The sequence below is a fragment of the Hordeum vulgare genome, chromosome 5H, assembly GCF_904849725.1.
Source record: "Hordeum vulgare subsp. vulgare chromosome 5H, MorexV3_pseudomolecules_assembly, whole genome shotgun sequence".
NCBI lineage: Eukaryota > Viridiplantae > Streptophyta > Magnoliopsida > Poales > Poaceae > Hordeum > Hordeum vulgare.
The window spans coordinates 489779746-489923924 of NC_058522.1; the positions used below are offsets into that span (position 1 = coordinate 489779746).

General features: G+C 44.9%; 7 protein-coding genes and 1 long non-coding RNA gene across 13 annotated transcripts in view; 7 read left to right on the plus strand and 1 right to left on the minus strand.

Moving 5' to 3' along the window:
• LOC123399816 (pyruvate dehydrogenase E1 component subunit beta-2, mitochondrial) overlaps positions 1 to 1137 on the plus strand; it is a 7095-nt gene extending 5958 nt beyond the window's left edge. Inside the window, exon 14 of the mRNA XM_045094191.1 lies at positions 780 to 1137. Coding sequence (XP_044950126.1) covers positions 780 to 848 — 69 coding nt within the window. The 3' untranslated portion in view covers positions 849 to 1137. The remainder of the gene's footprint in view (positions 1 to 779) is intronic.
• A 1163-nt stretch (positions 1138 to 2300) lies between these two features.
• On the plus strand, positions 2301 to 8989 carry LOC123399817 (uncharacterized protein At2g33490-like). 2 transcript variants are annotated; one of them, XM_045094192.1, is made up of 10 exons: positions 2301 to 2651; positions 3737 to 3809; positions 4263 to 4337; positions 4711 to 4772; positions 4861 to 4929; positions 6139 to 6167; positions 6245 to 6452; positions 6542 to 6778; positions 7182 to 8193; positions 8772 to 8989. In XM_045094192.1, exons 1-9 carry the CDS (start codon positions 2529 to 2531, stop codon positions 8190 to 8192), a joined length of 1887 nt encoding a protein of 628 aa, XP_044950127.1. In that variant the 5' UTR covers positions 2301 to 2528; the 3' UTR covers position 8193; positions 8772 to 8989. The 2 variants fall into 2 exon arrangements, with proteins under 2 accessions (XP_044950127.1, XP_044950128.1); XM_045094193.1 differs by lacking the exons at positions 2301 to 2651; positions 3737 to 3809 and having other exon boundaries at positions 4268 to 4337; positions 4700 to 4772.
• A 10845-nt stretch (positions 8990 to 19834) lies between these two features.
• Positions 19835 to 20301, plus strand: LOC123396982. The gene is made up of 2 exons (XM_045091714.1): positions 19835 to 20192; positions 20289 to 20301. The coding sequence occupies exons 1-2, from the start codon at positions 19843 to 19845 to the stop codon at positions 20299 to 20301; spliced, it is 363 nt and encodes a 120-aa protein (XP_044947649.1). The 5' UTR covers positions 19835 to 19842.
• Positions 20302 to 24371: 4070 nt separating this feature from the next.
• LOC123399819 (mitochondrial import inner membrane translocase subunit TIM8-like) lies at positions 24372 to 26074 on the plus strand. The gene is made up of 2 exons (XM_045094194.1): positions 24372 to 24561; positions 25652 to 26074. The coding sequence occupies exons 1-2, from the start codon at positions 24406 to 24408 to the stop codon at positions 25835 to 25837; spliced, it is 342 nt and encodes a 113-aa protein (XP_044950129.1). The 5' UTR covers positions 24372 to 24405; the 3' UTR covers positions 25838 to 26074.
• A 3454-nt stretch (positions 26075 to 29528) lies between these two features.
• On the plus strand, positions 29529 to 35181 carry LOC123399820. 3 transcript variants are annotated; one of them, XM_045094195.1, is made up of 7 exons: positions 29529 to 29660; positions 30253 to 31818; positions 31919 to 32170; positions 32788 to 32868; positions 33717 to 33858; positions 33930 to 34357; positions 35003 to 35181. In XM_045094195.1, the coding sequence occupies exons 2-7, from the start codon at positions 30580 to 30582 to the stop codon at positions 35057 to 35059; spliced, it is 2199 nt and encodes a 732-aa protein (XP_044950130.1). In that variant the 5' UTR covers positions 29529 to 29660; positions 30253 to 30579; the 3' UTR covers positions 35060 to 35181. The 3 variants fall into 3 exon arrangements, with proteins under 3 accessions (XP_044950130.1, XP_044950131.1, XP_044950132.1); XM_045094196.1 differs by having other exon boundaries at positions 30343 to 31818; XM_045094197.1 differs by having other exon boundaries at positions 29530 to 29660; positions 30253 to 31269.
• A 225-nt stretch (positions 35182 to 35406) lies between these two features.
• LOC123399821 (acyltransferase-like protein At3g26840, chloroplastic) lies at positions 35407 to 69573 on the minus strand. 3 transcript variants are annotated; one of them, XM_045094199.1, is made up of 14 exons: positions 69133 to 69573; positions 63547 to 63598; positions 63408 to 63463; positions 63086 to 63244; positions 62885 to 62989; positions 62703 to 62788; positions 62492 to 62613; positions 62279 to 62387; positions 36972 to 37102; positions 36524 to 36893; positions 36323 to 36436; positions 36151 to 36236; positions 35938 to 36047; positions 35407 to 35774 (listed from the first exon to the last, which is right to left on the minus strand). In XM_045094199.1, exons 1-14 carry the CDS (start codon positions 69467 to 69469, stop codon positions 35584 to 35586), a joined length of 2028 nt encoding a protein of 675 aa, XP_044950134.1. In that variant the 5' UTR covers positions 69470 to 69573; the 3' UTR covers positions 35407 to 35583. The 3 variants fall into 3 exon arrangements, with proteins under 3 accessions (XP_044950134.1, XP_044950135.1, XP_044950133.1); XM_045094200.1 differs by lacking the exons at positions 62279 to 62387; positions 62492 to 62613; positions 62703 to 62788; ... (3 more) ...; positions 63547 to 63598; positions 69133 to 69573 and adding exons at positions 37298 to 37406; positions 37652 to 37773; positions 37863 to 37948; ... (3 more) ...; positions 38707 to 38758; positions 39793 to 40173; XM_045094198.1 differs by lacking the exons at positions 35407 to 35774; positions 35938 to 36047; positions 36151 to 36236; ... (1 more) ...; positions 36524 to 36893; positions 36972 to 37102 and adding exons at positions 60229 to 60622; positions 60819 to 60928; positions 61159 to 61247; ... (1 more) ...; positions 61541 to 61910; positions 61985 to 62115.
• On the plus strand, positions 67227 to 68674 carry LOC123399822 (protein ALP1-like). The gene has a single exon (XM_045094201.1). It carries the CDS (start codon positions 67227 to 67229, stop codon positions 68466 to 68468), a length of 1242 nt encoding a protein of 413 aa, XP_044950136.1. The 3' UTR covers positions 68469 to 68674.
• Positions 69574 to 130886: 61313 nt separating the features above from the next.
• On the plus strand, positions 130887 to 131535 carry LOC123399823. The gene is made up of 2 exons (XR_006610438.1): positions 130887 to 131191; positions 131262 to 131535. It is a non-coding gene; the product is annotated as an uncharacterized LOC123399823 (long non-coding RNA).
• The last annotated feature ends 12644 nt before the right edge of the window (positions 131536 to 144179 follow it).

A 144179-nucleotide genomic window follows, 5' to 3' on the forward strand; every position in this document is an offset into this window, starting at 1 on the left:
TCAAGATTCAACTTATTCTGTCATCTTTATTTTGGTTCCCTGTCAGTTGTCGGAATGACCTGCAAATTATGCAGATATCATGGTGTATCTGAATTTGTAGTGTGTCTACACTCAGGTTGCTCAATTTGCATATATCCTTTTCACTGCAACTACCAGGTGTGCTTGGTTATTTGACCATAATTTTGATAGCATGTGCCACACATAATGGGAGACAACAGTACAACATTGTCAGCACCAGCATTTTTCCACATCCTAAATCACTTGTGTGGAATTTTGTCTGCCACCCTGTTATGCCTGGAGGGTGTCCCTTCATAATTCTAAGTTGGTGATTCTCCGCCCTGTTGTCTAGCTGTGGACACCAGGTGGTGGCCTTTCTGGTCAAGGTGGTCACAGCATCAGTATTTATTTGCTTTGTTTGTAATGCTTGATGTTTAGTGTCTGAAACTGGGTTTTGCATGACTCGGGGGGCATTTAGTGGTCCAAAGTTGCCTTGCATCTCTGGACTCGCATTATTGACTAGGTGTATTTGATCTGGGGCTCCATTGTAAAGGGAAGCCTGAAATATTCTGTCTGCCACCAAATTCTTTCTGGCTTTGTGTACTAACATAGGACCGTAAAATAGCAAAATGGAAAATGTTGTGATGTTATTGGTGTGAGCAATCAGAAGGAAGCAATAAAACATGCTTTCCTGCGAACATTTCACGACCCGTCTAACAATTTTTTATCAGCTGATCATCGTATTAATGTGACCAAACTTACTCTTGTTGTTGACCTTGCAGATTGAGGATATCGTCCGAGCGGCCAGGCGAGCGTGCTACAGAGCGTTGCCCATGGCGGCAACTGCGTGATCGAAATTTCACTTTACTTTTCTCATGCTTTTTCCCGTCGCCCGCCCGGCCAGAAACGTGTGTGTTCCATAATGGTATCCACAATTGCCCAAACTCGAAGCGAGTTAAATTTTTGTAGGTGTGCCTTGGCATGTTTATTCTTTTAGCTGCTGCAGTTGGATCTCACCGCATTCGCTGGTGCCTCCCTCCACTGTCTTGTGAATTATTACGCACGCAGCTTTCGTTGATTGATTAGCACGGCCTAATAACGGTGGTTACATAAATGGAAAAACTGAGGTGTTCTCGTGCATGTGCCATGTTCCTTCTTTCTCTGGTCAAAGCCTCTCGCCTCGTTTATCTTAAAAAAATATATTTTTGCACCAGTCGTGGCTCGTGGATTTGAACATCTTCACTCTGGAACCTGGATGCACTGCAGTATGCGGTGTAGGCAGACTGGGTGTGTACGCAGGGAAACAGGTCGTTCCATTGGCTTGTGTCGTCGCCATGATCGAGAGACTGTCCTTTCACTACGATCCACCTTGACCAGAATTATGAGGTTCCCTCAACTACATAGCCGGTGCAACAGCCACGACAAGCTTTGTTGCTAACTCCACCGCTAACCAACAGATCCAGTCAAACGAACCGCGCGTCATAATTGAGCACCGATCCGGCGCCCGTGAGCATCACTTTAATTAATAGCGCTAAACCGGTCTATTCTTCTTGATAAAATATCTTTGAACAGCAATCCTTGAAAGATACGTATGCTAAAAGGGTCCATTGCGTCCACGGAATCTCTCTCTCTGCTTGGACCAAAAGGCCGGTCACCCGAGCGGCGTGACGCTCACTCACACGAGACGAGACGGACAGAGGCAGCTCACGCAGATCCCGCCTGCATAGCATATCATAGCAATAGCAGTGTCTCTCAGCCTGCATGCCTGCCTGCCTTGCTTTCGGAAAACGCCATGTTTGACCGGAGCGAGGACCGAACCATAGTACGAGAAGGAAACTGCAGCAAGCAAGCAAGCAACAGCTAAACAAAGCAAGCAGTACCAGTCCAGCCGGTCCAAGTAGACAGGCAGAGGAAAGCGGCAGCACCCCACCCAGACTAATACCCACTACCCAGGGAAGGGAAGGGAAGGGAAGGGAAGGGAGAGGGAGGCTATTAAAACCCAGCCAGGGCTAAAAAAAAGATAAAGACACGGACGGAAAAGCGTAGCTGCTGATTGATGGCTCCCTTTGACCAAACAAAGACCGGACCCGAGCACAGCACGAAATCGAAAGCTTCAAAGCAACCCACAAAGGAAGATAGATAGAGCAGGGAAAAAAAAAACACCCTAGCAGTGCTGCCATTATAAGGGCCCCTCGAGGAAACAGTTCAGTTCGCGGAGAAGAATACGGAGGACTAGTAGGAGTACTACTAGTATAGCAGCGGTAAAAAAAGTAAGTATTATACTTAATATAATAAAGGAACCGCTCGCGCCTCGGGCTCGGGCTCGGCTGGGCGGAAAAACAATTCCCCATTCCTCTCCTCTCCTCTCCACTCTCCGCCTCCCCTCCCCCTCAGTGGCAGACGCTAGTGCTGTGGGTGCGTGGGCCGCTGCAGCTAGGCTAGGGTTCCGCTCGCCGAATCCGTCGCCGTGCTGCTGCCTGCCGGGATCTGCTGCTGCTTCGGGGCTCCGCGGTTGATCCGGCGGGCGCGAGATGAAGTCGTCGCTGCGGAAGCTGCGGGGCTTCGCGCTGCAGCGCCACGAGCAGCGGGTGGACCGCCACCGCGACCACTCCACCGCCGCCAAGGCCGCGGACGAGCTCCTCGCCGCCGCCCAGGTGCGTGCGTCTCTCGCTCCTCCCTTTCCCTTTCGCCGCCCCGCCGCGTGGGAGCGCGGGCGGACGGTGCGGGCGAAGATCTCGCGAGCGCGGGAGCGGCCGCGCGTCCGGTTTTGCTTCGCGGGGCGCGTCCGCGAGCTCCCCAACCTGTTTACCGCGTTTGGATGTCCGGGGCGGTTGCTTCGCGGTGCGCCTGTCCGAGCAGGCGTGGGTGGGGCGCCATGGCCCGCCTCCCCCCAGTGCCATGTAAATTGCCTCGGGATTTCTGTTTCGTGGTCGGGTACGATGGGATTCCGGCGTTCGGATCTGTGCTCCATTGCAGTGGGAACGGCCATGGGACTATGGGAGATTGTGGAGGCATTGGTTGAACGGTAGTGAGCGACGAGCCCGGTGTTGTTTTCTAGTCTAGTCCTATTATGGAATGCGTGAATTGGTTGGTTTTCGGAATCTGTTGTGAGTTCTAGACCATCGTGTGCTCTCGTTTTGCCTTGTCGTCAACAACGTTTAATTGCAACATATGGTGATTTTCCTTTGGTCCGCTGCCGGTGTGGTAATTTGGGCTTGTTCCAACTGAATTTTAGTGGTTCGTTAGGAGGGGTGATGTGCGGTTGGGTTTTGGCACCAACTGTTTGGTTGATAAGCAAACCTTCGCTTACTTTGTTCAAGTATATGTGAATTGAGCGATTATATGTGCAGTATTACTATGGAGTGAGAAAAAAAAACCTAACATCTGAGAACTTAGCTGCTCTAGTCTTGGTAGCCAACATGCACTCATGATTAAACTAGGGTGTCATTTTTGTATTTTACCGTTTGGTCGGTAAAAATCTCGTTGGATATGACAAGACTCCCCATTCCCAATTGTCATTTTGTTCAAAATCAAACTGCCTAGTGACGGCTGTTCTGAATAATGGAAACAGTGGCATTGTATGTGAAACAATGTGGTCAAATTTACCAGCATAAAACCTAGTTTACATTCCAAACAAGTTGCTTCTGCTAAAACTCTGAACTTGCCGTTGTGTTAAGAAGAGCTTCTTTAGCAACATATTTCCAACTTTGTTTCACACTGCTACTTTACTTTTTAACAGGATATGGCAGATATGAGGAACTGCTATGATAACCTGCTTGCCGTTGCAGCAGCAATAGCAAACAGTTCATATGGTATTGTTCTTGTCTACTTTTTCCCTTGATGCAATCACTCATAATACATTTAAGTGTCATGTTTATCTCACTTTACAGATTCTATTGTACTTGGGACAAATATTTTGCTGATCATTTCCTGTTGAGTAATTAGGTTGGTATATGAATAGTAGCTGCCCTTCTTCAAATGTATGGAGAATCTTGTGTTGAAGTTTATCTATTTTTTTAGTTAACTAGGTGTGCATTTATGAAAAGAGATTTCAGGATTATTTATTCACCAGCAGAGAGCACACTTTTTAGAATTCCTGGGTTGTCCACCATACTAAAATTGTGCAACCTCGGTTCATTTGGGTTTGCCAAGTGATAACATTTATACGGTTTTATGTGTTAAGGTTATAGCAACTATAGTTATAGGTATATGTGACTCTGTACTGGATCCCAATAATCAGTTGATGACTTGATGTATGTATGCAGAATTCTCTGAAGCACTACAAGAAATGGGTACTTGTTTACTTAAGAGAGTGACACCAACTAAAGATGGAATTAATGGTAATCATGCTGTGTATGCTTTTTCTATGTGCACCTTTTGTTTTAGTTCTTGCAGGTAATACCAATGCATGCTTAGGATCAGTTATGATGTAGTAGTATTTAGGATACTAAACTAGTCTTACTCTGCACGCCCAGCTTTAAAAAATCTCTTTTAGCTGCATCAATTAAGTTCTTCAAGGAAAATGAGAAAGTGAAGTAATGCAGATTGTTTACACTAACCATCTTCTCTTGCTAGTCAGTAGTACATCTTCTCACCCTCTCTCTTTTGCAAGAAAGTACTCACTGTCACCTTAATATTATTGAACATGCAATATAACTTTTGGTTGTTTCACACTTTGCCGCTTGATGCTTACATTTAACAGTATGCCCCCAGATAAGGTTTTGCTGTTGCTCGGGAAATCGCAGTTTGAACTTCGGAAACTTGTAGATAGTTATGTAAGTTTCCTAGTTACTCATATTTATTGAAGCTGCAGAATTACTATGATCTTCTAGTGCTGATTTGTTTTCGTCATCTTTTCCTCAGCGTGTTCATGTTCTTACTACCATTACCACTCCATCACAGTCCCTACTTAATGAGCTTCAAACTGTAGAGGTATGGTGTTGTTTATGTGCATCTCTCTTTAACACCCATGTCCTTGCTTTATGGTCCTTGAGCTCAGTAGATTTTCTTTGGCCCATAGGGCACAGCAACAACAAAGCCTTTCAGTCACAAACATTCTTCTCTAATGCATTTTAATTTTGAAATAAAACCTTAAAAGGGTACTAGAACATTCTGGACACATGTCTATAAAATCTTAAAGGGTACTAGAACACTCTGGACACATGTCTATAAAATCTTAAGGCCTTGTTTGGTACTAGTGTATTTTAGGGAATTTGTGGGGATTATCCCGGTCAAACCCCTCAATCCCCACACATCCCATAACTCCATTTGGTTCTAGTGTATTTGACATGTTTCATCCCCACATTTCCCCTCAAATCCCCAAATTATAGTGCATTTTTTTCAATACCCAATACACTACCCCTACCTAGTGTATTGGGGATAAATGGGGATTTGAAGGGATTGGGTGAAGGTTGGGGTTTCACCCAATCCCTTGGGGGATTATCCCCACCAATCTCCTCAAAAACACTAGTACCAAACAAGGCCTAAAGGGTACTAGAACACTCTGGAAACTTATGTCAATAAATTTTTAAGGGGCACTAGAGCACTCCGGACACTAAGTCTCGATACCCCAATATAGAAAGTTGTTAGCGTGCTCCTGCTGATTGCTACAAAAAAAGGAAGAAAAAAAGGTTGGTAGCATAAGCCACAAAGGGTGACTGCATATCATATGATGCGTTCATCAGAATGTCTTATTAAGCATACAAACATGGTGCTACACATGCATCATACAATAAACATGGTGCTACACATGCATTGTCAAATTTGTTGACAACTTCAGTTTCTCTTAATGTTCTTATATGCATCCTTACGTAAAATACTAGTATGTTTGTATTGTGGCTAGAGTGTACCCTACCAAAATTTTGTTCATGACCCAAAAAATGGTCTTTGTTTGGATGTTTGCCAACTTTTTGGCACGCTAATGCACTGTGGCCAACCCTAGTTCATTGTTCGTGCCAATGTTGGCCAACTCATGGGCAGCCAAAACCACAACCAAAATTTTGCCTAGCCAATGTTTTGGTGGGGCAACCTTGGGCATAAACCAAACATACCATTAATGTAGCAATCATTTATTTAAAGAACTTCAATATTCTCTGTTCCAGGAGGAAAAACACTTAACTAACAAAGATTGTTTCATTGCAGGAAATGAAGCGCCAGTGTGATGAAAAAAGGTATGGTGCTTATACAAATTGTGGCTTACACTCTTACCCTGCTGATATGTTTTTTAATTACTCTATGCTCCTTCCAGAGAATTGTTCGAAGTCTTGCTAAATGCACAGAAGGAAAAGGGGAGATCTAAGAATTCCAAAGGTGATCCTGTTGCGTCAGAGCAGTTGAAACAAGCTCAGGAAGATTATCAAGAGGAAGCGACTCTTTTTCTTTTTCGGTTGAAGTCATTGAAGCAAGGACAGTTTCGAAGTCTTTTCACGCAAGCTGCTCGGCACCATGCCGCTCAGGTGCACACTTTATCACTTGGAGATGTTCCTCTTTTATTTTGTTTATTACACTCTTCAGAAACTCATTGTACATATTTTTTGTGGACCAGTTAAATTTATTCAAAAAAGGTGTCAAGTCTCTCGAGGCTGTAGAGCCACATGTTAGGCTTGCTGCTGAGCAACAACACATCGATCATCAGTTCAGTGCACTTGAAGATGAGGATTACTCTGTTGAAGATGAAAATGATGACGATTACAATGACAGTCATGATGGAGAACTTTCTTTTGATTATGGAGAAAGTAAGGAAACTGCAGAAGCTGGTCATGCTTCCCATAGTCCTACAGAGGTACTACTATAGCTTTGTATATAAGCATAGTTAAATGTCAAACTGGAGAATATGCTGTTATGTTGCTTGATGTGGAATTTTTACAACTGTTTCACTGCACTTGTGAAAAACTGTGCTGCTTCTAGAATTTACTTTGGTAGTTATCTGCACTCTCTCAAAAAGGATTAGCTTTTTGTTATAAACTGAAAATTGGAATGCACATAGTTATGCAGTATGTTACTCCATGTGTCGAAAAGATCTAAATAGATAAATGCCATCTGTAAACTGAATTTGGTTTCTGTACACCTTAAAATTTTCATTTAATTTTGTCTAACTTCTCCTGTCCAACATATTGCGGTTTGTTTCATCAACTGTTCCTCTCCTGTCTTCACTATCTTGAGAGTCGACTTTCTTATTTTCGCAGGAATTTTTTGATAGAAACAAAGGAGATTATTCCTCTTTTCCTGGTGAAAGACAAAGACCTGTAAGCCAGTCAGCTCCACTTTTTCCTGAGAAGAAGCTTGAAACAGCAGAAAGAGTAAAAGAGTTGCGGCGTTCTGCAACGAGGAAGTTACATACTTACGTTTTGCCTACTCCAAATGATGTTCAAGCCACCTCTCAGACAATCGCAGGAAATCCTACAAGTGGTTCTCCTATTGAGAGCAAAAGTGTATTCCATTCATCTCCGCTCAACCCAAGTACACATATGGGAGCTTTAAGAGACAATAAGCTACCAAGTCCCGCCAGATTATCTAATGCACAGTCTGTGCTGAAAGAAAGCAATACCAATACAGCAGAAATAAGGACAATGCTCCCAGCTGTTGATCCGGCTTTACCAGGCTATAACAATTTGAAGGCTTCTTCTGACAACAAAAAAGTGAAGAGGGGGTCCTTTTCTGGTCCGATTCCTCTCCGATCAAGGTCAACAGAGAATATTGATGCCGCCGCCGCAAGGCACAGCTCTGCACATCAGCCAACAATTCATGTGAGAGTGTCACCCAGTTCCTCCCCGCCACCCATATCCTCACCCAGAATTAAGGAGCTTCACGAGCTGCCGCGGCCGCCCACTGGTGCATCAAGAAATACAGCATTTTCTAGTTTAGTCGCTCACTCCGCGCCGTTGGTACCAAATTCTGCCCCGTTGGCATCCAGAGGCCACTCAGGGCAGGACCATTTTAATTTTAGGGCCAGGCAAACACCACCAAGTGCTCCACAAACTGCATCGCCTCTACCAACACCGCCTGGTCCTATATCCCGCAGTTTTTCTATACCCTCTAGGGGCATTAGAACAGGTATTTCAGATGGCAAAGAAACAGAAGATCATCAAGATAAAGGGGCCGCTAGAATGAGCCTCTCTTCTCTTCCTTCAGCGCAAACATTCTTGGAGGATCGTCAACCTTTGCCAGCAGCTGCCGAGTCAGTTAGCAGAACATAGGGTGAGTATTCATTCTGTGTAGCGCTGCAGTCTGTTTTTGAACTGTGTTACCTTGCAGGATTAAATTGTTCTTCTTGTTCATTACTCTTAACTAGAAACAGAGAAACACACCCAATATTGAATTAGCCCTTGAATGACCACTCTAAATAAATATAGTAATGAAGACTGCCCCACGTGAAAGGGGACCAGAGATGTCATGGTGCAGTTTAGGTTATGGAAGTTTATATGCCCCTTCTCCAATGGTTTTGTTGCTTTGTATGCACATAAACTACTTGTGAAGGGGGAACTAGATGTTGGATCATGATCATGATCACTTTTAACTAGATATGGAACTACGAAAGCAGCTGTGGCACTAGAACTTGCAAACTTTATGTACATGCACATTCATGAATCATGATCCAACATCTAGATGTAAACTCACTAGAACTCTCCGCATGGTTTCTTAACTACTTCCGAGTCAAAAATGTTGAAAGCTCTATTCAACAAACTAATCTAAGCGTCCCCCTTTTACATAGTAGCTGCTTTATGAAGACACAGTGATAGCAATGGCCGATTACTCACCATTCTTTTCCTGTGCAGGATATTTGGTGTTAAGGTGGGATTTTATATGATATATAATATGTCATGCTAATTGAGAGGCTTGGCTACTTTTTCGTGGAAAAACAATGTACATACTAGTATGAGAACTAAACCCATATTGCAAAGTAGCTGGTGGGGTTGGTGTCCCCCTATGGTTGAGTGTAGTTGTGCAAATAACGAGTTTGTTGAATAAAATTCTCCATTTTTCGCTCCGATAATTTTATGCAAGATTTGTCTGCTGTGCCACAGCCTGTTCTCAGGCATCATTTTGATCATCATGAATGGCAAGGGATTCCGGAATTTTGTCTCGATGAAGTGATTTTCAAGGAAAAATATGAATACATTCTGGCCAACTTGTTTGTGTTGTAGGATTGCTGTAAAGAAACTTGTTTTTCGTAGGGTAGGTAGATGTCCAATGGAATCCTTACATCTGATCTAGCCTCATTAAACAAATTTGAGGAGAGTTCCAGTGAGTTTATACTCCCTTCGTTTCTAAATATAAGACCTCGTAGAGATTTCATTATAGACTATATACGGCGCAAAATGGAAGCAACATTATAGACTATATACGGCGCAAAATGGAAGCAAAACGAATGTATATATACATCTGTATGTAGTTTATAGTAGAATCTCTAAAATGTCATATATTTAGAAACAGAGGGAGTGTATCTTTATTAATCTGGAACATAAAGACCACAACCATGTTCATCTGTTTACAACAGAGGGAGTGTATCTTTATTAATCTGGAACATAAAGACCACAACCATGTTCATCTGTTTACGTCCGAAAAGTTGTACGTCTCGTCTTGCACCCCGTTACATTCCAATCTATAGCGTGTTTAGGTACAATGGTGAAAAGAAATGGGAGTTTAGTAGGGGACTAGTGAAAACGTTTGTTTTAAGTTGGCTGATTACAGCACGGCAGTGCCTGGAGCTATGATGCAATCTTGGTGCGGTAATGAAGCTTCGTCGGCGGCTCCTGGTGTTGCGATGCAGCGCTCGCCAGCGGCCCGAGGCCGTGATGCAACCTCGATGGTGCAATGAAGCTTTGCCGACAGCTTCCGATGTGCGATGCGGCGCTTGTCGACGACCCGGGAGCTGCGATGCAGTGCTCCGCGTTGCAATGGAGCTTCGTTGGTCCCCCAGTTCCGCGCTTGCCGGTGGCGGCCGTGATGCTTGCCGCGATGACGCATTGCCTTGCTACGGTGTTGCAGTAAGCTGCACGGCCGGTGGTGTGGGCATGATGTGCAAGGCGCGACAATGTCATCGACGACCGTCACCCTCCTAGGGCCTCGTGGACCTTAGGATTCTTCGGTCGAGCCCCGATGAGGTGTTAGTCTTGGTCCATGTTCATGTTGTATCTTTTGTTCTGCTTTATAAGAGAGCATCTTCATCATATTATATCGTACGGTCATGTACTTTGTTATGTTGTTTTATATATAAAGCAGGTCAAAAGCATGTTTCTAGAGGTGATCCTCATATGAACCATATGATTGGTAATAAATAGCTTTCATTTAGTGAGAGACAATTAAAGAGTTAAAGAGCATGCATCTAGACAAATCATGTTATAAAAGGTCGAGTATAGTAGAGAAAACATGATACGTAAGAGTAATAGCTTTTAAAAAGTGGAAGGAAGAAATATGGATAAGGAAGTTGGTTGCCATGCTTCTGATCTGACCTTTGGTTAGGAAATTAAATTAAATTTTAGAAACTAGATCGTGGGCTTGAGAGACATCAGGTATACAGGGATAAGTTGCAAGTTTATTTGCTCGTCGATGAAGCCTTTTCCTTTAGCTGTCGTCGAAGATGCATCAAGTACACCTCTCTCCATTTGCTTTGTCATGCTCCTTGCATGGTGTTGCTCCCCCACACCCAAACCCAAAGGGTAACCTTGATAGCGTTCCACGTTCAATGAACAAACTTATTGACCCATGGTGCTAAAAGGGATAAAAAAAGGAGATAGATTGCGCTTCGGGCCAAATAATTGTTGGAGTAGTTGCAATTAGCGGGACCAAACTTACTAGTATCAGCATGCATTTCAACAGCATCCTTTTTACAGGAAGTATTTAAAATAAGATTGATTCGATAATCTACCTGCTAAGATTGTAGATTGACAATCAACTGTGTTTCCTGCCATGTGTGCTAGAGTCAACATGATACTAGTGTGACCCTAAAATGACCTTGGTGTATGTACATGTCTGAATGGATTTCAAACTGTTCATATAGAAACATGTATGAATGAATGTATGCGGTGTTTAATCGGTACACGAAATTAAGATTCGAATCCAGTTTTTCCCCTTCAAATCCTTGAATCTAATGTGCTATGTTTATTGGTAGGGTGACATGGGTTGTTTCCACTAATAAAATGGCACACATATTCAGTGAGGAGTGGTGGTGGGCCCATATGCCATTCATTCAAAGGCAGTCGGTGTCACATCACGGAATGCTACTTCAGTACTATGCATAGATCGTTTTGCTTGTTGAGAAAGCGCACACAACTCACTGAAATCACATGTGTGTCAGGACGAGGGGGGCTCCACCAAGCCTAGCACAAGAAATTTTCAAATTATAAGATCAGTGGTTTACGATTATTTTTTCTGACAAAGAGTGGTCTTTATTGACTCAGAATGAAATATCAAGTGGATACAAACAAAATAAGCACACACATCACCTTTGCATAATTAGGATGCACGCATTCAACCCCAATGCATGCGCGCGCACACACAAAAATAAACACGTTGACAAAGAGCAAAGTCATACGAGACTAAATATTTGCCTAAGCGAAGAAAAAGTGATAGAAACACTATAACACAAACTACTACAACGGCCATATTCGCATCAACCATCTCATGATATCACAAAGAAACAAACGATCTCGTACCTATACCCGACATGCTTATAGGCGCAAGTGTCTGCCAAAGCCCACATGAACAAAACCTTGTCAATTATCATACCCACTGGATACCCATGTGGCATGTCTAATCAGTACCCAACAAGCATTTCAATACACATACTGAAGTATATGTAATCCAATAGTATTTTTTGACAAAAAAGTTAAATATTATTCAGTTTCACGACATGGTCAAATAAAAAGGATTTCAATAGCATTAAAATAGTTTGAAGTTTTGAACAAAGGACTTCATACACAGGTGCACATCTCACAAATGAACTATAGGACTTCAATAGTTTAGGAACACGAACAATACTATGCCCCCACATCTCATTTTGTAAGGTAGTGTTCCTCCGTTGTCCATGGGCTAAAATATCTTTGCAAACTCTGCCCATGCATGTCGAGTACCCATGTCCATAGATAAAATTGCCATCCTTAATCATATAAAAAATTATCCTTGAAAGAATGATGAAGCGTTGATGGGTTGTTGACCTAACAGTGGTCCACAACATCGTGAAACCGAAGTAGCATCCTTTTCTTTTGTATGGATTCTCAGTGATTTATTTCACAATATCATTTGCCATACGAAGCTATCCCACTCGACTTTTGTGAGGCATAATTAGAGCTCTGGTTGGAGGGAATGATGTCTAGAGGAGGATGAGGAGGCGTAGTGGAGAAAGAAGAGGAAGAGGATTCAAGGTACACGCCATGTGAGGACAAATGCAACCTCCACTATGCCACTTAGGTCAAAGATCATATTCATCATGTCACACCAGCTCAAAACCAGGATTTACCAAGGATGGGTGTTGTCACATACGAATTATACCATGTTATTGGCAGTTGAGGTGAAGTTCACACCAACATGAATTACTCGAGGGATAAAACTAACACTGCAAGAAATGAGCTTAGGCCTACTGGATGCACGTGTCCAAGCAATCTTAAAAATGAGGATGCAAATCTAAAATATAACAAGATGGCACCCATGCGCTTGCTATGCTAATTGGTTGCAATCTATTTCCTTGAGTGAAATTCTATAGAGTAATTTAATTGTGATGCAAATACTATAATACACTAGTAGCCTAAGCCGGTGTATGGCCCATGTCATGGTAGGTGTTGTTCCTTGATAATAAATACCATAATAAATACGAAGCATGAGAACTTTTTCACTCCTACATCAGTAAAGTGATCCTCAATATGAACCACAAGCTTTGTAATGAATAACTTTCTTTTCATGATACAATAAATCTCACAAAAGTGCATCCACCAAACCATGTCATAAAAGGTCGTGAAGCACACAAAAAACAAAACTATACAATAGATTGTGTAAAGTGGAAGAGTGGAAGCAAGAAATATGGATTAGGATGTCAATTGATATGCTTAGGACCTAACCTTTTGATGGGGGAAATGATGTTAGACACTTAGATCGTGGGGATTGCGTGCCATTAGGCATACATGGACAGTTTTCTAGATTTTTTTGATGCGGTTTGAGATCTTTTCCTTCAATAGATGTGTGGGCGCATCTAGAACCTCACTCCATGTGCTTAGCTTTGCTCCTCGTCTCTTGGTTCCTACTACTTTCTTGCACTTTCGTGTGTGTTGCAAGTTCTTCATGTTTATGTCAGACGCTGACATTCCTAGGAGCTTACTAACTAAACATGAGGTCATAAAGTGCTTTTACAATAGTTGCAATTGACTTACTAGCATAATGATTGAGTGACAAAAAATTACACTAGTAAGACAAAATAATGTTGCAGTTTGCACTATGGTTAACTAAATCATCATAGTCCATTGGCATTGGACCATTTTTGTTAGGCGCCACACTGGTCCTGTCATGGTTACTCTCGATCCACATCTGATTGACGAGTGCTTTCTATCACACACCTTTCGCTTGTTTTTTCTTATGGTATCTTTCATTTGTTCGGTTATACTACCAATGTACTTGATTAATTTAAGTGGAAAATAAAGTATTATAACCCTTGAAGCACGCAGTCGGGCACCGTAGCAACCTGAGAAGTTTATTACTAAAATTAACATGCACATGACCTGCTCATTATTCACTAATAAACACCACAGTTACCAAACAACAAGGTTGATCATACTTTATGTTACCTCTTTATTAGATACTTAGCAGATTTGTTTCGACCAAATCTGCTAGTGGCATTATATCACATATGTTAGCTTTCCTGGATCAAGAAGGCAGGTGATCGAGCCCACATGTACCTGAAACTTAGTGTTTAATTGTACTTTAGTTGCAACTTTGGCTCCTCTTCCTAGTCTATAGTCGGCTACTAGACCCCTTTGCATAAGTCATTAAAGGGTGTCAAGTGTCACTGGCTTTAAGGCAGATGGTCATTGAGATGGAAGATTTCATGACTAAATATGGTAGGCACTATGTCACTCGGGGCCTCGTCGTTGACCCATCTTGAGGTCCATAAACATGCCTTGTTAATATTCCAGTCAAAACTATAGTCTAAATATAGAACAAACTATAACACTTTTCATCACATGAAATCTTGATGTCGGACGACGATTGTATCTTTTTTTCACTCATACTACTCCTACTGCGGTTGTATTGCCCGTCCAATCTTTCTAATGATTTTCGCAAGTAGAAACTAGGCCGAGGCGTTCACATCATCCATTGGACTTATATTTAAGATGCCCCAACCATTCATATGTACTAGTAGCAAATGTGTAGTGGTTATGGTGTTGGGGATTTTTTTGTGTCAAAATAGAATTATGGTCAAGGGTTCTCATAATCTACTATTTCAATAGTTAAGAAGTTGTTACCAAGTTATTCTAAGGGTAGTCAAAGGCGCTAACTTATTTTTGATAAAGTGAAGCATAAGTACTAGTTGGTCATTGCTTGTAATGCTCATCTTCTTTTAAGATCTACTCTCTATGAATTATGATTCTCTGAGATTATATCATGGCCAATCCATCGATTAAACATATATGGTGCTTCTAAAAATGTTGAAGCGATGTTAACCAACTAGGAATAAAACGATTTGCATTCTTTGATGTTCTACTCCAACAACTACAAAAATTCCATTGTTGTTCCTTTCTCTTACATTTCCATGTTTGCTTTTATATTTAGACCTGATAGAAGGCATTTCTTATGTAAATAATTTTGTAAAGGAATGTATTTAACATATATTTTTAGTAATTACTATCATCAATTCAAAAATGAATGCTTCTATTCTGAATTGGCATATGCTGCTGATTGTCTATTGATCCACAATATTATATCACCACTTGACGATTCCACAATCAATTATTATGATTTTTTTAGCAAATTGAATGCTTCATGAGAACTTTTGAGTGTTGAAAACTCTTCATATTATTTTTTATCCATACTAGCTTGCACAATATATTTTCAGAAAAGGGTAGCATGGGCTCGATTTATATGACATTTAGTTCTGTACATTTGCATCTCAACCATTATTGTTTCTTCTGAATGGGATGCCTTAGAGGGTTGTTCCAAAGCAAGTTTAGAGACGATGTAAAGTTCTACATCATCATGTGAACATTCAAAAATTAATGTACTCTGGTACTATGTGATAATGGGTGAGTTGAATGCTTCAAAACTACATGTTTATCTAGCCAGTAAAGAATTACATAGTGCTAGAGTTAGTTTTGAGTAAAGTTTTTAGTTTTGCATGCAAATAACATGATACATGAGGAGCCCTAAAGTAGTATATGTGTGATGTGTGATAAATTTAGATAGTTGGCCCTAACACTACAAGAAATATGCTCATACACGACGTTTTTTAAAATGTCGTTGATGAATCGTCGTAAATCTATGACGATTTCATCTGAGATCGTCGTAAACCGTTTGAGGGGATCAAATCTACATATAAATTACGACGATGTGAGTCAAAAACGTCGTAACCGCATAAGATAAGATCGTCATAACTTTTACGACGATTGTAAAAATGTCGTAACATGTTCTAACTATGTTGACATGTCATTCGTGGGTCCATTCTATCCCACCTCATCCTAGTTTGTGAAGCAACCTACTATTCTGTCATTCCAAAAATTCTCGAAAAATTCTCATAAATACTTTGGATCATATATTTCTCAAATATGTGAAAACCCTTCCTTCCATAGTTCAAAAATAATTCAGCAATATTCATTTTCCTATTCTGTTCAGAATAGCACTTCGTGAAGGAAGTGATATTTCTATTTCTTTAATTACCCTCATATTTTTTGGGCACTCTTTCCTATCCAAATCATTGCCTCATGAAAACTTTTGTAACGATTTTCCTAGTAAATCTTTCTCAGCAAATTTCCAAAGTTTGTGTTCAACTAATAGCTTTGTGAAGGAAGTACTAGATAGGAATATCCTGATGAGTTGAACTTTTTTCACATCATCTATGTGCCCAAAACATAGCTCTCCATAAAATTTTAGCCACATCTAACAATCCATGTGAGCTCATGATCCAATCTTTGTTTCTGGTAATATTTTCATTTTGTGAAGCAACTATATTTTATATTGCTTTATAGTTGATGAAAATTTACCACGGGATGACACTGACCATATAACCTCACTCCATCAAATTTTAGCTCATTTAATTCAGCCAGTTTCTCTCAAAAAATTTCCCAATATTCTGTTCAGTAGAGAGCATTGTGAAGGAAGTACAATTTTTGTTTATCCAAATTTTATGAATTTTTTACAGTACCTTAATGTGCCCAAATTATCATCCTCCTCTAAATTTCATATCAATCCAATCAACTATGTGAGCCCGGTTTCAATTACCATTTTTTGTCCAGATTGGCACATTGTGAAGGAAGTTTCACTTTGGCATGTCCAAATGGTACAATTTTTATACAGTGCCTTCATATGCCCAAATTAACATCATACATAAAATTTCAGCTCAATCCATTCATTTATTTGATCCCAGATTCAACATTCATATTTCTGCACGGTGTGTTACTTTGTAAAGCAAGTGCCACCTAGGTTCATCCATTTGAGCTAAAAAGTTGCCAATAGAGTCTCCTTAGTAGATGATCACCCTCAGCCAAAATTTAGGTCCATTGTCTATGTGAATTACCCGCACCGATAATCAAACACTTGGGTGCTAATTCATGTTTGAGCTTAGTTCAGTCTCCTCGTGAGATTCTTCTATTGTATTCTTCTTGCTAACACCTACCGAGGGATTGTCCAACCCACCAGACATGCATATTCCACCTAGAACGCGTGGCAACGCAACGGTCAGGCGGTGACCATGCGGCTCGCATGCAAGTTCACGCGCTCTGGAGTTGGGCCCTTGACCACCATCCAAACCTCAACGTAAATGCACCACACCATGTATTTATGATTAAATAGATACTTGTGTACCTAGAAATTATTTTTAAGAAAAATAAAGAGCAAACTATAATGTAGCTGCAGTTCAAATTTGACCCGCTTTCAACTGATTCAATGAAAATTTGTCTTTTTTCACGAGAGGTCGATAAAAGTTTTTAACACCCAACCATTTTGTCAATTGTACATTAAATATGGACTAATATTTTATAAAAATGATTTGGTCCAATTTTGAAACAAATATATGGTAGGTCCTTCACAAAAAAACTCATTTTGGTCACTAGAAAAATGGAAAATGATTTTTTCATACAAGGAAAATGAAAACTTTCTTAATAAACATTGTTTGCCATTCCAATATGCACCCTTGTGAAAAATATTATATCATTTGAACAAACTATGTCATGAATGTGGCCATAAGATTGATCATTTGGCTTGAAAGCCATATATCTTAACACATGATAGCCCATTTCTAAGAACACTTATTTAAAATAATTGTCGTATTACAAGTTTATTATTTTTCCTGGTAACTTTGTCACATATAATGACACAATGCAATGGTTTTCCATTTTTTTGAATTTGTTTTGAATTTTCCATGGCCATTTCAAAACGCGGTCAAAACAACGGGTATGACTGTTCCTACCTAGTGGTTGAATCTTGGAAATATTTTGATGTTTCTATGATAAAATAGATACTTGTGTACCTACAAATTATTTTTAAGAAAAATAAAGGGCAAACTATAATGTAGCTGCAGTTCAAATTTGACCCGCTTTCAGCTGATTCAATGAAAATTTGTCTTTTTCACGAGAGGTCGATAAAAGTTTTTAACACCCAACCATTTTGTCAATTGTACATTAAATATCCCAAACAATGCTCTTTCTGTTGGGTCTCACCATCTCTTTCCAAGTGATGCTTAATGATTTTCTCTTTTTTTTTCTTGCGTCGCTCCTTATTTGGTGGTTGGGTTGTGGTTGGGAGCGATCAGTATTGGGAGTCGTCTTCGCGCATGCGATCACACGGCCTTGCAACATGGCCAATATTGGTTCGCTTGGCTGCCATGGCTACATGAGCGCGTGTAATAGGTTTACAATATGCTTATACACTCCTTGACGGTTTATATTTCGTGACAACGCATAAGAATTCAACTAGGTAAGAAGTAAAGCGACAAAAACGAAGTTCGAATGAAGGAGCGGATTGAGATACAAGACAGACAAGGGAGAGCAAGGCTTATCCGGTGGGAAAAAATAAGATGTTTGTCAAGGAAAAGTATAGAACGACATGACCTTAATATAACACCTTTAAAAACTACACCTAAAACGGTATTATTATGTTGTCCCGTAATAACGTACGGGCATTCAACTAGATGACCACGTAATGCATCGCGTCAAAGAGATATACCTTTGGAATTATGCCTCTGGAAACCATATAAATTTATATGCGTCAAAGAACTATACAAAAGTATATGAAACTAAAATATATGTTGTTGTCCGTACGGTTTCACACTTACATGTGGATGACCACGTAGTCCATTAAACTCAGTCACTCATGCATTCAACTAGATGACCACGTAATTCAACTACATCGCGTCAAATCAACACGTATCTGTCAAAGTTTTCACGTAGTAGTATTCGTTATCCATATTAGGATGGAAATTTCCAAGTTTGATACAACACGAAGTTGGCGATGGATACACAATGAAGTGGGATGGCATTAAATCAGATAGAAAGAAGAACATGAGGCGTGATATGGCAAAAGGTCGGGAGAGAAAAACAAGCTTTGATGTAGTGATTTGGTAGAACATTGCATGCACATTACTCTCCCATAGTTTTATGAAATATAGAAGTCAATTGATTAGCCTATATGTAGGTTTTTTGACCTCCAAGGGGGATGTGGAGGTTGCTAAATAGGACGGAGGAAGGCACCATATTTGTGAATACATTGTCAGAAATAGAAAAAATATATGATATTAATTTTTTCGGTGGCAACGCACGGGCAATCAACTAACACTTATCCCATTTGCATCACTTGCATGTAAGTAGCTGATTGCAAGGATGTTGGTTAAGGAGATACAAATGACTACTAAGAAGTTTTATTTGTGTGTCTATATGTTATTTGCTATCCCGTGGCAACGCACGGGCATTCAACTAGTTTATTTAAATGCATAAAAATAGCTAAAATAATCGGAAATGCATAAAAATTGGTTATCATCCATAAAATATGGTATAAAATTAGTGCAAATTTTAGTGATGTCATTTTGCAAAATATTTTTGATAGCTGCTTCATAAAACACTATCTTTTTAGCACTAAATCATAATTTGAAAAAACCTCACATTTTGAACCAATCAGGAGACAGCCCACGGATCACCCCCACTTAGTCGATCTGAGCCGTCCACACCCTGCCGTCCACACCCTACCGTCGATCCATTCCACAGATCACCTTTGCTGAACGCACGCGCGAGGCACACCCTCCAGTCCTCCTCCCTCAGTCTCTCGATCCAGATCCAATCTCTCCGTAGCCTCCCTCTCCCGTAGCTTCGCCTCACCCTGCCGCGGAGCCGGGGCTCCCGCGAATCTCCGCACCGCGAGGCGATGGCGTCGGCGAGGCTCCCCACCCCCACCCCGTGTCGCCGCCTCCGCGTCTCGCGGTTTCGCCGGTCGTCTCCTCGTTCGCTCGTCGAGATTTGCTTTGCTTTTCGTCTCCACTTAGGCCAGCGAGACCACGCTACTAATCGAGCGGTCGCCGCAGCTCCGTGGTTTCAGGGGGGGCGCCCACCGGCGAGCGTGCTGAGATAGGACCGTGAGCCGGCGGGCGGGCGCGGGCTGAAGGGGCGCCGGCCGGGGGATACGAAGTCAACGCCGGCGGCAGATCCCCGAAGTTGATCGATGGGGTCGTTCAAGGGGCACGTGCTGCCGGGGACGCTGTTCCTGGCGGTGGGCGCCTGGCACGTGTGGGCGGCGGTGGCGCGCTTTGCCATGGACCCGGCCGGGTTCCGCCTCCGCGTGTGGAACCCCGTGGGCGCGGGCGGCGGGGCGCTGCGACACCTGGAGCTCTACGTCGTCGCCGGGGGCGCCTTCCTGGACATGTGCGTGGAGGTGCTCTACTCCACCCACCTCCGCATATTCGCGCCCGGCGGCGGGGTCAACCCGGCCCACCTCAACGACCTGGAGCACGGCGGCATGCTGCTCATGTTCTTCCTCTTCGGCGCCCTCGCCCTCCTCTCCCAAAACACCAGGTCAGCTCACCATCCATCCACCCATCATCTCATGGATCCAAAATTCATCCATTTTCTTGCTGACATATACAAGACAGGTTAATTTCATTTTCGCAGGAGGGCCCAGTGAAGATCAAGGAGAACGTCAAGGACGTGATGTTCTACTGCTGAGCTCCTGTTGAGCTGTTCCCACCCTACGCTACCATTACCATACCGTGAGTTTGTTCTTCGTGTGTGAGAGAGAGAGCGAGCCCGAGATGGCTATGACTCTGTTTTGTCGACTTTGGCCGTGGAGCCTGTTGCTCGTAGCTCTAGCAGTATCTAGAGTTCCATTTTGAAGTAGCCAGGATACCTATCTATGACTGAGCTTTAAGTTACAAAGAGGTTTTCCTATTTGCCCTGTTGATCTGTGTTATTCTCATCTTTTGGTTTTTAAGTTTGAAATTTTCGGTGAACTACTTTGTTTCTGGACTTTGCGCGAATAGGTCCAAGTAAGAGCAGCAACTTGTTTGAGTTGCTCTTGGCTTGCACTTGGCCTTGTCCAGAACCAAATTGGTCAGCCAGATTCCACAGCCGGCTTGGCCTTTGCGCGCTACATCTATTGATTTTACTTCTCCGGTTCTTTGATTTCAGAGAGAACTTCTCATCTCATAGAGTCTTGCAGGTAGAGTATTTTCAGTGGAGAATTTAGGCACAAGTCATCATAGGAGTAGAAATTTTTCACAAGCACCAGGCTGAACCTTCTTTTATTCAATGAATTTTAAGAAGTCAGGGTTTCTAATTGAATTTTCAACTTTTCACAAGAATGAATTTGAAGTTTTAGTGATCACAAATGCCTAACATGTTTGTACAATGTGGTCACAAGCTTCACAGCACACTTTAATTCCTTTTGTTTAGATTTTTAAGTTGCTCTTGGCTTGGACTTCGGCTTGCCCAGTTGTAGATTGCATAGTCGGATGGCTTTTGCACAATGCACCTTTGTTCTTAGTGCTCTAGTTAACATAAGAGCTTTTGTAGACAGAAGAATTCCATGTGGAGTTATTTAGTCACTTGAGTTTTGTTGCTTCAAGGGAGCAACACTTTTCAAAGCCATCAGACTGCACCTTTCTTTTTCCAATGAAATTCAATAAGGCAGGATTTTTATCCCAACAATGAATTTCATAGTTAGTACCCATAGATCACAAGAATCATCAGCTAGTACTAATGCTAGCTGATGATTCTTGTAGTGGCACAGTATCTGTGAAAAACTTCCACTGTGCTGCATTTACCATTTTATTCAGTAAACAAACACTAATTGAACACCAAAATTTATGTTTCAGATTTGTTTTCGCACGGGATTTCGCTCTGTGGGATCCACCAAATCATGCAGTATGTGTTGTCATGTTTGGTGCGATTTGTCTAGTTTTTCTCCATGTTAATCTTCATTGCTATGATTGGGTGGTCAGTTAACCCATTAGATCTGATGAAGATTCCTTTTTACTTCACTGTCGTTAGATGTGTAGTATGTTTTGTCATGATAGATGGTATGTAGCAGCTCACTATTTTCGTAGGGTGGGCGGTTGTGTGGTTCTCTGCAGAATTACACTTAGTGAAATATGACTATCTTAAGTTAATGTATATGGCACATTTACAGTTTCCCATTTGCAAGTATATTTATGGATCGTTGTTTATTAGTCAAGGTTCTACATGGTGCTAGTTTCCCGATCCGCACACTGATTATTGTGATGATGATCATGGTATTTATTGCGGATCAGTTGCTGGTTCTGTCTACTTTTTTCCATGGGTGTGGATATCAAGATTTTGATGTACTCACATCTGTCTTTAGTTTTGCATTATGTGACAGTGAATTATAATGCAATCCTTCTGTTTGAGTACGGAGGGAGTACTAAACAATATGTAGACATGCATTAGAAGTTAGTACCAATAGTTATAGTTCTTAGAACAAAATAAAGTGAGGTGTGGTAGTACATGTCAGATTAAACATGTGAAGCATCCCTTCTTACTGAGATTCAAATTTGCTGCAGTAATTCCAGACGCTGTTCAGAAATCATTATTCTAAGTGTTTTTTTTATAACTAGCAACTTTTATACAACTCTGACATCTAGTATAATGGATATATTTTGTGATTTGAAATTACTGATCTGTGCTCTCGTGTAATATTACGGTCTAATGTTTTTTGTTTTTTCTCTTTCTCCGTTGCTAGGAAAGTGGTGATAAGATGTCGATGATGCCTACTTGGGACAATCAAATCAACACAACATAAAAATTTCTGAACCTATGTCTCATAGGAGAGTGGAATGAACTCCATTGTTAGCAGACGTGTCATTGTTCTATCGTGCAATTATGTTCGTTCTTTCTATATTCCTGTGTAAGGAAATGTATTCATGAAATGAGTTATTGTGTTATGTAAACCTGTGAGATGTATTATGTGATGTTATATGATGGATGATTTTAATTCGACTTGGAGTTTTCTTGATTTGAATATGAAATAGTGCTGCATTTAATATTGGACAAATAATTGGTTGAAAAGGCCCAATAAATAGAAATGAAACCCAAGTTCTGGAAAAAAAGTTGCTGAATTCAAAAATGAAAAAAGGCCAAAACTGAAACTGGATCAAATGTATTTGGACATGAAAAGGCCAGGGCCCAAATTAGAATGATAATTTTTTTTCGAAAAAATACTAAAATGGCTATAAAGAGGCCAAGGCCCAATAAGAAAAGCCCGAAAAAATAAAAGAGCCCATGTGATCAATTGAAATGGGTTGGGCTGATTTCAACCATGACGTTTTGATTTCGTCGTAATATTGCCACGTAGGACTGCCACGTAGGACTGGGTTGGATTGCCAACGACGATTTAGGATCGTCGTAAAGGTTACGACGATTTTGATCAAAACATCGTTGTTGTTCATTTGTGACGCTCCGTTTTCGACGTTTGGTTTTTCGTCGTGAGATCGTCGTAAACTAAAAACCGTGACGATGTAGCGACGAAAATATAGCGTCGTGTATTAGCATATTCCTTGTAGTGTAAAGCTGCATAACCACTCAACAAGTGAGCGTGCATGAGATTTTTACTCCTACACGAGTGAATGAAAATGATCCTCAATAGGAACCACATGTTCCCATTTATGGCCATGAAATATAATTAATAGCCTTTGTTTCGTGTACATTTTTTACCATTGTAGATACCGAAACCATGCTATAAAATCTCAAGTACATAGAGCGAACATGTCATATAACAAGTTTTGTAAAGTGGAAGAGCATCGATGATATATAGATAAAGAAGCTGATTATCATGTTTCACGCCTGACCTTTGGGCAGTAGACAAATCGTTAGAAGTTGAATCGTGGGTCACACAAATAATTTGCTAGGTTATGTGGAGGTCTGCGAGCCATTTTCATTCGCGAGATCTATCCACGGTCCATCCACAACCTCGCTCCAACTGCCGTGATGCCTTTCACTTTGTTGTGCTATGCCTACTGCGTTGTAAGGCTCTACCGTTGAGCCACCATGCATCTCGGTAGCCGATGTCTCCAGGTGCTCCATTGGACACCTCTAATGACAGATCGAGAGAGTATTTTGTCTGGGAGCAAACTACTTGACTGGATGCATGATATATAAAAATTCAAAGAATTTAAGTATATTTTTCATAAATGACAAGGAAGTCACGCTAGAATTTCAAATTTTGAATGGGGCTCCTAGTCACCTCAGCATAGGCATGCCCGTGCACCTCGGTGGTAGCTGCATTTGAGTTTAATGGTACACCCGACCCAAACCCTATCGGGAGGCTCCATCACCAAATTATTCCATAGTACACAACTCTGGCAGCATCTTGTGCACGGGAAGTTGTTTTTTTAACTCCGAACCCACATCTGATTTATTTATTTTGAGACATTCAGACCCACATTTGATGTGTGGTGCAGCAAACAGGCTGAGCTCCAGCCTACTTTTTTTTTCTTGTGAGGGAAGGAGCATGGCCGTGTTGGGCCTGGTAGAACTGGGCCAGTTCCGAACCCACCAAACCCAAGCCTTTCGTGGAGCGGGCCAACGGCCGACACATAAACCCCTGCTTCTCCCCTGTCTCTCTCCCTACACTCTTCTTCTCCGCTCCCCTCTTCTTCTTGCCCCCCTCCTCCTCCGCCGGAACTAGGGTTTTAGCCATGGACGACTCGGCCGAGCTGCAGCGGTTCTTCGAGTTGAGAGTCCCCTCGGCGCAGTGTCTCCTCAATCGATTTCAATGTTTCTCGAGCCCCGCCCGAAGCACGCGCCATCTCGGCCGCCTCTGGCCTTCGGATTTCCGAGCCCCTCGCGGCCTAGTTCGTGGCGCACCTGTCCTAGGCGTGGCCGTGGGCGGGTGGTCGCCCGTGCTCATGCTCGTTCCAGGTGTCGCGGGGTAGGATTATTTATTTATTTTTTCCATGAAGAGGGCCGGTTTCGGCTGTTGCGCGGATCCGTTTCTTGGTACAGGCTATGCTCGCTGGGTGGCAGTGGCAGAGAGGGGGTTGGAGGGCTGATTGTGTGGGTGACTGGGAACGGGTGGGTGGTGGTACGGTCTCCACACTGCCTGTGCTTAAATTTTATAGTGCCTGTTAACTTTGGTTTCAGTTTCAGAGGGCTTCGGCAGCAGCTGTGAGCGATCCCATTCATCAGCTTTAGCTGCCAGCTTCTGTTTAAGTTTCCATTGCGCAACCCGTCATAGCCTTGAGGATTGCCTTCATCAACTTAAGCTGTCAGGCCATTTTCCTTGCCAGCACTTGCCTTGTGATTAAGTCGCTGGCATTTCTTGTTTCAAACCTGTCAGCGGTTGTGGTCGTGATGTATGGCAGTTTCTAGATACCGATTTGCAAGCCTACGAGTTTTGGCCGAGCTGATGTTCTAGGTTTTTCAATTATATGACTTTACTAAACTAATAAATCTCCTTCTGTAGTTTTAGCTTGCAGGTAGTATTGTCCCATACCAACGTAACTTCAACCTGTAAGGATTATTTGGTGGCGTCTTTACGAGATGCAGTTAATGTTATCGATTCCTTTTTCTACTGTACTAGGTTTCATGGTTCAACAGGTGCACATAAGTGTTGAACCACCTGGTAGGATGGGTTCTACTATGATATGTATACATGGGTGTGAGCGTCATCCTTCAGAATGCCATAATATCGTGCTCTGTTTGCAAGTGTCTGTCGTGTTAGTTTGGGCATTTTGGGGTGGAAACGAACAGTCAGTGACACAGTTTGCTGTATTTGTAGACAAAGTAGAGCCGCTATCATCAGTATGCTATGTTCTGGTGTCAGATTCATATCTTGCTTGAAAATTGTAAGGCATGACTTGCGTTTACCTTGTTCTACTTATTTGTTACCAGGGTGGCTCATATTTAAATGTTGCCCCTGACCATTACCCATCTGCTACCAGGGTGGTTCATTAGTTGACACGGACGTCTTGTCCACTAGTCGTTGGTGTGCCCCAACTTCCAGGCCTTTAACCAAAGTGCAAGAGAAGGAGAAGATGATGCTGAGCGAGGTGATCGGCAAGGTGACGAGCGAGTGCTGGGACAAGTGCATCGCAGGCGCTCCCGGGAGCAAGCTGAGCTCCGGCGAGACCAGCTGCCTGAGCAACTGCGCGCAGAGGTTCCTCGACATGAGCGAGATCGTCGGCAAACGTTTCGGCGCGCACTAGAAGGAGGCCACCACATAAAGTACGTGCGCGGTTGCTTCCTGGCCTTCTGAGTTATGCTATATCTTCCGGTGTGAGCCGATTTTGGTGCGGCGGTGAAAGATGCATGGGTGTAAGTTCAGTGGGGTTTTAACTGAACACCGAACTACGCCTGTCATTGTCGTCGTCCTTATAATTCTCGCACTCTGGATTGAACTTTTGACCGTGCTTCCAGGAGCAAGCAAGGAGTTTGGCCTGTTTTGACACGCCAAGGTGGTGTGGTGTTTCCTTTTCGTTTTGGTCCTCGTGGCTGGCTATTTCGGTCTGTCCGCCCACCCTATTTATTCAGAAGATTTGCCGGAGGCCTGTTCGTCTGATTTCTGGGCCAGCATTTGTTGTTGGGGCCAGAAGTCTTTTAAGAGATTTCACCCCGGGGGGGGGGGGTGTTTATACGCAGCAAAATGAATGAATCTATATACTTTAAAATATGTTTATATACATCTGTATGTAGTCCATTAGTGAAATCTTTAGAAAGGGAGGGAGTTCATTACATGTTTGGATTGATTAATCTCTCGTAGTACGAAAGTCTCCTGGAGAGACATTTGATATTTATTTCAGAGGGTGGTAGGCGCACAAGCAAGCAATCACCAACCAAGTCTTGTTAACTTGGCTGTGAGTTAAGGGTACATGGAGCACGCAGGAGCAAGATACATACTGTATCAACAACCAACCAGATTTGCCACCTTTTTATAAAGATAAAGATGGTGTCAACGGACGATCTCGATCATGAAGAGAGAGAGCGGGCAGGAGCAGGAAGGACGACCGACGCTGGACCAGCAGCGGTGCAGGACAGCAAACAGGAGTGTCGCCCACGACCAAAATGTACGTAGGTGCTGGGAATGAGATGGCACTCGTGGAAAAGTAAGCAATCCTGCAGGGACAAGGAAGGAAGGAAGGAAGGAGCTAATCTCCTCGAAAGTTTATTGTTAAGAAGAAGGAAAACCGGGACCAAGCTGGTGCGTGCATAAGCAGGAGGCGTATGCCAACTTCTTCCTTGACGAAACCGAAAGAAGAGTAAGATGTTGCCTAATGCCTATGCGTTTTCGGTCCCTTTTTTCATCGGTGATGAGGTGACGGCTGACGCCTTGGCTGTGAGTTAAGGGTGCATGCGTCTTCTTTCCCCGTGGAATTGGTTTGGATGAACTCGCGACGCCTCGGAATGCACGCACGCACGCACGCACGCAACAACGCTGTCACGTGCCCGGTCTTGTTCTCCTCCTCCGTGTCTAGCTCAAGCCACATTTCTTTACGCTTTTGATTCCGTAGGAGTGTAACCTTCCATGAGCATGGGAAATGGGAGACGGGTGAATGCAGCCCCAAGGTACTCCCTTCGTTTCAAAATAATAAAAAAAGTTGTAAGCTTGGTCAAGTCTAGAAATAAACTCCCTTCGTCTTAAAATAATAAAAAAGTTGTAAGCTTGGTCAAGCCTAAAAATAATACGCCGGAGTCCACTTAATTTCATTATGTTTAATAAATAAAATATATAATTTATACTCCCTTCATTACGGTGTAAAAGACATGCACATGTACCTAAATCGTTAATTTGACTTATATAAAATATATTGTTTAACATAAAAATTATATCATTAAAAAATAGAACATCTAAAATTTCTAATGATATTTTTTTATATATATGCCTCTTATTAAGTTGATTAAATTGACGATGTAGGTACATGTGCCGGACTTATAAACTGAGACGGAGGGAGTACTTCTATGGTTTAAGAGTCATGGACAATTTGGTCCATTGGAGGAAAAATTGACATGTGTAATTGATGTAGGTGTCACGTTACGTTGGGTGCCAAATAATTTTTTTCCCTAGGGCCAAATAAGGAAATCTCTTGTATAGTATTTTTATAGTGAAAAAGGCTCGGACCGAGGAAAGGCTCGAGCCTAGTACGATTTTGGACTAACAAAGCCATCAACATATGAGGATTACAACCAACAACACCTTACAAACTACAGATAAATGAAAGGACAACAAAGATGCAACCTCAGACAACATATACAAGGTGAAGAACGAAAGGTACAAACTACAAAGCTAGAAGCAGAAGCTACATTATCGAAGTCTCGACCATCAATGCATTCAGATCAAAGAGGGGGAGGCGAATCATGTGGGAAGTTAAAGCCATAGGGAGAATGGTCCAACCATCGCTCACACCCACTTGACTACGCCACCGTGACATCAACCTCCATCACCAAAGACGCCCACTATCTTCTTACCTTAGATCTGATGGCATCGCATCGACAACAAGGTGAAGAAGCTCCCCGGGAACACATGTATGGACGCACGATAATCTGCCAATAGCGTGTAACATCAAGGACGACCATCTTACCACAAAGAAAACCCAAGGAGAATTGCCCACACCCATTGTAGAAAAGCACACAATGGCGTAACAACAGAGTGAGTCCATCACTGAAGACATGACCTGAAGACTGAAAAATGGAACAAACAAGAACTCATCAAGACCGTCGGTTCTCAACACTACCTACACATCGCAATCGCCACCCACACAGTTGGGAAATTCTCTCATAAAGTACAACGTCCTTTCTAACCAAGCCATAATTTTGAGCAGTGGAGCGATCCCTGCCCACCACCATTACTACATTGTCACCGATAACACTCGTTGGCCCTCTCTTAACTCCATCCACTCCCTCTGTGCCATATGCTATCTCGACTATGTCAACAACATATCCATGAGCGTTTGCCATTGTATCCCAGGCTTCCTTAGCAATTCGTGCCCTACATTTTATCTCACTTTATCGGCGAGGCAATGTCATCCCTAGTCTTCTCACTGAACCGAGGAGCTCTGATATACCATAAAGCTCCCCCCTCCCCCCTCATAAGACCTAACCTTTTACCAACGGTGGCCCTCCGAAGCCGCAAAGAGATCAAATCACGAGGCCACATCAGACGTCTCAAAATTAAGTACCGCTAAAGCGGGAAAACATCGAGCACTACTAATAATTTTTTCGCGCGCAATTTGAATTGGTGTTGCCACATTACTAGTCTGATGTCATCCCTAGTCTTCTCACTGAACCGAGGAGCTCTGATATACCATAAAGCTCCCCCCTCCCCCCTCATAAGACCTAACCTTTTACCAACGGTGGCCCTCCGAAGCCGCAAAGAGATCAAATCACGAGGCCACATCAGACGTCTCAAAATTAAGTACCGCTAAAGCGGGAAAACATCGAGCACTACTAATAATTTTTTCGCGCGCAATTTGAATTGGTGTTGCCACATTACTAGTCTGATGTCATCCCTAGTCTTCTCACTAAACCGAGGAGCTCTGATATACCATAAAGCTCCCCCCTCCCCCCTCATAAGACCTAACCTTTTACCAACGGTGGCCCTCCGAAGCCGCAAAGAGATCAAATCACGAGGCCACATCAGACGTCTCAAAATTAAGTACCGCTAAAGCGGGAAAACATCGAGCACTACTAATATTTTTTTCGCGCGCAATTTGAATTGGTGTTGCCACATTACTTCCCCCCCCCCCCTCTACAAATAGGCTGCTGAAAAATATTGGGTTCCATACAGTAAAAATTGGGAAAAAGAAACATTGGTTTAAACCTAAAAAAAATTTTGATGAGAAGGAAATGGGCCGCAGGGAGAAAATCCTGAGACGGTAGGAATCTATTTAAGCCATGGCGGAGAGGGGAGAGAGAAGAACCCAATGCCCAAGCTAGCACATCACGAGGCGGGCGCGGAGGCCGAGAGCAACCGCACAAGATAATCCGGGACCGGAGAAGGGGATCGCTCAGACGAATGGCCCATTCCGTTCCTCGGTAAATCCGCTAGCAAGATCACCATCCTGCCTAAATTCCCCGTGGCCCGATCGAATCGCTCCGATTGCCGCAGGAAACCCAATCTAGTTCCCCAAACAAATCCCCCGATCGCTGCTCCGCGCCTGCTTTTCCGGTCGGTTTCTTGATCTGGTTTCGCGGGCTTGGTGCCCGTCGCCCTGGATTTCTGCGGCACCCTTTTCTCCTCTGTATGGATTCTTTGGTCCGTATGGTGGGGGATCTTGGACGCGTTGATGTGTGCTTCTACTTCTTGTGCTCTGGTCATCGATGTGGTGATCGCCTTTAGATTGTTCTTGGTTTCTCGATCTGGGAAATCTAGATGCTTTCTGTTCCCCTCTGTTGTCCATTGATTTTTAGCCGCAAGATTAATCTTTAACACCGCTGATGTGCAATGGACGGCTTTTGTATGCTCATTTTGCTGCATTGCATCATACATTACATAGTTGGTAGTTCAATGTTGTTTCTGATGTGTAGAAGCTCTGTAAATGGACAATGCCATACTGTTTCTGCACAGATAAATGGCCATAGGACCCAATTCAACAATGTGGTGACATCCCTTGATTTGTTTATGCAGGACTGCTTCCTGAACTGTTGGCATGGTTCATCCTAGGTTCCTTGTTGCTTGTTCAGGCTCTAAACTGTGCTTCATCTCCAATTGTTGCAGCAACTACAAGAGCATGATTGGCGGTTCGATGATGGCATCTTTACTGCTGATGGATTTGAATCAGAAACCTCAATGCAGTTGAAGCCTTCGTGCAGAGTCAGAGTTTGTTGTTGCTAGAACAATTGCAACAGTTTTGGAGATTGAAAGTAGTAGCTCAAGGGGTCATTGGAAGATCCAAATTAGCGCATTTTAGGAACAACTTCAAGTTTGTTCTCCTTTTGTTGAAGGTACATTGTGATGGGTTTGCCTCAGGTTCCTGCAGTTAAGGAGGAGGAGCCTCCTAAGCTGAGTACATGTGTAGTTAGTCCTCCTTGTTTTGGTGGTAGTGGTAATAGTGATTTGGGCAGGCTTCCCGCTGGAGGCTCAAGTAACAGGGCATTTCCATACCCATCCATCAGCGATCTGAAGAGAAAAGCTGCGTTGGATTCTTTGAATGGATTTGATGGAAATTTTGGAGCCAGCCATGCTGTCAATGGGCCTGCAGGCTCCCAAGGCCTTAAACCTGATTCAAGGAATTCGAGCTCTAGATCATGCCCTAAGTTGCGACCTTCTGTTCAGATGCCTGCGAGGAGGGTTATTGGGTTTGAATCAGGTTTTGCAGGTTTCAAGGGAGATTCTGATACAATGGTAGCTGACAAAATGCATTCATCTTTAGTCATCAACACTTGCCATTCATCTATTGAACAGCATGGGCCTCAAGCAAGGAAAAGGGTGTTGTCGCCTTTAACTAATGTGCTCCATGGACAGTTCAGCGGCGATGCGCTAAATATTGGTTCTGCTGATGCCAAAATGCAGCATTCTGATCAAGTTAGGCAACTTTGGAGCTCTGGATTCCAAGATTGTAAAAAAGCCCACACTGCATCTCTTGATTCGTTTGAATCACCTACTTGGCCAGCCTTCAGACACTCCAGTCGGAGCAAAACACAGGTAGTTGATAAGTTTAGCAGTAATATATTCACCGATGGTCCTTTGCTTGAGGGCAGGGAGTCATATTCTTGTTCCGATCACCTAGAGGCCGAAAGGATTGTGAATCTCAAAAGGGTTGCGGTAGCTGTCCCACTACCAAAATTAGCACATTCCCCTCCACTCAGCTTATCCCCTCTCGGCCCAAAATGGATGCAGAGAGGGAAGAATGTGGGGGCTCAGAGAGATTTAGCCAGAGAAATTGAAAATGATTTTCTAAACTTGAAGGAAACAGAAATATTGATAGGTGAAGATGGTTCTGAACATGGCGATAGAATCAGGGCAAGGGATGCAACAGGAAAAACTACTATTTTGCATGTTAACTTTGATACGATGACCCCTAAGAGGTGTTCAGATAGAAGACTCCAAAATAGGGTCCCAGAATCTGCCCCTGTATCCCCGCGCATTGGATGTCTTCGGGGTTTAAGCCTCTTTCCTGTAAGAAGGTCACTGGTTGGCTCCTTCGAGGAGTCCCTTTTATCTGGTCGTTATTCGTGTGGAAACGATAAGCAGGTCCGCAGTGTGTCCTTTACTACTTTCCTCCTAACCGATTTTTTCAGTTGGACACCATCACATTTTTTTGGTATTTATTCTGTTTTTTCTTCAAATGCAGAATATTGATGGTTTTCTGGCTGTCCTGAATGTGACCGGCGGCAACTTCTGTCCCCCAACTCAGAAGCTTCCATTTGCAGTAACCAGCATTGATGAGGATAGCTCCCTGCTGTACTATTCGTCGATTGATCTTGCTGGGAGGTTGCCTACTAACAACAGCAAAAGCCCAAAACTTAAAAGAAGCTCCAACAATAATGATTCAAGATCATCAAGAAGTCGCTTACACATCCCAATTAAAGGACGCATTCAGCTGGTACTAAATTACTGGCCTTATTAAATACTGGATTGTTTCTGATGAATTGGTGCATTACTATGTATATCTTTGCTCTGGGCATGAGTTCAACTTTCTGTCGGATGCCCACCCTTGCTAGTATAGTAATCTCCAATCTCTAGCTCTTTTCCCAATATAAAATTGACTCATTTTGCCTGTGGGTGAAGCCTTGAAGTTTTAATAAGCTAATCTAATGATGAACATATTAGAGTATACAATAGGTGGGACATGGGTGCATGTCTGTGTTTGTAATTTTTGTACTGATAATATCTTTTTCTTTTCACCCTATCACTAATCTTCACAAGCTCACACCACTGCGCTGAACTATCTAAACAACTAAAACATCCTCAGTTCATTATAATGGATGCCTCAAATATCCGTTTACTATTTTCTGCCATTTCGAAAATGGAATATGACATTCAAAGTTTGCTCTTCGTGTGTGCATGTCAATATCTGACGCTAATTGTGAGGCCGATGTACTGTCTCCATCTCCACCACCCTCGAGTCGTTCTTTTATTGGCTAATCTATTTAAAGTTCTATTTAATCGCTATACTTTGATGCACCTGTTTTACAAGAAGCAAACTGTTGCCCTTGACAGGTGGTCAGTAACCCAGAGAAGACACCGCTGCACACCTTCTTTTGCAACTATGATTTGAGTGGCATGCCTGCTGGAACAAAGGTATGTGAAGTTGGGAGTTGTTGCAAGGCCTGTAACTTCTGACTATTTTCATTGTCATGTAGACCTAAATACTGAAGACAATCACAGATTTTCTTTATCGCCATGGCATGGATTTTCTTATTTCCATGTGGGTTACCAGCAGAATATTTATTGTGTAGACTTGCTCTGTTGTGATTCTGAATATTTTCTTGTTCCTATGGCATATTTGTCAACTTTGTTGAGTTACTGGGATCCCATATCTGCAACTGTTTATAGCTGTTATATCAGAACTTGAAAATATATAGAATTTTATCATCGTGCTGATTTACTCTATAGGAATTCTCAATTTAGTTGAGTTGCAATGAAGGTGTATTTCTCAATTTTGTTAAGTTATTATGATGACATATATGGAAATATTTCATAGATACCCCCCCCCCCCCTCTCTAAGTTCATACATGAAACATACATCTTAAATGTGGCTGTATGCCAATGCCATTCATAAACTTCTATTTTTGGAGGATATAACAAGCAAAAGGTTTGGACATTTCATATCGGTAGCCTGTATACTGATTGTCTGGCTGTAACTGAAAATATTACCATTTCATTGAATGTCCAGTAAATTTGACCTGCAATATACTGATGCACTGGAAAAAGCTATCTTGATGTGTGTCAAAAGGAGCCATTTTGAACTACTTCGAGTAATGGTGTTTGCCTATTTAGAAGGGCTCGTAATTATTCGCCTTTTGTCCCAAACTTGCATCAAGATGTGCTTTATTTGTTTTGAATAAGAAAGTGTGTCATGATTATTTGTCTTTTTTTTAACCTCTTTCTCGAGTTCATCTTATTTCTTTTATTTTAAAATGGGACAGACTTTCGTGCGGCAAAAGGTCACTCTATCATCTGTTCCTCCTTCTAATCCAGTGAAAGAAGGAAGCGATGCCAGTCACCCAAAGGTCGAGTCAGTCCAATATGGAAGTGAACTTAGAGAATGTGGCGCGCTGTTTTCTGAATGTAATGCCGATACCATTGATAGCTAAAGTGAAATTGTTGAGTTCAATTTGTTGATGATTTTAATTTTGCAGGCTGTGAACAGGGGCAGAACTGCTACTTGACTGATGAATCAGAAAAGGGAGGTCACACAAACAGAACATGTTGCTCAATGGAATGTGACATTAGCGAATCAAATGAATCGAGTCCCATTGGGAGCTCAGAAAGTCGCGCTAATGCTAATGGTTGCTGCTGTCAAATAGACAGCGAAAAGAAGTCTTGCTGCAGACCTTCCAAAGTGAATGATAGTTCAGCTGGAGGCGTTCTTCGTTATGCTTTGCACCTGCGTTTTCTGAGCCCCTTTTCCAAGAAATCATCAAGATCGATGCAGCGGACCAAACCTGGCATGTCATCAGAACCACTCAATCGGAGTACCGCGACCGAGGAGGAGAGGCGATTTTATCTCTACAATGATATTAGAGTTGTCTTTCCTCAAAGGCACTCAGATTCAGACGAAGGCGAGGTATGTAGAAACTGAGATCACTCTAGGTTGTGTAGCTATCTCTTTTAACACAACTTCCTTTTTTGTTCCTTTCTGCACTAGTGAAACTGAGAAATTTTGCCTATAGCACATATAGTATTCTTCTTTTTCCTCGGAACACGCAATAATATGTGTGAATTTTTGTATTAGAAAGTGCATGCCGAGAAGGCTAAAAACTTGCAAGACCAAGAACCATACCAAAACTACAAAGGCAAACAAACCGAACAAAATTGGAATAGGCAAAAACAACAAGCCTGCACAGTACTACAAAAAAGCGAAAAAGATCAGCAGAAGAGGGTTGGTGCAGGCAAAGCTAGCGGAGAATCCTAGGGTGCAGTGGCAGCTTCCACAGGGCCTTGGCACATGGATAGTATTCTAGATTTCCCAAAATTGCTGATTATAGGATGCTAAAATACTGAGATTTTGCTGTTGCTCTTTTGACCTCTACATTCTGACAGATTACATTGTAGGACACATCAATTTGGCACATGCAGATATTAGCATAAATTACTATATGGTGTTATTAAAAGTGTGGCGTTGCTTATCTTATTATTATATGTATTGCTTTGATTTTCCTGTCTTAAAGTTACATCTGTATCTCTAACTGAATTTTCTGTCTTGTTGCAGCTGCGGGTTGAGCACGACTTCCCTGCTGATCCCAAGTACTTCGACATAAGCAATTGATTCTTGAACATCTAACATGAAATGTGTACATATCATGCCATCACTAACTTGTCAGTTAGTCTCTTGTGTTTATTAGCATGTACAGAATTAATAATTGCAATGGAATATCCCATTTCTTCCAATTTCGTGTTTGGTGTAGAACATGGTCAACACAATCTTTGTTATGGTGTGTGTTTTCTTTTATTCGGGAAATTGCCATTCTAGTGGCACACAACCACCGAGCTTAGTTTCTTTTGTTGTCCTTTAGCACAATATACTGGTAGATATTAACAAAAGAGCATTTAGTGACTGGCAAAGCTTCTGGTCCTTCACTCAGTCATCATTTGGAATCAGAGCCCCTGCCTAGCTTAGTAAATCTGCTAATGTACTTCACATAGAAATTTGCAGTTCTGAACTTAGTTTTTAATATTTATTGAAACTTCTAATTTGAAAAAACTGCAATTACAAATAACTATGTATATAAAAGATTAACATGAACAATGTAGACAATTGGTTTGGATCCTAACTAATGGATCATCTCAGCCTCAGGGTTCAAATGTGGGTATTTCTGCATCAGAACCATGAGTTGCCTGATATAGAAGCCTGGGCAGTATGCTCCTGTAGGGATCCTCCTCTCTCTTCTCCTTCACATACTTGATGCAGCTCTCCACTTCAGATTTGACATGCAAATAGAGGTGCTGGGCCTTCTCTTTGTCTCTTAGCTCCTTCTCCCTCCCTATGCAAACAAGAAGCAAACCTAATCAGACATCAGGTCACAGCAATTTGTCTGCATGCATTCTGACTTGTTTTTCAATTATCAGAAAAGAATGTGTTTGACTTGCCATGAGAAAATCTAGAAAAATCTTTTCAGACTACTATTTGCTAGTGCAACTGGTTACCTTTTGTTTCAATAGGCTCCCCAAAGACGAAGTAAATCCTTCCTGGCATTTTTGGCGTCAGGACTACAGGATGTATATCTTGATTCTTTATCTCTCCCGTAGAATCAGTCCTTTGAAACAGCAAGGTAAATCAAGATCATTGATTTCTTTTGGGCAAAGTATTTGGGAGACTTAAAAAAAAAACTTTGCTTCTAAAATAAAATCAAAATATACCTTAGCTTTAGCCCATCTTCATTTAGCTTCTTGTCAAGGATGTCGTAAAATGGGAGCTTCATAAGATCATTGTAGTCTAACAATACCTGAGATAAAAAAACATTGTTTCTGTAGATTAGATAAATCAAAGGGATAGCAGAGTAAGATCACATATTTTTAAAGTGGCACTTACATCACATATATCATCTTCTCCAACCACTCCAAATGGTATTATTGTTGCTCCAAATCTTGATGCCATCCGCACAAATTCAGATTGTTCAGGCCAGAATAGCTTGTATTCCTCTCCCTGTAAACAACTGTGTCACCTTACAGAAAAAATCGATGTTTTTACTGTCTACAAAAATACATTATGCTCTCTATACCAAATTCTCACCTTCCTATGAAGAGCTTCACGCGCGCCTCCCGGATACAGCAAAATGAATTGCTTCTCTGAAAGGAGCTTGTAAAAATTTACCGCTGTAACAGGAACCGCACCCATAATCCGGTAGAAGTCGAAGTTCCACGAATCCGGCATGAGTTGCTCAAAACTCTCGTTGAACATGAATGGATGTGCTAGGCCACGGATGTGGATTCCAGTGGTCCTCAGCACTCCTGTGACCAGGGGTCCAAGCTCAAGCCCCATGATCATGTGGTACCCAACAAGCACGACAGGGCCCTCCCTTGGCAGCCCTGCCAGCCCCCTCACTATCTTCCCAGCAGGCAGTGTCGATAGCATCACCGGGTCAGTGGCAAAATTCAGGAGCCTGAACTTTCGGGAAATTCAGCAGTAGTTTTGCAGTCATGTCACAACCGATCAAGCTTGAGCCTTAGAGGAATGGTACCTGTCACGGTCGATCGCATTTTCGAGCTCATCATCGGTCACCGGTAGATAGTCTAAAACATAGTCTGTCTGCCTGGAGCGGCGATAGTATCCGGCTCCTTTAATGGTTGTTGCTAGATCAAATCCATCTTCCTGCCAGGTTTTTGTGCAGTTATAGGTTAGAATTTTGTAATGCTTGGATACTGTAGTTTTTCTTTTCTTGAGAGAGCTTGAATGCCATGGTTGATGCAAATGGTGATTTGGACCATGGCAGAAATGGGATTCAAGTGCATGCCAAGGATATGACTGCATACACATAGCTGAAATAATAGGCTGTTTCTGTATTACCAACAAGATTTTGTGGCCATTATCTCTGGAGTGACGGATCCTGCATTTCTTTAGTGTGCTATGTAGCCTTTCAGCCTCTTCACGGCTTGGCAGAAGTTCATCATTTCCACTGACAAAAAAGATTACCAACTTCAGACATTGTCTACAGTCTAAACGAGTTGAAAGGAAAATGATTGCAGTGAGGCAGAGAGTTGATGAAAAGCATTTGGACATCGCTCTTCTTAACATTTGCAAGGGAACATTCTTCTCAGATCTACTTTTTTTTAAACATTTCCGGTTCAGGTTGTTTTGATAGATGAGGAGGCAATTGTCAGCTATTACTTTATGAATGTGACTACTGCAGGTCATACATACCTAGCGACCACCAGAGTCTGGGCTTTGACTGCATGTAAGCGAGAATTGACAAACAACGAGGCTGTCCTCAACATATTCATCTTCCAAACAATGGATTCCTTTGGCAAAATATCAGCCAGATACTGCAGAAAGAAGCACACAAAAGCATCTGATTGCGGCAGGCACACAAAGAATTACGGAGAAGCAATTTCCTTAACATTTTGCAGCCCACCATGAGAGAAGGCAACAAACCACCGGCGACCTCCGAGAATGCCTGACCAGCTCCATCGAATCTCGACGACATCTTCATGAAGCTGCCTGGAAGAATTGAGCTGTGATCAGTATGTGCACATCAAGCCTGCTGTCCATCTAACAGCAAGTCAGAAATTTTCGTCATGGAGATGGCGCTAAACCTGTGAGAAAATTTAGGACTTGTGGAGTGCTCAAACCGAAGGGATTAGGGACCAAATCCAGGAGTGCTGAGAGGGACTGCACCTGTGACCTGTGGAAAGATGTCCCTGTAAACGGATGCCAAGATGCAGATTGGTAAAAAGAAGTTACTGTCACCGGAAGAAAGAACAGAGCAATGCATAAACACCCTCTGTGTGTGTGTGTGTAATGGAAGCAAGACCTGGGTTGACTAGGACCAGCACCAAATCGATATCTCGGTTCCGCGCCGCCACAGCAAGAGCAATGCACGCTCCGACGGATTCTCCAACAAGATAGATTGGCCTGTCGGGTGCCCTCGAGCTCTCTGTTTTCACAGTCCTCTCTACGTGCTCGACAAGCCCTGCATTCATCGGTGAAGTTTCAGAACTTTTTTTTTTTGTCAATCAGGGGGGCCTCAAAGTATGTATACATGCAAACTGGAATTCCAAGATGAGCATTTGAAGGATCAAGCATGAATTTTGTTCAGTCCAATTTTGAAAGTCGACGCACCTTGGAAGGTGGTACGGTCTTGGACGGGTATATGCAAGCACCACATGTCGAACATCCTGCAGAGCAGAAACAGTCACTAGCTGCAGTGGTGAAAATGCAGAGAGACGCAATATTGGATCCCTCGTGATTGGTCTTACTTTGCTAATCTCTGGTGGTGCCGGATGAGCCCTAATCCAACTCCATCGATTCCTGCAAGACAACAATTACTGAAGACCTAACCACAAAGTGACTCGATGAATGAGAAAATGTTTGGAAGCCCCAATCATCCAACCATATGCGGCTAAGTTTCGTGTTTTGACCCTTTTGCGTTAGATTAGCCGGATCTGAACCCCTTTTGAAAAGAATTCGTCGGCTCTTCCTATCAAAATATAAGACTTTCTGCCGTACACATACACATACACAACTGAACCTAGGAATTGGACAATTTTGTATTGTACAGGTCGCTGTCCACCTGATCCTGCTGCCCACCAACTGCACAAGAAAGCTCAGTTTTGCCATGCTAATAATTACAGTGAGGAATTGAGCAGCATGTGGTCCGTGCACTCACGCATGTGTGTGGGATTTTTGAGCGCACTTTTTAAATTGATGCTTATGGTTTTGGCAGGATCTGGAAGTGAGCAATCAGGTCAAGAAGATTTGCCTGCCATGTGATGAGATGAGCCCATGTGTGACACTGCAACCCAACCTACTTAATCTTGGATATCCATCCATTTTTTAGAATAGCAGTACTGATCTTCGATCAACATGCCTCTTATTTTAGCGCCCTTGCGCTGTTCTTGATGTGCTTAAATAATACCCCTCTATCCCAAAATAAGTGACGCAAATTTAATATTAAATTAATACAAATTTTATACTAAAGTAGGGACTGCTTATTTTGGGAGGGAGGGAGTACTGTATTGTGAAGGCTTCGAAATTTCTCCAACTTCAGGCTACTGAATGATGCAGAGCAAGATTACTTACGCAATAGTAGTATTCTGATCCACTTTTTTCAATTAAAAGACAATATATCCAAGTAAAGTTTCCATGAACCCGGAAGCATGACAGTGCTCAAACGGTTCATTTTGACCGTGTGCGGTAGAAAATTTGGACTCGCGGAGCCGCTTGCATGATAATACAGGAGCTATTTCTTTACAGTGGGAGTAAATTTTCAAGGCGATCGGTAGAAGAAATGCGCCTACTACGCTGTAAGAAAGAACGGGAGAAATGCGCGGGCGTATACATACCGGGCAAGTAGAGCAGCGTCGGCGCGCCGGGGACGCGCTCGCCGCCGCACTCGAGCGGCGCGAACCACCTGGGCGGCCCGCCGTCCGGCCGCCGCGCCATCTCCCGCGCCGCCTCCACGTACTCCCTCACCCCTGGCCTCCTCCCGGCCTTCACCGTCGCGTCCATCGACGACGATGGCGCCCCGCTCCTGGAGGCGGACGCGGCCCACCGCGGCAGCGGCGCCGCCCTCCTGCGCGGCGCATGGCAGGATAGGAGACGCAGGCGCGGCGGAGCGAAGGCCGACGGCGTGGCCGCCGCGGCGGCGGCTGCCATGCGCGCGCGCGCCGTGCTCTTGATGGCTGCCTCGCTGGTGCGCGCCTGCTGCTGATGGCGGCTTGTTGGCTTCACTCCTGTAAACGAACGTGTGTTTAATTTATACAGGCACACGTGTTGCGGTGCAAAGGCTTTATGGTCCCGGTGAGATGATCAAATTTCCAGATATTTCTTGTATGACAGTTTCTGGCAAGTTCCACAAAAATTAGATGATTTTTTTAGGGCAAAATATTATATGGGTTCTGTTTTTTTTTCTTTTTAAATAATAAGGGAAATGATTCCCTTTCACCGGAATGTCCGTCATCTCTAAGTACGTTGGATGACTTTTAATCAACGGTGCGGAGCTAATTCTCTTTCGTGCTCATATTCTATAACTGGTTCATTATTTTAGAAAAAGATTATGTAACTAACCCCTTGTTGCAAAACAAACATGGCTAGATTTCGCTGTGGCTGATGCCAGGGCGAATAAATTTTTTTTCTGCAACACGACCCATGCTATAATTTTTTACCCAATATGACCTATATTGCAAAATAATAATTCCGCAATACAATCTATGTTGTAACAAATCACAACATAAACGATTTTGCAACAGAACCTTTATTGCACAATGAAGAAAGACGTATAGCTAATCAATTGTATCAAATTCGAAGGCGAGGCGATGGATCTTTTGAAAAGTGTGAGGAACTTGGATCTCGCATACTAGATAACATGAATTGGGGAAATTATATTGAAGAATTCAAATTACAGGCACTAGTTTGTCCCTCTCCCCCTCTCTCTCTCCTCTATCCACTCACACGGGTCGACAGAGTCACCAGTCCATCGCTACCTGGTCTAGAGAACGATCAATGGTACAAGTAGATTTACACCCGCACTAGCGGACCCAGTGTGGGCTTGCAAGCCACTGGGGTAAGTTCCTGGGCCTTGTAGACTTGGGCCTTTTCGCCAACACTACAGTCTTTAGGACTTGGTCGTGAGTTGCACTTGCCGCCTTGCTCCCTTCTCCTTTAGTGACCGCCTGAGTTGTCAGTGGGTCGCTGACATCCCCCCTTGTTTAGTAGCGGCTTGCCCCCAAGCCGCAACCCGAGGAAACTGTTGTTGCAAGGACTCTAGATCTTCCCAAGTAGCTTCAGGAGGACTAGAACCACTCCATAAGATTAGCCCTTGCGCTACAGTCTTCTGACCAGCTTGGCGAACGCGAGTTTGCAGAACTGCCACTGGAACTTGCATCTGGTAGGTTTCAGACGCTAGCTTGGATTGAACTGCAGTCGTCGGGGGAACAACTTTCTGGAATTGCGACACATGAAAAACTGGATGAATCTTGCTTGTGGGAGGCAACTGCAGCTTGTAGGCCACTTCACCGATTTTGTCGATAATCTGGTAAAGCCCAAAATACTTGAAGGAAAGCTTGTGGTTAGCTCTGCCTGCTATAGTAGATTGCACATAGGGTTGTACCTCCAAGAATACCATCTCGCCCACTTCAAAACTTCTCTCAATTCTGTGTTTATCAACCTGTTTTTTCATTCTTTGTGAGCACGATGCAAATGTTGAGTTACTAAATCCTGAACAATTTGCCTTTCTTGCAGCCAATGCTGAATATCAGGAGCAGCAATAGTGTCACTAGCAGATATGCTAAAATACCTAGGAGGATGGCCATACAAGATCTCAAAGGTTTTTTTTGCCAATAGCAGAATGCCAATTAGTATTGTACCAAACTCACACATGGACAACCACTTGCTCCACTTATGAGGGTGTGCACTGATAAAACTCCTGAGATAGCATTCCACTTGTTGCTTGACTCTTTCGGGTTTGACCATCAGTGGCAGGATGATATGCAGAACTCATGTTGCACTGTGTGCCAGTTCTCTTAATTAGGGTCTGCCAGAAGGCACTAGTGAAGATAGGATCCCTGTGAGATACAATGTATTCTGGCATACCATGCAACTTGTAAACAATGTCCAAGAAGATCTCAACAACTTTGGTAGTAGTGAAAGGATGCTTAAGAGGCATGAAATGCCCATACTTGGTAAATTTATCAATGACAACTAGGATACGATCATAGTGTCATGAAACAGGAAGTCCAGTAATGAAATCCATGGTGACATATTCCCATGCTTTCTTTGGAACTGATAGAGGTGATAGTAGACCAGGGTAATTCACTCTCTCTGGTTTAGCCCACTGACAGGTGAAACAAGATTGCACTCTGTCCTTAATGATTTTCTTCATTCCAACCCACCTGAATAGAGAATGAATTTTGTGAGATGTGACACAAAACCCTTAATTACCTCCCACTGGACTGTCATGGAAAGCAACAAAGGTTTTGTTATCGAGTTCAACTTTAGCACCAATCCAAATGGCCCCTTTGTATCTGATTATCCCATGCAACAGCTGGTAACCATGCTTGGAAGAAGGATCACAATTAGTTGCTAAAGCAAGGCAGTGACTGCTTTGTCACTCTCATAGTTGTCCAGGATCTCTGTCATCCAAACAGACTGAGCACTGAAAATAGACATCAACTGAAACTCAACTGGTCTCCTTGATAAGGCATCAGTTGCAGAATTTTCAACTCCCTTTTTATAGACTATTTGATAATCAAGCCCCATAATCTTAGTGAGGGCTTTCTGAAAGGATCGATATGGTTGACTAGAGGGGGGGGGGTGAATAGGCAACTACCACTTTTTAACAATTCTCAACAAGTTAGGGTTAGTAACATAAAAGTTCTCTAGAATGACAACTCGGTGATCAACCTATATGATGCTACCAACTATAATCGCTAAGGCAAGTAAGAAATAGTCTACAACAATAACATACACAAGAGATAACCACAAGTGGAACCGATGAAGACGAGGATGTGTTACGGAAGTTCCTTCCCTTTGACAGGAAGTACATCTCCGTTGGAGCGGTGTGGAGGCACAATGCTCCCCAATAAGCCACTAGGGCCACGTATTCTCCTCACGCCCTCACACAATGCAAGGTGCCGTGATTCCACTATAGGTGCCACTACAATAAATGTGATAATCTGTGACGCACATTCTGTGATGATTTAGTGAAAAAACGTTAGGGAATCATCTTAATTTCACAAACTGAGACGTTCTTTCATTGAATCGTCATGGAATGAGCACCAAAAATTATCACTTTTGTTGTAGTGTGCTCTTGAAGGCGGCGACCGAACCTTTACAACCAAGGTTGGGGCTAACTTCACACAAAGCTTGGAGGCTCCCAACAAGACCACAGAGCTTCACCATAATGGAATGTGGCTCCGAGGTGACCTCAACCATCTAGGGTGCTCAAACACCAAAGAGTAACAAGATCCGCAAGGGATTAGTGGGGGGAATCAAATTTCTCTTGGTGGAAGTGTAGATCTAGGCCTTCTCCACCAATCCCTAGAAAATCAACAAGTTTGATTGGCTAGGGAGAGACATCGGGCACTTATGAGCTTAGGGAGCAATAATGGAGTCTTGGAGGGTCAAAGGTAGGGTTCTTGAAGTGGAAGAACCCTTTATATAGTGAGGGAACAATTCCAACCGTTACCCTCACTTTCAGCACGAGCAGGGCGGTACTACCGCCAGCTCCAGTGGTACTAGTGCTAGGACTGAGCGGTACTACCGCTGGGCCCATGGTAGCGCAAAGGCTACTACCGGGCCTACCACCGCCGAGAAAGTCTTCGCAAAAAGTCCGACGCAGTACAGCCGCAAGGATGGCGGTACTACAGTCTTGGAGCGGTACTACCGCTGTCCAGGGACGGTACTACCACTAGGACCGAGCGGTACTACCGCTCACCTCCAGCGGTACTACCGCCAGAGACCTTTTTGCAAGATCGAGAGAAAGATCAGAGAGGGAACAAGCTCCATAGTTGCAAGGGAAAAGAGATGGAGATAAAATGTGTGCGTGCAAGATTTATTCCACCCAAACCTTTCCGACACGGATCCCCTCTTAATAGTACGGCGTTCCTACGACTCAAAACCACCAAAGAAAATCGTAGAAGACATCGTGCTTCTATTCCACGGAGGGGTGCTGAATCGTCTTGTGCCTTTGTCATGTATTATCTGAAATGTTCAATGCACACGATTAGTCCACTGAGGTACTGCATCAATCACCAAAATCACTTAGGCATAAATATGCCCTAACACTTTCTGCTGCCAAACAGTATGTAACTTCTAACTCTACAAATGTACCAGTCTCTTTTGATAAGTTCTGATGATAAAATGCTACATTTGCACGTAGGGTCTCCATTGTTCCAGTGCTACCAATATAGCCATGTGCTCTTTTTCATAGACTGACAAAACAATGTTCTTGGGTCCAAGGGCCTTACCGACATAGGCTAAGGGGTGGCCTTCTTGCATGAGGACTGCACCAATTTCTTTATCACAAGCATCAGTTTCAATCACAAAAGGTTTGTCAAATTGAGGAAGAGCTAGCACAGGGGCTTCTACTAAGGCTTTCTTCAAGATAGAAAAGGCTTCCTCAGTTACTGGAGTACAGATGAATGGCACACCCTTCTTCAACAATCCAGTAAGAAGTTTGCTGATAATACCATAATGCTTGATGAACTTCCTGTAGTAACCACTTAGACCCAGAAATCCTCTCACTTCCTTGACATTGGTAGGAGTAGGCCACCGATGTTGATCATCGGCAAATCCTCTCACTTCCTCTTCTTTGCAGCGATGTTGATCATCAGCCCGACCACCGCGCGTCAGATTTCTCCTCCCGCCTAGCAGCGTTGCTCTTGACGTTGGCAACACATTGCTCGATCGAAGCCTGCAACCGCTGGGCAGCGGGCGCCGTGTCTCTCGTCGCCCTGACCTTTTTGGTGCCATATGGGCGCCCTTCTGTCGCAACCGGGGCAGGCGCGTCTGGGTTATAGGTCTCCTTGGTCTTGTCGAGAGCGAGCCGAACCTCCCTTCACTTCTCACACGAGTCGATCCTGGAGAACACGTGAAGGAACCTGAACTCTTGGTCCTCGTTGTCGGTGCGGTACATGGCAAACATCCGAAGCATCTGCACAAGACGGCGGATGAAACATGTCCGCAAAGAACACGACGACGTGACAAACTAGGGCCGACGAACTATGGGCATACCTGACCCTTGACGTTGGCGCCGCTTTCCGGGCGAGCTACAACCTCTTCCACGATGCCATGCCACTTGTTGCAGGCCGTATGGATCGTCAACCAGTGGTTTGCCATCACCTTCTCGCTGCAGTCCATGTGGATGTTGGCGAAGTTGGGGTCGACCAGCTTGTGTTCGTCGAACGCCGTTTTGATTCTCCCCCAGTAAGTGTCGCTGTTCTGATTCGTGCTAGTGATCGGGTCGATGCTGACAATCTTACACACTTCGGCAAGGCACTCATCTTCCTTGGGCGTCCACTTGACGCAGGGTTAGTCCGGCTTGGCTTTCGCCGCCCGCTTTCTCTTCCTCCCCTTGTTCTGCGGCACTGGTTCTGGTTCCACCTCCACCGCTTCGTCCTCCCCCTCCCCCTCCTCGGCATCGTCGAGCTCGTCGTCGATGTCGCCAGTGGTGTCCAAAGTTTCATCTTGCACCGAACTTCGGGTGCGACGCGGCGGCGACGGAGCCACTCGTGATGATCTCGTCCATGTCGGCGGCGTTGGTGTAGTTAAACTGGAGCGCTGAAGTGGGCGCGAACGGAAGGACGCCACATTGCATAGACGGCGCACGTGAGGCTGCTGACAAGTACACCGGCGGCGAGCAGATGTTATGTGTGTTGAGGTCGGCGCTAAATGCGGGCGAGGGAGTATGCAGATCGTGGCCGAAACCGGTGGGGAAGTGATACGTCCATTTTGCATCATGCTTTCATGTTGATATTTATCGCTTCTTGGGCTGTTATTACACTTCATGGTACAATACTTATGCCTTTTCTCTCTTATTTTGCAAGGTTTACATGAAGAGGGAGAATGCCGACAGCTGGAATTCTGGCCTGAAAAAGGAGAAAGTTTGAGATACCTATTCTGCGCAACTCCAAAAGCCGTGAAAATCAACAAGAATTTATTTTGGATTTTATAAAAAAATACTAGACCGAAGAAGTACTAGAGGGGCGCCAGCAGGAGGCCACAAGCCTGCTAGGCGCGGCCTCCCCCTGGCCGCGCCTAGGGGGCTTGTGGGCTCCCAGCTGGCCCTCTGGCTCCCCTATTTTGCTACTAGAAGGGTTTCGTTCCAGAAAAAATAAATCAAGAAGAGGCTTTCGGGAGGAATCGTCGCCACCACGAGGCGGAACTTGAGTAGAACCAATCTAGAGCTCCGGCAGGACGATCCTGACGGGGAAACTTCCCTCCCGGAGGGGGAAATCGTTTCCATCGTCATCACCAACACTCCTCTCATTGGAGGGGACTCATCACCATCAACATCTTCATCAGCACCATCTCATCTCCAAACCCTAGTTCATCTCTTGTAACCAATCTCCGTCTCGCGACTCCGATTGGTACTTGTAAGGTTGCTAGTAGTGTTAATTACTCTTCGTAGTTGATGCTAGTTGGATTACTTGGTGGAAGATTATATGTTCAGATCTTTGATGCTACTCATTACCTCTCTAGTCATGAATATGATTATGCTTTGTGAGTAGTTACTTTTGTTCCTGAGGACATGGGATAAGTCTTGCTATAAGTAGTCATGTGAATTTGGTATTCGTTCGATAATTTGATGCGTTGTATGTTGTTTCTCCTCTAGTGGTGTTATGTGAACATCGACTACATAACACTTCACCATTATTTGGGCCTAGAGGAAGGCATTGGGAAGTAGTAAGTAGATGATGGATTGATAGAGTGACACAAGCATAAACCCTAGTTTATGCGTTGCTTCATAAGGGGCTGATTTGGATCCACTAGTTTAATGTTATGGTTAGACTTTGTCTTAATTCTTCTTTCGTAGTTGCGGATGCTTGCGAGAGGGGTTAACCATAAGTGGGATGCTTGTCCAAGTAAGGGCAGTACCCAAGCGCCGGTCCACCCATATATCAAACTATCAAAGTAACGAACGCGAATCATATGAACATGATGAAACTAGCTTGACAGAAATTCCCATGTGTCCTCGGGAGCGTTTTACCTCCTATAAGAGTTTGTCCAGGCTTGTCCCTTGCTACAAAAGGGATTGGGACACTTTGCTACACCGTTGTTACTTTTGTTACTTGCTACTTGCTACGAATCATCTCACCACACAACTACTTGTTATCGATAATTTCAGTGCTTACAGAGATTACCTTGCTGAAAACCACTTGTCAGATCCTTCTGCTCCTCGTTGGGTTCGACACTCTTACTTATCGAAAGGACTACGATAGATCCCCTATACTTGTGGGTCATCAAGACTCTTTTTTGGCGCCGTTGCCGGAGAGTGAAGCGCCTTTGGTAAGGAAACATTTATATAGTGTGCTGAAATTTATTGTCACTTGTTGCTATGAAAACTAATCCTTTGAGGGGCTTGTTCGGGGTATCTTCACCTCGAACGGAAGCACAAGGAGTTGCTCCTCAACCTGCTGCACCTACTGAAAATATTTGCTATGAATTTCCTTTGGGTATGCTTGAGAAACTGCTGGCTAATCCTTTTAGAGGAGATGGAACATCACATCGAGACTTGCATCTAATCTATGTAGATGAAGTTTGTGGTTTATTTAAGCTTGCAGGTTTGCCCGAGGATGAGGTCAATAAGAAGGTCTTTCCCTTATCTTTGAGGGATAAGACGTTGACATGGTATAGGCTATGTGATGATACTGGATCATGGAACTACAATCGGTTGAAATTGGAATTTCATCAAAAGTTTCATCCTATGCATCTAGTACATCGTGATCGGAATTATATTTATAATTTTTGGCCTCGTGACAGAGAAAGCATCACTCAAGCTTGGGGGAGGCTTAAATCAATGTTATATTCATGCCCCAACCATGAGCTCTCGAGAGAAATTATCATTCAGAACTTCTATGCTCGGCTTTCTCATGATGATCGCACCATGCTTGACACTTCTTGTACCGGTTCTTTTATGAAGAGAGATATTGACTTCAAATGGAATTTATTGGAAAGAATTAAATGCAACTCTAAAGATTGGGAGCTTGATGAAGGTAAGGAGTCAGGTATGAATTTCAAGTTTGATTGCATTAAATCCTTTGTCGAAACAAATACTTTTTGTGATTTTAGCGCTAAGTATGGACTTGACTCTGAGATAGTAGCTTCATTGTGTGAATCATTTGCTGCTCATATTGACCTCCGCAAAGAGAAGTGGTTTAAATATCATCCTCCCTTAGAAGTCAATGTACTTAAACCCAATCCAGTTGAAGAGAAAGTCATTGCCTATAATGATCCTATTGTTCCTAGTGTTTACATTAAGAAACCACCCTTTCCTGTTAGAATAAAGGATCATTCTAAAGCTTCAACTGTGATACATAGGGGCTACATTAGAACACCTACACCCCCTGAGCAAATTAGAGTTGAACCTAGCATTGCTATTATCAAAGATCTCCTGTCCGAAAATGTTGATGGCCATGATATTCACTTCTGTGAAGATGCTGCTAGAATTGCTAAACCACATGCTAGAGACAAACATAGGCCTGTTGTTGGCACGCCTGTTGTTTCTGTTAAGATAGGAGATCATTGTTATCATGGTTTATGTGACGTGGGTGCTAGTGTTAGTGCAATACCTCAATCCTTATATGATGAAATTAAAGACGAGATTGCACCTGTCAAGATAGAACCCATTGATGTCACTATCGAGCTTGCCAATAGAGATACTATCTGCCCTGTGAGAATTGTTAGAGATGTGGAAGTCTTGTGTGGTAAAACGAAGTATCCTATTGATTTCCTCATTCTTGCTACCACACAAGATAGCTTTTGTCCCATCATATTTGGCAGGCCTTTTCTCAATACCGTTAATGCTCATATTGACCGTGAGAAGCAAATTGTCACTGTTGGCTTTGAAGGTGTCTCACATGAGTTCAATTTCTCCAAGTTTGGTAGACAACCTCATGAAAAGGAGTTTCCTAGTAAGGATGAAACTATTGCCCTAGCTTCTATTGCCGTGCCTCCTACTGATCCTTTAGAGCAATACTTGCTTGAGCATGAAAATGATATGCATATGGATGAAAGGGATGAGATAGATAGAGTTGTCTTAGAACAATATCCTATCCTTAAGAATAATTTGCCTGTTGAACTGCTTGGGGATCCACCCCCACCAAAGGGTGATCCTGTGTTCGAGCTTAAACAGTTGCCAGATACTCTTAAGTATGCTTATCTTGATGAAAAAGAGATATATCATGTTATTATTAGTGCTAGCCTCTCGGAGCATGAAGAAAAGAAGTTATTAAAAACTCCGAGGAAGCACCGTGCTGCTATTGGATGTACTCTTGATGATCTTAAGGGCATTAGTCCCACTCTATGCCAGCACAAGATTAAAACTGATCCTGATTCCAAACCAGTTGCTGATCATCAACGGAGATTAAATCCTAAGATGAAAGAGGTAGTAAGAAAAGAAATACTAAAGCTCCTAGAAGCAGGTATTATCTATCTTGTTGCTCACAGTGATTGGGTGAGTCGGGTGCATTGTGTCCCTAAGAAGGGAGGTATTACCGTTGCCCCTAATGATAAGGATGAATTGATCCCACAGAGGATTATTACTGGCTATAGGATGGTGATCGATTTTAGGAAATTGAATAAAGCCACTAGGAAAGATCATTACCCTTTGCCTTTTATCGACCAAATGCTAGAAAGACTGTCTAAACACACACACTTCTGCTTTCTAGACGGTTATTCTGGTTTCTCCCAAATACCAGTTGCACAAGCTGATCAGGAGAAAACCACTTTCACTTGCCCTTTCGGTACCTTTGCTTACAGACGTATGCCTTTTGGCTTATGTAATGCACCTGCTACCTTTCAAAGATGCATGATGGCTATATTCTCTGACTTTTGTGAAAAGATTGTTGAGGTTTTCATGGATGACTTCTCCGTCTACGGGTCTTCTTTTGATGATTGCCTCAACAACCTTGATCGAGTCTTGCAGAGATGTAAAGACACCAATCTTGTCTTGAATTGGGAGAAGTGCCACTTTATGGTTAATGAAGGCATCGTATTAGGACATAAAATTTCTGAAAGAGGTATTGAAGTCGATAAGGCTAAGGTTGATGCAATCGAGAAAATGCCATGCCCCACAGATATCAAAGGTATAAGAAGTTTCCTTGGTCATGCTGGTTTCTATAGAAGGTTCATTAAAGACTTCTCTAAGATTTCTAGGCCTCTTACCAATCTCTTGCAAAAGGATATTCCTTTTGTCTTTGACGATGATTGTGAGGAAGCCTTCGAAATACTTAAGAAGGCCTTGATAACTGCACCTATTGTTCAATCACCTGATTGGAACTTACCTTTTGAAATCATGTGCGATGCCAGTGATTATGCTGTTGGTGCTGTTCTAGGACAAAGAGTTGACAAGAAGTTGAATGTTATTCACTACGCTAGTAAAACTCTAGACAGAGCCCAAAGAAATTATGCTACTACGAAAAAGGAATTTTTAGCACTCGTGTTTGCATGTGAAAAGTTCAGGTCTTACATTCTTGATTCCAAAGTCACTATTCACACTAATCACGCTGCTATTAAATACCTTATGGAAAAGAAAGACGCTAAACCTAGACTTATCAGATGGGTTCTCTTGCTACAAGAATTTGATTTGCACGTTGTCAACAGGAAGGGTGCTGATAACCCAGTAGCAGATAACTTGTCTAGGCTGGAGAATGTTCTTGATGACCCACAACATATTGATGATAGCTTTCCTGATGAGCAATTGAATGTCATCAATACATCACGTAGTGCACCATGATATGCTGATTATGCAAACTATATCGTTGCCAAATATATACTACCTAGTTTCACTTACCAGCAAAAGAAGAAATTCTTCTTTGATTTGAGACATTACTTTTGGGATGATCCTCACCTTTATAAGGAAGGAGTAGATGGTGTTATTAGACGTTGTGTACCTGAACATGAACAGGGACATATCCTACAGAAGTGTCACTCCGAGGTTTACGGAGGACACCATGCGGGAGATAGAACTGCACACAAGGTATTGCAATCAGGTTTCTATTGGCCCACTCTCTTCAAGGATGCCCGTAAGTTTGTCTTGTCTTGCGATGAATGTCAAAGAATAATTAATGTCGGTAAACGTCAGGAAATGCCTATGAACTATTCACTTGTCATTGAACCATTTGATGTTTGGGGCTTTGATTATATGGGACCTTTTCCAAAATCCAACGAGTATACTCATATCCAAGTTGCTGTTGATTACGTTACAAGTGGGTAGAAGCTATCCCAATCAGTAGTGTTGATCACAACACTTCTATCAGGATGCTTAAAGAAGTTATTTTCCCTAGATTTGGAGTCCCTAGATATCTAATGACCGACAGCGGTTCACATTTCATTCATGGTGCTTTCCGTAAAACGCTTGCTAAGTACGATGTCAACCATAGAATTGCTTCTCCCTACCACCCTCAGTCCAGTGTTCAAGTAGAGCTAAGCAATAGAGAGATTAAACTAATTCTGCAAAAGACTGTCAATAGGTCTAGAAAGAATTTGTCTAAGAAGCTCGATGATGTAGTGTGGGCTTATAGAACTGCCTATAAGAATCCCATGGGCATGTCTCCGTACAAAATGGTTTACGGTAAAGCATGTCATTTACCTCTTGAGCTAGAGCATAAGGCTTATTGGGCAATCAAAGAGCTCAACTTTGATTTCAAACCTGCTGGTGAGAAGAGGTTATTTGACATTAGCTCGCTTGATGAATGGAGAACTCAGGCATATGAAAATGCCAAGTTGTTCAAAGAAAAGGTTAAGAGGTGGCATGATAAAAGGATACAGAAACGTGAGTTCAATGTAGGTGATTATGTCTTGCTATATAATTCTCGTTTAAGATTATTTGCAGACAAGCTTCTGTCTAAATGGGAAGGTCCTTACATTGTTGAGGAAGTATATCGTTCTGGTGCCATGAAGATCAACAACACAGAAGGTAATTTTCCGAGAGTGGTAAATGGGCAGAGAATCAAGCATTATATCTCAGGTACTCCCATAAATGTGGAAAGCAATATTATCAATACCATAACTCCGGAGGAGTACCTACGGGATATTTATCAGCCTGTTTCAGACTCCGAAAACGAAGAGGTATGTGATTCGGTAAGTAAACTGACTCCAAAACTTTTCTAGTAGGATTTTTTCTCCGTTTTGGAATTTTGAAAAAAATAGAAAAATTTAAAGCAGTCCGGAAAGCGCACGAGGAGGCGACAAGCCTGCCAGGCGCGGGCCACCCCCTGGCCGCGCCTGGGGGCTTGTGGCCACCTCGTGTGCCTCCCGGACTCCGTTTTCTTGCGGAGTACTCCTTCTGGTTAGAAAAAATCATTATATATTCCCCCGAAAGGTCTAACCCTCGTATCACACAAATTTTCCTCTGTTTTCGTTTTGAGCCTGTTTTCTACCACATATTTAGAGCAAGATGTCGTCTCAGGAATCTGTGGGGGAGAACGATCTCCCTCAAGTCTATGGAGAAGTAAATGCTGACCTGAAAAAATGGAGGTCATGGAGGCCAAGGAAAGGCTACCTAAAGAAACCAAGGGCAAAACTAAGGAGGAGAATCAGGCGTGGGACGAGGGGCAATCTGTGTTCAACAAGGAAGAAGTTGAAGAAGTGGATTTCCTTTAACCCTACCTCCACCTACTGTCTCCATCCTTGATTGAACTCTTAAGGTTTTGTGAAACAACTCGTGCTCGCAATACTTTTCTCACTCGTGAAGTTGTTTTGCTGGAGAAACATATCACAGAGCTCCAAGGTATAAACCAAAGGTTGATGGCCCTCTTGGAATCAAGGTACATGACTGCTCCATCACCATCACCTCCCAAGGAAGACAACTAAGTATGGGTATGGACAATCCCCTTGGCTTGTGCCAAGCTTGGGGAGTTGCCCCGGTATCGTATCACCATCATATCTTTTGCCTTTACCTTTTCTTAGTTCGTTCCTTTTTGGTTTTATCTTTCTCTAGTAGACTAAAGGTCTTAGTGTTTTAGGCTTGAGTTTTGCTTTGTGTCACCCCCGATGTATTCGAGCTCGTGAGCCATATAATAAAGAGTGTCTTAGTTAAGGGCCTTGCCTCATGCCATGATCAAGAGATTGAGAAAGGAACAAAAGCATGAAAGATCATGTAATGATCTTATGGGAAGTGATGGCTTCACATATAAAAAGAATGTTGATTGAAACTTGTTGAGGGTAGACAAACGTAGACCTTGGTCATTGTTGCAATTAATAGGAAGTGATAAAGAAGGCGAGGTTCACATATAAATATATCATCCTTAACACCATCTATGATTGTGAACACTCACTAAACTATTACATGCTTAGAAGTAGATGTTGGACAAGGAAGAAAACATAATGAATTGTGTTTGCTTGGTTCCGAACAATGTTATATGACTAGAGATCCCTTAGCATGTGACGATTGCTTCCACCTCATATTAGCCAAACCTCCTGCACCAAGTAGAGATACTACTTGTGCATCCATAAACCTTCAACCCAGTTTTGCCATGAGAGTCCATCATACCTACCTATGGATTGAATAAGATCCCTCAAGTAAGTTGTCATCGGTGCAAGCAATAAAAATTGCTCCCTAATATGTATGATCTATTAATGTGTGGAAAATAAGCTTTGTACGAACCTGTGATGAGGAAGACATAAAAGCGATAGACTGCATAATAAAGTTCTTTATCACAAGAGGCAATATAAAGTGACATTCCTTCACACTAAGTGGACACACATCCAAACCTCAAAAGCGCATGACAACCTCTGCTTCCCTCTGCGAAGGGCCTATCTTGTACCTTTACTTTTTTCCCTTGAAAGAGTCATGGTGATCTACACAAATTCCTTATTTCGCCTTTTTCTTGGCTAACGTCATATGCTAGGGAAAGATCTATATTCATATGTCAGCTTGGAAGTAAGTATTCATGAATTATTATTGTTCACATTACCCTTGAGGTAAATAGTTGGGAGGCGAAACTATAAGCCCCTATCTTTCTCTGTGTTCGGCTGAAACTTTGATCTCATGAGTACCACGTGAGTTGTAGCAATTGTAGAAGACAAAAGGATGATTGAGTATGTGGATTTGCTTTACAAGCTCTTATTTGACTCTTTCCGATGTTGTGTTAAATTGCAATTGCTTCAATGACTAAAGGCTATCGGTTGCTAATTCTCGGTAAGGTTCTTGATCCATACTTTACTTTGTGAAGGAATTGTCACTTTAGCATGAGAGATTATATGTTGGTATTGCTATTCTGATCATGATCATGATGCATGCATGTTCGTATCTTGTTTTGTCGACACCTCTCTCCCTAAACATGTGGGCATATTTATTGAGCTCGGCTTTCGCTTGAGGACAAGCGAGGTCTAAGCTTGAGGGAGTTGATACGTCCATTTTGCATCATGCTTTCATGTTGATATTTATTGCTTTTTGGACTGTTACTACACTTCACGGTACAATACTTGTGCCTTTTCTATCTTATTTTGCAAGGTTTACATGAAGAGGGAGAATGCCGACAGCTGGAATTATGGCCTGAAAAAGGAGCAAGTTTGAGATACCTATTCTGCGCAACTCCAAAAGCCGTGAAAATCAACGAGGATTTATTTTGGATTTTATAAAAAATACTAGGCCAAAGAAGTACCAGAGGGGCGCCAACAGGGGGCCACAAGCCTGCTAGGCGCGGCCTCCCCCTGGCCGCGCCTAGGGGGCTTGTGGGCTCCCAGCTGGCCCTCTGGCTCCCCTCTTTTGCTACAAGAAGGGCTTCGTTCCAGAAAAAAATCAAGGAGAGGCTTTCGGGAGGAATCATCGCCGCCACGAGGCGGAACTTGAGCAGAACCAATCTAGAGCTCCGGCAGGACGATCCTGCCGGGGAAACTTCCCTCCCGGAGGGGGAAATCGTTTCCATCGTCATCACCAACGCTCCTCTCATCGGAGGGGACTCATCACCATCAACATCTTCATCAGCACCATCTCATCTCCAAACCCTAGTTCATCTCTTGTAACCAATCTCCGTCTCGCGACTCCGATTGGTACTTGTAAGGTTGCTAGTAGTGTTAATTACTCTTTGTAGTTGATGCTAGTTGGATTACTTGGTGGAAGATTATATGTTCAGATCTTTGATGCTACTCATTACCTCTCTGGCCATGAATATGATTATGCTTTGTGAGTAGTTACTTTTGTTCCTGAGGACATGGGATAAGTCTTGCTATAAGTAGTCATGTGAATTTGGTATTCCTTCGATAATTTGATGTGTTGTATGTTGTTTTTCCTCTAGTGGTGTTATGTGAACGTCGACTACATAACACTTCACCATTATTTGGGCCTAGAGGAAGGCATTGGGAAGTAGTAAGTAGATGATGGGTTGCTAGAGTGACAGAAGCTTAAACCCTAGTTTATGCGTTGCTTCGTAAGGGGCTGATTTGGATCCACTAGTTTAATGCTATGGTTAGACTTTGTCTTAATTCTTCTTTCCTAGTTGTGGATGCTTGCGTGAGGGGTTAAGCATAAGTGGGATGCTTGTCCAAGTAAGGGCAGTACCCAAGCGCCGGTCCACCCACATATCAAACTATCAAAGTAGCGAACGCGAATCATATGAACATGATGAAAACTAGCTTGACAGAAATTCCCATGTGTCCTCGGGAGCGTTTTACCTCCTATAAGAGTTTGTCCAGGCTTGTCCCTTGCTACAAAAGGGATTGGGCCACTTTGCTGCACCGTTGTTACTTTTGTTACTTGCTACTTGCTACGAATCATCTGACTACACAACTACTTGTTACCGATAATTTCAGTGCTTGCAGAGATTACCTTGCTGAAAACCACTTGTCAGATCCTTCTGCTCCTCGTTGGGTTCGACACTCTTACTTATCGAAAGGACAACGATAGATCCCCTATACTTGTGGGTCATCAGGAAGGAACGCTGCGGCATGCCATGCGTGAAGGTGGTGTTGGGATTGAAGCCGCCAAGCGCGTCGCCCTCGGAGTAGCTAGGCGAGTGCGCGTATCCCCAAGACGACATTGTCAGCGAGTGAGTGGCCGTCGCAATGCCGTGGAGACGCCTCCATGTGGCCTGCGAGTTGCAGCTGAGTGGATTCATCGTCCCCGCGCGGGGCACCTCTTCCTGATCGACCGCGGCTGCTGCCGGGGCCGCCACCTCCGTGTCCCTGATCTTCTTGGCGTCGAGCCTCCACCGCTAGTCTATTGTGACCGCCTCCCGGCTGGACGTCCGCCCTCCACTCGGCGTCCGAAAACCCGCCGACCTCGGCATCGGCTTCCTTGGTTTCCTCTGCTTCGGCTGGATGGAATCAGCGGTGGAGGCGGGGCATGGGAAGGTGTACTTCTTCGGCGACATGGCGACCGGATGGCGGGAGCAGGAGAAAAGTGGCGAGAGGGGCGGGGAAATGGAGGGAAAGAGGAGGAGGAAGGGGGGAGAAAACGGCGGGAAAGACCCGGATGCGGCCGACAAAGCAGGCCCGCTTGGCTTTTCGCTTCGCCCCGGCGCTCCGAGGCGCCCCCCGAGAAGCTGGGTTTGGCTCGGGTTCGCGAGCTATTATTTTGACCCAAACCAGCGATAAACGAGGAGCTAGGGGCGTGACTGGGCCGATTTCGCACCGCCGGCGCTAAAAAGTCGCCCGGAATTTTTTGGGGGGGGGGGGGGGGGCGAGTGGAGACGCTCTAATCGCACTACTGTATCCATATGCACACTCGTATAACGTGCATGAGCCGTCCACAAAAAATCTGACGCACACTTGCACACCCACCATCCTATCGAGGAAGACGCAAGAACCCATAAGCACACATGAAATGAGGCCCATGGGCTGGAAATTAGATCATGACGGCCCACCTGCGATTCACCACAAAGTTGCTGATAGCCTGAGCGTTTACCTAGCCAGCCACACGTGATCTTCAAAAAAAGCCACACATAAACTTGAAGAATATGTGTACAGTGTACATATCATGCCCTCACTAACTTGTCAGTTAGTCTCTTTTGTTTATTACCATTTCTGGATTAACAACTACAGTGAAATATCTTGTTTCGTCAAATTGTGTGCTTTGCCTAAACTTGGTGAACACATACTTTCATATGGTGTGTGTGTTCTTTTATGTAGACTAGGTATGTGCCCATGTGCCGTCAAGGGGGACAAATACTTCTTAACACTATAAGATGACTATACGAGACAAATAGTGATGAAAAATAAATAGACAAAATAAAATTATGTTTTGGTTATATAAAGCGAATTTTTCCGTCATTTCTTAAACTGGCAAAATAGGTATATGCCCTCGATTGGTATGCTTTATTCGGTTACCATATATTAGCTAATATTAATTTTTCTATGGACCATACATTTATTTCTATTTATTGAGTTGCCAAAGATGTCTAATACTCCCTCTGTTCCTAATTATAAGGTATATTATTTTTTTTAAAGTCAAACTTCTTTAATTTTGACCAAGTTTATAGAGAAAAATATGAATGTGTAGAATATCAAATCATTGTCACTAGATTCACCATGCAATATATTCTTATATTTGACATATTTAGTATTGTAGATCCGTATATATTTTGCTATAAAGTTGGTCAAATATACACAACTTTTGACTTTTTGAAAAACTAATACACCTTACATTTAGGAATGGAGGGAGTAGGTATCAGGTTTTACCATAAAAACAATTTATTTATGGACCAATGATTAGATTGCTGAAAATTACAAGGGGATATCGGGAAAACCCAATGAAGGATGGGAGGTTGGACAAAGAGGGGGTGAAAGATGGAATCCTAAGTTCTTTTTAAGTATTCCCTACATTGACAAATCTAAAACAAGTAATATGAATCGGAGGGAGTAGCAATAATAGTAAATTGTCATTTGGTGATCGAAAAAGCTTCTGGTCATTCTCGCATTTTGAGTAAGACCCTTGCCTAGCGTGCTACTCGCATTGGAGTTGTTGGATTCCCAAAGAGTAAGGGTGACATAGCACATCAGTAGAAAGTATTTTCCCCAGTTAAGAAACAAAATTTATCAAACAAGTAGGAATCACCAAGCTACCAACGTTAGCAGTACCTGCACGAAAAAATGGCTTGCACCCAGCAGGGAAGGGGTTGTCAATCCCCTTGTTCTTGCTAGATACAAGATTAAAAATCAAATAGTGATAGGGCAAAGCGGCAAGAAAGTAAAGAGCAATTGTTGTAGGAGTTTTTGTATTGATGGAAAATAGACCCGAGGGTCATAGGTGCACTAGTGTCATCTCTCTCCAAAGCATGTAGTAGCATGGTAGACAAATCACTGTTGGACAATTGGTAGAATAGGGCAAATCATAACTATGGTCATTCATAACATAATCTCACATTGACATTGCGTCCATGATAACTAGAGCTTTAAACTTTCGAACATCTATTACTATTACTTCATCCCAAGATCGCTATCCATCGAGCATCTCAAAGTATTAAGTTTACAAGAAACAAGTAATGCAATGAGCAAGATGACATAATGTAGACGGGAGAAAACCTAACAATGATATTAACCCCATCATTTTTATCCTTAATGGCAACAACACAATACATGCCTTTGTCCTTTCTATCACTGGACAAGATCAACGCAAGATTGAACCCAATACTATGCACTACTCCCTCTAAAGAACTACTCGTCTGTCTTCTCAAGAAGACTCGTAGATCGAAAGTATACGTAGCTATAAAATTACACATAAGAAAGACTTCAAGAGAATCAAAATAGATCAATGAAAAATATGATCGTAAATCCATAATTCATCGGATGCCAAGAAACACAACAAGAATTATGTCATATGGATCTCCAAAGAGATGATTGTATTGAATATAAAAGAGAAAGAGACAAAGAGAAAGAGAGAGAGAGAGAGAGAGAGAGAGAGAGAGAGAGGGAGAGAGAGAGCCCTCTAGCTACCACTATGGATCCATTGGTCCTGAAAGAACTATTCACAGATGATTATGGAGGTAACAAAGTTGATGATGATGGTCTCCCCAATGATCCTCCTTTTCAGAAGAGTGTGAGAATAGGGCTCGAGATGGGATTGCGTCGAAACAAAGACTTGCGGCAGTGATAAAATTGTTTTGCGTCTCGCTCCGAGAGTTTTGAAAATATGTCAATTTATAGGCCAGACATTAGGACAAACAGCGTCAGGGGCCCCACAAGCCACCTGACGTGCCCCTGTCACCGAGGGCGCGCCCCTGGCTTGTGGAGCCTTGTGGGTCTTCTGGTCTCTCCGTGAAGCTTCTAGGGTCTCTCATGTTTGAGAAAAAAATCGTAAAAATGTTTTGTCGTGTTTGGACCTTCGTCCATTTTGATTTTCTGTAAAACTAAAGACAAACAGAAAACAACAACTCGCACTAGGCACTGAATTAATTTGTTAGTCTAAAAATAATAAAAAAAATATCAACTAATATAAAATAATGGGCAAAGCATGTGAGAATGATAATATAATAGCTTTTATGAGCAGTCTCTTCATTTTATTTACTTTGCACATTAGCTTTGCTTAACTTAAGTCCTGCGCCCACCGCGCGCCGGGGGGGGGGGGGGGGGGCATGTTGGTCATCGGCGTCGGCATGAGGGAGGTGCACGGTCCAGATTGACTTCACGGGATCACGAGAGGGATGGGGCCGGTGGATCAGAAGTGTGGCAGCATCCTGAGCAGGATGGACGCCCAATCTGGCTACTGGCTAGAGTCGGCGGCCATGCGCGACTGAGCTGGTGGCTTGGATTTGAAGGATCAAGGGGGTAGGAAGGTTTGACGGGAGGTGCCTCGCCGCCGCTGGCCTTAGGGCCAGTTCTTTCTGTAGCTTCTAGAATAACCTGAAATAAGTTGCCCCCCTACCCAACTTATTCTTAGTTGGGCTTCTAGAATAAGCTGGGTAGGGGGCAGCTTATTCTAGAAGCCCAAAAAAGCTATCAAAAGAACTGGCCCTTAGTCCGACAACATCCTCCAGCGACGTAGAGTGGGGAGGCAGCTTTTATCTCACTTTGTTTTTTATAATCTCAGACCAATTTTATAAAGTTTGACTTATGACAAAGCTAACATGCAGAGTAAATAAAAAATAGAGGAAGTAAATATGTTAACGTACTTCACATAGAAATTTACAGTTCTGAACTTAGTGTTAACATTTATTGACCCTTCGAATTTGAGTAAACTATAATTTCCCCGCGAAAATAGAATAAACTACAGTTATTTTGAGGCAAATAATAAGAAATAACTATGCATATAAAATATTAACATAAAGAATATAAACAATTGGTTTGGACTCTAACTAATGGTGTTCTGGAAGTGCTCAGCTCAGCCTCAGGGTTCAAATGTGGGTATTTCTGCATCAGAACCATGAGTTGCCTTATACAGAAGCCTAGGCAGTATGCTTCTGTAGGGATCCTCCTCTCTCTTCTCCTTAAGATACTTGATGCAGCTCTCCACTTCAGATTTGACATGCAAATAGAGGTGTTGGGCCTTCTCCTTGTCTCTTAGCTCCTTCTCCCTCCCTGTGGAAACAAGTAAACCAATTGGAAACAAGAAGCAAACCTAATCAGTCATCAGGTCTCAGAAATACGTCCGCATGCATTCTCACTCGTTTCTCGATCATCAAAAAAAGAAAACAGTGTAGCGTATGTTTACTTGCCATGAGAATATCTAGAAAAAAATGTTTTCAGATTACTATTCGGTAGCGCAATTGTTTACCTCTTGTTTCAATAGGCTTCCCAAAGATGAAGTAAAACCTCCCTGGCACTTTTGGCGTAAGCACTACAGGATGCATATCTTGATTTTTTATCTCTCCAGTAGAATCAGTCCTGTGAAACAACAAGGTAAATCAAGATCATTGATCTCTTAGGTTGGTCGTAATGGAAGTATCATAAGTAGTATCATGTATATCAACTAGGCAATTTTGATGAGGTGGCCGAAAAGTAAATGAAGAAAGAGAGAGTTGGGTATCAATATCATTATACCGTATCATAGGCAAATTATCTGGGAGACCAAAAAGAAACTTTTGATTCTGAAGTAAAAAAAAATCAAAATATACCTTAGCTTTATTAGACCACCTTCATTTATCTTCTTGTCAATGCTGTCATAAAATGGGAGCTTCACAAGATCGTTGTAGTCTAACAACATCTGAGATGGAAAAGATTGCTTGTAACTTTGTATACATTAGATTAATCAAGTAGATGGCAGAGTAAACCAACATATTTTTTGAGGTGGCACTTACATCACATATATCATCTTCTCCAACCACTCCAAATGGTACTATTGTTGCTCCAAACCTTGATGCCATCCGCACAAATTCAGACTGCTCAGGCCAAAACAGCTTGTATTCCTCCCCCTGTAAACAACTATGTCATCTCCCAAAACAATCGATGGCTTTACTACTCACAAGATATATTTTGCTTTCCGTACCAAATTCTTACCTTCCTGTGAAGAGCTTCACGCGCGCCTCCCGGGAACAGCAAAACGAATTGCTTCTCTGAAAGGAGCTTGTAAAAGTTCACCCCGGTAACAGGCACCGCACCCATGATCCGGGGGAGATCGAAGTACGACGTATCCGGCATGAGCTGCTCTGAACTCTCGTTAAACATGAATGGATGCGCCAAGCCGCGGATGTGGATTCCAGTGCTCCTCAGCACTCCTGTGACCAAGGGTCCAAGCTCAAACCCCATGAGCATGTGGTACCCAACGAGCAAGACAGGTCCCTCCCTTGGCATCCCTGCTAGTCCTCTCACTATCCTCCCATCAGTCAGTGTTGATAGCATTACCGGGTCGGTGGCAAAATTCAGGAGCCTGAAGTTTCAGGAAAATCAGCCACAGTTTAGTAGTCATATACCGATCAAGATTTAATGTTAGAGAAATGGTACCTGTTGTGATCAATCGCCTTTTCGAGCTCATCAGGAGTTGGCGGTAGATAGTCTAAGACAAAGTCTGTCTGCCTGGAGCGGCGATAGTATGTAGATCCTTTAATGCTTGTTGCTAGATCAAATCCATTTTCCTGCCAGAAATAGCCAATTATGTTAGAATTTCGAAATGATTTAGTTGATGCAAAATGGTGATACTGCCAATGTGGTCCATGGAAGATATGATGGCACACACATAGCTAACATAATTGGCTATTTCTGTGTCTTCTATCAATGAGGATTATTTATCTGTATTACCAACAATATTTTGTGGCCGTTATCCCTGAAGTGGCGGATTCTGCATTTCTTTAATGCGCCATGTAGTCTTTCAGCCTCGTCGCGGCTTGGCAACAGTTCATCGTTTCCACTGAAAAAAAAGATTACCAACTTCAAATCTTGTCTAAATGAGTATAATAAGGCTATTTGTCAAATCTTAGCTGTATTTGTCAGTGTGACCATCGCAGTTCCTACCTAGCAATCACCAGGGTCTGGGCTTTAACTGCATGTAAACGTGAATTGACAAACGATGCCGCCGTTGTCAGCATTTTCATCTTCCAAATAATGGATTCCTTTGGCAAAATATCAGCCAAATACTGCAGAAAGAAGCGCGCAAAAGCATCATTACGACTGCAGCACACAAATGATCACAGAGAAGCAATTTCCTCAATATTTTGCAGCTCACCTTGAGAGAAGGCAACAAACCACTGGTGACCTCTGATAATGCCTGACCAGCTCCATCAATTCTTGACGACATCTTCATGAAGTTGCCTAAAAGCATTGAGATGTGATCAGTAGATGCACATCGAAGTCCGCTGTTCATCTAACAACAAGTCAGAAATTTTCCTCGCGGATATGGTGCCAAACCTGTGAGGAAATTTAGGAACTGTGGGGTGCTTAAATGGAATGGATCAGGGACCAAATCCAGGAGTGCTGAGAGAGACTGCAGCTGTGACCTGTGGAAAGATGTCCCTGAAGATGCCAAAATACAGATTGGTTAGTAAGAAGTTACTGTCACCAAAAGAAAGAAGAGAGCAATGCAGAAACCATGGTTGATGGAAGCAAGACCTGGGTTGACTAGGACCAGGACCAAATCGGCGTCTCGGTTCCGTGCCGCCACGGCGAGAGCAATGCACGCCCCGATGGATTCGCCAACAAGATATACTGGTCTGTCCGGTGCCCGTGACCTTTCTGATTTCACTGTCCTCTCTACGTACTCAACAAGGCCTGCATTCATCACCCAAGTTCCATCCAGATTTTGCTTATCAGCAATGCCCCAGGATATGTGGCAATAGTCAAACTGGCATGCTCCAAGATGAACATTTTCTTTAAGAATGCAGCATGGCATTTGTGTGCTTCAGTTATGAAAATCCACATGAGAAACACGCACCTTGGAAGGTCGTGCGGTCTTGGACGGGTATATGCAAGCACCAAACGTCGAACATTCTGCAGAGTGGAAACAGTCATTAGCTGCGGTGGTGAGGAAACAGAAGTACTACTATTATTGGATTCCCTGTGAGAGCTTTTACTTGGCCAATCTCTGGTGGTGCCGGATGAGCCCTAACCCAACTCCATCGATCCCTGCAAGACCACAATTACTGAAGACTGTCACTCCATTTCTTCTCTTTCAAGTGGTAGGAAACAACAAAGTGGCTCGATGAATGAGGAAATGCTGCAATCATGCAGCCACATGACAAGAACGATCTGGCAACGACTTCATAGTTCATAGGAGGAGAATTGTAATTCTGGTACACGTCTGAATCTGGCAAGAGAATTAAAGCCCTCATTCGGAGGATCCCCAACTGAAGCCAGGAATTGGACGGTGGTACTGCACAGAGGTCACCGTCCATCTGAATCTGATCCTGCTGCCGCTTCCGGTACCAACCAAGCCAAGCAACCGCCCAAGAAACTCCTGCTTTTTTCATGCGAGTAATAGTGAGGAATTGGGCGGCACCGAAGCATGCGTGGAAGGATCTGAAAGTGGCCAATCAGGGGAGGAGGCAGCGTGAGGCGAGCCAAGGAGGAGGAGAGCGAGAGGCGTGAGCTGCGGGTGAGCGGGCGGTGGCGCGCGCAAATGAATAGCAGCGCCGGATCCACGAGCACGGCGGAGAGGGACGACGGCGGCGGTGGCCCGCGGCGTTCGGGGACGTTTGCTGGAGAGGGGAGAAGGAAGAGACTAGTCAAGGGTCCGACCGCTGACGTGGCAATTTTGTTTGCCCTGTCATCCTGTGCAGCGGGCCCTATATGTCAGAAAAGTCATCAAAATGGTCTAAACGTAGGATCAGTGCCACAAAATCATACAGTACTGTATTAGTAGTAGATAATATGATTCCTGCAAACCTGGCCGTCAACGTAATGATTTTCTGCAGTTAACTTGATGCACAGCAAATATTTACTTGCTTGATGCAATGATGCTTTGTGCGCATGCAATTTTGTCAGACTTGTTTCTTGGTTATTAATCACACTGCGCATTTTGTAGACGAAAACGACGGTACCATCACATGGTAATATGGACCAGTAGTATTCAGACGGTGTTTGTTTTCAGGGACTTATTGGTTTTGGGACTTAAAAAGTCCCTATAAGTCCCACCTAAATCAAACACTAGGGACTTATTGGGACTTATTATGGTTAATTGGGACTTATGAAATAAGACTTTCTAATAGGAGCTTATTGGGACTTATTTTCTGGTCCATAACGCTAGCACCGCCTGCCCGGATCGCTCCAGGGACAGGACGACGCTCGCACCGCCCGCCGCCGGCCGCCCGCCCTGTCGCCGCCCGGCCGCCGGCCCGCCCAGACGCCGCCCCGCCGCCCGCTCGCACCGCCCGCCGCCGGCCGCCCGCCCTGTCGCCGCCCGGCCGCCGGCCCGCCCAGACGCCGCCCCGCCGCCCGCTCGCCCCGACGCCGCCGCCCCGCCACCCGCTCGCCTCGACGCCGCCGCCCCGCCACCCGCTCGCCTCGACGCCGCCGCCCCGACGCCGCCGCCCCGCCGCCCGCTCGCCCCGACGCCGCCGCCCCGACGCCCGCTCACCCCGACGCCGCCGCCCCGACGCCGCCCGGCCAGCCGCCTCCCGCCCCGACGCCGCCCGGCCGCCGCCTCGTCTCCCTAGTTCATCTGCAGGTTCGCTAGTTCATCCACAGTACTCGACTTGATCGCTAGTTCATCTGCAGGTTCGCTAGTAAATATCCTGGTATGGTACCTACGTCTGAGCTTGATCGAGTACTGCATTAGGGCTGTTGAATTTTTGCTAACACATGTAGCAAACTGTGATCGGTGCACTCACTCATACATCCATTGCAAGTTAATAATCAATTCTTGCACATGATAATATTTCTAGTTTGCTGTTGACAATTAGGCTGATGATGATTCATATTGACTGCAGGTTACCGCGCCATGGCTGATGAGGATCCCCGCGTCCGAGGTGACCGTACCATGGATGATGAGGAGGACGAGCAGATGCCTTTTTTTCTCTCAGTTCTCATCCGCCGGTGGAAATCTCGGGCGTTCCTTGGATCTCAACAGCAACGTCGACGATTTCCCGGAATTGGGCTCGTACCAGCAACTCCTCTTCGACCAGTCGGCTGGTCATGGCCTTCCTCCGATCGGACCTGGTCGTGGTAGGCCCATGCCCCAGGGCGGAGGAGGTCGCAGCCGGTCTCTGAACATCGGAGGTCGAGCCGGCTCTCACCTGCGTCCGTTCGTCGCCCCGGCCGTAGCTGCCTTTGAGGGGGGCGTCATAGGCCGTGGGAGGACCGTGTCGCAGGTCACCGGGCGCGGCGTAGGTCGAGCCAATGCGTCCTCATCTGTCGGCACTAGAGGAAAAACTGCGGGGAAGCAACGTGTCTCGTCAACTGCTGCGTCTTCAGAAGATGTTGACGAGAATGAAGGCTTTGAAGATGAAGATGACAACAATGGTTTTGGAGAGGTAACTTTTTAAATTGTGTATATAGTTCTTTTTTTGTATCAGCGTTAAAATTCATCTTTTTTTTGTGCTAGCTAATTGTGTGAACTTGTTATTTTTGGTTTGAAATGTCTACTTGTTATTTATGTTTGAATTGTGTACTTGTTATTTTTGTTTAGAAAACCATTGCAAAGGCCGATTGGACAGACGCGCATATTACTTTATTTTGTAACATCGCATGTGAGGAAGCTAGGGATGGGCACTGTGTGAATGGTGTTTGGACAAGTAGAGCATACAATAACATGAAGAGAAAAATTTTATCAGCGTGTGGGCCTCCTGCATAGTACCAAGCAATTCAAAAATTGCATTGCTAGACTCAAGAGCTACTATACTGCTTGGATGTGGTTGGGGCAGCAAACTGGTTGTGGCCGAACTGGAGATGGAGCTATAACCGCATCAAATGAGTGGTGGAAAAAAATAACTAAGGTACATACATTATTTTTCAAATTACATCTGAATTGCTCACACTTGTTTACATTATTCAGCCTTGTACTAATTATCTAACTAATGATGCAGGAGAGACCAGATGTCAGAAAATTCAAGGGTGGCAATCCTGAGTATTTGGATATGCTAATAGAGCTATTTCAAGGTGTGGCAGTTGATGGATCATCAGCTTATGTGCCCTTAGATGAAGATGATGAAGAAGAATATGATGTTGCCGATGATGGAAATGAGGAGAGTCCAATGAGCACCACAAGCAAGAAGAGGGGGAGCAGCGGCGGTGAACAGTCAGCTTCAAGCCCAGGAAAGAAACACAAGAGCCCAATGGTGAAACTAATGACAGGGCTCATCAATACTATTAACAGTGATAACACTTCTGACATGATCACTGAATATGCAAACAAAAGGCAGGAAGCAAAGGACAAGGCAAGAGAGAAGAAATCAAACAACACTAAGGAATCCATTACTCATTGTCAATTGTTGGCAGTTAAATGTGGTGCAGAAGAAACAAGTGTTGAGTACTTCATGGCGACTCAACTTTTTGCAGATGAGGCAAACAGAGTCATATTTGAGAACATTTCAACTGATGAGGCTAGGCTGACTTGGTTGAAGAGGTGGTGCATGATGAAGAAGTTGTACTAGTGTACTAGTTATCTTGATTGTCCTTTTTAATCGAACTATGTAATGGACCTGTGTTGTGTGACCTTGTTAAATGACCATTCCATGTTCAAGTGTTTAATTTGCACGTACTAATGTTTTCAAGTTCCAGAGGTGGTGCATGATGAATAAGTTGTACTAATGTTTGCATGTTTCAGGATGATGACAACAGTGTTGATGGAATAAGCAGTGATGATGGGAGCAGCAGTGATGACGAAGCACTGATGTTGTTCATGCACCAAAAAAGAAAGAGAAGAATGATGCAGATGGCCTGCATGATTGGTATGTATCACTTGGACTCTTACTGTAACAAAGGACCTAGAAGAGTACCAATAGAGTCTGGGCATGATTGGGTTTTGACAACACTATACAACGAAACGGCCTGTTACAACATGTTTAGAATGCACAGACCAGTGTTTGAGAAATTGCATAGTGTGCTTGTTGATTCCTATGGTTTGAAGTCCACTAAAAGAATGTCATCAGTTGAGTCTCTAGGCCTGTTTCTATGGATAGTAGGTTCCCCTCAATCTGTAAGACAAGCAGAAAACAGATTTGTTAGGTCATTGGAGACAATTGTAAGGAAGTTTGATAAGGTTTTGGCATGTCTGATCAAGCTTGCAAAAGACATCATCAGGCCAATAGATCGTCAATTCAGGACCGTGCATCTAAAATTAAGATCTAAAAAGTATGCACCGTTTATGGATAATTGCATTGGTGCAATAGATGGTACACACATACAAGTTGTGGTACCAGTTGCCACTGCTGCCCAACATAGGAATAGACATAAGGAGAAGAGTCAGAATGTGATGTGTGTGTGTGACTTTGATATGAGATTTACATTTGTCCTAGCTGGTTGGCCAGGATCAGTGCACGACATGAGGGTCTTCAATGATGCCCGATCCAGATTTGGTGACAAGTTTCCAAAACCTCCACCTAATAAGTTCTATCTTGTCGACTCAGGGTACCCAAATAGACCGGGTTATCTTTCACCATACAAGGGTTTAACCTATCATTTCCAGGAGTACCGTGATGGCACAATGCCTAGAGGAAAAAAGGAACACTTCAATTTCACCCATTCTTCACTTAGAAATGTCATCGAGAGGTGTTTTGGAGTCCTGAAGAACAAGTGGAGGATTTTGTTTCACTTGCCTAGTTATCCACAGCAGAAACAAAGCAAAATAATTGTGGCTTGCATTGCACTGCACAATTTTATTAGACAAAGCCAACTCGTCGATATAGATTTCGACTTGTGTGATCAAGATGAAAATTATGTACCATTGTCTATGCCAACGACTACAACAAATGATTCAACAAATGAGATGGACAGTGCTGCTATGAATCAATTCAGAGCTTGGGTCGCTGATGGGTTGTGGTCCTTGAAACAACAATGATATGAAGAAGTGTTCTTCGCTTCTGTAATTTCTGTTATCTCGGTTGTTATGTACTCTGTCTTATTTTGGTTCTTATGAACAAGTGTTAATTCGTTTGTATGAACAAGTGTTATGAACAATTATTATTTCGGTTGTCACTATTCTGCAATTCATTTGTATGAACAAGGGTTATGTGAACAAGTGTATTTTATTAGGTGCAACATGGACTTATAAGTCCCCGTAAACAAACAGGTAGGGACTCGGGACCCGTAAACAAACAGGTAGGGACTCGGGACTTATAAGTCCCTGTAAACAAATAGGTAGGAACTTATGAATTATAAATTGGGACTTAAAAAAGTCCTAGGACTTATGAAACAAACAGGGCCTTAAATTCACCTTCGATCAAAACGAATATCCAAGTTGCCATGAATCCAGAAGCACACTCGCACTTAATAGAAGCTTTATTGATTACTCAAGGATAGCAAAATCGCGGGTAATACAATTACGGAGAAATTCTGGATCCAAAGACACGTCCGACGAACCTCACTATCCTGATTAGCACTTAGGTGCACGTTGCGTTTTGACCCGTACGTGCTGTGCGCGGTAGAAAATTTCAACGCGAGTGGTAGAAGAAATGCGCGCAAGACGGCGAAAAGATCGATTGCACGAAGACGTACACACATACCGGGCAAGTAGAGCAGCGTGGGCGCGCCGGGTATGCGCTCGTCGCCGGCGCACCCGAGCGGCGCGAACCACCTCGGAGGCCCGCCGTCCGGCCGCCGCGCCATCTCCCCAGCCGCCTCCACGTACTCCCTCACACCTGGTCTACTCCCGGGCTTCATCGCCGCCTCCATGGACGACAACGACGCCGGCCGCGGCCTCGGCTCTCGGCTCTTGGACGCGGACGCGACCCACCGCGGCAGCGGCGTCACCCTCCTGCGTGAACCCGGCGACGCCCGACGGGGGAGGAGACGCGGGCCCGGCGGCGAGACGGCCGACGACGTGGCCGTGGCGGCGGCCATGGCCGGGCTGCTCAGCTCTTGATCGCTGGTGCGTGCGTGCTGCTGCGCTTGTGTGCCGTCGTGTGAGGGAGGGAGACGTGTCTTCGAGAAGGGTGCACGGTAGCTTCTGTAACCAGCACTCCCGTGTAGAGGTTTATATGCAAACTGTCCAGACTAGAGGGTTTTTCATGCGTGTGGAACACTCACAAGTCACAAGTCGTGTCTGCTCAAATGAGTAACAAAATCTTTAAAAAATGGCATCAAAAGTTTCAAGAAAAAACTGAAATCCTTTTTGAAACATGCATGATTGGGTGTTTACCGAGGCGCATGCATATTTCCGTGAAAAAATAACATCCAGAGTGTTTGAGAAGAAAAATCACAGAATGCTCTTGCACCGACGGTTGGTGGTTCCCAAAAACTGCCACGGACGAGGTCGACATGATTTGTCAACAAGATTGTAATGACACTGGTTGGTTTATTTAAATGTTTTATTGGCAGAAAAATGCCATTTCTTTAAATTCAACCACGTCTGTTGTCAAAAAAAAGTATCTGATGTTATTTTTACTAATTGTTTAGATTTTATTGATGTGCTTCCTCTGTAACTGATATAAGCTTTTATATTACTCCCTTCGTCCCAAAACAAGTGATTCAAAAATAAGTCAACTTTGTAAAATTGACTCACTTTTAAATCATTTATTTTGAGACAAAGGAAATAGTTACAAAGGGAGCAGAGACGAATCTACTGAAAGGGTTTTAACAGGCTTGAACCCTCCCTTCACCCCTCCATCTTTGTAAAAAATAGCTTTTACTACTTCCTCTGTCCCAAAATAACTGTCTCAACTTTGTACTAGCTCTACTACAAAGTTGTACTAAGCTTAAGACACCTATTTTGAGACGGAGAGAGTATTAGTTTTAAGACCCAGTCCAACCATTTACAAGCCTAAACCAACACATGACACAGACATTCCAGCCCGTCTTCCCTTCTTTTCAATTCTCCACTGAGAGGGAGTACACTAGAAGCAAAAAACTTCATGTCCACGTAACGGTAGAGATGACCGCGTAGAAACGATCCGGCAGCCAACGAGAAATCAAAAGCACGCCATCAAGAAAAATGACCCTAATCTGCGCAAAAAGAAAAAAGACCCTAAGCTAGGTCTGCCTGTATGCGTTATCTATCAGCACTACTTCACATGGACATGCAGACGGACGCGTCCGCAAAGTCTGAGAGTGTTCGTATTCATAAGAGCATATACATTAAGACTGGACAAATCCAATCCTCTATACATGCGTGGACGCGTTCGGGCACGTTCATGGACGCATCTGGACGGCTCCTTATATTTCGTTTCACGCATCGACATACCTCATATCCGGACTTCTAAATTCATATAAAGTCATGCACGTAGATCATCCGAAAATAAACGTCACACGCAAAATAAATGTTGGTAACGAACATAAAAAGGGTTTACATCAACTTTATTTGAAGTGCACAACAATCATCTCTCTTTGATTTTCATTATGGGTCCACATATGACTCACCAGATCATTGAGTAGTTGCATGTGCACGTGATGATCTCGAAGATTCTAATGCATATGCAAAAAAAAAAATCATAAGCTGCATGCATCTTGATCTTCAGGGATTTTAACTTGTACTCCATGTGTTTCAAAATTGTTGGTTTGGGCTACACCATCACCCTCATCCTCGACGATCATATTGTACAAAATAACACAACATGTCATCACTTGCCATAAAGTTTCTTGTTTCCACATCATTGCAGCTCCATGAATAATTCCCCAACGCGCTTGCAGCACTACAAAAGCCCTCTCCACATCCTTCCTAGCTGATTCCTGCATTCTTGTGAAGTGCTTTTGTTTTCAGCCATGTAATTCGGGTATGGTCTTCACAATACAGGCCACGGAGGATATATGTCATCGGCAAAATAGTATCACATGTTGTAGTCTCGGTCGTTGACGATATAATTGCACGGAGGTGATTCCCCGTTGCAAAGCTTCATGAACACCGGAGATCATTGAAGCACGTTAAAGTTGTTGTGAGAATCTGACATTCCAATGAAAGTATGCCAAATTCATAAGTCATGTGATGCCACCGTCTCTAGTATGATGATGGATTCTTTTGTGTGACCTTTGTACATTCCTCGCAAACCTTTGGGACGATTTTTCATTGTCAATGCATGCAATCGATTGATCCGAACATTTCTGAAAACCCTCTAGCATCACTAATTGCCAACAACTTCTCCATGTTGATGACGGCGGCGGAGCTGCGAGACGGACGTCGCGTGGAGGGAGAAGAGATGAAAACGGGAAATGGATTTGGGAGTTATGCGGGATGGATTTGGTGCAATTTGCGGTAGGGTCGGGCTGTCGGGTCCAATGTGACGGTCGTGCCCGGCCGTGCGAGAGCTTTCTATATCCGCTCCATATTTGGACGGATAATGAGGGGTGTCGGTCAACTCAGGCGTTTAAGGACGGTTTGAGAGGCTCGTCTGGATCAATTATTAATGAACGAACAATGACCGGACGACCTATCCAAACATTTAAAGAGAATTTAAAAGGTCCCGTTATAGATGCTTTAAGTTTGCATTACTAATACCTTTTGCTTCGAGGATGGTCGCGGCCCCGTCGACTTGCATCGCTATCTCCATAGTCAAGCTACAAAAATACTTATTATGTGTGGTTATCCCCCTTTTGAGTATGATGTAGCGTTTTGTTTTTATGTTCTTTTTTTTGGAGTTGAGCATACTAGCATCTTTGACCTATGCTGCTAATCACACACACGCATGGTAGGGTACGGTAACGTGTTTTTGTGTATGGCCAGGTCTGCACAAACCTGGCAACAGTGACACCAGCCAAATCCGCACCGCGCCAGCCCGGAGCGATGGAGCATGCACGTACGCCACCTCCCGCTCCTCCAATGGATGCACTGGCTGGTTTTGGTTGAACATCGTGTGAGACAGTTGCATGCTCATTCCACCATGGGTTAAATCCTGACATTTGTATAATTTTGAATTTATTTTAAGATTTTCAGGGATGCATGTTTAATGGGAGGAGATGTTCTTAACGATTATGAGGCGTTTGTGATGAATTCGTCAATTTTAAAATGATATATCGGTTCAGTCTCTTGCAGGTGTTCATAGGGATAGGGTTTACGTATGTGTTCTTAGAAATGAGTGTATGCGTGTATATAGATATGTGCGCCCACGTCTATACTGTGTTCTAGAAAGAAAAAAAACTAGTATCCTGCAGAAGAAAAATGAATATTTTTTAGGAAGAAAGGCAAAAGTTTTGCCTCATCCAATCATTAAATAAGAAAAGAATAGAGTTTGTTACAACACACACATAGTACGACATGAAATCTTACTCTCGCAATATAAATGTCCTTATTTTTTTTGCCCGACGGTGATCCAAAAGTTCGTCTCGTTCAAAATGTAGTTGTGCAAGATCGTCGGTGGAGTGCTTCTGTAACCAAACACACTTGTGTTTCACTCCGCTCATTCCAAATAATACATGTCATGAGCATCGTGATAGAAGCTCTATCCTTCCAGTTGTGGATGCCAACAGCAGTAGCACTTGCCCACTAATCCTTCATAGACTCCATCAAATGCCATGAGGAAGTGTCCAAGTCTGTAATGTGGAATTTTTCTATGACCAATCTCCAAAGTCTATCTTGAATTGACAATCAGGCAAAGACGTTAAACCTTTGGAAGAGTCCAAGCCTCCTTCCAAACCATCTAAACCAAACGGAAAAATACCATGCCCAGAAATGGTTCCCTATATGTGGAGGCCGCCGAGTAGTACCTCGTCATATGCTTCCACGTGATGCATCCTCGGTGAGCTCATCGAGATATATCTCGCTTAAAAGCATACATAGAACAAAAAAAATGCCAAATGTGTACAACGGAGGCAACAATGTGTTCAAGCGTTGCTCTTGAGAGCCCCCCAGACCTTCTAGTTTTTTCCTCGAGGAAACCTCATATATGAGTGGAGGAATTTCTTTAAGTTGCACCCAGAAAGCCAAGGAGAGTCCCAAAAAGGAGTCCCTGCGTTGTTGTCCACGGAGATGATGGTCGAGGCATAGAAAATTTTGAGGTATTCCTCATTGCACAGGGTTCTCATCCCCAACCACATCTTGGAAGGCTCCTTCCACTCATACCAATGCCATCTTAGAAGCAAGGTACGCACAAACTTGTTTGTGTTGAACACCCCAAGAACGCCATATTCTTGCGGCTGGCATACGATATCCCAATTCACCTTGCATTTGACCCCGGTTCTCATATCCGACCCAGACCATATGAAAGCCCCTTTAGGCTTGTTGACATGTTGTAAAATGCTTGATGGGATGACGAGAGAGTGATGAAGTAGACCACTTGGGAAGTGATAATGGACTTTACGAGAGTCGTAATCCCAGTGGTGGTGATATTCTGGCCGTCATATGTTGTCAATTTGCTAGCCACTTTGTCAATAAGGAATTGTATCGCAATGGAAGTTTGTGCATAGGCCCGTGATATGCTAGCCACCAATTTGAGCTGCCAAATGGAGAGGGGCATCCCAAGTATCGCAATGGAGAGTAATCTCTAGTTGCGAGTAAACTTTGGGTGATATGCTCCAAGTCAAGATGATTGTAGCGGATGTGTACCATGGCGCTCTTATGGAAGTTTGTGCATAGGCCCGTGACCTCCCCAAAGCCTCACAAGATAGCCACCAGGTTGTCAACATCTCTTTTAATCGGTACCATGAACACTGACAAGTCGTTTGCATAGAGAGAGGTCCACATCATGACTCCCCGTCCTCGGTCTTATGTAGGAGCCCCTTTCTCTTTGCCACATCGAGAATTGTTATCAGGGGCCAATGGAAATGAAGAAAAGAAGGGGAGTGAGGGGTCTCCCTGTCTGAACCCACGCTCATGCTTGATGGGAGAGCCGACAACCCCATTCAAAAGTATCCTTGAAGATGAAGAACATAATAAAGCCGCGATCCAATCATAAAATTTACATGGGAACCCACGACACTGAAGGAGGTCCAGAATGTACTCCCATTAGACCATGTCAAATGCCTTGCGAATATCAAGCTTGAATAGGAGTCCAGGGGGAGGAACCCACCTCCCATCCCCCGCGTTGCCCCAGCGGACGCCCGGGGGCAACCCTAGCACCTGGTCTCCTCCCCGCTTCCACCATGTGGCGCCACAGAGCAAAACCCGGTCGACATTGGTGGTGACGGGGCCCTGGAGCCTCTCTCCCGAGAGTATGCTGGCGCGGGGCGGCTACCTGAGTGGGGGCGAGGGGATGGTGCAAGGCCCTTTGGCGCAACAACGGACGCATGTCTCCAGCGCGTGCATCTATGGTAGCACGGTGGCGGGCTATTGTTGGTCGTTTGTGGCATGACAACTACGATGGGTTCAACTTCAACGGCGGCATGTGGGCGGCTCCCTGGCCACGTCCGCTTGGATATGGAACTGAGTGGTGTGGTCACGGCGTGGACGGTTGCTGGAATCCCAGATGAGGCTCTAGAAAGAACTGACGGCAGGTGTGCCGTGCTCCGGTGCAGATCCAGTGGGCAGGGAGATGGGCGTCGTAGAGGCGGCTATGGTGGTAGAGAAGGTTCGGTCAGATCTTCCCGATGGTTGTTGTTCGCGCCCTGGGCCGAGCGCGGCGTGGTGGGTGGGGCGTGCCTGGTCACGGTGGACGGCTCTTGCCGCTAGGCAGCGCGAGCCTGGGTGGGTTTGGCTGGTGGCCATTGCTCCATCCTTTGGTGGGTGTGTTCCATGGTGTTGGGGAGCTATCTTTACTTGGTGTCGGGGATTTAGGTGGGCAGGGCGATGGGGCACGCCTCGGTGGACGACGACGGCATGACGGTGGTGGGTGTGCGGGAGGCGCGGGGTGGCTGTGATGCCCTCCTTCTCGCGCGCGTGTGTGTGTGTGTACCGATAATTAGTACATATCTAGGGTTCGTGCTCGGGCGGGCTAGGTCAGGGACCGACACGGATCGAAGCATGTGCTTCGGGGTAGGTGCAGTTGGGCTTTGCTTGGGATATGCTCACGAGTGTGGCTCATGCTCCCCTCGCGGGTATGAGGCTCGATGGTGGTGGTCGTGTTAGGTTGCGTTAGTGCACGGATTAGCACCGGAGATCAAGGATATGGCGTCGTGTGAGTTCGTCTAGACAAGAGCTCAAGGCAGGCTCGCCGACGTCCGTCGACAGTCTCCCTTCCCGTCCATCAGGCATTGGCTGGGGACGCAGGTGTGGGTGCCTCCTACTACCGACGCACCTACCCAGACTCAGAGACTGATGTCGGGCTAGGAGTAGATGGAATGTCGTCGCTCTTCCTACCGCGGTTGAGTGTGTTGCGATGTGTGCGTTGTACGATATCTCGAGACACGGATGACATGGGGTGGTGGCCCAAGATGGCGGTACACATGGTTGCTCTTCGGCGGGCATCATGGCAGTGATGGTGGCTCTTCTCCCGGGTTGTGTGTGTTGGAAATATGCCCTAGAGGCAATAATAAAATGGTTATTATCATATTTCCTTGTTCATGATAATCATCTATTGTTCATGATATAATTGTATTAACAGGAAACAATAATACATGTGTGAATAAATAGATCACAATGTGTCCCTAGCAAGCCTCTAGTTGGCTAGCTCGTTAGTCAATAGATGATCATGGTTTCCTGGTCATGGGCATTAGATGTCATTGATAACGGGATCACATCATTGGGAGAATGATGTGATGAACAAGACCCAATCCTAAGCATAGCACTAGATCGTATTGTTCGTACGCTAAAGCTTTTCTAATGTCAAGTGTCTTTTCCTTTGACCGTGAGATTGTGCAACTCCTGGATACCATAGGAGTGCTTTGGGTGTATCAAACGTCACAACGTAACTGGGTGACTATAAAGATGCACTACGGGTACCTCTGAAAGTGTCTGTTGGGTTGGTACAAATCGAGCTCGGGATTTGTCACTCTACGTGACGGAGAGGTATCTCTGGGCCCACTCGGTAGAACATCATCATGAGCTCAATGTGACTAAGGAGTTAGTCACACGATGACGTGCTACGAAACGAGTAAAGAGACTTATCGGTAACGAGATTGAACAAGGTATAGGTATAACGACAATCGAATCTCGGGCAAGTTCTATACCGACAGACAAAGGGAATTCTATACGGGATTGATTGAATCCTTGACATCGTGGTTCATCCGATGAGATCATCGTGGAGCAAGTGGGAGCCACCATGAGTATCCAGACCCCACTGATGTTTATTGGCCGGAGAGGTGTCTCGGTCATGTCTACCTGTCTACCGAACCCGTAGGGTCTACACACTTAAGGTTCGATGACGCTAGGGTTATAGGGAATTGTTATACGAGGTTACCGAAAATTGTTCGGAGTTCCGGATGAGATCCCGGACGTCACAAGGAGCTCCGTAATGGTCTGGAGGTAAAGATTGATATATAGGATGGATGGTTTTGGACACCGGAAATGTTTCGGGCGTCACCGGTAATGTACCGGGACCACCTGGACCACCGAAAATGGTCCCGGGGGTCCACCAGGAGGGGCCACCAGGCCCAAGAGGTAGCATGGTGTGACAGTCTGAGACCGACGCACAGAATATTCCCCCTTTTATTTCCGTTTCCGTCGTGTGATTAGTTTTATTTGTTGCATCGTCATTTAGTTTGCATCGTCGCATCATGCATGGCATCTTGCATCGTGTGTCACGTGTGGTTTTGAGTGTTGTGCTTCGAGTGATCACTGAGTCATAGAGCGATAGTAGTTCCCCCCCTCTCTCCTCTTACTTCATTTTGTGGTTTTGCTAAAGTTCCGTTTTAACCCCTATTTTAAAAAATAAAGATTCGTCTTCTTTTAAAGAAAATCCTTTTATTAAATGTGGGGGCAACCCTTGGGTTTTTTCTCTTATTTCCTCTTTGGTTTCATTTCAAAACTAGAGTTGCATTTTATTTATAAAAGGGGTTTGATTTTAATCTTTTGTAAAAAAGGTTTAATTTTATTCTTTTGTAAAAAAAGGGTTTAATTTTATTCTTCAAAATATTTTAGTTTTATTTGTTAAAAGAGGCCCAATCTATTTTATAGTTGGGGTTTATTTTTAAAGGAGTAAAATGCATTTTTTTTATTTTGTTAAAACATATTTTCCTGAAAGTTTGTTCTCTGTTTTTATTTAAAAAAAAACCAAGGGCAGAGAGGCCCAGCCGGCCCAAGGCCAAACCAGGCCTCCAACCCTAGCGCCAGGGAGAGCGAATGCTCGATCCCTTTCCTCCCTCGAGCGCGTCGTCCTCCCCTCGCCCAGCCTCCCTATCCCTCCAGCCCGATGCGCCTCGCCGCCTCCCCACGCCGGTTACCCGCATCCACCTCGCGCCGTCGGCCTCAGCTGCCCCGCCGCCAGCTCCCTCCGCCTCGCCGGCCTCTCCCCGCCGCTCTTGGCTTCCGCGCCGCGCCGCCCCGAGCCGCCCTCGCCCGCGCGCCGCCCTGCACGCCGGTGGCCAGCCCCGCCGCTGCAGCGACCGTGCTCCCCGCGTCCCCTGACCTCGCCGGCCTCCCGGTCGCCGCCCAGATCGCCTCCTCGCCGTTCTCTGGGCTCGCCCTGCTGCCGCCTCGCCGGTGTCAGCCCGTGCCTGCCGTTCCCGCGCGGCCGCCATCCGTCGCATTGCCGTGCTCGCCGCGCCGCGTGCGCCGTGGTCGCTGCGCCATCTGTCATGGTCGTCTCCCGCTCCTCGGCCTCGCGCCCGCCGTGCTCTGCCCGCCGTGGTCGCCAAGTGCTCCAGGCTCAACCTCCTGTTCCTCCTGCCAAGATGTTGCTGTTGTTGTGCGAAGCTGCTGCTCCTGCTGCCGTTGGGTGTCGCCGTGTGCTGCTCTTGTCGTCGTTTGCCGCTGCTTATCCCTGTTGCTGCCTGTTGTTGCCTTGCCTGCTGCTGCCGTTGCTAGGCTGTGATTGAGTTGTTTGCTTGCTGCCCCCTGCGCGCTGTGTGCTGCCGCTAGGCTAGTTGCTTAGCCGTTTTCTGCCTGCTGTTGCTTGCTGGCCTGAAGTTTTCCGTTGCCGCATGTTGTTTCTGCCTGATGCTAGCTGTTGCTGTCGATTGTTGTTGCTCCTGCCTTGCTGGCCTAGCTAGTTGCTGCTGCTTGTAGTTTGCTGCTAGGTGGCTAGTGCTTGCTGTTAGGCTGCTGTAGATGCTTGCTAGGTGTAGTTGCTGTTGCTTGCTAGCTGCTAGGTAGTTTTTGCTGCTGGCCTTGCTAGTTAGGCTAGGTGCTGCTAGCTTGCTAGCTTGGTGTTGCAAGTTGCTGCTGTTAGATGGTGGCATGTTGCCGTTGTGTTGCCGTTGCCTGCTGCTGGTGCTGCTTGTGTCGCGTTGCTGTTTGATGTCGCCGGTTATGTCGGCGAAGACCGTGTGCGTCATTCCCTCCTTCATGGAGCCGACAAGATTGGCGAGAACCACGTCGTCCTCGACGACCCCCGGAACATGTTCGACAACCGATGCGAAGATCGTGCACCAACGACAAGAGAACGACTACCGTCGATGAGACCGAGTACCTCGACTTCCACGACGACCACGACCTCCACGACGTCCGCTTCGACCGAACCCCTCCGATTCGCACGCGTCGAAGGTATACCGATGAGACGTGTCGTGTAACGAACGAATGTGATGTATGAGTTGTATCGTGTGTTGCACCGTATGTTGCCCGTTGCACGTTGTCCCTCTTATGTTGTGCCCCGACACATGGGAACCCGGTAACCGGGATCACCCCATCTTATTTACCGCTCCCGCACGCGTTCCCAGTACGTTGGCACGATATCTCAACGAGTTATCGGGATAGGAACGTTGCCGTGGCATCGTTTCCGTCTTGCCACCATGGTTCCCTCTCGCTCGCCGTGGTGACACCTGTTTCTTTCTCTTCTTGCCCGTGATGTTTGAACTCGCATGCATGACGCATTCATGGCATATGATCTTGTGTTGCATGTCTCTCGTGCCGCAACTCCGCTCTTTGTTCCGCGAGTTAAACCGACTAGGATGACACGTAGGATCATCGCTTCACCCCTTGCCATGTTAACAACATTTATTATTGCGTGTTAAATAATCGGGAGTGAATTAAATAATTAATCGTGGAGTTTCGTCGATATGCAACCCGTTGCATATCGAGCTTCACTTAATGTGTAGAGTTTGTGTGAGGTGAATTGCCATGCCATGCCTGCATCATTGAATTGATCATGCATCATATTAGGGTATGCATCATGTCTTGCATTTGTCGTGGTGAATATTTGTGTTGATGTTTGTTTCCGGTTTGCTCCGTTCCGATAGAGTTCCGCAAGCGTGTCGGAATGTGAGGACCCGTTCGACTACATTGGTTCGCCGACTTCACGGAGTTGTTCTTCTTCCAAGCGGAATCTCAGGCAAGATGACCATTTCCCCAGATACCATTACTATCATTGCCATGCTAGTTTTATCGCTTCTATCGTTTATGTCTCGTTGCCTACCACATGTTAAATATCAGCCTCTCAACAATGCCATGAAACCTTCAACCTGTTCGACCTAGCAAACCACTGATTGGCTATGTTACCGCTTGATTATCCATGTTGTTAGCGTTGCTAGTTGCAGTTGCAGTTGCTTCCATGCGATAACATGGATCCCTTGTCATATCGCCATATTAATGCTATTTAATTTAATGCACCTATATACTTGGTAAAAGGTGGAAGGCTCGGCCTTTCTAGCCTGGTGTTTTGTTCCACCTTTGCCCCCTTAGTTTCGGCTACCGGTGTTATGTTCCATAAACGAGCGCTCCTAACACGATCGGGGTTGTTATGGGGACCCCCTTGATAATTCGGTTTAGATTAAAGCTGGTCTGGCAAGGCCCAACATTGGTACTACATTTTCCCAACATAATAATTTTGTTAATACTGAAAGCATAGGGCGTCATGAACCCGAGGAGTAATTTCACATAATACAGGGAGGGCCAGGGCTGATGGTGCTGGTCCAAAACAGAGCACCGTGGGATGCCAACCCGGGGCAACTCGGGTGATGTCTATCAGGCCACCGTACGCTTCGCTTATCTGTCGTGTCCTGAGAACGAGATACGCGGCTCCTATCGGGATCGTCGACACGCCGGGCGGCCTTGCTGGATTAGTTTTACCTTTGACGAGATATCTTGTGCATCGGGATTCCGGTGATGCTTTGGGTAATCATAGAGTTGAGGTTTTCCACTAGGGAATCCGACGAGATCGCGAGCTTCGTGATTGAGGATTTCTATGCGGCTTGTGGTAATTTGTGATGAACTAGTTGGAGCACCCCTGCAGGGTTAAATCTTTTCGGAAAGTCGTGCCAGCGGTTATGTGGCAACGTGGAAACTTTGTTTAACACTGGTTCTAGATAACTTGAAGTTAACTTAATTAAAATGTGCCAACTGTGTGCGTAACCGTGACTGTCTCTTTCATGAGTTCCTTCTCCGATCGAGGACACGGTGGGGTTATGTCTGACGTAGGTAGGTGTTCAGAATCATTCATTTGATCATCAGTAGTTCACGTCCGTTATGCGTAGTTCTCCCCCTCTTATTTCTTGTACTCGTAAGTTAGCCACCAAATATATGCTTAGCCGTTGCTGCAACCTCACCACTTAACCTTACCTCACGTAATAAGCTTTGCTAGTCTTGATACCTTTGGAAATGAGATTGCTGAGTCCCCTGTGGCTCACAGATTACTACAACACCAGTTGCAGGTACAGGTAAATGTTACTTGACGCGAGCGCGTTGATTGTTCATTTGGAGTTGCTTCTTCTTCTTCTTCTTCTTCTTCATCGATCTATGATGGGTTCTAGGCCGGCAGCTTGGGATAGCAAGGATGGACGTCGTTCTTCTTTTATCGTTTGTTTTCGTCCGTAGTCGGACCCTGCTCTTACTCTTGATGAGTATGTATTGTACTGATGTGACTCTGATGTAGCTTGTGGCGAGTGTAAGCCAATTCTATATATATATATATATATATATATATCTTCTTTTCAGTACATGTACTTGTAACGATATCCATTCTTGCGACACGACGAGATGCGTTTCTATCCCTGACGAGGCCCTCGTGCCAAATTGAGGATAGGGTCGCATCTTGGGCTTGACACATGGGCCAAAAGAGGGAGGGCAACCAGCCCAAAGTGGGCTGGTGCGCCTCCCACAAGGAGGCCCAAGGCATAGGAGGTGGAGAGGGGGGGGGGAAACCCTAGGCGCTGATGGGCCTAAGGCCCACCTAGGTTTGCGCCACCCCCTCCCCCTGCCCTGTCCGCCGCACCTCCCATCTGGGGGGGATGCCGCACCACCTAGGGTGGGAACCCTAGGGGTGGCACCCCCCTCCCTCCTCCTATATATAATGGGGTTTTGGGGCTGTTTTGCACACAGTTTGCCCTCTCCCTCGGCGCAGCCCTGCCCCCCTTCTTCCTCCTCTCCCACGGTGCTTGGCGAAGCCCTGCATGGAGACCTCGTCTCTCCATCGACACCACGCCATCGTGCTGCCGAAGATCTTCCCCAACCTCTCCCTCCTCCTTGCTGGATCAAGGTGCGGGAGACGTCACCGGGCTGCACGTGTGTTGAACGCGGAGGTGTCGTGGTTCGGCACTAGATCGGAATCACACCGCGATCTGAATCGCCGCGAGTACGACTCCATCAACCGTGTTCTAGCAACGCTTCCGCTTAGCGATCTTCAAAGGTATGAAGATGCACTCACCCCTCTCTCGTTGCTGGTCTCTCCATAGGAAGATCTGAATATGCGTAGGAAAAAATTTGAATTTATGCTACGTTTACCAACAGTGGCATCCGAGCCAGGTTTTCTATGCGTAGATTCTATGCACGAGTAGAACACAAAAGGTTGTGGGCGATGATTTGTCAATTGCTTGACGCTACTAGTCTTATTCTTTTCCGGCGGTATTGTGGGATGAAGCAGCCCGGACCGACATTACACCTACGCTTACGTGAGACTGGTTCCACCGACAAACATGCACACCGTGCATAAAGCTGGCTAGCGGGTGTCTGCCTCTCCTACTCTAGTCGGATTGGATTTGATGAAAAGGGTCCTTATGAAGGGTAAATAGCTTTGGCATATCATCGTTGTGGCTGTCACGTAGGTAAGAAAGCGTTCTTGCTAGAAACCCAAATCAGCCACGTAAAACTTGCAACAACAATTAGAGGACGTCTAACTTGTTTTTGCAAGGTTTGACATGTGATGTGATATGGCCAAAGTTGTGATATTGCATGTATGATGTATGAGATGATCATGTTATTGTAATAGGTTTCACGACTTGCATGTCGATGAGTATGACAACCGGCAGGAGCCATAGGAGTTGTCTTAATTTATTGTATGAGATGCAACGCCATGTGCTTACTACTTTTACTTCATTACTAACGGTTAGCTATAGTAGTAGTGCTAGTAGTAGTTGGTGTGACGACTTCACAGAGACACGATGATGGAGATCATGGTGTCACGCCGGTGACAATGATGATCATGCGATGCGTGAAGATCGAGATCGAAAGAGCAAAGATGATAATGGCCATATATGTCACTATATGATTGCATTGTGATGTTTATCATGTTTTTCATCTTATTGCTTAGAACGGCAGTAGCATAATAAGATGATCCCTCTTAAAATTTCGAGAACGTATTCCCCTAAGTGTGCACCATTGCGAAGGATCGTTGTCTCGAAGCACCACGTGATAATCGGGTGTGATAGATTTTAACGTTCGCATACAACGGGTGTAAGCCAGATTTACACACGCGAAACACCTAGGTTGACTCGATGAGCTTAGCATGTACAGACATGACCTCGAATACAAGAGACCGAAAGGTCGAACATGAGTCGCATGGTTGAATACGATCAGCATGAAGTTGCTCACCATGGTGACTAGTCTGTCTCACGTGATGATCGGACACGGGTTAGTCAACATGGATCATGTATCACTTAGATGACTAGAGGGATGTCGATTTAAGTGGGAGTTCGTACTTAATTTGATTAAATGAACTTAATTGTCATGAACTTAGTCTAAAAGTTGTCTTTATAAATATTGTAGATGGCCAACGTCAACCTCAATTTCAACGCATTCCTAGAGAAAAACAAGCTGAAAGATGATGGTAGCAACTATGCGGACTGGGTTCGCAACTTGAAGCTCATCCTTGGAGCAGCTAAAAAGGCTTATGTCCTTGATGGCGCCGCTAGGTGACCCTCCCGCTCCCGCAGCAGCCCAGGACATTCTGAACGTCTGGCAAACGCGGAGTGATGACTACTCTCTGGTTAGGTGTGGCATGTTATACAGTTTGGAAACGGGGCTCCAAAGGTGTTTTGAGAAACACGGTGCATATGAGATGTTCCAAGAGCTGAAACTAGTTTTTCAAGCTCATGCCCGTGTCGAGAGATATTAAGTCTTCGACAAGTTCTTTAGCTGTAAGATGGAGGAGAACAGTTCTGTCAGTGAGCACATACTCAAAATGTCTGGGTTACACGGTCGTCTGACTTCACTTGGAGTCGAACTTCTGGATGATGCTATAATTGACAGAATCCTCCAGTCTCTCCCAGCAAGCTAGAAAGGTTTTGTGCTGAACTAAAACATGCAAGGGATGGAGAAGACCATTCCCAAGTTGTGCTCGATGCTCAAGTATGCAGAAGTAGAAATCAAGAAAGAGCATCAAGTGTTGATGATCAACAAGACCACTAGTTTCAAGAAGGGCAAGGGTAAGAAGAACTTCAAGAAAGACGGCAAAGCCGTTGCCGCGCCCGGTAAGCCTGATGCCAGGAAGAAGAAAAAGAATGGACCCAAGCCTGAGACTGAGTGCTTCTATTGCAAGGGAAAAGGTCACTGTAAGCGGAACTGCTCCAAATACTTAGCGGACAAGAAGGCCGACAACTTTAAAGGTATATGTGATATACATGTTATTGATGTGTACCTTACCGGCGCTCGTAGTAGCTCCTGGGTATTTGATACTGGTGCTGTTGCTCACATTTGCAACTCAAAGCAGGAACTGCGGAATAAGCGGAGACTGGCCAAGGACGAGGTGACGATGCGCGTCGGGAATGGCTCCAAGGTCGATGTGATCGCCGTCGGCATGCTACCTCTACATCTACCATCGGGATTAGTTTTAAACCTTAATAATTGTTATTTATTACCAGCTTTGAGCACGAATATTGTATCAGGGTCTTGCTTAATGCGAGACGGCTACTCATTTAAGTCAGAGACTAATGGTTGTTCTATTTATATGAGTGATATGTTTTATGGTCATGCTCCGCTGGTGAATGGTTTATTCTTGATGAATATCAATCGTGATGCTACACATATTCATAGTGTGTCACGCCCAGATGCGACCCTATCCTCAATTTGGCACGAGGGCCTCGTCAGGGATAGAAGCGCATCTCGTCGTGTCGCAAGAATGGATATCGTTACAAGTACATGTACTGAAAAGAAGAGATATATAATAGAATTGGCTTACACCCGCCACAAGCTACATCAGAGTCACAACAGTACATTACCTATTAATCAAGAGTAAGAGCAGGGTCTGACTACAGACGAAAACAAACGACAAAAGAAGAACGACGTCCATCCTTGCTATCCCAGGTTGCCGGCCTCGAACCCATCCTAGATCGATGAAGAAGAAGAAGAAGAAGAAGAAACTCCAAATGAACAATCAACGTGCTCACGTCAAGTAACCTTTACCTGTACCTGCAACTGGTGTTGTAGTAATCTGTGAGCCACAGGGGACTCATCAATCTCATTTCCAAAGGTATCAAGACTAGCAAAGCTTATTAGGTGAGGCAAGGTTAAGTGGTGAGGTTGCAGCAGCGGCTAAGCATATATTTGGTGGCTAATTTACGAGTACAAGAAATATGAGGCGGAAGATCTACGCATAACGGACGTGAACTACTGATGATGAAATGAATGATCCTGAACACCTACCTACGTCGGACATAACCCCACCGTGTCCTCGATCGGAGAAGGAACTCACAGAAGAGACAGTCACGGTTACGCACACATTTGGCATATTTTAATTAAGTTAACTTCAAGTTATCTAGAACCAGTGTTAAACAAAGCTTCCACGTTTCCACATAACCGCGGGCACGGCTTTCCGAAAAGATTTAAACCCTGCAGGGGTGCTCCAACTAGTCCATCACAAATTACCACAAGCCGCATAGAAATCCTCAATCACGAAGCTCGCGATCTCGTCGGATTTCCTAGTGGAAAACCTCAACTCTGAGATTACCCAAAGCATCACCGGAATCCCGGTGCACAAGATATTTCGTCAAAGGTAAAAACTAATCCAGCAAGGCCACCCGGTGTGTCGACGAACCCGATAGGAGCCGCGTATCTCGTTCTCAGGACACACCGTCTATGCATAGTGGATGGTAGCCAAACCTCGAGTTGCCCCGAGGTGTCACCGCCGACTGCTAGGTGGGTGGACCAACACTCATGCGGAGCACTGGCCCGGGGGGTTGCTTAAATTATCCTCGGGGTTCGGAAAGTCCCTATGCAATTTTATTAGGTGATTAGGCAAATGTAGTACCAATGTTGGGCCTTGCCAGACCAGCTTTAATCTAAGACGAATTATCAAGGGGGTCCCCATAACAAACCCGATCGTGTTAGGAGCGCTCAATTATGGAACATAACACCGGTAGCCGGAAACTAAGGGGGCAAAGGTGGAACAAAACACCAGGCTAGAAAGGCCGAGCATTCCACGTTTTACCAAGTATATAGGTGCATTAAATTAAATAGCATTAAATAAGGTGATATAACAAGGAACCCATGTAATCACATGGAAGCAACTGCACCTGCAACTAGCAACGCTACACAGGGCTAAGCAAGCGGTAACATAGCCAATCAGTGGTTTGCTAGGTTGAACAGGTTGAAGGTTTTCATGGCATTGTTGAGAGGCTGATATTTAACATATGGTAGGCAACGAGACATAAACGATAGAAGCGATAAAACTAGCATGGCAATGATAGTAATGGTATCTGGGGAAATGGTCATCTTGCCTGAGATCCCGCTTGGAAGAAGAACAACTCGGAGAAGCAGACGAACGGACGTAGTCGAACGGGTCCTCACATTCCGACATGCTTGCGGAACTCTATCGAGACGGAGCAAACCGGAATCAACCATCAACACAAATATTCACCACACGATGCACAACATGATGCACAACCTAATATGATGCATGAACAGATCAATGATGCAAGTGATGGCATGGCAATTCACCTCACGCAAACACTACACATTAAGTGAAGCTCGATATGCAACGGGTTGCATATCGACGAAACTCCACGTTTAAATATTTATTTCACTCTTGTTAATTTACACGGCAATATTTAATTGTGGTTTACATGGCAAGGGGGTGAAGCGATGATCCTACGTGTCATCCTAGTCGCTTAACACACGGGACTTAGAACGGACGCTACGGCACAAGAAACACGCAACACAATATATATGCCATGAATGCTTCATGCATGCGAGTTCACAACATCACGGGCAAGAAGAGAAAGAAGCATGTGTCGCCACGGCGAGTGAGAGGGAACCATGGCGGCAAGACAGAAACGATGCCACGGCAACGTTCCTATCCCGACAACTCGTCGAGATATCGAAGCAACGAATAGGGAGCGCGTGCGGGAACGTCAAATAAAGATGGGGTGATCCCGTATCTCGGGTTCCCATGTGTCGGGCACAACATAGAGGGACAATGTGCAACAGTCAAACATACGGTGCTAACATACATACATACATACATACAACACATGCATACGGTTCTCGGCCATGTCTCCTCGGTATACCTTCGAAGCGTGCGATTCGAAGCGGATCGGTTCATAGCGACGTCGTGGAAGTCGTTGTCGTCGTGGAAGTAGTCGTACACGATCTCGTCGACGGTAGTCGTTCTCTTGCCATCGGTACAGGGTCTTCTCAACGATAGTCGAACTCGTTTCCGGGGTCGTCGGGGTCGTCGAGGACGTAGCTGTCGTCGTGGTACTTGGGTCTCGTCGTAACCATGAAGGAGGGAATGGCGCACGCGGCGGTGGCAAACAGCAGCACAAGCAAGCGACGGAGGCCACGGCTACAAGCGGCAGCAACTAATATCGCCGCTAGCATCTAACGGCAAGCTAGGGCACAAGCTAGCAACATCTTCAGGCAAAGTAAGGCACGGCAAGCAGCAAGCTAGCAACCGGCTAGGCACGCAACGCGCAAACAACAGCAACCTACAGCGATGGCAGCCAGCAGCAACAGCAATAGCCAGCAACAGCTAGCATCAGGCAAGCTAGCAATCAGCAAAAGCAAGGGCAGCAAGCAGCATGTGGCGGCAGCAGCATCAGCGACAGCAGCGAGCAGTCACGCGAGCAGCAACAACGGCTAGCAAAGCAACGGTCAACAGCAAAACGACAGCACAACGGCGAGCTCGGCACACGGCGAGCGCGGCGGCGCGGGGCTCCTGCATGCGGGCGGCACAGCGAGGGAACCTCGGGCCGGGTCCTGTCGGCGGCATGGCGGCGACCACCGCGGGAGAGCTCGGCTCCAGGGAAGCTCCTACGGCAGGGGAAGGGGCGGCCATGGCGGGCTGGCGCCAGGACGGCGGCCGACGAGGGCCTTGCCTGCAGGAGAGGTCGAGGGGAGGCCGGCGAGCGGCTCGGGGCACAGCGAGGAGGAGAGGGGCGAGGCGGCCGGCGGCGCGCATGGCGGGGCGAGGCCGAGGCGAGGAGACCATGGCGGGGAGCGGCGGCGCTCGGGGCTGGCGGCGCGCACGCAGATCGAGGGAGAGGCGGAGGTGCTGGATGGATGGATGGATTTGTTTTGGGATCGGGGAGGAACCCGATGGAGGGGGAGGATGGTTGGGTAGTTGGGGACTCCAAGGCAAGCACGTGGCGGCGGGATGAGGGATTGGACAGGGGGTAGGCTAGGGTTAGCCTAGAATGGACATAAATACAATAAGTGGATTTGTGGTAGGGGTTGCCAAGACCCTCCGATTAAATCGGACGGACGAAATAAATAGGCTAGGGAGCCCAATGTTCAAACCGATGACGTTTGCGGTAAAACTGGGTTGCTCCGGACCCAACGGTCACGACCGCCCGGTTCGGGTCCCGAGAGGTTTTCGGACTAGGCTGCGCGTAGGGTCGGTGCACTGTGCGGAGGGGCTAGGCGGGGATGAGAGGGAGAACGGTCACCCGGCAACGTATTTTAGAACACCGATAAAACGTCCGACGATAGACCTGAGACGGTGCCGCTACGGTCGACCATTCGGGTATCAGACGGACTCCGATCGTGATGAAAATTGACAGGCGGCCTACCTATATCTAAATAAGACCGCACGTCAAATCTCAACCCAATCAGAGAAAGTTTTACGCACACTTTTGAAAACAAGATCTCGACAATGCCGCGGGCGCGTGCGAGTGCGGTCGGGCTCAGAACCGACAACGACGAGAACCGGCAACTAACAACAGATGCAAGTTTGAAAACTGGCGGCAACGGGATGTCGATGCAATGCCGATGATGCGCATGATGCGATGATGATGCGACAAAATAAAATAGACACATGAAGAAAACGGAATAGAAGGGGAATCTTCTGGAACGTCGGCATCGGGATGTCACAACTCTCCTACACTACAAGAGGATCTCGCCCCGAGATCCAAGAATGAAAGGGGGAGAGGATGAGAAAGAACAAGAGGTAAAACTTGGTCGCTTCTTTGACAAACGAGTGAAAACAATGATCCTTGAAGGTTTCAAAGCGATAAGGAATGATATGAGAAAGAAGCAAGAATTCATGGAAAATTTCAGCAGCACTTCGGTAGGAAAATGGGACAAAAAATTCGAAAAGATGGGAGAATTAGACAAGATTCATAACAAACAACTAAATAGAATGAGGGAACACCATGATCTTGGTAGAACAACATGATTGACCTGAAAGAGCAACAACACAATGCCTCCGGAACAACAGAATAGGAACTAGCTCATACGGAAGAAGAGAATGAAGAGAGAATGACAACTACTATCTCAAATGAACTTGACAAGCATCCTTGCAAGAAGAATTGAACGAAGTTGTTGGAAAAACAACAACGAAAAGAACAAGATAGTAGTGGGCTTATGGAAACCTTTTCAAACTAATGAAATAACAACCAGCCACTAACAGAAACAAGGATTCATTGGGAGAACAAGATATGAACAATTTCTTACACCGAGGGGATACATTGAGAACTTGGATTAATGACAAGCACCATGATAGCAACAAAACACAGGAAAATCTTTAGGTGAAAACTAGACCAAGATAGCTCAATGAAGAAATCATGGGTTGAAATATCTCATGATCATAGAATTGGTGGTTTAATATCTCATTCTTGAAAGGAAAACTCTTCGAGGCTCCTACACTGACAAGAATGCTATAATACCACCTCAAAGGATAAAGGAAGAACAACTGCACTGGAAAATGCAAGATAAGAAAACTTTAGGTTCTCCAATAATAATCTTGAAGAACACTTGAGAATGGATTGAAACCTTGATGAACCACCATGAAGGACCTCCGTATACAAATGAAAGATGCAACGATAAGAAGGTAGAAAAGAATAAGTTTATGACCTTACCAAGATTTAGATGAAGCTCAACAAAGAGATAGTTGATAAAACTTGGAACTTCGAAAAAGAAAAGACAAGAACACTAGAAAAGAATTGAACCCATGAGCCACTCGGGAAGAAGAATTGAAATCATTTGATAAAACAAGAATAAGAGTTATGTTATGCTTATCCTTCATCAAGTTTAATCGATGACAAACAACGGATTTAGCATACCACTTGTTCTTCTTGAAATGATCTTGAAGAGACAGAGAGAAACACCACTTGAAGCAAAATTGAAGGAAGCACCGGTAAGAATTCACAATTGAATGGAAACACCACGAATTAATGGATATACATGAGAATGAAGAGATCATAAGCCACCTGAGAGAAAACTTGAACAAGGCACCGGATAATCGAGAGATGAACGAAGAGACAACAATTGAGAAGAATTGAGGATGAAAGTTGAAAGCTGAGAACGAAGATTCTTCTGAAATGATGACCTTCGGAGGAACGAGAAATAAAACCAACTCAGAAATGCACCGGATAGGAAGAAAGGGATACTCATGATAGAAACAATTGAGAGGATAACACGAAGCTAAGATGACAATCTTTACAAGAATGGAGAAAGATTTACGAGGAACACTCCTTCTAATTGCAAGCTAAGAATGATGACGAGAAACAACACCACGAATAACTGAGACACTCCGAAATAAAGAAGAATGCAAGGTTGAGCCAACTATGAGAATTAATTCAAATAGGCCTTGGAGAAGGGATATGACTGATGAAATTCATACTTACGCCATAGTTGAAAAGTATTAAAGATCTCCGGGAAAAGATTAAAAGAGCCAGGATAGATCCTGGGAAAAACCTATGGGTTATGGGCCCACTCAAAGAAACCACCGTTGAAACAATTACTAACAAAGAAAGATACTGCACCGGTAGAGATGAAAACTTGATGAGGTTGAACACCTCCAAATAATGGAAGATCTGAAAACAAGAAAAACTCTGAGATACCTTCAACGCTCCGGATGAAAAGAGAGGAATGAAAAACAAGATAGGCTCATAAGAATTTCCAATATAGGAAATAATTAACAAGGATGAACAGGACATGATGACACGGATACTGAATTAAATTCACCTGTAAGGATGACAAGAATGAACAAATATGACACGAATCTCCTGAGAATCTTCACAATGAATCACCGGGTAAGAGAGAAAAGAACAGACAACGGAAGCACAATAAAAAGAAAACTCTTGGATGAAAATTGAATCACTGAAGAAAAAGGGCGGGAGGGCGGGGAAAAACAAAGACAACTTGGGACAGATGAGACAAACTCCGGAAAGAAAAGCGGGATTGAACTGCAAAAATTGGAGAGGGTTGAATTCAGTTGCAGAGAAGCACACCGGTTGAATGGAATTTATACGATGACTCCGGTTTAAAAGGAAATGACATGATAATTGATAGAGCAAAAGAATTAATACTCTCATAAAAATATGAGAACACCTCTTAGAAAAGATCTGAAATCATCACTTGACATCGAAGCAACTTGAATTACCATATTCCAACAAACAAAGGGTGAGGCTTATGAAGCAAGCCAGAACAAACTTATGAGAAAGATTTCGTCCGATATTTTCGTGGACAGGATCGCACGGGCTCGATTTTACAGTAGCCATCAAGTGCAAGGCAGTGCACTCGACATACGAAGTGTCCCCGAGTCGTAGCAAGCTACAAGGACTCTTTAAGACACAACGTGTACCGCTGTAAGTCGACCGTGAACAAACGAATCCACTAGATGTCGAACCCCAACCGAACATCATGCATTTGTTGGAAGATTGTCCTATAAGAAACTACTTGAATTCCCACCTAAGAATTCCCGAAATATCTGGTCATGCAATCTGGTACACGGATACAAGGAGTAATAACACACAACTCCTATACTAACCCGTCACCTGTATCACATCCGTCAACACACAACCAGAATCTCGGACCTTCATCTACAACAGACCCTCGTGATCACAACGATACAAAGTATGGCAGTACTCCCGAACAATCTGCCCCAGTACTGGGGACATCGGGGTTATCTCGCCACTACTAGTATTGAAGAAATTACGAACATCCTTCGTTCTGAGATACTAAGAAATCTGAATGATAACGATGTGCTCAAGAATCCCCTGGAGCTCAACTCCCCTGAAACTCAAAGCAGATAGGAGGCATCAAGACAGAACTCCGTCACATCGGCATCATATAGATTCCAAGAATATCCGTGTGATCCTAAATTTTTTTTTGAGTGAGAAGAGGAGTAGAATTAAATTATTACGTCAAGATTCCTCACCAGAGCATAGAAGAGGAGAAAAAAGAATCCTACTCTCCGATATATAACTAGACTCAAAGCAGTTTTTCTGTAGACTCGAATCGGGCAAGTTCGATCAATCAACGGGGCTCCTAGGTTGGTACTGCTTATACCAACTTGTCACGCCCAAATGCGACCCTATCCTCAATTTGGCACGAGGGCCTCGTCAGGGATAGAAGCGCATCTTGTCGTGTCGCAAGAATGGATATCGTTACAAGTACATGTACTGAAAAGAAGAGATATATAATAGAATTGGCTTACACTCGCCACAAGCTACATCAGAGTCACAACAGTACATTACATATTAATCAAGAGTAAGAGCAGGGTCCGACTACGGACGGAAACAAACGACAAAAGAAGAACGACGTCCATCCTTGCTATCCGAGGCTGCCGGCCTGGAACCCATCCTAGATCGATGAAGAAGAAGAAGAAGAAGAAGAAGCAACTCCAAATGAACAATCAACGTGCTCGCGTCAAGTAACCTTTACATGTACCTGCAACTGGTGTTGTAGTAATCTGTGAGCCACAGGGGACTCAGCAATCTCATTTCCAAATGTATCAAGACTAGCAAAGCTTATTAGGTGAGGCAAGGTTAAGTGGTGAGGTTGCAGCAGCGGCTAAGCATATATTTGGTGGCTAACTTACGAGTACAAGAAATAAGAGGGGGAAGATCTACGCATAACGCATGTGAACTACTGATGATCAAATGAATGATCGTGAACACCTACCTACGTCAGACATAACCCTATCGTGTCCTCGATCGGAGAAGGAACTAACGAAAGAGATAGTCATGGTTATGCACACAGTTGGCATATTTTAATTAAGTTAACTTCAAGTTATCTAGAACCAGTGTTAAACAAAGCTTCCACGTTGCCACATAACCGCGGGCACGGCTTTCCGAAAAGATTTAAACCCTGCAGGGGTGCTCCAACTAGTCCATCACAAATTACCACAAGCCGCATAGAAATCTTCAATCATGAAGCTCGCGATCTCGTCGGATTCCCTAGTGGAAAACCTCAACTCTGAGATTACCCAAAGCATCACTGGAATCCCGATGCACAAGATATTTCGTCAAAGGTAAAACTAATCCAGCAAGGCCACCCGGTGTGTCGACGAACCCGATAGGAGCCGCGTATCTCGTTCTCAGGACACACCGTCTATGCATAGTGGACGGTAGACAAACCTCGAGTTGCCCTGAGGTGGCACCGTCGACTGCTAGGTGGGTGGACCAACACTCATGCGGAGCACTGGCCCGAGGGGTTGATTAAATTATCCTCGGGGTCCAGAAAGTCCCTATGCAATTTTATTAGGTGATTAGGCAAATGTAGTACCAATGTTGGGCCTTGCCAGACCAGCTTTAATCTAAGACGAATTATCAAGGGGGTCCCCATAACAACCCCGATCGTGTTAGGAGCGCTCAATTATGGAACATAACACCGGTAGCCGGAAACTAAGGGGGCAAAGGTGGAACAAAACACCAGGCTAGAAAGGTCGAGCCTTCTGCCTTTTACCAAGCATATAGGTGCCTTAAATTAAATAGCATTAAATAAGGTGATATAACAAGGAACCCATGTAATCACATGGAAGCAACTGCACCTGCAACTAGCAACACTACACAAGGTTAAGCAAGCGGTAACATAGCTAATCAGTGGTTTGCTAGGTTGAACAGGTTGAAGGTTTTCATGACATTGTTGAGAGGCTGATATTTAACATGTGGTAGGCAACGAGACATAAATGATAGAAGCGATAAAACTAGCATGGCAATGATAGTAATGGTATCTGGGGAAATGGTCATCTTGCCTGAGATCCCGCTTGGAAGAAGAACAACTCGGAGAAGCAGACGAACGGACGTAGTCGAACGGGTCCTCACATTCCGACATGCTTGCGGAACTCTATCGAGACAGAGCAAACCGGAATCAACCATCAACACAAATATTCACCACACGATGCACAACATGATGCACAACCTAATATGATGCATGAACAGATCAATGATGCAAGTGATGGCATGACAATTCACCTCACGCAAACACAACACATTAGGTGAAGCTCGACATGCAACCCGTTGTATATCAACGAAACTCCAGGTTTAAATATTTATTTCACTCCCGTTAATTTACACGGCAATATTTAATTGTGGTTAACATGGCAAGGGGGTGAAGCGATGATCCTACGTGTCATCCTAGTCGCTTAACACACGGGACTTAGAACGGACGCTACGGCACAAGAAACACGCGGCACAATATATATGCCATGAATGCTTCATGCATGCGAGTTCACAACATCACGGGCAACAAGAGAAAGAAGCATGTGTCACCACGGCGAGCGAGAGGGAACCATGGCGGCAAGACAGAAACGATGCCACGACAACGTTCCTATCCCGACAACTCGTCGAGATATCGAAGCCACGAATAGGGAGCGCATGCGGGAACGTCAAATAAAGATGGGGTGATCCCATATCTCGGGTTCCCATGTGTCGGGCACAACATAGAGGGACAACGTGCAACGGTCAAACATACGGTGCTAACATACATACATACATACATACATATATACAACACATGCATACGGTTCTCAGCCACATCTCCTCGGTATACCTTCGAAGCGTGTGATTCGAAGCGGATCGGTTCGTAGCGACGTCGTGGAAGTCGTTGTCGTCGTGGAAGTAGTCGTACACGGTCTTGTCGACGGTAGTCGTTCTCTTGCCATCGGTACAGAGTCTTCTCAACGGTAGTCGAACTCGTTTCCGGGGTCGTCGGGGTCGTCGAGGACGTAGCTGTCGTCGTGGTACTCGAGTCTCGTCAGAACCATGAAGGAGGGAATGGCGCACGCGGCGGCGGCAAACAACAGCACAAGCAAGCGACGGAGGCCACGGCTACAAGCGGCAGCAACTAATATCGCCGCTAGCATCTAAAGGCAAGCTACGACACAAGCTAGCAACATCTTCAGGCAAAGTAAGGCACGACAAGCAGCAAGCTAGCAACCGGCTAGGCACGCAACGCGCAAACAACAGCAACCTACAGCGACGGCAACCAGCAGCAACAACAATAGCCAGCAACAGCTAGCATCAGGCAAGCTAGCAATCAGCAAAAGCAGGGGCAGCAACTAGCAAGCGGCGGCAGCAGCACAAGCGACAGCAGCGAGCAGTCACGCGAGCAGCAACATCGGCTAGCAAAGCAACGCTCAACAGCAAAACGGCAGCACAACGGCGAGCTCGGCACACGGCGAGCGCGGCGGCGCGGGGCTCCTGCATGCGGGCGGCACAGCGAGGGAACCTCGGGCCAGGTCCTGTCGGCGGCATGGCGACGACAACCGCGGGAGAGCTCGGCTCCATGGAAGCTCCTGCGGCAGGGGAAGGGGCGGCCATGGCGGGCTGGCGCCAGGACGGCGGCCGGCGAGGGCCTTGCCTGCAGGAGAGGTCGAGGGGAGGCCGGCGAGCGGCTCGGGTCATAGCGAAGAGGAGAAGGGCGAGGTGGCTGGCGACGCGCATGGCGGGGCGATGCTGCGGCGAGGAGACCAGGGCGCGGAGCGGCAGCGCTCGGGGCTGGCGGCGCGCACGCAGATCGAGGGAGAGGCGGTGGTGCTGGATGGATGGATGGATTTGTTTTAGGATCGGGAAGGAACCGGATGAAGGGGGAGGCTGGTTGGGTAGCTGGGGACTCCAAGGCAAGCACGTGGCGGCGAGATGAGGGATTGGACAGGGGGTAGGCTAGGGTTAGGCTAGAATGGACATAAATACAATAAGTGGATTTGTGGTAGGGGTTGCCAAGACCCTCCGATTAAATCGGACGGACGAAATAAATAGGCTAGGGAGCCCAATGGCCAAACCGACGATGTTTTGCGGTAAAACGGGGTTGATCCGGACCCAACGGTCACGACCGCCCGGTTCGGGTCCCGAGAGGTTTTCGGACTAGGCTGCGCGTAGGGTCGGTGCACTGTGCGGAGGGGCTAGGCGGGGATGAGAGGGAGAACGGTCACCCGGCAACGTAATTTAGAACACCGATAAAACGTCCGACGATAGACCTGAGACGGCGCCGCTACGGTCGACCGTTCGGGTATCAGACGGACTTCGATCGCGACGAAAATTGGCACGCGGCCTAACTACATCTAAATAAGATCGCACGTCAAATCTCAACCCAATCAGAGAAAGTTTTACGCACACTTCTGAAAACAAGATCTCGACGATGCCGCGTGCGCGTGCGAGTGCGGTCGGGCTCAGAACCGACAACGACGAGAACCGGCAACTAACAACGGATGCAAGTTTGAAAACTGGCGGCAATGGGATGCCGATGCAATGCCGATGATGCGCATGATGCGATGATGATGCGACAAAAGAAAATAGACACATGACGAAAACGGAATAGAAGGGGAATCTTCTGGAACGTCGGCATCGGGCTCTCACATTGTGTGAGTACCAAAAGATGTAAAGTTGATAATGATAGTCCCACATACTTGTGGCACTGCCGCCTTAGTCATATCGGTGTTAAGCGCATGAAGAAGCTCCATACTGATGGACTATTAGAGTCTCTTGACTTTGAGTCATTTGACACATGCGAACCGTGCCTCATGGGTAAGATGACTAAGACTCCATTCTCAGGAATAATGGAGAGAGAAACCGACTTATTGGAAATAATACATACTGATGTGTGTGGTCCAATGAACGTTGAAGCTCGCGGTGGCTATCGTTATGTTCTCACTCTCACCGATGATTTGAGTAGGTATGGGTATATCTACTTGATGAAGCACAAATCTGAGACGTTTGAAAAGTTCAAGGAATTTCAGAGTGAGGTCGAGAATCAACGTGACAGAAAAATTAAGTGTCTCCGATCTGATCGTGGATGAGAATATTTGAGTCACGAGTTTGGCACACACCTAAGGAAGTGTGGAATCATTTCACAACTGACGCCGCCTGGCACACCACAACGCAACGGAGTGTCTGAATGTCGTAATCACACTTTATTAAATATGGTACGATCTATGATGTTTCTTACCGACTTACCGCTATTATTTTGGGGATACGCATTAGAAACTGCAGCATTCACTTTAAATAGGGCACCGTCTAAATCCGTTGAGAGGACACTGTATGAACTATGGTTTGGCAAGAAACCTAAGTTGTCGTTTCTTAAAGTTTGGGGCTGCGATGCTTACGTGAAGAAGCTTCAACCAGAAAAGCTCGAACCCAAGGCGGAGAAATGCGTATTCATAGGATACCCGAAGGAACTATTGGGTATACGTTCTATCTTAGATCCGAAGGCAAAACCTTTGTTGCCAAGAACGGATCCTTTCTAGAGAAAGAGTTTATCTCGAAAGAAGTAAGTGGGAGGAAGGTAGAACTTGATGAGGTAATTACACCCCCTCTCGAACAGGAAAGTAGCGCAGCGCGGGAAATTGTTCCTGTGGCGCCCGCACCAACTGAAGAGGAAGTTAATGATAATGATCATGAAGCTTCGGATTAAGTTACTACTGAACCGCGAAGGTCCACAAGGGCACGCTCCGCACCAGAGTGGTACGGCAACCCTGTGATGGAAATCATGTTGTTAGACAACGATGAACCTTCGAACTATGAAGAAGCGATGGCGGGCCCGGATTCCAACAAATGGCTTGAAGCTATGAAAACCGAGATATGATCCATCTATGAGAACAAAGTATGGACTTTGGTGGACTTGCCCGATGACCGGCGAGCCATAAAAAATAAATGGATCTTCAAGAAGAAGACTGATGCAAACGGTAATGTAACCGTTTATAAAGCTCGACTTGTCGCAAAGGGTTTTCGACAAATTCAAGGAATTGACTACGAAGAGACTTTCTCTCCCATAGCGAAGCTGAAATCAGTCCGAATCATGTTAGCAATTGCCACCTTTTATGATTATGAAATTTGGCAAATGGACGTCAAAACAGCGTTCCTTAAGGGGAACCTTAAGGAAGAGTTGTATATGATGCAACCAGAAGGTTTTGTCGACGCTAAGGGTGCTAACAAAGTGTGCAAGCTCAAGCGCTCCATCTATGGGCTGGTGCAAGCATCCCGGAGTTGGAACATTCGCTTTAATGAGGTCATTAAAGCGTTTGGGTTCATACAGGTTTATGGAGAAGCCTGTCTGTACAAGAAAGTGAATGGGAGCTTTGTAGCTTTCCTCATACTGTATGTGGATGACATATTATTGATGGGGAATAATATAGATATGTTGGAGAGCATAAAGGCCTATTTGAACAAGAGTTTTTCAATGAAGGACCTTGGAAATCTGCATACATATTAGGCATCAAGATCTATAGAGATAGATTGAGACGCCTCATAGGTCTTTCGCAAAGTACATACCTTGACAAGATATTAAAGAAGTTCAATATGAAAAACTCAAAGAAAGGGTTCTTGCCAGTTTTGCAAGGTATGAGATTGAGTAAGACTCGGTCACCAACCAGGGCAGCAGATAGAGAGAAGATGAGTAATGTCCCCTATGCTTCAGTCGTAGGCTCTCTAATGTATGCCATGTTGTGTACCAGACCTGATACAAACCTTGCCATAAGTTTGGTAGGAAGGTAACAAAGTGATCCCGGTATGGAACACTGGACAGCGATCAAGAATATCCTTAAGTACCTAAAGAGGACTAAGGAGATGTTTCTCATTTATGGTGGTGACGAAGAGCTCGTCGTAAAGGGTTACGTCGACGCTAGCTTCGACATAGATCCGGATGACTGTAAGTCACAGACCGGATACGTATATGTTTTGAATGGTGGGGCAGTAAGCTGGTGCAGCAGCAAGCAAGAAGTCGTGGAAGCATCTACATGTGAAGCGGAGTACATAGCTGCTTCAGAAGCAGCTCATGAAGGAATTTGGATGAAGGAGCTCATCACCGACCTTGGAGTGGTTCCAAGCGCGTCGGGTCCAATGACACTCTTCTGTGATAACACTGGGGCCATTGCCATAGCCAAGGAGCCCAGGTTTCACCGGAAGACGAAGCACATCAAACGCCGCTACAACTCCATCCAGGACCATGTCCAGAGTGGAGTAATAGAGATTTGTAAAGTACATACGGATCTAAATGTTGCAGACCCGTTCACTAAACCTCTTCCACGAGCAAAACATGATCAACACCATAATGCTATGGGTGTTCGATACATCACAATGTAAGTAGATTATTGACTCTAGTGCAAGTGGGAGACTTTTGGAAATATGCCCTAGAGGCAATAATAAAATGGTTATTATCATATTTCCTTGTTCATGATAATCGTCTATTGTTCATGATATAATTGTATTAACAGGAAACAGTAATACATGTGTGAATAAATAGATCACAATGTGTCCCTAGCAAGCATCTAGTTGGCTAGCTCGTTAGTCAATAGATGATCATGGTTTCCTGGTCATGGGCATTAGATGTCATTGATAATGGGATCGCATCATTGGGAGAATGATGTGATGGACAAGACCCAATCCTAAGCATAGCACTAGATCGTATTGTTCGTACGCTAAAGCTTTTCTAATGTCAAGTGTCTTTTCCTTTGACCGTGAGATTGTGCAACTCCCGGATACCGTAGGAGTGCTTTGGGTGTATCAAACGTCACAACGTAACTGGGTGACTATAAAGGTGCACTACGGGTACCTCTGAAAGTGTCTGTTGGGTTGGTACGAATCGAGATCGGGATTTGTCACTCTGCGTGACGGAGAGGTATCTCTGGGCCCACTCGGTAGAACATCATGATGAGCTCAATGTGACTAAGGTCACACGATGACGTGCTATGGAATGAGTAAAGAGACTTACCGGTAACGAGATTGAACAAGGTATAGGTATACCGACGATCGAATCTCAGGCAAGTTCTATACCGACAAACAAAGGGAATTGTATACAGGATTGATTGAATCCTTGACATCGTGGTTCATCCGATGAGATCATCGTGGAGCAAGTGGGAGCCACCATGGGTATCCAGACCCCGCTGATGGTTATTGGCCGGAGAGGTGTCTCGGTCATGTGTGCTTGTCTCCCGAACCCGTAGGGTCTACACACTTAAGGTTCGATGATGCTAGGGTTATAGGGAATTGCTATACGAGGTTACCGAAAGTTGTTCGGAGTTCCGGATGAGATCCCGGACATCACGAGGAGCTCCGGAATGGTCCGGAGGTAAAGATTGATATATAGGATGGATGGTTTTGGACACCGGAAATGTTCGGGCGTCACCGGTAATGTACCGGGACCATCGGGACCACCGGAAATGGTCCCGGGGATCCACCGGGAGGGGCCACCAGCCCCAAGAGGTAGCATGGGCCAAAAGAGGGAGGGCAACCAGCCCAAAGTGGGCTGGTGCGCCTCCCACAAGGAGGCCCAAGGTGCAGGAGGTGGAGAGGGGGGAACCCTAGGCGCTGGTGGGCCTAAGGCCCACCTAGGGGTGCGCCACCCCCTCCCCTTGCCCTGGCCACCGCACCTCCCATCTGGGGGGGTTTGCCGCACCACCTAGGGTGGGAACCCTAGGGGTGGCACCCTCCCTCCCCTCCTCCTATATATAGTGGGGTTTTGGGGCTGTTTTGCACACAGTTTGCCCTCTCCCTCAGCGCAGCCCTGCCCCCTTCTTCCTCCTCTCCCACGGTGCTTGGCGAAGCCCTGCCGGGAGACCTCGTCTCTCCATCGACACCATGCCGTCGTGCTACCGGAGATCTTCCCCAACCTCTCCCTCCTCCTTGTTGGATCAAGGTGCGGGAGACGTCACCGGGCTGCACGTTTGTTGAACGCGGAGGTGTCGTGGTTCGGCACTAGATCGGAATCACACCACGATCTGAATCGCCGTGAGTACGACTCCATCAACCGCGTTCTAGCAACGCTTCCGCTTAGCGATCTTCAAAGGTATGAAGATGCACTCGACCCTCTCTCGTTGATGGTCTCTCCATAGGAAGATCTGAATATGCGTAGGAATTTTTTTGAATTTATGCTACGTTTACCAACAGTGTGGGCAACGGGAGGTGATGCAGCGGGTAGCTCGGATGTGTCCTCTCTCTCTGTGGGGCAGCGTCCTGATCCAGGTCTAGAGTTCTAACATCGTTGCGCTTTCCCTAGCGGCCTATTGGTGGCATCCATGACTTGCTGAGCGTAAGTTCTCTTCTTGAAGATGTTGTTGTGGTTCTTCTCTTCATGTCAGGGCTTCGGATGAAGACCTTTGTCCAGTGTGGACTCGACAGCGGCGAAGCTCTCTGCCGTCCTCCCTCTTCGGGTGTTGTTGTGGAGCTTAGGTGTGCTAGGTCATAGCGTGGGGGGTGTATAGTTCTTCCGGCGGTGCTCATTGTTGGTACCGTAGTCGCGTGCGTTCTGCGTGGGTCGGATATCTTAGGATCGGGTTTGTAAGAGGGCTATCTCGCCATCCTGTATCATTCGGCTTGTAGTTCTTTGGATGTTGCTTTATTTATAAAGCGGGACGAAAGCCTGTTTCAAGAGAAAATATGAGTGCATGGGTCTTGCTCTTGTGCACCCGCCGAGCAAGGTTACACACATACATGAATTTGTTGTGAATACTTCTCATCTTGATGAAAGCACTTTGGGCATTGGATATTATAGTGGCCATATGGGGCTCAAGCCGTACTCATAGCACCCTCGCAGTAATCTTGGCAATCACATGTATGAGGCTAATAGGTCTATAACCAGGAATCATTTTCGCCCCCTCTTTCTTTGGTGGACTTGAGCCAATGAAGTTTCTTGAATTGTGCACAGAGTCGAAGGAGCGGATCACCCTTATAAGGTCAAGCTTGATAATATCCCAACGCTTCTTGAAGAATAGCCACGTAAAGCCATCCGGTACGGGGGCCTTGTGACTAGGCATGCCATTGATCGCCTCTAGCACTTCCTTCTTGGTAATCGGAGAATCCATATCGTGCGAATCATAAGGGTCGAGCCAGCAAAATCCGGGCCACTATGCAAAAATATAAAATGAGGCCCTATCTCACAAAAAATGAACTAACGAGCTATTAATATGTATGTATACCTCATAGGAAAACGTATAATGTATATAATATAATGTCTTACATAGGAATTGGACATATAAAAAAGTCATACCTATCCAACTCTTGGTTATTATTTATTTGAACTCGTTCTTTTAGTATTCTTTGAAATGAAATCTTCAATGATATCCTCGGAATCAATCTTCTCCAACACTTCACTCTCAAGTGCTATTATGTCCAAATCATTGCGTTTTGGTTGTGTCATAGTAGTACACATATATGACTTCAATAGCTTCAATTTAGAAAAACTTCTTTCTGCCGACCAACTATCATAGGAATGGTCAATAGAACTCTATATGCAATACTTCATTGGAAAAACAATCATGCCACTTTAACAAATTCAAAATTTCAACAGTTCCAATAATTTCTTTTGGCATGAAATTTTGAAGAAACTTCAACTAAAAAAATAGATCATTGGCATCAATATGAGATTGTCTATCCTTCATAAGGACAACCTCAAGATTAACACAAGAATATTCAACTATCCTTATCCAATGAACACAATGTTTCAGAGGTAAATAAGAAAGCAAATATTTTCTGGTAACCTTCATATTGCTCAAATCTCCTTGTGAGTGAGGAAATTGCAAGTTGCTTCTAAATGTTCCCTCTGCAGATTGTGTGGCAATATTTGTGTCGTGTGGGTTCTCATCAAATTGTTTCGTTCTTTTAATTTCTATCCTTTTACGAAATGTTGCATCAATATCAATCTCAAGTGTAATTTCTTTGGCTATCTCTCATACTTCTAGGAAACCAGTTTCTCTGTACCCCTCGAAGATGTAATAAGCTTTTATAACAAATCTGTCCACACCACCCTTATAAGATGGTTCAATAGACTCATTACTAGATGACACTTGCGATGCTTCTTTTTTAACAAACTGTCAATACCACCTTTATAAGATTTATTAATTATAATTTATTTTTGTGCCTTTCTCTTATGTTTATAGGCACCAGACTGGTTATTCCCCATGATGACTCAAATATGTATTATTGAAACACAAGATAAAGAAGATGAATAAAATAAAATTAAAGTTATACAATACCATATATCAAATTAGGGCTCATGTGTCAATGTCTGGTAATTAGATGAACCGTTTAATTCACCTGGTTTTGGGTCCTGTCCGTAGAACTGCTACACTATGATTTTTAATCGAGAAGGTAAGAATCAATGTCTAACGAAGTAACGATCCCTGCCAATAGTTAATTACAAAATTAGGAATTAGGAGTAGGAACCAAAGTTAATCCAAAAGGAGGACTCGATAAGCACCTGGAGGCTAGATGAGTCGACCACTGATCAATCCGGTGAAATGACATCGACGTCTCGACATGTCTAAAATTTGAGAGACTGAGATTAATGACGAGGCAATGTCGGCTCAATCTAATGATTAATGACGAGGGACGATGGCTAACTCACCAGGGCCGGCTGCTTATCGAGGCAAGGGCTTGGCCAGGGCGAACTCGGAGTGGCAACGAGATGAGGCGACGGGCGACGATACGAGGCGGCGATTCCTTTGTTGTAGCCATGATCAATTCGAGAGTTGACCGATCTCGATGACCCAATCCCCGTAGCTTTTTTTAGGGGAATCCCGTCTCGATCGGCCGATCCTTGTAGCGATAGGACCGGGAGTATGCTCGATCGATGGCCTCGTCGCCTCGACCTCATGTTTCCCGCCCACTCCAGCACCACCAAGACGAGTAGCGTTTAGGGTTTCTCTTTTTAATACTAGGCCTATAAAAGCATTTGCCCTCCTCCTCCCCTCCCCCCCTCAAGAATTTGGGGCCTTGCGCGGGCCACACTTTTTGCATCAGTGTGGGTTCGTCCTCCCAAGTAAAGTCTTTTGTGCCCCTCCAACCTTTCTTCATGACATTTGAGATGGGCTCAACCTGCAAGATGGGTCAAAGGAAAGCTCTGCATGCAGCTGGTCTATCGGTTGGTCTCGGGTCGGCAGCGAATTCCGCGCACCCATGGGCGTGGGCACGACCTAGCTACCTCACCGTCACCGGTGAGATAAGAAGGTCCGTCGGCTATCTATCTATCAATATGTCCTATGTACTCCCTCCGTTCTTAAATATAAGTTTTTTTTTAAGTTTCACCACTGGATTACATACGGATGTATATAGACATATTTTAGAGTGTATATTCAATCATTTCGCTTCGTATATAGATCCCTAGTAAAATTGCTTAAAAGATTTATATTTAAAAACGGATGGAGTATGTATGTAGGTGTGAGTTTGCGTTGCGTTTAGCTAGCTATTGTTAGCTACAGTGACAGATTTGTCGCCAACCTTGCGCTCTGGCTCATGCAAGGTAGTCAAACCATCTCTCATAGTCATCGACAATGCATACTGGCTGAGTAGGGGCCTGAACTGCTGCTCGAGAAACTTTACGCGTAACATTGGTTGCCTAATTCTATTTTAAATTATGAAATAAATTCAAAATTAATGCAAACAATAGGACTTAAATCCTGATGAGCTGTGAATATCACTGTCTCTAACTCCAACCATAGGTGACAGGTTGATTTGCGTTGCCTAATTCTACTTCATGTGCATAGGTAACAAAAGGAAAAAAATCCAGACTTGATCAATATACTCACATATCACGCGTACGTGGTTCAGTTCAGAGCTTCAAATCTTTCTTTTTTAAGCTCCAAATCAAATGCACAGCACATTCTTTTTTTTTTGAGAAACAAATGTATAACTTTATTCATACACATAAGAATTGCACATACACTGATTTGGACCTAAGATTCAACAAAATACAAAGTAACTCTTATGACTAAGAATTACAATGAAAATTCTTGAAAACACCTCCTTCGTGGTATCAATTTTTACTCAAAGAAATACTTTAAAATTTTCTATAAGGCCTTGTTTGGTACTAGTGTATTTTAGGGAATTTGTGGGGATTATCCCGATCAAACCCCCAATCCCCACGCATCCCATAACACCATTTGGTTCTACTGTATTTGACATGTTTCATCCCCACATTTCTCCTCAAATCCCTAAATTATAGTGCATTTTTCTCAATCCCAATACACTACCCCTACCTAGTGTATTAGGGATAAATGGGAATTTGAAGGGATTGCGTGAAGGTTGGGATTTCACCCAATCCATTGAGGGATTATCCCCACCAATCTTCTAAAAAACACTAGTACCAAACAAGGCCTTAAGAGGTTGTAGTTAGATTGAAGCAAGGATGTTGTCACTCTTCCACCCACACTGCACGCCTGACGTCTTTGCCCACCATCGTTGATCTATGCCCACGGGCTTGATCCAGTTGCGTTGTACCTGATCTAGCATGCCATGCGCTTGCTCGCTTGCTCGATTCAGGCCGGCAAGCAAGCAAGGTACCAAGGTTTTGGGTATATTCAGACAAACTTCCTATATGATGCTTATTGAGTCAATTTATCGGAGCTACGCACAGAGGTGGGCCCGTCCATTAATACGTTTCAGCGAACCCGGTTTTGGAAGGTTCCTAGCTATTTTTTTGGTTTTTGAAATCTTCTAGGAAGTTCCTGAGCCGTTTATTTTCCTTTTCCCTATTTATTTTATCTCCTTTTCTATGTTTAATTTTTCAAAAATTGTGCCATTTTTGTCAAAATTATTCAAAACTTCAAAAAATGTTTCTATTTACAAATTTTGTTCAATTTTTTTTCCTTTTTTAGAAAATGTTCAGGAATTTTATATACGTCCACGCTTCAAAAAATCTTTATAAGTTCAGAAAAAACATATTTATTTTTGTTCACAAATTCAAAAAATGTTTGTAATTTTTAAAAATAACAACAAATTTGAAAAAAAGTTCACCTTTTTCAAAATTTGGTTGGAGTTTCAAAAATTATTCACGGATGCAAAAACTGTTCAAATTTTCTGTTCAAAGTTTATAAAATGATTTTGTTTTCAAATTTATTCACAATTTAAAAAAATGTCGAAGGTTAAAAATATTTGAGATTTTCAGAAAATATTCATACTTTCCGAAAAAATCAAAATTGAAAATTCAAAATATTTTTTGTTTCGGTATTTTTGTTTTTACGAAAAAATATTTACAGTGTCTTATATATATCGTATTGCATATATGAACACCAAAGATCATGTATTCTAGTGGCAAGGTACCGTCGTTCATTACTAGGAGGTGCGTCCACCGTGGTGCCGATAAAGAAGCCATCGTCCGCCTCAAACACGACTGACACTGATTCGACAGTCGAATGGGCGATTCGAGACGGATTTACACAAATGGAGGCACTAGACGAAGGCCCAGTTCTTTTCACCCAGGATTCTACATAATCCAGATTCTGTAAAATTCTCCCAGAATTTGTCACCTAGTTCTTTTCGCATATTGTAGTTTGAGATTCTGGAAACTGTTGTGTGTTGAAATGTCTGTACTACCCTTAAATGAAAGTTGTTTGATGAATTATGAACACTTTGTTGTTTTTAACAGTAACAAAAGTGATTTACGAATGTCATAAAAAGTGCTAAATATTACAATGGATTTGAAGTTTTGTTCATTACAAAAAGTCCATAAACTGGAAAAATGGGTAATCTGAAGGTACAATTGATTTAAAGCATCAATCCATCCATCCATCTAACAAATTCAACCATCAATCCATCCACCTATTTGAAACTACAACATCAACAAGCATCTACCTATTTGAACAGAGAGATGGGAAAAGATGGCTCATCGTGAGCGTCGAGGTGCAGCGAAGGGAGGCCGTCGAGGTGCGTGGGGCTGACAACGGGGCGGGGCGGACATAGCGGAGGAAACCTGGCAGGCGGCGACGACGGCATGGCTGGTTGTTGTTGTTGCTGGAGCAGCGGGACGGAGCGGAGCTGCCGCCTGGGGCAGACTACTGGGAGGGGCGGGCGACGAAGGGAACCAGGCCGACGGCAGGGGGCACGACCTGGTCGGCGGCGGCGACCAGGGCTGGCGGCGGTAGCGAGGTGGGTTGGGCGGGGATGTGTCTCGAGCGTGTCCGTCGGAGCACGCGGTCATTCACTGGTTGGATAGCTCGGTGGCAATTTGGAGGTAAATAGCTAATACAATAGGGGTACATCTTTATTTCCAAACGTTTTGTTTTGAGGGACTAGCCAGAATCCTGAGATTTTGGGGAACACGAGGTTTTCAACAGATTTTGGATTGCACTGGGATTCTACAGAATCCGGTGCAGATTTTGGAAACTCAACCGAATTCTTTTGGCTCGGGATTTTCGGGACTGAGATTCTCTAGATTCTCCTGAAAAGAACTCGCCCTAAGTGTGCAACCAACCGCAAATCCACGGGCGCAGACAAGTACGGCAGCGTTGGCACCCGGTTTGCTTCATTTTTTATTGCTCTATTTGTTATATTCGCTACGCCATTAGATCAACTAGGTGCACATGTATTTGGATCAGCATGTTGCATATGATGTTGGATTCTTTGAAATCATGACCATTTTACGACAATTTCATGTCAGACATGGTCAATGATGGTCAAGAGCCTACATAACCTATTGAATATGACTTGGGGGATACAAGTTGTCCTACCTTTAGTGTTGGGGGAACAAAGTGCACTACAAAGAAAAGAACACCAACTATACCCAATGTATGAGGTACGACATTCACAACAAATGAGGATGCTTTGCTATTTGAATCTTAGTTCACTACTAGGCAGAAGCCTAGTAGTAGCACGGTTTTTCCCGTAGCAGCAGCGTTGGTGCGTGCGCTACAACTACGACACTACTGCTAACTTTTTATAACCCGCGCTACTATTAACGTGCAATAGCAGTAGCGAGCTTTGAAAACCAGTGCTACTACTATTAGTTTGGAAAACAAAAACAAAAAATCCCGATTTTGTGCGTTCTATCAATGGTTCGATCGAGTGGCGACACAGGTTGCCAGAGTTGTGGACGGGCAGCGGCAGACCAGATCCAGCGATGACTGTTGGAGAGGGGCCGGATCCAGGGCAGAGCAAGACGACGGTGTGAGGATCCTCTTCGCGGCCAAGGCAGAGAGCTCCTGCTTGTCCATGTCGACGACTTGCACATGCTTGGACATAGGAGGTGAGTAAAACCAAAGGAAGAGGGAGAGGGAAAAACAAAAACAAGGGAGAGAGGAACGAGACGGAGGGCACGTCGGGGCTGGTCGCCGGTGGTGAGGTGCTCTGTCGTGGTGGCATGGAGGCAAGGGGGAAAAAGGGCGAGCTCATGGACGCGAGGAGGCGGCCTCGTTAGGCGCCATGGAGGAGGAGGTATGCTTGGGAAGGGGCATCATGGGAGAGTTGAGGTAAAGGGGAGGGATTGGGACGAGGATATGGGGACGTCACCTACCTTGTACTTAATAGTAGTGAGGGGTATAAACCCGCGCTACTACTATCAACTTAATAGTAGCGTGTGTTTATACCCCTCGCTACTACTATGGCATGTCCCGGAAGAGCACGATAGATACCACTTAGTAGTAGCGAGGGGTATAAACTCCCGCTACTACTATCAACTTTGTAGTACCGAGGGGTATAAACCCGCGTTACTAGTAAGTAGCAGTAGCGAGGGGTATGAAACCACGCTACTAGTAAGTGACTACTTATAAGCTTTTCCCTAGTAGTGGTTGGCCACAAGCATGTACTATTGGAAATATGCCATGTTGTATTATTGCATTCTCATAATCATAATTAGGAGTTTATATTTTCTGCTACAACCGCTATGATTCTGGAATATGTGATTCAGTGGAAAACTCATATGCACGTGTGAAATTATAAACGGTTATAAAGAGATTCCTAGTCTAGCCTCTAAGACTGGCTCAAGTGTTGTTGATGATCATATTTTCCAGATATTAGGATATCGTTAAGCATAACGATATTCCAGAAACAACATTGATATTATGACGTTAGAAGCACGATCATATTGAATCAACCCAAATACTTGTTTGTTACACTTGGAGATAAATATCACCTAAAATATATTGTTATAACACAGGATGTTAACATGTGTTTTATATTCCTTTGACCATTAGAGTATTGTAGTCACTTCTTACCATACGATGAGCTTTGGGGTTGCTCAAACGACATATGTAACTAGGTGATCATAACAACAACTTACATGTTCATTGGAAAGTTTAACAAGGGACTAGATAACCTGAGAGTGGGATTAGCTCCTCCGATGATGGACAAACATTCTTAGGCCCTCTCGGTGTGGAGACATGTATCAACGTCTGGCCAAACACATGTGATTTAGTCATGGGGATGCCAGAACACGACCACGAGAAAGAACAACAAAACTGGTAAGAAGGATAACAATATAGTGAGCATCTGATGACTCAAGGGGATACTGATGCATCCTGGGTTTTATGAAGTATCGTGAAGCAAAGGGAATGCCACATGGTAACCAAAGGTTCACTCGAATACCATTCTTGTGCTCATAGGGATCGATATTGATGTCCATGGTTCCGCTATCGGTCATTGAACGAAGGGGGTTTCGTTCATGTCTATGAGTTACCGAACCTACGGGGTCATGACGACCCCCGCCTTCCGTCTAGGCCTGATGCTTATGTTGTGCCACGGGGGCAGCAGACTCTGTGGAGTTCCGCTATGTCGCCTTTTCATGTCTCATGACGACGGCTGGCCCCAATCCAAACATCCTGGCTTGTTGTGTCAACCTCCATCTCACGGGGCTTTGCTAATGCGCCTAGCTAGAAGTGTGTACGTGCATGGATTTTCTGAGGAAAGATGGTCTCTTTCTTTTTTTTCCTCTTCTCTCTTCCATATAACCAATAAAGTTAATTCCTTCTTTCTTAATATTTTTGCACAAACCGAACCCACTCTTTAGCCTCTCATTATTGATTCTTCACGTGGCTTGTTAATTTCAGATCATAGATATATATAAATTGGTGAAAATGATGCAAAGAAGCAAAGGTGGGACTATTTAATAAGCAAATGGTCTGTTTTTATTTTTGTACACAAACCTGATTTTGGCTAAGTTGATTGTTGCCTTCCACCTTATATGGTAGGGTGTGAGTTCAATCCCTCACACATGCAGTTATATTTTTGCCTTCTCTCCAACGCAGCATGGGTCTAGGCCACCACAATATGTGGGCCGGCTGTCATCAGATGGGATCTACTAAGGCATAGGCTGATCATCCATAAAAAAACATTATGGAGTTTTCTATAAAATACGATGACGGACTAAGAATATATATTTTCTTTATTAATAGGCTATCATTTAGGTCATATACAATGTGTTGGAATTATGCCCTAGAGGCAATAATAAATGTAGTTATTATTATAATTCCTGTATCAAGATAATAGTTTATTATCCATGCTATAATTGTATTGAATGAAGACTCATTTACATGTGTGGATACATAGACGAAACACCGTCCCTAGCATGCCTCTAGTTGGCTAGCCAGTTAGTCAATGATAGTCAGTGTCTTCTGATTATGAACAAAGTGTTGTTGCTTGATAACTGGATCACGTCATTGGGAGAATCACGTGATGGACTAGACCCAAACTAATAGACGTAGCATGTTGATCGTGTCATTTTGTTGCTACTGTTTTCTGCGTGTCAAGTATTTATTCCTATGACCATGAGATCATATAACTCACTAACACCGGAGGAATGCTTTGTGTGTATCAAACGTCGCAACGTAACTGGGTGACTATAAAGATGCTCTACAGGTATCTCCGAAGGTGTTAGTTGAGTTAGTATGGATCAAGACTGGGATTTGTCACTCCGTGTGACGGAGAGGTATCTCGGGGCCCACTCGGTAATACAACATCACACACAAGCCTTGCAAGCAATGTAACTTAGTGTAAGTTGCGGGATCTTGTATTACGGAACGAGTAAAGAGACTTGTCGGTAAACGAGATTGAAATAGGTATGCGGATACTGACGATCGAATCTCAGGCAAGTAACATACCGAAGGACAAAGGGAATGACATACGGGATTATACGAATCCTTGGCACTGAGGTTCAAACGATAAGATCTTCGTAGAATATGTAGGATCCAATATGGGCATCCAGGTCCCGCTGTTGGATATTGACCAAGGAGTCTCTCGGGTCATGTCTACATAGTTCTCGAACCCGCAGGGTCTGCACACTTAAGGTTCGACGTTGTTTTATGCGTATTTGAGTTATATGGTTGGTTACCGAATGTTGTTCGGAGTCCCGGATGAGATCACGGACGTCACGAGGTTTTCCGGAATGGTCCGGAAACAAAGATTGATATATACGCTGACCTCATTTGATTACCGGAAGGTTTTCGGAGTTACCGGGAATGTACCGGGAATGACGAATGGGTTCCGGGAGTTCACCGGGGGGGGGGGGGGGGGCAACCCACCCCGGGGAAGCCCATAGGCATTGGGGGAGCCACACCAGCCCTTAGTGGGCTGGTGGGACAACCCACAAGTGCCCAATGCGCCAAGAGAAGAAAAATCAAGAGGAAAGAAAAAAAAAGGGAAGGAGGTGGGAAGGAAGGGGGACTCCTCCCACCAAACCAAGTCCAACTCGGTTTGGGGGGGGGGAGTCCTCCCCCCCTTTGGCTCGGCCGACTCCTTGGGGGTCCTTGGACCCCAAGGCAAGGCCCCCCTCCCTCCCACCTATATATACGGGGGTTTTAGGGCAGATTTGAGACGACTTTCTCACGGATGCCCGACCACATACCTCCACGGTTTTTCCTCTAGATCGTGTTTCTGCGGAGCTCGGGCGGAGCCCTGCTGAGACGAGGTCATCACCAACCTCCGGAGCGCTGTCAGGCTGCCGGAGAACTCTTCTACCTCTCCGTCTCTCTTGCTCGATCAAGAAGGCCGAGATCATCGTCGAGCTGTACGTGTGCTGAACGCGGAGGTGCCGTCCGTTCGGTACTAGATCGTGGGACCGATCGCGGGATTGTTCGCGGGGCGGATCGAGGGACGTGAGGACGTTCCACTACATCAACCGCATTCTCTAACGCTTCTGCTGTACGGTCGACGAGGGTACGTAGATCACTCATCCCCTCTCGTAGATGGACATCACCATGATAGGTCTTCGTGCGCGTAGGAAATTTTTTTGTTTCCCATGCGACGTTCCCCAACAGTGGCATCATGAGCTAGATTCATGCGTAGATGTCTTCTCGAGTAGAACACAAAAGTTTTTGTGGGCGGTGATGTGCGTTTTGCAGCCCTCCTTAGTCTTTTCTTGATTCCACGGTATTGTTGGATTGAAGCGGCTTGGACCGACATTACTCGTACGCTTACGAGAGACTGGTTTCATCGTTACGAGTAACCCCCTTTGCTCAAAGATGACTGGCAAGTGACGGTTTCTCCAACTTTAGTTGAATCGGATTTGACCGAGGAGGTCCTTGGATGAGGTTAAATAGCAACTCATATATCTCCGTTGTGGTGTTTGCGTAAGTAAGATGCGATCCTACTAGATACCCTTGGTCACCACGTAAAACATGCAACAACAAAATTAGAGGACGTCTAACTTGTTTTTGCAGGGTATGATTGTGATGTGATATGGCCAACGATGTGATGTGATATATTGCATGTATGAGATGATCATGTTGTAATAGAAATATCGACTTGCACGTCGATGGTAAGGTAACCGGCAGGAGCCATAGGTTTGTCTTTATACTAACGTTTGTGCTTGCAGATGCGTTTACTATTTTGCTAGGATGTAGCTATAGTAGTAATAGCATAAGTAGCACGACAACCCCGATGGCAACACGTTGATGGATGATCATGGTGTGGCGCCGGTGACAAGAAGATCGTGCCGGTGCTTTGGTGATGGAGATCAAGAAGCACGTGATGATGGCCATATCATGTCACTTATGAATTGCATGTGATGTTAATCCTTTTATGCACCTTATTTTGCTTAGAACGACGGTAGCATTATGAGGTGATCTCTCACTAAAATTTCAAGACGAAATTGTGTTCTCCCCGACTGTGCACCGTTGCTACAGTTCGTCGTTTCGAGACACCACGTGATGATCGGGTGTGATAGACTCAACGTTCACATACAACGGGTGCATAGGGATGCTTACCACCGAAACTATACTCAACTCACGTGATGATCGGACTTGGGATAATGTAAGTGGATCATGAACCACTCAAATGACTAGAGAGATGTACTTTTTGAGTGGGAGTTTAGCATATAATTTGATTAAGTTGAACTCTAATTATCTTGAACATAGTCTAAGTCCACTTTGAATATATTTGTGTTGTAGATCATGGCTCACGCGACAGTCATCCTGAATATTAATACGTTCCTAGAGAAAGGTAAGTTGAAAGATGATGGAAGCAATTTTGTAGACTGGGCTCGTAATCTTAAGCTAATCTTACAAGCTGGGAAGAAGGATTATGTCCTTAATGCTGCGCTAGGAGATGAACCACCCGCTACGGCTGATCAGGATGTTAAGAACGCTTGGTTAGCACGTAAGGAGGACTACTCAATAGTTCAATGTGCAGTCTTGTATGGCTTAGAACCGGGACTTCAACGTCGCTTTGAGCGTCATGGAGCATTTGAGATGTTCCAGGAGTTGGAGTTTATCTTTCAGAAGAACGCCTGAATCGAGAGGTATGAGACCTCCGATAAGTTCTATGCTTGCAAGATGGAGGAAAACTCGTCTGTCAGTGAACATGTGCTCAAAATGTCTGGGTACTCAAACCGTCTAGCTGAGCTGGGGATTGAACTCCCGCAAGAAGCTATCACTGACAGAATCCTTCAATCACTACCGCCAAGCTATAAAGGCTTTGTGTTGAACTACAACATGCAAGGGATGAACAAGTCTCCCGGCGAGTTGTTTGCGATGCTGAAAGTCGCAGAGTCTGAACTCCGTAAAGAGCATCAAGTGTTGATGGTGAGCAAGACCACTAGTTTCAAGAGAAACGGCAAAGGCAAGAAGGGCAATTCGAAGAAGAGCGGCAAGCCTGTTGCCAATCCGCCGAAGAAACCCAAGGCTGGACCTAAGCCTGAAACAGAGTGCTTCTATTGCAAGGGTATGGGTCACTGGAAGCGCAATTGCCCCAAGTATCTGGCAGATAAGAAGGCGGGCAAAGAAAAATCAGGTATATTTGATATACATGTTATTGATGTGTACTTAACCGGCTCTCGTAGTAGTGCCTGGGTATTTGATACCGGCTCTGTTGCTCACATTTGCAACTCGAAACAGGAACTGTGGAATAGACGAAGGCTGGCGAAAGACGAAGTGACGATGCGCGTAGGAAACGGTTCCAAGGTTGATGCAATAGCCATCGGCACAGTGTCACTTCAGCTACCATCGGGATTAGTGATGAACTTAAATCATTGTTATTTAGTGCCTGCGTTGAGCATGAACATTATATCTGGATCTTGTTTATTGCGAGACGATTACTCTTTTAAGTCTGAGAATAATGGTTGTCCAATTTCTATGAGTAACATCTTTTATGGTCATGCACCGAATGTGAGAGGATTGTTCATATTGAATCTTGATAGCGATACGCATATACATAACATTGAGACCAAAAGAGTTAGAGTAAACAATGATAGCACCATATTTTCGTGGCACTGCCGCCTGGGTCATATTGGTGTAAAGCGCATGAAGAAACTCCATACTGATGGACTTTTGGAGTCACTTGATTTTGATTCACTTGACATGTGCGAACCATGCCTCATGGGCAAGATGACTAAGACTCCGTTCTCCGGAACAATGGAGCGTGCAAGTGACTTGTTGGAAATCATACATACCGATGTGTGTGGTCCAATGAGCGTAGAGGCACGCGGCGGATATCATTATTTTCTCACCTTCACTGACGATTTAAGTAGATATGGTTATGTCTACTTGATGAAGCACAAGTCTGAAACATTTGAAAAGTTCAAGCAATTTCAGAGTGAAGTGGAAAATCATCGTAACAAGAAGATCAAGTTCCTATGGTCTGATCGTGGGGGTGAATATCTGAGTTTCGAGTTTGGTGCTCACTTAAGACAATGTGGAATTGTTTCGCAGTTAACACCGCCTGGAACACCACAGCGTAATGGTGTGTCCGAACGTTGTAATCGTACTTTTTTAGAGATGGTGCGATCTATGATGTCTCTTACTGATTTGCCGTTATCATTTTGGGGTTATGCATTAGAAACAGCTACATTCACTTTAAATAGGGCACCATCAAAATCCGTTGAGACGACACCATACGAACTGTGGTATGGCAAGAGGCCAAAGTTGTCGTTTCTTAAAGTTTGGGGATGTGATGCTTATGTCAAAAAGCTTCAGCCTGAAAAGCTGGAACCCAAAGCGGAAAAGTGTATCTTCATAGGTTACCCAGAAGAGACAGTTGGGTACACCTTCTATCTCAAATCCGAGGGCAAAGTGTTTGTTGCTAAAAACGGAGCTTTTCTCGAGAAGGAGTTTCTCTCGAGAGAATTGAGTGGGAGGAAGATAGAACTTGACGAGGTTGTCGAACCTCTCATCCCTCTAGAGGGTGGCGCAGGGCAAGGGGAAACCTCTGTCATTGCGACACCGGTTGAGGAGGAAGTTAATGATGATGATCATGAAACTCCAGTTCAAGTTTCTGTGGAACCACGCAGGTCGACGAGATCACGCGCTGCTCCAGAGTGGTACGGTAATCCCGTCTTATCAATCATGTTGTTAGACAACAATGAACCTGCAAATTATGAAGAAGCAATGGTGGGCCCAGATTCCAACAAATGGCTAGACGCCATGAAATCCGAGATAGGATCCATGTATGAGAACAAAGTGTGGACTTTGGAGATACTACCTGAGGGCCGCAAGGCTATTCAGAACAAATGGATCTTTAAGAAGAAGACGGACGCTGACGGTAATGTGACCGTTTATAAAGCTCGACTTGTGGCAAAGGGTTTTTCACAAGTTCCAGGAATTGACTACGATGAGACTTTCTCTCCCGTAGCGATGCTTAAGTCCGTCATAATCATGTTAGCAATAGCTGCATTTTTCGATTATGAAATCTGGCAGATGGATGTCAAAACGGCGTTCCTTAACGGTTTCCTTAAGGAAGAGTTGTATATGATGCAACCCGAAGGTTTTGTCGATCCTAAAAATGCTGACAAGGTGTGCAAGCTCCAGCGATCCATTTATGGGCTGGTGCAAGCATCTCGGAGTTGGAACAAACGCTTTGATGAGGTGATCAAAGCATTTGGGTTTATACAAGTGGTTGGAGAATCTTGTATTTACAAGAAAGTGAGTGGGAGCTCTGTGGCGTTTCTAATATTATATGTGGATGACATATTACTGACTGGAAACAACGTAGAGCTTTTGGAGAGCATAAAAGGTTACTTGAATAAAAGTTTCTCTATGAAGGACCTAGGAGAAGCTGCTTACATTCTAGGCATTAAGATCTATAGGGATAGATCAAAACGCCTGATAGGACTTTCACAAAGCACATACCTTGATAAAGTTTTGAAGAGGTTCAAAATGGAACAGTCCAAGAAAGGGTTCTTGCCAGTTTTACAAGGTACGAGATTGAGTAAGACTCAGTGCCCAGCAACTGATGAAGATAGAGAGCATATGCGCTTCGTCCGCTATGCTTCAGCCATAGGTTCTATCATGTATGCAATGCTGTGCACTAGACCGGATGTTAGCCTGGCCATAAGTATGGCAGGAAGGTTCCAGAGTAATCCAGGAGTGGATCACTGGACAGCGGTCAAGAATATCCTGAAGTGCTTGAAAAGGACTAAGGAGATGTTTCTCGTGTATGGAGGTGACGAAGAGCTCGTCGTAAAAGGTTACGTCGATGCAAGCTTTGACACAGATCCGGACGACTCCAAGTCGCAAACCGGATACGTATTTATTCTTAATGGGGGTGCAGTAAGCTGGTGCAGTTCCAAGCAAAGCGTCGTAGCAGATTCTACATGTGAAGCGGAGTACATGGCTGCCTCGGAGACGGCTAAGGAGGGTGTCTGGATGAAGCAGTTCATGATGGATCTTGGAGTGGTGCCAAGTGCACTGGATCCAATAACCTTGTTCTGTGACAACACGGGTGCCATTGCCTTAGCAAAGGAACCACGGTTTCACAAGAAGACCAGACACATCAAACGACGTTTCAACCTCATCCGCGACTACGTCGAGGAGGAGGACGTAAATATATTCAAAGTGCACACGGATCTGAATGTAGCAGACCCGCTGACTAAACCTCTTCCACAGCCAAAACATGATCGACACCAGAACTGTATGGGTGTTAGATTTATTACAATGTAATTCACATGGTGATGTGAGGGCTAGATTATTGACTCTAGTGCAAGTGGGAGACTGTTGGAATTATGCCCTAGAGGCAATAATAAATGTAGTTATTATTATAATTCCTGTATCAAGATAATAGTTTATTATCCATGCTATAATTGTATTGAATGAAGACTCATTTACATGTGTGGATACATAGACGAAACACCGTCCCTAGCATGCCTCTAGTTGGCTAGCCAGTTAGTCAATGATAGTCAGTGTCTTCTGATTATGAACAAAGTGTTGTTGCTTGATAACTGGATCACGTCATTGGGAGAATCACGTGATGGACTAGACCCAAACTAATAGACGTAGCATGTTGATCGTGTCATTTTGTTGCTATTGTTTTCTGCGTGTCAAGTATTTATTCCTATGACCATGAGATCATATAACTCACTAACACCGGAGGAATGCTTTGTGTGTATCAAACGTCGCAACATAACTGGGTGACTATAAAGATGCTCTACAGGTATCTCCGAAGGTGATAGTTGAGTTAGTATGGATCAAGACTGGGATTTGTCACTCCGTGTGACGGAGAGGTATCTCGGGGCCCACTCGGTAATACAACATCACACACAAGCCTTGCAAGCAATGTAACTTAGTGTAAGTTGCGGGATCTTGTATTACGGAACGAGTAAAGAGACTTGCCGGTAAACGAGATTGAAATAGGTATGCCGATACTGACGATCGAATCTCGGGCAAGTAACATACCGAAGGACAAAGGGAATGACATACGGGATTATACGAATCCTTGGCACTGAGGTTCAAACGATAAGATTTTCGTAGAATATGTAGGATCCAATATGGGCATCCAGGTCCCGCTGTTGGATATTGACCGAGGAGTCTCTTGGGTCATGTCTACATAGTTCTCGAACCCGCAGGGTCTGCACACTTAAGGTTCGACGTTGTTTTATGCGTATTTGAGTTATATGGTTGGTTACCGAATGTTGTTCGGAGTCCCGGATGAGATCACGGATGTCACGAGGGTTTCCGGAATGGTCCGGAAACAAAGATTGATATATAGGATGACCTCATTTGATTACCGGAAGGTTTTCGGAGTTACCGGGAATGTACCGGGAATGACGAATGGGTTCCGGGAGTTCACCGGGGGGGGGGGGCAACCCACCCCGGGGAAGCCCATAGGAATTGGGGGAGCCTCACCAGCCCTTAGTGGGCTGGTGGGACAACCCACAAGTGCCCAATGCGCCAAGAGAAGAAAAATCAAGAGGAAAGAAAAAAAAAGGGAAGGAGGTTGTGTTGGGGAACGTCGCATCGGAAACAAAAATTTTCCTACGCGCACGAAGACCTATCATGGTGATGTCCATCTACGAGAGGGGATGAGTGATCTATGTACCCTTGTAGATCGTACAGCAGAAGTGTTAGTGAACGCGGTTGATGTAGTGGAACGTCCTCACGTCCCTCGATCCGCCCCGCGAACAATCCCGCGATCAGTCCCACGATCTAGTACCGAACGGACGGCACCTCCGCGTTCAGCACACGTACAGCTCGACGATGATCTCGGCCTTCTTGATCCAGCAAGAGAGACGGAGAGGTAGAAGAGTTCTCCGACAGCGTGACGGCGCTCCGGAGGTTGGTGATGACCTTGTCTCAGCAGGGCTCCGCCCGAGCTCCGCAGAAACGCGATCTAGAGGAAAAACCGTGGAGGTATGTGGTCGGGCTGCCGTGGAAAAGTCGTCTCAAATCAGCCCTAAAACCTCCGTATATATAGGTGGGAGGGAGGGGAGGAGTGAGCCTCAAAACCTAAAGGTTTGGCCAAAATTGGAGGTGGAGGAGTCCTACTCCAATCCTACTAGGAGTAGGATTCCACCTTCCCACTTGGAAACTCTTTCCACCTTGTGTTTTTTTCCTTCTCAAACCTTATGGGCCTTAATGGGAACTTATTCCAGCCCACTAGGGGCTGGTTTATCTCTTCCCATAGCCCATGAGACCCCTTGGGGCGTGACACCCCTCCCGATGGTCCCCGGCACCCCTCCCGGCACTCCCGGTACACTACCGATGAGCTCGAAACTTTTCCGGTAATGCACGAAAACCTTCCGGTAACCAAATGAGGTCATCCTATATATCAATCTTCGTTTCCGGACCATTCCGGAAACCCTCGTGACGTCCGTGATCTCATCGGGACTCCGAACAACATTCGGTAACCAACCATATAACTCAAATACGCATAAAACAACGTCGAACCTTAAGTGTGCAGACCCTGCGGGTTCGAGAACTATGTAGACATGACCCGAGAGACTCCTCGGTCAATATCCAATAGCGGGACCTGGATGCCCATATCGGATCCTACATATTCTACGAAGATCTTATCGTTTGAACCTCAGTGCCAAGGATTCATATAATCTCGTATGTCATTCCCTTTGTCCTTCGGTATGTTACTTGCCCGAGATTCGATCGTTAGTATCCGCATACCTATTTCAATCTCGTTTACCGGCAAGTCTCTTTACTCGTTCCGTAATACAAGATCCCGCAACTTACATTAAGTTACATTGCTTGCAAGGCTTGTGTGTGATGTTGTATTACCGAGTGGGCCCCGAGATACCTCTCCGTCACACGGAGTGACAAATCCCAGTCTCGATCTATACTAACTCAACGAACACCTTCGGAGATACCTGTAGAGCATATTTATAGTCACCCAGTTACGTTGCGACGTTTGATACACACAAAGCATTCCTCCCGTGTCCGTGAGTTATATGATCTCATGGTCATAGGAACAAATACTTGACACGCAGAAAACAGTAGCAACAAAATGACACGATCAACATGCTACGTCTATTAGTTTGGGTCTAGTCCATCACATGATTCTCCTAATGATGTGATCCCGTTATCAAGTGACAACACTTGCCTATGGCCAGGAAACCTTGACCATCTTTGATCAACGAGCTAGTCAACTAGAGGCTTACTAGGGACAGTGTTTTGTCTATGTATCCACACAAGTATTGTGTTTCCAATCAATACAATTATAGCATGGATAATAAACGATTATCATGAACTAAGAAATATAATAATAACTAATTTATTATTGCCTCTAGGGCATATTTCCAACAGTCTCCCACTTGCACTAGAGTCAATAATCTAGTTCACATCACCATGCGATTCCAACGAATCCAACACCCATATAGTTATGGGGTCTGATCACGTCTTGCTCGTGAGAGAGGTTTTAGTCAACAGTTCTGAAACTATCAGATTCGTGCGTTCTTTACAAATCTTTATGTCATCTTATAGATGCTGCTACTACGTGCTATTCGGAAATGCTCCAAATATCTACTCTACTATACGAATCCGTTTCACTACTCATAGTTATCCGGATTAGTGTCAAAGCTTGCATTGACGTAACCCTTTACGACAAACTCTTTAACCACCTCCATAATCGAGAAAAATTCCTTAGTCCATTAGTTACTAAGGATAAATTTCGACCGCTGCTAGTGATTCAATCATGGATCACTCTCTGTACCTCTCAACATACTTTGAGTCAAGGCACACTTCAGGTGCGGTACACAACATGGCATACTTTAGATTCTACGGCTAAGGCATAGAAGACGACCTTCGTCTATTCTCTTTATTCTGCCGTGGTCGGGTTTTGAGTCTTACTCAAATTCATACCTCACAACGCAACCAAGAACTCCTTCTTTGCTGGTCTATTTTGAACTCTTTCAAAAACTTGTCAAGGCATGCATCTTGTTGAAACTTCTATTAAGCGCTTTCGATCTATCTCCATAGATCTTTGATGCTCAACGTTCAAGTAGCGTAATCCAGGTACTCCTTTGAAAACTTCTTTCAAACAACCTTGTATGCTTTACAGAAATTCTACATTACTTCTGATCCACAATATGTCAACCACATATACCTATCAGAAATTCTATAGTGCTCCCACTCACTTCTTTGGAAATACAAGTTTCTCATAAACCTTGTACAAACCCAAAATCTTTGATCATCTCATCAAAGTGTATATTCCAACTCCGAGATGCTTGCACCAGTCCATTGAAGGATCACTGGAGCTTGCATACTTGCTAGTATCTTTAGGATCGACAAAACCTTCTGGTTGTATCACATACAATGTTTGCTCAAGGAAACCGTCGAGAAAACAATGTTTTGACATCCTACGTGCAATATTTCATAAATAATGCATCAACAACTAACATAATTCTAATAGACTTTTAGCATCGCTACGAGTGAGAAAGTCTCATCATAGTCAACTGTTTGATCTTATCGAAAACATCTTTGCGACAAGTCGAGCGTTTCTTAATAGTGACTTATCACCATCATCGCCTGTCTTCTTTTAAAGATCCATTTTACTCAATAGTCCTATGACCATCAAGTAGTTCTACCAAAGTCTACACTTTGTTTTCGCACACGGATCCTCTCTCGGATTTCATGGCTTCCAGCCATTTGTCGGAATCTGGGCCCACCATCGCTTTCTCCATAACTCGTAGGTTCACTGTTGCTCAACAACATGACCTCCAAGACAGGGTTATCGTACTACTCTGCAGCAGTACGCGACCTTGTCGACCTACGAGGTTTGTAGTAACTTGATTCGAAGCTCAATGATCATCATCATCAGCTTCCACTTCAATTGGTGTAGGCGCCACATGAACAACTTCCTGCGCCCTGCTACACACTGGTTGAAGTGATGGTTCAATAACCTCATCAAGTTCTACTACCCTCCCACTCAATCTTTCGAGAGAAACCTTTCCTCGAGAAAGGATCCATTTCTAGAAACAAACACTTTGCTTTCGGATCTGAGATAGGAGATGTACCCAAATGTTTTGGATATCCTATGAAGATGCATTTATCCGCTTTGGGTTCGAGCTTATCAGATTGAAACTTTTTCACATAAGTGTCGAAACCCCAAACTTTCAAGAAACGACAGTTTAGATTTCTCTAAACCTCAGTCTATACTGTGTCATCTCAACGGAAATACGCGGTGCCCTATTTAAAGTGAGTGCGGTTGTCTCTAATGCATAACCCATAAACGATAGTGGTAATTCGATAAGAGACATCATAGTATGCACCATACCAAATAGTTCGTGGCTATGACGTTCAGACACATCATCACACTATGATGTTCCAGGTGGCATGAACTGCGAAACAATTTACACATTGTCTTAACTGTGTACCAAAACTCGTAACTCAGATATTCATTTCCATGATCATATCGTAGACAGTTTATCCTCTTGTTACGACGAACTTCACTCTAAAACGAAATTGAACTTTTCAACATTTTAGACTTGTGATTCATTAAGTAAATACTCCTGTATCTACTCAAATTGTCAGTGAAGTAAGAACATAATGATATCCACTGCGTGCCTCAGCACCCATTGGACTGCATACATCAAAATGTATCACTTCCAACAAGTTACTATCTTATTTCATCTCAATGAAAACAAGGCCTTGCTCATGTGGTATGATTCGCATGTCACTAGTGATTCGAAATCAGGTGAGTACAAAGATCCATCAGCATGGAGCCTCTTCATGCAATTTATACTAACATGACTCAAGCGGCAGTGCCACAAGTAAGTGGTACTATCATCATCAACTCGTATCTTTTGGCACCAATATCATGAACATGTGTAACACTACGATCGAGATTCAATAAACCATTGAAGGTGATTATTCAAGAAAATAGAGTAACCATTATTCTCTTTAAATGAATAATCGTATTGCAATAAACACGATCCAATCATGTTCATGCTTAACGCAAGCACCAAATAACAATTATTTAGGTTTAACACCAATCCCGATGGTAGAGGGAGCGTGCGACGTTTGATCATATCAATCTTGGAAACACTTCCAACACGTATCGTCACCTCGCCTTTAGCTAGTCTCTGTTTATGCCGTAGCTTTCATTTCGCGTCACTAATCACTTAGCAACCGAACCGGTATCCAATACCCTCGTGCTACTAGGAGTACTAGTAATGTACACATCAACATCATGTATATGAAATACACTTCTTTCGACTTTTGCCAGCCTTCTTATCTACCAAGTATCTTGAGTTGCTCCGCCTCAGTGATTGTTCCTCTCATTATAGAAGCACTTAGTCTCGGGTTTGGGTTTAATCTTGGGTCTCTTCATTAGTGCAGCAACTGTTTTGCCGTTTCACGAAGTATCCCTTCTAGCCCTTGCCTTTCTTGAAACTTAGTGGTTTTACAAACCATCAACTATTGATGCTCCTTCTTGATATCTACTTTCGCAGTGTCAAACATCGCGAATCGCTCAAGGGTTATTGTATGTATCCTTGATATGTTATAGTTCATCACGAAGCTCTCACAGCTTGGTGGCAGTGACTTTGGAGAACTATCACTATCTCATCTGGAAGATTAACTCCCACTTGATTCAAGCGATTGTCGTACTCAGACAATCTGAGCACATGCTCAACGATTGAGCCTTTTCTCCTGTGCTTTGTGGACAAAGAATCTTGTCGGAGGTCTCGTACCTCTTAACAAGGGCACAAGCATGAAATCACAATTTCATCTCTTTAGAACATCACTTATGTTCCGTGACATTTTATAACGTTTTCGGCGCCTTGCTTCTAAGCCATTAAGTATTTTTGTACTGAACTATCGTGTAGTCATCAGAAACGTGTATGTCGGATGTTCACAGCATCCACAGACGACGCTCGAGGTGCAGCACACCGAGTGGTGCATTAAGGACATAAGCCTTCTGTGCAGCAACGAGGACAATCCTCGGTTTTACAGACTCAGTCTGCAAAGTTTGCTACTATCAACTTTCAACTAAATTTTCTCTAGGAACATGTAAAAACAGTAGAGCTATAGCGCAAGCTACATCGTAATTCGCAAAGACCATTAGACTATGTTCATGACAATTAGTTCAATTTATCATATTTGTTAAGAACTCCCACTCAAAAAGTACATCTCTCTAGTCATTTGAGTGCTACATGATCCAAATCCACTATCTCAAGTCCGATCATCACGTGAGTCGAGAATAGTTTCAGTGGTAAGCATCTCTATGCTAATCATATCAACTATACGATTCATGCTCGACCTTTCGGTCTCATGTGTTCCGAGGCCATGTCTGCACATGCTAGGCTCGTCAAGCTTAACCCGAGTGTTCCGCGCGCGCAACTGTTTTGCACCCGTTGTATGTGAACGTTGAGTCTATCACACCCGATCATCACGTAGTGTCTCGAAACGAAGAACTGACGCAACGGTGCACAGTCGGGGAGAACACAATTTTGTCTTGAAATTTTAGTGAGAGTTCACCTCATAATGCTACCGTCGTTCTAAGCAAGATAAGGTGCATAAAGGATTAACATCACATGCAATTCATAAGTGACATGATATGGCCATCATCATGTGCTTCTTAATCTCCATCACCAAAGCACCGGCACGATCTTCTTGTCACCGGCGTCACACCATGATCTCCATCAACGTGTCGCCATCGGGGTTGTCGTGCTACTCATGATATTACTACTAAAGCTACGTCCTAGCAATATAGTAAACGCATCTGCAAGCAGAAATGTTAGTTTAAAGACAACCCTATGGCTCCTGCCGGTTGCCGTACCATCGACGTGCAAGTCGATATTAACTATTACAACATGATCATCTCATACATCCAATATATCACATCAGATCGTTGGCCATATCACATCACAAGCATACCCTGCAAAAACAAGTTAGACGTCCTCTAATTGTTGTTGCATGTTTTACGTGGTGACCATGGGTATCTAGTAGGATCGCATCTTACTTACGCAAACACCACAACGGAGATATATGAATTGCTATTTAACCTCATCCAAGGACCTCCTCGGTCAAATCCGATTCAACTAAAGTTGGAGAAACCGACACTCGCCGGTCATCTTTAAGCAACGGAGTTACTCGTAGCGATGAAACCAGTCTCTCGTAAGCGTACGAGTAATGTCGGTCCGAGCCGCTTCGATCCAACAATACCGCGGAATCAAGAAAAGGCTAAGGAGGGCAGCAAAACGCACATCACCGCCCACAAAAACTTTTGTGTTCTACTCGAGAAGACATCTACGCATGAACCTAGCTCTGATACCACTGTTGGGGAACGTCGCATGGGAAACAAAAATTTTCCTACGCGCACAAAGACCTATCATGGTGATGTCCATCTATGAGAGGGGCTTTCAGATCTACGTACCCTTGTAGATCGCACAGCAGAAGCGTTAAGAAACGCGGTTGATGTAGTGGAACGTCCTCACGTCCCTCGATCCGCCCCGAGAACCGTCCCACGAACCGTCCCGCGATCCGTCCCACGATCCGCTCCGATCTAGTGTCGAACGGACGGCACCTCCGCGTTCAGCACACGTACAGCTCGACGATGATCTCGGCCTTCTTGATCCAGCAAGAGAGACGGAGAGGTAGATGAGTTCTCGGGCAGCGTGACGGCGCTCCGGAGGTTGGTGCTGATCTAATCTCAGCAGGGCTCCGCCCGAGCTCCGCAGAAACACGATCTAGAGGAAAAACCATGGAGGTATGTGGTCGGGCTGTCGTGGCAAAAGTTGTCTCAAATCAGCCCTAATACCTCAGTATATATAGGAGGGAGGGAGGGGAGGAGGCAGCCTCAAACCCTCAAGGTTTGGCCGAAATTTGAGGTGGAGGAGTCCTACTACAATCCTACTTGGAGTAGGATTCCACCTTCCCACGTGGAAACTCTTTCCACCTTGTGTTTTTTCCTTCTCAAACCTTATGGGCCTTAGTGGGAACTTATTCCAGCCCACTAGGGGCTGGTTTATCTCTTCCCATAGCCCATGAGACCCCTTGGGGCGTGACACTCCTCTCGATGGTCCCCGTCACCCCTCCCGACACTCCCGGTACACTACCGATGAGCCCGAAACTTTTCCGGTAATGCCCGGAAACTTTCCGGTAACCAAATGAGGTCATCCTATATATCAATATTCGTCTCGGGACCATTCCGGAAACCCTCGTGACCTCCGTGATCCCATTCGAGACTCCGAACAACATTCGGTAACCAACCATATAACTCAAATACGCATAAAACATCGTCGAACCTTAAGTGTGCAGACCCTGCGGGTTCGAGAACTATGTAGACATGACCCAAGGGACTCCTCGGTCAATATCCAATAGCGGGACCTGGATGCCCATATTGGATCCTACATATTCCTAAGATCTTTATCGGTTGAACCTCAGTGCCAAGGATTCATATAATCTCGTATGTCATTCCCTTTGTCCTTCGGTATGTTACTTGCCTGAGATTCGATCGTCAGTATCCGCATACCTATTTCAATCTCGTTTACCGGCAAGTCTCTTTACTCGTTCCGTAATACAAGATCCCGCAACTTACACTAAGTCACATTGCTTGCAAGGCTTGTGTGTGATGTTGTATTACCGAGTGGGCCCCGAGATACCTCTCCGTCATACGGAGTGACAAATCCCAGTCTTGATCCATACTAACTCAACGAACACCTTCGGAGATACCTGTAGAGCATCTTTATAGTCACCCAGTTACGTTGTGACGTTTGATACACACAAAGCATTCCTCCGGTGTCAGTGAGTTATATGATCTCATGGTCATAGGAACAAATACTTGACACGTAGAAAACAGTAGCAACAAAATGACACGATCAACATGCTATGTCTATTAGTTTGGGTCTAGTTCATCACATGATTCTCCTAATGATGTGATCCCGTTATCAAGTAACAACACTTGCCTATGGCCAGGAAACCTTGACCATCTTTGATAAACGAGCTAGTCAACTAGAGGCTTACTAGGGACAGTGTTTTGTCTATGTATCCACACAAGTATTGTGTTTCCAATCAATACAATTATAGCATGGATAATAAACGATTATCATGAACAAAGAAATATAATAATAACTAATTATTATTGCCTCTAGGGCATATTTCCAACAGTCAGAGCGGGGTACCGGACAACAGCAAATAAAAATTGGAGCATACCAAATGCCCGCTCGACATCCGTCTTGCAAGCCTTCTCACACTTAGCAAAGTAGGACTTCTTGCCTCCTGCCACAGGGTTTGCGATAGTCTTCCTAAATATGGACCATCTTGGATAGATGCCATGTGCTAGGTAGTATCTTTATTGTACTGGTGCCCATTGTCCTCGAAGTTCATCGAAGGAGCATGACCTTCAACAAGCTTGACAAAGACATTCGAACATTGCAGTACGTTGATGTCATTATGAGTTTTTGGCATACCAAAGTAGGAGTGCCAAATCTATAGGTCCTGTGTGGCCACTGCCTCAAGTACCACACTGCAATCTACTTTGGCGCCTTTGTACACCCCGTGCCAAGCAAATGGACAATTTTTCCATGCACAATGCATGAAGTCGATGCTTCCAAGCATCCGAGGAAATCCTCCTTTTGCATTTTGTGCTTAGATACGAGAAGTGTCTTCAACATTGGGTGATCGCAAGTATAGTTGTCCAAACAGTGTCACCACTGCCCTGCAAAACTTATACAAACACTCAATGGTGGTGGACTCGGCCATGCGTCCATAGTCTTCCTGTATATCACCGAGAACTCCATATGCAAGCATCCTCATAGTTGTCGCGCACTTCTGGAGTGAGGAGAATCCAACTATGCCGGTGCAATCCTTCTTACAAATGAAATAGATGTCAAACTCCTCGATGGCATTCACAATCCTGAGGAAGAGTTTTCGGCCCATCCGATAAAGGCACCGAAATACTTTCTCATCGTGTAGTGGAGCGTCGGTGAAGTAGTCGGTGTAAAGCAAGCAATAGCCCTCCATTCGATGCATGTGCTTGCTCTTCCGGCATCCCAACGCCGAGCCACTTCGTCGCGGCTTTGCATTTTTCGCGAACGGGTCGGCCAAAGCGGCGAGGATCATGAGGTGCTCTTCCTCATCGGCGTCTGCCTTGGCTTCCTCCTCCATCAGTGTCGCGAACGCCTCCTCGTCGTCGGAGTCCATCGCCGAATAGGCAAATCGCCGAACACTTTCGCGGGCGTGGTGGGTGGGCAACCGCCGGTATCTCCGCCTACGTGGTCGGAGTCCTAAAGAGCTCGCCCAGGAGCAGGATGGTGGCGAACCACTCTCTTTCCAGGAGGAATGGCCTTTCTAGCGGCGGAGCACCGGTGTGAGTAGGCGGGTGTCGCCGGGATCGGCATGGCAGCGAAAGAGGAAGTGTCATCATGCTGCCCTCGGGGCGAATCTGGACGGGGAAAAGGCGTTTCTCGCCTCACAGTGGTGGTCCACGAGACACTTTTTCTTACTCCGGAGCCCCCAAGTGTCGGTCAAAAAATGGGCCGAGCCGACGGAATTCGGCGTCCTGGGGGCGCGACCGAATCGGGTTTTTTTGCGCCGGCGACAAAAAGGGCCCAAGGGGGGGCTGTTGGGGCGTGGTTGGAGATGCTTTCATATAGGATAAACGCTGATTTGAAGGAGAGATAAATCATAAAAAAGGCTAAGAAATGATCGATGGTAAGATTGTTTCATCAACCATTACACATGCCATTAGTAGTGCGTGCGCTACTACTATGCCCTATCAATAGGATGTTTAGTAGTAGGATTTTTTTTGTCGGCGGTATTACAAATTAGCAGTAACGCGTGCGAGATAATCTCCACCACTATTAAGGGATTATCTATAGAGTTTTTTCTAGTAGTGACTATTTCTCTTTCTTTTTCTTTTTTTGCAAAGAAAGAGAACTAACAGACACTTCCAGAAACAAAGAGATTCCAACGGTTCTCTAGAAAGGGCAAGTGCGACCGACAGGTTATCGTGGGCTTAATGAGATCAGGAAAATAAATGTTTACACCAGAATGATTGTGAGGTCAGTGGTGACGACGAATCTCGTCTCATGGAGGAAGCGGCCTCTTTGGAACCCTGACCTAACACTGGCTGGTTTCCTTTCCCGGAAGAGCCAGCACAGCCAGTACTGTCAAACATTTTGTAATGTTTATGTCAAGATGATCGCATCATAGTCCCAGGAGAGAGGGGACTGCATATAGTCCTGTAAACACGCATGCTTAGCATCAATCGTCCCAAAAAGATTTTCAATACTTGCCTCAGGTGTTGTTTGATAGAAGTGGATTGGGGAGGTTTGGAGAGGAGGGGATTTGAGGGGATTTGATGAATCCCTTTCTTCCACCCAATCCTCTTAAATCTTCGGGGATTTGCTTCTACCAGTTCGTGGAGAAGAGTCTTGAAACACATTAATAGAAAGGGATTGAAGGAGAATGGAGGGGATTCGGCTAAGCAAACCCCTCCTATCAAATTGACGCACGGGGTTTTGTGGGGTTTCTAGCCCTTTCGGAGATTTTTTTCTCGAAACCTCCTAAATCCCCCCGTGTCAAACGAGGCCTCAAGGAGCGTATATATCCAGAGGAACTTACATCCCTTAGCCTCTCTCACGACAACTAGGAACCATCTGCCTTCCGTTGATGGTGTCGCGTCGTCTTGAGTGATCTTAGGGCCATGAAGATATAGTGAATCTTGGTCCTTATCAGCGAAAGTGTCTCTGCTTCTTTTTTCTTAAGGTCGATCTGGATTTGTGTTTTGTTCAAAAAAACCTTAGGCGGCGGTGGGTCCCAAACATTGAATAAAGCCCTCTTCGCCTAGCCTATGTCACACCATGCGATTAGCATCGTTGAAAGGCATGTGGGGCATGTCTTCGACGGATCTCATGCTAGTCGGTTGGCGTTGGTTTTCCACAGATCTTTGTGGATCCGATCTTTGTTCGCGTGTCTTTGTATTGAATCCTTCCGATCCATGCACCTTTTCATTGACGTCGTTTGTTCTCCTGGTGCACATTGATTTTCTGACTGTTTAGCACAACAAATTTTACTTGGCTTCGTTGAGAGAGGGGCGATGACGGCGGCACGTCTTTGACTAGCCTCAGTGTGTAATCATCGTTAGACGATCTACCGGTCTAAATATAATTTCAATTATTTCTTGTACGCTGTGTACTGTGATGATGGACGACAAATAGATCGTTAGTTTTTTGGAATTTAAAATGTATCCCTAGAAACTTACTCCTAAAATAAATAAATAAAAATGAGGAGGAGCAAAAAAAATTTACTCTTACGAGCAGTAATTGATGCGGTAGTAGGGGTATGTTTAATTCCCGTCAAGCCAGGTTTTCCAGTTTCCATACCGGGACATGCTTTTGCGATCGGGAGTCAACTTGCAGATTAGGATAGACAGACAGATAGAGTAGATACATTATCCGTGCAGCATGGGCCGCACGAGTCGCTGCGGCCGGATTCTCGGATTCTTTCCAAATGAGGGAAAGATCTAGTAGATTTGATCTGATCCGGCCAGCCTGTGTCGACATGGGCCGCTCTGATTTGGTCGCTTGCTTTTGTAATGGCACCTTTTCACGCTTAGCCATGAGATTCTTAGATTGACACTTTTGAGGTGCTATAAATAGGAGAAGCAAGAAGGTGGCAATGCCATAAGAACAGCCCACCCAAATTAGGAAAGTCGTTAACCAAGAAGAAGGGAGTAGTGAGATAGACAAAGAGAGATAGGCCTTGCATGGCGACGAGGGCTTCCTCTGGTAGCCAAGGATGACTTGCCTGTGGATGTATAGCTTGATATCGATTGCGCTTGCATCCCTGCTTGTATGTGATCTGTCACTATGTACAACAGGCAGTCTCCTTGGCTAGCCCGAGTGGCCCTCGTCCTTCATGCCAGCCTCTCATCTTTTCTCAAACCGTAACCCATTCCTAGCTCGTTGTGCTTGACGCCAACCACTTCAGTTCAACTGGGCAGGTCTGCTTTCTCTACTTCCAGTTTGATTTATTTACTCTTACCTGATCCGTAAATTTGTGCATGCACGCAGAAAAAGCCGTTCGACCAAGAGAGGCAGAAGACCACATGCGCGCACCCTGTGGATGAGACGAATCGTCGTCGGTACATCGCTCCCTGCGCCTACACGTAGTGGAGTAGTACAGAGAGGACGAACAAATTGCTCTGTTTGGATCCGTAATTCTGGTCAGTGAGCGATGCCATACTTATGTTCACCAGATGATTCATTTTGTTGATGCAGAGGTTAGATCTAATTCGTATCTTTACAATATTAATATATTTTCTTTATCGAAAAAATATGCTTAAAACCGATTAGCTATCTATGAGAAAGCAGCACATTAGAGCAACTACAACGCGCCGATCCAAATAAAGAACACTTTTATTTTATTTTTACCGTTTGGATCGGTCCACCGCTCAGCGCCATTCAGTTTAAAATTTGAATTGGGAATGCGTCCCACGCCCACGGTCTATATTTATCAGCATGGTCGGTTGAACGTCCCTTTCAACAAATATGCACACGTTTTGCATTATTTGACAAGCAAACTTATAAAAAATGGCATAGTTTCAGAACCAAATAAAGCATAGTTTTTAAATAAATAATGCAGTGTTACAAACCGAATAAAAAATAATTTGTCTCAAATACATATGAAAAAATATACATCTATTGGTTGTCAACATGAACCCACGTATGCTCAATCAAATCATTTTGCAACTCCATGTGAGTTTCTCAATCACACATTTCATAATGAAATTGGACGAAATGATCAAACGATGCCGCTCCTCCATGCTCAGGCACAACATTCTCACCCTCGAACTGAAACCCTTGATCGTACATACATTTCGGACGCTCATCTTCTACGATCGTATTGTGCATAATCACACAAGTTGTTATCACCTCCCACAGCTTCTTGGTGCTCCAAGTCCTAGCAGGGTACCGACCGATGCCCCATCGAGATTGCAAAACACCAAAGGCACGCTCGATGTCCTTCGTAGCACTCTCTTGCTCTTGGACAAATATTTTCCTCTTTTCTCCAACAGGGTCGGAGATTGTCTTTATAATAGTGGTCCACTGAGGATAGATACCGTCACCCAGGTAGTATCATTTGTCGTAGTTGTGGCCGTTGATGGTAACATTCACCGGTGGGGTGTTGCCTTTCGCAAGCCTTGGAAACACCAGCGAGCGTTGAAGCACGTTGATATCATTATGTGATTCGACCATGTCGAAAATAGAGTGCTAGATCCAGAGATCTTGTGAAGCCACGGCCTCAAGTATGATAGTGCAAGCACTAACATGATCCTTATACTGCCCTTGCCAAGCGGTAGGGAAGTTCTTCCACTCTCGGTGCATGCAGACTATGCTGCCAAGCATCTCTAGGAAGCCCCTGCTGACATTCATCGCCAACAAGCGGACTGTATCTTAAGGAGTCGGTTCTCTCAAGTACTCAGGGCCACATACAACAATCACAGCCTTGCAAAACCTGTACATGGACTCTAGGAATGTAGACTCGCTCATACGGACATACCCATCAATGAGATCAGCGGGCTCTCCGTACGCAAGCATCCGGATGGCTGCAATGCATTTCTAATAAGATGAGAAGTCAATCTTTCCAAAGGCGTCCTCTCTGCACTTGAAATAGTTATGGTATCCGACCACCCCCTCTTTAATACGGTTGAAAACATGCCTAGCCATACAGAAACACAACCAGAATTTCTGATGCTTGAACAATGAATTGGTTATGTCAAAATATTCCTTCCAAAGAAGGAAATGACCGTTCTCTCGGTTACGATTCAACGCCGGAAGGAGTCCCGGGATTGAGCCACGGAACAACAGCCGCTGGCTATTAAGGTGGTGATGAACCAACACGGCAACCAAGATCTCCTCCTCATCATCATACGAGGAATCGTCAGAGTCGCAAAGAAAATTGTGAAAAAAAAACTCGACGGTGAAGTCCATTTTGTACCTCGGCAAACTGTCGAACACCTTGCAGACGTCGTCAAAGGAGCTGGCCGGCGAAGAGATGTGCGCCTCCCTTGGACTAGGTGGCTGGCTTGGAGAATTCCCGCTGCCTTGTGGCGGCGAGGTGGCGACGTTGGGGGAGGTGTGTCGGCACCGGCACATGGGCGACAACATCGACGCGGTGAAGGCGGGCGAGGGTTTGCTGTCGATATAGGTGTGAGAGGATGATCAATGTGCCACCGACTAGCGGATCAGGAGGAGGAGTAGGCGGGCACCACGCGCATCCGTCTTGTGTCCGCGCGGACACAAATCAGGTTCAAAAATGGATCAGAAATGGATCGGCAGGCGGATGAAAAGAGGACGCACGTCCGTTTGAATCGGCACGTTGGGCCAATTTTTCTGTTCGCCGCGATTCAAACGGATGCGCGCGGATAAAATGGATCGACGCTCTGGAGTTGCTCTTAGAGCATGTCTAGTAGAACCCTCAAACCCTTAAATCTAAAACCAGTTTTAAGGGTTGAGAATTGGCCATTTTTGACACTTTTAAGGGTTGAAAAACAGGGGCAAAGACTAGAACCCTCAAACCCAACCCTTATAACGGAATATTCCGTTATAAGGGTTGGGTTTGAGGGTTCTAGTCTTTGCCCCAACCCCAACCCTTAAAAATGTCATTTGGCATATCACAATTTTCACTAGAGAAACACAATAAACCTTCAAACAAACACGGAAATAAAGATCATTGATGCATGGTTTAATAGTTTTACATCACACAATCATCATCTTCCCCCTCTCATCGGCACCATCACCAAAAAGTTGCACTTGGCGCCATTTCCTAGACCACTTCCACGTCCATCAAGCACCTCCATTGTCGCTGGTGGTGGAGTCTTCCACACCGACATCGCCACCACCACTCATCGGAGTGTCACCTCGAAGAGTAGAGGACGCACCACAGAATATCCTCTTCCTCTCCGCGATGTCCTCCTTGTAGTCCTTCCACCGTTGCAATTGTTCTTGATCCATGTCCTTCTTGGACATCATCATGTGCTCCTTCTCTTCCACCATGAGTTCTTTCCATACCTTTGCCTCTTTCAGCTTGATCATCCTCTCCTCCAAGTCGGCCTTGCGCTTTGCTTCTTCACGCTTTGCTTCAACTTGTGCAAGCTTGACCTCTTTCTTCTTCTCGGTGATAAGAAGCTTCGTCTCCAATGTCTTCGTTGTCAATTCCTCTCTTGCCTTCATCATATGCTCCATCTTCTCCCTTAGGCTTGACGCCTCTCCTTCCATCTTCACCCTTAGCTTGCCCCTTCTTGGTTCCCTCGGGCTTGCCCAAGTTCCTCTCCTCCTCCTCATCTTCACTATCATCCATCCTAAGCATTGCCGACTTCTTGGGTGCGGTCTCTTGATCCCTCAACTTCCACTTGTCAAAGGTTTGAAGAATTGCCCAAGCATGCTTAAATGGGAATGGCTTGCCCTTGGAAGCGGCCATCTCCTTGTACCTCATGTCGGCAATTGTCTCCTATCAACCACACATAATCACATAAGAACCCTCCAATAGCATAGTACACACACATAATCAAAATAGTGAAGAGATATGTACAAACATAGTCACTCTCCACGGTTCCACTAGGTGGTGCATCCCTCACTTGGTCCATGGCCGCACTCCAACGAGCACAAGCGGGCTTCATCAATTCCCACCGGCCTTGAAGCGACCGGTAAGTGCGAGAGATGAACCCACTATTCTTCGGCTTGATCCTACAATAGATGTCCTCGATCCTTTGCCAATACCGTTTACCGGTTTGATCGGTGCCGGTGGTTGCATCCATCCCCACAGCTGCCCAAGCATGAACCAAGAGCATATCTTCCGCTTCGGTGTAGTTTGTCGACCGCGCGTGTGGGCGGGAAGCAGCGGTGAATGCCTCCTCCCCTATCTCGCCCACCTCCTCCTCGTCATCCCCTTCATCCTCCTCATCTTCCTCCAAGTCGTCACCAACCCTAAAGGGTTCTAGAGGCGGAGCCCCGAGGTCCACCTCCGCGTCTTGGAGGAGGTCCACGAACGAGGATGGGGTTGCCATTTCCTCGAACACCTCGTGCGCGGCGGGAGGAGGTTCGGCGACAGCGGCGGGCGGGGCCGCGGGCTTCTTCCGCGCCGTGAGCTTCTTCCGCGCCGGGGACGAGTCGGCGACCTTGGAGGAAGCCCCTCGCGGCCCACGGGAGGACACCTTCGGCCGGCTCTTCTTGGGGGCGGGCGCGGCGGCGGGGGCGGGCGCCGGGGCAGGGACGGGGGGTGGGGCGGGAGCCGGGGAGGCGGGAGGAGGCGGTGTGAGGCCCGCCCGCCGTCGCTTGGCCCCAACGTGGGTCTCCTATTGGAAATATGCCCTAGAGGCAATAATAAAATGGTTATTATCATATTTCCTTGTTCATGATAATCGTCTATTGTTCATGCTATAATTGTATTAACAGGAAACAGTAATACATGTATGAATAAATAGATCACAATGTGTCCCTAGCAAGCCTCTAGTTGACTAGCTCGTTAGTCAATAGATGATCATGGTTTCCTGGTCATGGGCATTAGATGTCATTGATAACGGGATCACATCATTGGGAGAATGATGTGATGGACAAGACCCAATCCTAAGCATAGCACTAGATCGTATTGTTCGTATGCTAAAGCTTTTCTAATGTCAAGTGTCTTTTCCTTCGACCGTGAGATTTTGCAACTCCCGGATACCATAGGAGTGCTTTGGGTGTATCAAACGTCACAACGTAACTGGGTGACTATAAAGGTGCACTACGGGTACCTCCGAAAGTATCTGTTGGGTTGGAACGAATCGAGATCGGGATTTGTCACTCCGTGTGACGGAGAGGTATCTCTGGGCCCACTCGGTAGAACATCATCATGAGATCAATGTGACTAAGGAGTCAGTCACACGATGACGTGCTACGGAACGAGTAAAGAGACTTACCGGTAACGAGATTGAACAAGGTATAGGTATACCAACGATCGAATCTCGGGCAAGTTCTATACCGACAAACAAAGGGAATTGTATACAGGATTGATTGAATCCTTGACATCGTGGTTCATCCGATGAGATCATCATGGAGAAAGTGGGAGCCACCATGGGTATCCAGACCCCGCTGATGGTTATTGGCCAGAGAGGTGTCTCGGTCATGTCTGCCTGTCTCCCGAACCCGTAGGGTCTACACACTTAAGGTTCGATGACGCTAGGGTATAGGGAATTGTTATACGAGGTTACCGAAAGTTGTTCGGAGTCCCGGATGAGATCCCGGATGTCACGAGGAGCTCTGGAATGGTCCGGAGGTAAAGATTGATATATATGATGGATGGGTTTGGACGCCGAAAATGTTTCGGTCACCACCGGCAAAGTGTCGGGATCACCGGAAGGGTTCCGGAGGACCACCGGGAGGGGCCACAAGCCCCGGAGGGCTACATGGGCTAAGTGTGGGAGGTAACCAGCCCCTAGGTGGGCTGGTGCGCCCCCCACACCCAGCCCATGCGGACGAGAGAGGGAGGGAGGGGAAACCTATGTATGAGAACAAAGTATGGACTTGGGCCTCCCCTGCGCCTAGGGTTTCCCCTCCCTCCCTCTTTTGTGCGCATGGGCTGGGTGTGGGGGGTGCACCAGCCCACCTACGGGCTGGTGCCCTCCCACACTTGGCCCATGTAGCCCTCCGGGGCTTGTGGCCCCTCCCGGTGGTCCTCCGGAACCCTTCCGGTGGTCCCGGCACTTTGTCGGTGGTGCCTCAAACATTTCCGGCGTCCAAACCCATCCATCCTATATATCAATCTTTACCTCCGGACCATTCCGGAGCTCCTCGTGACGTCCGGGATCTAATCCGGGACTCCAAACAACTTTCGGTAACCTCGTATAACAATTCCCTATAACCCTAGCGTCATCGAACCTTAAGTGTGTAGACCCTACAGGTTCGGGAGACATACAGACCTGACCGAGACACCTCTCCGGCCAATAACCATCAGCGGGGTCTGGATACCCAGGTGGCTCCCACTTGCTCCACGATGATCTCATCGGATGAACCACGATGTCAAGGATTCAATCAATCCTGTATACAATTCCCTTTGTCTGTCGGTATAGAACTTGCCCGAGATTCGATCGTCGGTATACCTATACCTTGTTCAATGTCATTACCGGTAAGTCTCTTTACTCGTTCCGTAGAACGTCATCATGTGACTAACTCCTTATTCACATTGAGCTCATGATGATGTTCTACCGAGTGGGCCCAGAGATACCTCTCCGTCACACGGAGTGACAAATCCCGATCTCGATTCGTGCCAACCCAACAGATACTTTCGGAGGTACCCGTAGTGCACCTTTATAGTCACCCAGTTATGTTGTGACGTTTGATACACCCAAAGCACTCCTACGGTATCCGGGAGTTGCACAATCTCACGGTCAAAGGAAAAGACACTTGACATTAGAAAAGCTTTAGCATACGAACAATACGATCAAGTGCTATGCTTAGGATTGGGTCTTGTCCATCACATCATTCTCCCAATGATGTGATCCCGTTACCAATGACATCTAATGCCCATGACGAGGAAACCATGATCATCTATTGACTAACGAGCTAGCCAACTAGAGGCTTGCTAGGGACACATTGTGATCTATTTATTCACACATGTATTACTGTTTCCTGTTAATACAATTATAGCATGAACAATAGACGATTATCATGAACAAGGAAATATGATAATAACCATTTTATTATTGCCTCTAGGGCATATTTCCAAGAGTCTCCCACTTGCACTAGAGTCAATAATCTAGTTACATTGTGATGTATCGAACACCCATAGCATTATGGTGTTGATCATGTTTTGCTCGTGGAAGAGGTTTAGTCAACGGGTCTGCGACATTCAGATCCGTGTGTACTTTACAAATTTCTATTACTCTACTCTGGACATGGTCCTGGATGGAGTTGTAGCGGCGTTTGATGTGCTTCATCTTCCGGTGAAACCTGGGCTCCTTGGCTATGGCAATGGCCCCAGTGTTATCACAGAAGCGTGTCATTGGACCCGACGCGCTTGGAACCACTCCAAGGTCGGTGATGAGCTCCTTCATCCAAATTCCTTCATGAGCCGCTTCTGAAGCAGCTATGTACTCCGCTTCACATGTAGATGCTGCCACGACTTCTTGCTTGCTGCTGCACCAGCTCACTGCCCCACCATTCAAAACATATACGTATCCGTTCTGTGACTTAGAGTCATCCGGATCTATGTCGAAGCTAGCGTCGACGTAACCCTTTACGACGAGCTCTTCGTCACCCCCATAAATGAGAAACATCTCCTTAGTCCTCTTCAGGTACTTAAGGATATTCTTGACCGCTGTCCAGTGTTCCATACCGGGATCACTTTGGTACCTCCCTATCAAACTTATGGCAAGGTTTATATCAGGTCTGGTACACAGCATGGCATACATTAGAGAGCCTACGACTGAAGCGTAGGGGAAAGTACTCATCTTCTCTCTATCTGCTGCTGTCGGCGACTGAGTCTTACTCAATCTCATACCTTGCAAAACTGGCAAGAACCCTTTCTTTGAGTTTTCCACATAAAACTTCTTCAATCTCTTGTCAAGGTATGTACTTTGCGAAAGACCTATGAGGCGTCTCGATCTATCTCTATAGATCTTGATGCCTAATATGTATGCAGCTTCTCCAAGGTCCTTCATTGAAAAACTCTTGTTCAAATAGGCCTTTATGCTCTCCAACATTTCTGTATTGTTCCCCATCAATAATATGTCATCCACATACAGTATGAGGAAAGCTACAAAGCTCCCACTCACTTTCTTGTACAGACATGCTTCTCCGTAAACCTGTATGAACCCAAACACTTTAATCACCTCATTAAAGCGAATGTTCCAACTCCGAGATGCTTGCACCAGCCCATAGATGGAGCGTTGGAGCTTGCACACTTTGTTAGCACCTTTAGGGTCGACAAAACCTTCTGGTTGCATCATATACAACTCTTCCTTAAGGTTCCCGTTAAGGAACGTTGTTTTGACGTCCATTTGCCAAATTTCATAATCATAAAAGGCGGCAATCGCTAACATGATTCAGACTGATTTCAGCTTTGCTACGGGAGAGAAAGTCTCTTCGTAGTCAACTCCTTGAATTTGTCAAAAACCCTTTGCGACAAGTCGATCTTTATAAACGGTTACATTAGAGTTTGCATTAGTCTTCTTCTTGAAGATCCATTTATTTTCTATGGCTCGCCGGTCATCGGGCAAGTCCACCAAAGTCCATACTTTGTTCTCATACATGGATCCTATCTCGGATTTCATAGCTTCAAGCCATTTGTTGGAATCCGGGCCCGCCATCGCTTCTTCATAGTTCGAAGGTTCACCGTTGTCTAACAACATGATTTCCATCACAAGGTTGCCGTACCACTCTGGTGCAGAGCGTGCCCTCGTGGACCTTCGTGATTCAGTAGTAACTTGATCCGAAGCTTCATGATCATTATCATTAAATTCCTCTTCAGTTGGTGTAGGCGCCACAGGAACAACTTCCCGCGATGTGCTACTATCCTGTTCGAGAGGGGGTGTAATTACCTCATCAAGTTCTACCTTCCTCCCACTTACTTCTTTCGAGAGAAACTCTTTCTCTAGAAAGGATCCGTTCTTGGCAACAAAGGTTTTACCTTCGGATCTAACATAGAAGGTATACCCAATAGTTTCCTTAGGGTATCCTATGAATACGCATTTCTCCGCTTTGGGTTCGAGCTTTTCTGGTTGAAGTTTCTTCACATAAGCATCACAGCCCCAAACTTTAAGAAACGACAACTCAGGTTTCTTGCCAAACCATAGTTCATACGGTGTCGTCTCAACGGATTTAGACGGTGCCCTATTTAAAGTGAATGCTGCAGTTTCTAATGTGTATCCCCAAAATGATAGCGGTAAGTCGGTAAGAGACATCATAGATCGTACCATATCTAATAATGTGCGATTACGACGTTCAGACACTCTGTTGCGTTGCGGTGTGCCAGGCGACGTCAGTTGTGAAACGATTCCACACTTCCTTAGGTGTGTGCCAAACTCGTGACTCGAATATTCTCCTCCACGATCACATCGTAGACACTTAATTTTCCTGTCACGTTGATTCTCGACCTCACTCTGAAATTCCTTGAACTTTTCAAATGTCTCAGATTTGTGCTTCATCAAGTAGATGTACCCATACCTACTCAAATCATCGGTGAGAGTGAGAACATAACGATAGCCACCGCGAGCTTCAACATTCATTGGACCACACACATGAGTATGTATTATTTCCAATAAGTCGGTTGCTCTCTCCATTATTCCTGAGAATGGAGTCTTAGTCATCTTGCCCATGAGGCACTGTTCGCATGTGTCAAATGATTCAAAGTCAAGAGACTCTAATAGTCCATCAGTATGGAGCTTCTTCATGCGCTTAACGCCGATATGACCAAGGCGGCAGTGCCACAAGTATGTGTTGGAATTATGCCCTAGAGGCAATAATAAATATAGTTATTATTATAATTCCTGTATCAAGATAATAGTTTATTATCCATGCTATAATTGTATTGAATGAAGACTCATTTACATGTGTGGATACATAGACAAAACACCATCCCTAGCATGCCTCTAGTTGGCTAGCCAGTTGATCGATGATAGTTAGTGTCTTCTGATTATGAACAAGGTGTTGTTGCTTGATAACTGGATCACGTCATTGGGAGAATCACGTGATGGACTAGACCCAAACTAATAGACGTAGCATGTTGATCGTGTCATTTTGTTGCTACTGTTTTCTGTGTGTCAAGTATTTATTCCTATGACCATGAGATCATATAACTCACTGACACCGGAGGAATGCTTTGTGTGTATCAAACGTCGCAACGTAACTGGGTGACTATAAAGATGCTCTACAGGTATCTCCGAAGGTGTTGGTTGAGTTAGTATGGATCAAGACTGGGATTTGTCACTCCGTGTGACGGAGAGGTATCTCGGGGCCCACTCGGTAATACAACATCACACACAAGCCTTGCAAGCAATGTAACTTAGTGTAAGTTGCGGGATCTTGTTTTACGGAACGAGTAAAGAGACTTGCCGGTAAACGAGATTGAAATAGGTATGCGGATACTGACGATCGAATCTCGGGCAAGTAACATACCGAAGGACAAAGGGAATGACATACGGGATTATACGAATCCTTGGCACTGAGGTTCAAACGATAAGATCTTCGTAGAATATGTAGGATCCAATATGGGCATCCAGGTCCCGCTATTGGATATTGACCGAGGAGTCTCTCGGGTCATGTCTACATAGTTCTCGAACCCGCAGGGTCTGCACACTTAAGGTTCGACGTTGTTTTATGCGTATTTGAGTTATATGGTTGGTTACTGAACGTTGTTCGGAGTCCCGGATGAGATCACGGACGTCACGAGGGTTTCCGGAATGGTCCGAAACGAAGATTGATATATAGGATGACCTCATTTGATTACCGGAAGGTTTTCGGAGTTACCGGGAATGTACCGGGAATGACGAATGGGTTCCGGGAGTTCACCGGGGGGGGGGGGGGCAACCCACCCCGGGGAAGCCCATAGGCCTTGGGGGAGACACACCAGCCCTTAGTGGGCTGGTGGGACAGCCCACAAGTGCCCTATGCGCCAAGGAAAAGAAAATCAAGAGAGAAAGAAAAAAAAAAGGAGGAGGTGGGAAGGACTCCCTCCCCCAAACCTAGTCCAACTCGGTTTGGGGGGGAGAGTCCTCCCCCTTGGACTCGGACGACCCCCTTGGGGCTCCTTGAGCCCCAACGCAAGGCCCCCTCCCTCCCACCTATATATACGGAGGTTTTAGGGCTGATTTGAGACGACTTTTCCACGGCAGCCCGACCACATACCTCCACGGTTTTTCCTCTAGATCGCGTTTCTGCGGAGCTCGGGCGGAGCCCTGCTGAGACAAGGTCATCACCAACCTCCGGAGCGCCGTCACGCTGCCGGAGAACTCTTCTACCTCTCCTTCTCTCTTGCTGGATCAAGAAGGCCGAGATCATCGTCGAGCTGTACGTGTGCTGAACGCGGAGGTGCCGTCCGTTCGGTACTAGATCGTGGGACTGATCGCGGGATTGTTCGCGGGGCGGATCGAGGGACGTGAGGACGTTCCACTACATCAACCGCGTTCTCTAACGCTTCTGTTGTACGGTCTACAAGGGTACGTAGATCACTCATCCCCTCTCGTAGATGGACATCACCATGATAGGTCTTCGTGCGCGTAGGAAAATTTTTGTTTCCCATGCGACGTTCCCCAACAGTGGCATCATGAGCTAGGTTCATGCGTAGATGTCTTCTCGAGTAGAACACAAAAGTTTTTGTGGGCGGTGATGTGTGTTTTGCTGCCCTCCTTAGTCTTTTCTTGATTCCGCGGTATTGTTGGATTGAAGCGGCTTGGACCGACATTACTCGTACGCTTACGAGAGACTGGTTTCATCGTTACGAGTAACTCCGTTGCTCAAAGATGACTGGCAAGTGTCGGTTTCTCCAACTTTAGTTGAATCGGATTTGACCGAGGAGGTCCTTGGATGAGGTTAAATAGCAACTCATATATCTCCGTTGTGGTGTTTGCGTAAGTAAGATGCGATCCTACTAGATACCCTTGGTCACCACGTAAAACATGCAACAACAAAATTAGAGGACGTCTAAATTGTTTTTGCAGGGTATGATTGTGATGTGATATGGCCAACGATGTGATGTGATATATTGGATGTATGAGATGATCATGTTGTAATAGAAATATCGACTTGCACGTCGATGGTACGGCAACCGGCAGGAGCCATAGGGTTGTCTTTATACTAACGTTTGTGCTTGCAGATGCGTTTACTATTTTGCTAGGATGTAGCTTTAGTAGTAATAGCATAAGTAGCACGACAACCCCGATGTCAACACGTTGATGGATGATCATGGTGTGGCGCCGGTGACAAGAAGATCGTGCCGGTGCTTTGGTGATGGAGATCAAGAAGCACGAGATGATGGCCATATCATGTCACTTATGAATTGCATGTGATGTTAATCCTTTTATGCACCTTATTTTGCTTAGAACGACGGTAGCATTATGAGGTGATCTCTCACTAAAATTTCAAGATGAAATTGTGTTCTCCCCGACTGTGCACCGTTGCTACAGTTCGTCGTTTCGAGACACCACGTGATGATCGGGTGTGATAGACTCAACGTTCACATACAACGGGTGCAAAACAGTTGCGCACGCGGAACACTCGGGTTAAGCTTGAGGAGCCTAGCATGTGCAGACATGGCCTCGGAACACATGAGACCGAAAGGTTGATCATGAATCATATAGTTGATATGATTAGCATAGGGATGCTTACCACTGAAACTATTCTCAACTCACGTGATGATCGGACTTGGGATAGTGTAAGTGGATCATGAACCACTCAAATGACTAGAGAGATGTACTTTTTGAGTGGGAGTTTAGCATATAATTTGATTAAGTTGAACTCTAATTATCTTGAACATAGTCTAAGTCCACTTTGAATATATTTGTATTGTAGATCATGGCTCACGCGACAGTCATCCTGAATTTTAATACGTTTCTAGAGAAAGCTAAGTTGAAAGATGATGGAAGCAACTTTGTAGACTGGGCTCGTAATCTTAAGCTAATCTTACAAGCTGGGAAGAAGGATTATGTCCTTAATGCTGTGCTAGGAGATGAACCACCCGCTACGGCTGATCAGGATGTTAAGAACGCTTGGTTAGCACGTAAGGAGGACTACTCAATAGTTCAATGTGCAGTCTTGTATGGCTTAGAACCGGGACTTCAACGTCGCTTTGAGCGTCATGGAGCATTTGAGATGTTCCAGGAGTTGGAGTTTATCTTTCAGAAGAACGCCCGGATCGAGAGGTATGAGACCTCCGATAAATTCTATGCTTGCAAGATGGAGGAAAACTCGTCTGTCAGTGAACATGTGCTCAAAATGTCTGGGTACTCAAACCGTCTA

Excerpts from the sequence above, each read along its gene's own strand:
- LOC123399817 (XM_045094192.1), top strand. The coding sequence starts at position 2,529 with ATGAAGTCGTCGCTGCGGAAGCTGCGGGGCTTCGCGCTGCAGCGCCAC. Across the intron at positions 3,810-4,262 it reads AATAGCAAACAGTTCATATG|AATTCTCTGAAGCACTACAA; the intron begins GTATTGTTCTTG and ends GTATGTATGCAG. Across the intron at positions 4,773-4,860 it reads GGAAACTTGTAGATAGTTAT|CGTGTTCATGTTCTTACTAC; the intron begins GTAAGTTTCCTA and ends TCTTTTCCTCAG.
- LOC123396982 (XM_045091714.1), top strand. The coding sequence starts at position 19,843 with ATGGGGTCGTTCAAGGGGCACGTGCTGCCGGGGACGCTGTTCCTGGCG.
- LOC123399819 (XM_045094194.1), top strand. The coding sequence starts at position 24,406 with ATGTTTCTCGAGCCCCGCCCGAAGCACGCGCCATCTCGGCCGCCTCTG. Across the intron at positions 24,562-25,651 it reads CTCGTTCCAGGTGTCGCGGG|CAAGAGAAGGAGAAGATGAT; the intron begins GTAGGATTATTT and ends TTAACCAAAGTG.
- LOC123399820 (XM_045094195.1), top strand. The coding sequence starts at position 30,580 with ATGGGTTTGCCTCAGGTTCCTGCAGTTAAGGAGGAGGAGCCTCCTAAG. Across the intron at positions 32,171-32,787 it reads TTAAAGGACGCATTCAGCTG|GTGGTCAGTAACCCAGAGAA; the intron begins GTACTAAATTAC and ends TGCCCTTGACAG. Across the intron at positions 34,358-35,002 it reads CAGATTCAGACGAAGGCGAG|CTGCGGGTTGAGCACGACTT; the intron begins GTATGTAGAAAC and ends GTCTTGTTGCAG.
- LOC123399822 (XM_045094201.1), top strand. The coding sequence starts at position 67,227 with ATGTTTCAGGATGATGACAACAGTGTTGATGGAATAAGCAGTGATGAT.
- LOC123399821 (XM_045094198.1), bottom strand. The coding sequence starts at position 69,469 with ATGGCCGCCGCCACGGCCACGTCGTCGGCCGTCTCGCCGCCGGGCCCG. Across the intron at positions 62,614-62,702 it reads GTTTGTTGCCTTCTCTCAAG|TATTTGGCTGATATTTTGCC; the intron begins GTGAGCTGCAAA and ends TTCTTTCTGCAG. Across the intron at positions 60,929-61,158 it reads GGTGGTCTAATAAAGCTAAG|GACTGATTCTACTGGAGAGA; the intron begins GTATATTTTGAT and ends GTTGTTTCACAG.